Here is a 144179-nt window from a genome sequence, read left to right on the forward strand (position 1 = left end):
AGAGGTTTCATACACATCTAGATGCTTTTAACATATAGAAATATATCATTTAATTGTCGCCATTTGATTGGAGGAAACAAAATGTAAACTTGTCCACATGAAGAAAACCTTGGCTTGCCACACCCCCTCGCCCAATTGACAACGGCTCCTATTATAACTTTTGGCTGCCGGATGAATGTGAATTGAAGAGCAATAGTTCTCATCATGAATGGCTCTTGGTGGACAAATGTGAAGCCATCCTTAGGTTGGGGTTTCATAAACGTCCACACAGACACCTCAAATCGAAAGCTAAGAAAGGTACATCAAACATGATTTGGGCGCCCTTGCTTTTAGATTTGTTTGGATGCCTGCATGCATTTGATGGCTGTTGATTGGCTGATGACTTATTTCTTTAAGCTACATAAAACTGTCCACTCACCTCCTGTCGGGGTCAAAGTCAGCAACACCAAGACAATCCCATTTCCTAATGAATAATTGCCACCTCAACTGACGTCCCTGTTGCACACATCAGTCTGGATAAATGTGAAATGGCCCTTGGACGTGGATCTAAGGGCAATTACACACTGGGCTATGGATAGACAAGAGGTGGAAGAAGAGGCTTTCGCTGCACTATGTGTCGAAAGGTCATTGGGCCCGATTTTCGCAGTTGGCGGGCACTTCTTGGCAAGGGATCTCCCCCGTCTTGAAATTCGAGCATGTCTAATGCACAAGATGACAACACATTTATTCCAAAAGGGTGCTGCACAACTAATAGGAATTGAACCCCCACCAATCCCCACACCTCAATCTCATTACCAATGAGCCAACACTCTTTTGGTGAAATATGTGAGCGCAGTTTGTTACACAATCTAGTGTGTAACAAGAGCAATGGACAACTTGCACATAACCCCAGCTGCCCGAGGCTGTGTGTAACCACCCTAAGCCTAGGATGCCAGCCCAGCGGTGTAAATGACACTCTTTTCCTTTTGCCCCCTTCGTCTATCTGTCCAAGGTATAACCTATTAACCAGCCTTTAAGCATGACATGCAGGCAGGCCATCTCTACGACATGCCATCTGAAATGTGCAAACCTCCCGTGTGACGCTAGTTGGCCTAGTGCTACACAGAAGTTGCTAGTAAGGGAGCAGACGAGAGAGAGAGAGCGTATCTACTATGGAACATCACTCGAGCATGCGTTAGAAGAATATCGATCTAGCTAGTCCGCCTCCCTGAATGAGTCCGAACGGCCATGGCGCTTCGTAGACGCGCGGTTCGAGTAAGCTCCTCGTCCTCCTCTTCATCCGACTCAGAAGCAAGAGGAGAAGGCGGGGACGACGACGTGTCCTTTGACGCTGCGTCCGGTCCCGTCGAAGCACCTCCTCCATTTCTTGTGCAGGTTGAGGACGACGACGATGACGAAGAAGTGCAGGTGCTGGACATTGATCCTCCTCCTCCTCCGCCTCCACCTCCACCTCCTTTCAGCGGCCCTTCTGACACAGATTCTACCGGCGTCCCCGCTGCTGTCCCTGCCGCCATCCCCTCCGCCCTAGAGTCCCTGCTGCACAGTTTTGGCATCCATCCTGCGCCGCAATGGCTTGCTGCTTGTGTTCGCAGCTTAATGGTGGATAGGCCGGGCTTCTCGCAACTTCCTCTGTCCCAGCAGGCCGAGTGCTGTCTCGCCCATTTTCTCGTGGCTGATCTGAATACCATGGGTTCCGCCATTCTTCCTCCCCAAGTTCATACGCTTCATGCAACTGAGCTCTCCGGACCCTTCGTCTTGCAGGTCAGTTCCTTGAGAATAACGCACTAATGTGTCTCAGAAATAACACGTTTCAGATTGCCAAGGGGCTTTAGAAACGAAATGATTTTGTATTTATTGAAATGTTGGGGCTTACATTGATATTCGGAGTCAAGGGGCGCCCAATTTCCAAACCTTTGACCATGGGTTTTTACAAGTGCTGACATTACAACTTCCATCTTCGTGACCACCTAAGTGGAGCCATAATCAACTTCTTACATCATACACTATACAAGGGGCCCCACTATTGCCTTAAGAATGGAACTTGTGACTTTGGGTTTATTACACCATTTTACTACCACTTGAGGGGGTGGTTCTTGGCATTCTTAGTGGCTTTTGCTTGAGCATAAGGAGTATAGTTTACGAGCAGTAAATGTCCCATTGTCAACTAAAAATAGAGGTTTAATGTAAAATGAGATGCAGAAACATATAGATTCCCAGCCCCTATAGAAACCAATATCCTAATATGACAAATGGGACTTTAAAAATTTAAAGAAGAAGGTTTAAGATGGGGGCTTTTTTTGGGAAGGATTGGTTGGCTGGTTTTTTCTTTTTTCCTAGCCTTTTTTCATTTTAAAAATTTCTTTTATTTTTGTAAATCTTCTCTTTTATTCTTTTTTTTTTTTTGCTTTGTCTTTTTCACCTATATAAGTGGGAAGCGCTTGTCCTATTTTCTCTTCTTGTTTTCGAAAAGATGGATGGGACAAACTATTGAAGTGTAAAGGATATCCCAGTGTCCATGTTGTGGAAAGACCTTGTACCTTGAGAAATGTTGGAAGAAATAACCTTACCTTCATTTGAAAGCGAAGGAAGGAGCCACGGAGCTTTCCTCTCGAGTCCCTCTACCTCTACCTCTACTCTTGCTACGGAGTCAATCTTTCTTTTCATCTAGGGTAAAGAGGCCAATAAAGTAGCGCCTTCCAAAAGGAAAACACACCCCACCCCAATTGAGTGACAATTTTACAAGAAAGATGTGGCTTTTTTAGCCACTTAATAATATAATATGAATTTTTAAAAATTACAAATGAGCTTAACTTAATTCAAACAAGTGAGCCATGTAATTTTTTTTATATTTAAGATTTTGTAAAACCCTAAAGTAATGCATCCTCAAGTGTCACTCTATCGGCCCCTCCCTATCCATCTTTTATGAACCTTTCATTTGTAACTAAGGCTACTTGATAAAAATATCAAAATGTCCTAATATTCTTGCTCTAGATAATATAAATAGTTTGACCATTAAAAAAAATTATGCAACTCACTTGGAAAAGAAAATTATAATGAAGGATTGTTAGATGATAATCTATTGGCCCCTTTACCCTATTAGTCGAAAAAGCCTTCTTTGGCTCTCTCTTCTTTTGAGAGGCCTTGGCTCATTGAAAGCGATGCATCGTGTCATGCAACTCCATAAGGAGAATGGCTCCAAGATCTTCACATAGAGGAGGGTATAGTCATTGTTGGTAACATTATATCGGTGCCTATTTGTGGTGTTGGCACCTTGCCTTTATTGTTTGACCACTCAGGCTCAAAAGTTCTTCATGTTGTGGATTTGGGCCTCCTCCTCTTAGTTCATGGCCTTACTAGACTTGTTATTGAGTTATCTTCTCCAAGCAGGCCATATTTGTGTTGAGGATTTCACTTCAGGAGCCATTCTTGCAAGAGGTTGGTAGGAGAGGAGGCTATAAAGATTCCATTTGCCTTTCACAATGGAGGGCTCTCTAAGGTAGTTTTCTATTGCTGCACCTGTTCTTGTTTGTACATCTCCCATGCTAAAAGCTTTCCTCCCTCTCCCACCACCTCCTTTGGTGGTTCCTTGTACTCCCATTTGTTTCACAGGGGGATGATCTCAGTGATGTGGTCATGGATTGCTTGGTCCTTTGGTGGTTCCTTGTACTCCCATCTGTTTCACAGGGGGCTGATCTTAGTGATGTGGTCGTGGATTGCTTGGTCCTTTGTGTTCCAAAGGAGAATTTCTAGGAATCATGAGGAGATTCTTTAAGTATTGCATACTTCTTGGAGCCTTTCCTTCATGTAGTTGCCTCTTTCCTTTGTCATTGAGCTATCATCCCTTTTTGCTTGTAGGTCCATCCCATGCACCTTGCTCCTATTGCTCTTTTTTGGTAGCTTCCAATGCTTTTAATGGCTCCTTGCAATCTTCTATCAATCGGGTCAGAGACTTGGCTCACCTCTTTCCAACTGGATATTAATAGAGTGATTTGCTTGAGGCCTCTTCACTCCAATTGGCCTATGGTGGTCTCCCATTGGATTTGGAAATCATTTGGAGAGGGTGTCTTACTCCTTGGTTGGCATTCTTCATTGAGGGATTTCATCGGCAGTGGCAAGAGTGCCACCCTTGGGATTTGTTCCATCTCCTTTGGCCTTATGCTATATCTAGGATCTAAGAGGGGCTGTTAGTAGTTGCTTGTGTCATGTATGATCATCTCTTGGCTTTGAGTGTTAGTTTGAGTGGGATGAGGACATTCGAAGCTCCGATGGTGTTTTTATCTGTCATTTCGTTTGTCCTAGACATTTTAGGTGGAGGTCCACACTTATGTTTGAGTCCAGGCAGCCTATTTTCCCTAATTTTGGGCATGCATTCATTGCCTTGGGTAGAGTGGACAATTCCAGGCTGGGTAGCATTTCAGAACATTTATTATGCATTTCACGGCACATTTTACTGGTCCAAGCTGTAGTAACTGTAGATCGTCCAATTTCAGCTTGTGTGCCTATTTATATTCTGCCCTCCACCTCCAGAGTTAGTCACTTCTCACTCAGCCAGCCTCAGTTTTCTCTCATCCTCTTGCTTCCATTTGGCACTCACACTAACACTTAAAGCTGTGTGTTGGGCTAGCTGTTGCAGCCCAACATTCAGTCCTTTGTCACTTTTGTTCCTTCATTCCACTACATTTCTTGTCACCTTCTTCTCGATTCACTTTGTGTTCACTTTCCTTTCCGTTGTGCACTCTCATAGACTCACTGATGATGCTGTGAATCACAGATCAGATTTTGTGGAAAACCTATGTCTGATGAGCTGATCAGCTCTCAACAGTTCATGGCAGCAAAATGCAGCAAATTTGGCCAGAATGATGATGTGGAGCTGCATTCAGTTGATCTCTTAACAGAAAATGCAGCTTATTGGGGATTTTGGTAGCAACAGTGGTATGTTTGGCATCACAGAGACATTGGTGTTTGTGTTTTCCTCAGGTATGGTCATTTCTTTGTTAAGCCACTTGAAATTTAGGGTTTGCATTAATCCATGATTAAATCTCTTTAGACCAGTCCCAAAGCACATAAATACTTATTTCGTAGTATGAAATTTCTTATTTTTGGCAATAGGTCAACTGCACCCTAAATCCTTTATAAATAGGAGCCTATGTGAATGCATCCATGATCCCTCAGCCATTATTCCAGCCAGCTATCATCAGTCCTCATCTCTCCCATTGCCATCTATGCCCCTCCTCCAGCGGATACCTCAGTTAGTGGTGGTTCTTGAGTGCTGCCTCAGGTATTTGTGCAGCCCACCAGCCAGGCAACTTGATTTAGGGAGTTTTCTCAGCATCAACACCATCAGTATCCTCTTGCCCAGCCGCATTTTCTTCTTCCTCAGCCAAGCAACCTGTTTCTGATCACTTCTCAGTGGCATTTTCACCATCCATCAATGCTGCCAGCTATGCAGGACACTCAACAGTCTAGCTACATCAAATACTCTGCGTTTGCTGCCGATTCAAACTGTCCAGCACTTGGTGATTGTCCTCTTGTTGTTGCCTACTACCTACAGCCTTGCATTTGCTGCCTGCTGCTGCCATCTGCATTTTCCAGCCTGGCAGGCCACCTTGCTATTGCCCCGGCTTCTGCTGCTCTTTTGATCAACCATCATCATCAGCACTCAGCCAGATCTGTGTTTTTTTTTAGCAGTTTCAGCTGTTATTTAATTGCTGCCATCTTTTTAACATCATTACAGATTGATGCTGTGTTCTTGGAATCTGTTCAGAGTAGACACACTGTTGGAGCTGTCATTGGTTTCTCGGACTCCTCTTCTAGGTCATCTCATCCTTGGTCCACCTGAGGCATGAGATTTGAGGCCCATTTTATCATACCAGCACATAGTTTGATTAGTTATTCATTCATTAGTCACTCTTGAGTTATTTTCTTCTTGGGTTTTACTGCTTTGATTGTATTTGTCGTACACTTTCGGTTCCATATCTCTATTCAAGTGTTTCTTTATATGGTATCAAAGCTAGGTAGACTTGGAGATATCTCAAGCTTGATATTGAGGAGAAGTATACAAAAGAGAAGAATGTCTCATCCACCATCACCAAATCAGTCTTCTCAAGAGTTACCTTCCTTGGCATTGATATCTATCTCCATGGGGGCTTTGAGAGATTGGCAACTAGCTCCAGTCTTTCAACAGAGGCAAGTGAGATGCATTGAAGATAGGAACATGGGTCAAAGCTCATCTATCCCTACTTATGCTTTAGTATTACCATCCAATGATCCCATCTTCAACCTGAGGAAGGTGCACAATAGTTTGAATGCCACTAACAAGGATCAAGAACTCCTAGTGGATGGAGGACACATCGACATGAGACATGTACCATTCTTTTGTTTGAACCCATCTAAATTGGTGAAAAGTAAATAAGTTGTATTTTCTAGGCCTTTATTAACTTCAACTCATGTATAGACTATGCACACAAATATTCGTGATAACCATGAAAGTTTATATATTGGTATATAAAGATTAATAGAGGTGGGACAAGATCAAGATCTTTAATGGGTTCAATGTATAAAGTTTTCTCCAAGTGTTGGCTAATCGCCTCCATAGGCATTTCCTTGCCATTGTGTACCCCAATCAATATGGCTTCATTAAGGTTAGAAACATTTTGCATAATGTGCTGAATGTGCAGATGGGAATCGACTATGCCAAGCACTCTAACCAGGAGGTGGTGTTAGTGCAGTTGGATTTGGAGAAACCTTTTGATTATTTGGATTGGTGCTTTCTTGCAAAAATGATGCATACTATGGGTTTTGTGCCGTGTTTGTCTTAGTCAATCTATACCATCAGTGTTGATGCTTCTTCCGTTATGTTAAATGGTGGTATTACTGACCCCTTCCCCCTTGCGTACTCGGTCCGTTGGGGTTGTTCATTGAGCCTTTTGTTTTTTGCCTTGGCAATGCATTTGGTGCTCATCATGTTATCCCATATGGTGAGCATTGGGCAGTTGGCAGGTTTATCTCTTCCTTTTGGACAGCATTTTGTTGCACAATCGCTAGCAAATGACACCTTCATGTTCTTGCATGTAGAGAAGGACAATCTTTGCAAGGCATTGGATGTTTGGACACTGTTTGGGTGTGCTTTTGGTCTCCATCTTAATGCTGCAAAATCATCTATCATTATTTGCATTGAATCTAACATCCATTTGTTGGGATGGTAGGGGGTGGTGGTGCCCCGTGGCAATGTTGTTAGCCACTTGGGGTATCCTTTGGGTGTTGATGTTCAATCAAAATACTTGTTGGAATGGATCTTTTGAAAGATGGCCTCAAAATTTATCTATTGGAAAACATAAGTGTGGCCCTTTCATGTATGCCTCAAAGTAGCCAATGTCATCATGCTACCCACGCTTACCGACTTTTTACCTCTTGTGCCTTGGAACACCGCTTCTTTGAATGCTCTTACCAAACATATCCGTTTTATGTTGTGGAAAAAAGACTCCTTGCATGTAGGTATCTCTTGGATTTCTTGGAGCCATGTTTGCACCTTGAAAAGCATGTGTGATGGGGTGATTTTGGGTGTACGGAACCCATATGGTGGCCCTTCATTGGTTACTCTTCAGAACAATGTGTATTGATTGTCATCCTTGGGTCTCTATAGTCCTCTTTTTATTGGAAGATTGAGGTATTGTACATGGTAATACTAGTATACAGGCATCGTGGTGACACGTTCTTAATTCTGATGCTCACTTTTCCACATCCTCCTTCATTTTGGTAAATCATTTGGTTTCTTCTTGGAGGTTGTTCTTTAAAAGGCCCATTGGCATTTTGCAGAGGATCATCTGGAGGCAAATTTCTTGCTGTTGGAATTGTTGGCGTTGTCATAATTGCTCTCTTGGGATGGGAAACAAGAGGATCGGCCCAAGTTCATTTGTATGGTACATCTAGGTTTGTCTTCTATTGTGGATGCTGCTTTGATGATGCGGGGGGTTGATGTCTTTCCGTATGGCCGGAAGACTTTTTTGGATTCCTTGTGGATACCATGACTTATGGGCCGGATTGAATGGTTGATGCAACCTATGTAGCCTTTTCCTGCACTTGACTCAGTTTGCACTTGGCAAGATTGGGATCTTGCCAGCCATCTTTGTCTTTAAAAGGCTTCACCTAGATAGGTGTATTTTCTCTTCATTAAGGACAAGCATTGGCTGGTTACTAAAGCCAATGCAATTTGGGGCATGCATTAATCCAAGACTTGGTGGAAAATGATAGTGATGGAAGGATGGTTGAACAAGACCACGTTCAAATGCAAGGTCTTTCTTTGGAGAGTGATCATTGGTGGGCTTCCCCTTACTTCTGCCCTTTCGAAGCGCGGAATCTCAAATGGCGGCTGCTTTTTTTGTACAACCAGTGTGGAATCTTTGCATCATAGATTTATTCCTTGCCCTTTGGCTAGGAAATTTTGGGCTCTTCTGACAAATATTTGGCAAGTTGTTGTTGGTCTATCATTGTGTGACTTTGCAGCTTTCATGTCATCTGACTTTTGTATGGGTTTTGTGATTTGATATAATATAAATTACCCATTATATGAGAGAGAGAGAGAGAGAGAGAGAGAGAGAGAGAGAGAGAGAAAGAGAGAGAGAGAGAGAGAGAAGGGTAGATTAGATCAAAGCAAAGTAGAGCAGATGATTTAGGGTAGACCAGCCTGATCAGAAGGCCGAACATAACTTGTGTACTTTGTTGCTACGATATTCATGTTTGAATTGAACACCGTTTTTATTGATCAGGTGGTGGAGGCCTTGGGGCCTGATTTGATGCTGAGGAGGGGGAAGAAATGGTTCCATGTACCAAGATGGCGGATCCGCGTTCTGAAGTTCAACCTAGTCTTGATGCGTAGTCACCAGTCAAACGCAACAAACATGCTTCTGATGCTTTGATGGAAGATCCTGAGGAACCTCCGCTAGATGATCACCAGACAGTCCTGTGCACAGGTCATGCCTATCACTGAGGAATCACAAGATTTAGGTTGGGAACACTTGCTAGAGTTTGCTAATACATTACTAGGAGATTATGTCCAGCACAACTGTGAAACCTTCCTTGTCTAGGATTAGGATGATGTTTTAGAAGCTGCTACGGATATGAAGACAATATTCCGTTCACTTTCGACATTTTATGAAAGAGAGATTATCCTTTTCTTTATGGGTCGAATCCTGATGCTTTCTTGGATTCGCCATTGGTTGAATTCCCTTCTGTTGGGTGATTGTGTGGAAGAGATTTTTGTGGGACCATGGGGCTTTTATGAAGAAATGTTAAAGTTAGCCACGCTTTGTGATAATCTCTTAGCCAAAGTGCCTTTGTTTTTGACATTGTCTTGTGCCTTGGCAACCATTGGCTGATTACAAATGCTTGCTTCAATAGGAGAGCTTGGTATGGGTAGAAGTGGAACCTTGCCTTGCCACTCAACGGGGAGCATGGGCACACTTTGACTACAATTAGACATGACTTTATTGTGCACTTCAATCCGTCCACCCGTTGACCATATTTACAAGCATAGAGTGGAGGGTAACCCGATTAAGATAAGTCATGCACACTTGCCCCATCACATGGCATGGCAGTATGAGTGCGCAAAAACTGCCAGAGTGGAACAGGGACTAAGGCGTAAAGCTCAATGGGGAGCATGCCACGCCTAGATTGCAAGGGTCCTATAGGAGACACCTTGTGAAGAGAGGCCTAGCTTGGCCAAATTTGTCAATCCGTGTCCATGGTGGGAGAGATCATTTGGCCACCTTGGAGTGGCCGCATCCATCCACCTGCTTGAGGCAGCATTTGACCATCGTGGGGTGGCTGCATGCCTCATGATCCAAGAGGTGCGTCTTGAGTATGCACCTCCCCTTGAAGAAAGTTGGGTAGTAGTTGCTGGATCTTTGGTTTGGTTCCACAAGGCCCCTTCATGAAGGGGCCATACCATTGTCTTGTGACGGTGCGATCCCATCACTTCGCACGATTTTTCTTTCTTTGCTTGAATTGTTCACTTGTAGGAGCACTTGGTGCTGCAGGAATGCGCCAAAAAATACATGATGCTCTTGCATGGCTCTTTGTGCGCCGTGTGAGTCCATTGCACTCGCGTTAAGTATCCTTCCCTCTTTGAAGCACACTTGGAAGAGGATCGGGGAAGGTCTTCTTGTTTGGATTGGAGAGTTGGAGTGTTTAGACACAGCATGCCGACTTGATGGGTTGCATCAAGTCGTTGTGCTTGCAAAGAAAGAGTGATCTTCTTTGTGGTGAAAACCATTGGGCCTCTATCACCCAGATATAGCGTTATCACGCACAAGTTAGATAGGCAACCCTTTGGCAGATTGTTTCATGCTATGCCTAGGTGTATGTTGGGGCCCTTGATGGGTGAATCAAGCATTAAGGCACAGAACGCTTTTAGGTCGATCAAATGCATAACATCGAATCGCCTAGCTTGCATGGCGCAAGCAATTACCTGTGGTGTGACTACTTTGACTTGGCCCTCAATGGCTACATAATACGTGAAGGCATAGGAGGTTGGATGTGGGCTTGCGTTGTGCCCCGGCACCCACTTCCATTTGGGACCTCTACATGTTCGGATTTGTCATTGGTACACACGTGCGAGTTAAGTCTTCACACCTAGCTCGTTCCAACTTGGCTTGCCCTATGACGAGCTGAATCTAGCATGAGTAACTTGTCAGAAGTGGTGTACCAATGGAAGCGTAAACATAAGCTGTAATAAACTGCTGACACACAAGACAAGAGAAAGGGAAAGAAAGAATACAATACAAATGAGAAGTATATCGGGAAGTGGAATCCATATATCAAGACATCAGACAATACAGAAGCGATGTGAGTCACCGGCTGTGGAGGTATTGGCACCTGCTCCCTCCCCCCAAGAACTGTCAGGTGATGAATGAATGAGGAGGGAGCCTAACCATAAACAGGGCAAATAAATGCTGAAAATATGACTGGTCGGCTAGCATTAAATGTTGGCCGACTGGCTGCAAATAATGCCAAACCACAATAAGTGATGACAAATAAAATGCCTAAATAATATTTGAGCCCAACCTGCTGTACCACAAGTACAGGCTCAACTATGAACTGACTCATGGGTGATCTGATACAATACAATATACAATGATAATGTTGCATCATAGTACATACAACAATGTCCACTAGAGTAGAACCATGGATATCCAAGTAGTGGGTGCGCAAGCCACCACCAAGGTGCCTCGGAAAGAACTTGATGTCGATGTCGATTCTACCAGCTCCTGAAGATAGAGAAGATCATAGCAGCTCTCAATGTCTGTCAACAATGCCTCTGAAGTAGCACACGTGACCGTCTTGTCACCAATGCCGCAACGCATAAATGACCATGAATTCCCCTTCTTTGGCTAGACTGCCAAAGTGTCCCCTCATGTGAGCTCCAGATGAAAGCCACCTGCTCTCTGTCAAAGAACCATCCCATCATGAGCTTGGATGTCAATCCCATCTCCAGGATTTGTACCTACCAGATTTCAGTTGATGCGTCAGGGATGTCCCTCCCTCGTGAACTTGGATGTCAATTCCATCTCCAGGATTTGTACCTGCCAGACTTCGGTTGATGCGGCAGGGATGTCCCTCCCTGGGTCCTGTACATCTGTATAGAAATATAGATGAGGCACGACTCTCCCATCTCACCACCCTCTCATACTCCCTCTCTGGGACAGGAGAGTCGTGAGGGATGACTTCATCACCACCACTAGAAAGCAGCTGAGGAAGGGGCCACTAAGCCCTTCCCACGATCGGAAGAAGAAGATTCCTTTCGTGCCTTGGACTTTGCCTTGGCCAGAGGAGCTAAGTCGGAATCTGAGGCAGATGATGACTCGTCGTTGGAGTCTGCTTCCCGCTTCGTCTTGTGCTCCTTTTTCTTCTTGGAAGCTGCTAACTCTTTGCAGTCCTTTCTTAAATGACCTTTCTTGCCATAGTGGTAACACTGGGCCTTCGACTTCTTTGTCTTCAAATCCCTCTCTGAAGCGGCAAGAGCCTCACCTGAACCTCCATAATGTGACGGAAGCCTCTCGTGTAGTCGCAAAGTAGCCTCATGCCCAAGTAGCATCAAGGACATATGAAGAAAACTTACATGAGTCGTAGATGTCTGCGCATGTAAAGCATTCGCCACTCCATCAAACTCCCGAGGAAGCTTGTAGAGTACCGTACCAACAAGATGTGCCTCTGATAGGGCAGATTGCATAGTGCGAAGATGGTCTTGGAGTTGGGTAATACGTAGTAGGAATGATTGAATTGTATCTTTGGGTTCAAACTTCAGTTGCTGGAGCTAGCCATAGAGGGTAACGACCATCATGGTGGAAGGAGCCTCGTACATCAAATGCAACTTCGACCATACATCTGAAGCTGTCCTACAGGAGGTGACCGCCAGTAGGACTTCTTTGGAAATACATTGAAGTAATGCCGAATAAGCACGGGTATCATCCGAATCCCATGTAAGCATTGCCTCCTCATGGTTGTCTTCATTAAAATTAGATGGAACAGGAGAAGGCTATTGAGGACGTGCCATAGCTCCGCCAACCACGTACCATAACCGCTCCTGGATAAACCAAGCCTTCATCACCGCACTCCACGTGTAATAATCAGGGCCATGGAGCTTGTTATCAGTGGATGTGCACGGAGGAGCCATCTGTAGAGGATTTAGAAAAGAAGTAGAGAAAAGAAGGGATTTGGAGAGGGAACATAGCCAAACCACGAGCATAGACTGCAAAAAGCAAGAATTCACATACAATATAACCCAAAATGTGACCAAAATAAGACAAAAGTTGTTGTAAAAAGTCAAAAAATCAATAAAAAACTATAACAGCAAAAACGGCCTAATAATGCAATTGCCCAAATTGCCCAGCCAGGAGGAGATGCTGAGACACCAAAACGCAGGTTGAAATGAATGCACAGGCTGTACGGGTGTTGATGTCAGCAAAAAACGCAGGCAAAACAGGGTGCCTGGTTGGAGCAGCAGCCGCCTGATCAGCAAGGGTGAAAACAGGCCTGAAATCAGCAAGAAAACACAGCAGAAACACATATCCTGAAATCTGATACCATGTCAGAAGTGGTGCAGCAATGGAAGCGTAAACATAAGCTGTAATAAACTGCTGAAACACAAGGCAAAAGAGGAAGGGAAAGAAAGAACACAATACAGATGAGAACTCAGAAGTATGCTCGGGAAATGGAATCCATATACCAAGACATGAGACAATACAGAAGCAATGTGAGTCACCGGCTGTGGAGGTACTTGCACCTATTCCCTCTCCCAAAGAACTGTTAGGTGATGAATGAATGAGGAGGAGGGAGCTTGACAATAAATAGGGCAAATAAATGCCAAAAATATGACTAGTCAGCCAACATTAAATGCTAGCCGACTAGCTGCAAATAGTGCCAAACCACAATAAATGATGGCAAATAAAATGCCTAAATAATCTTTGAGCGCAGCTTGCTGTACCACAAGTACAAACTCAACCATGAATTGACTAATCTGCTAACATGACTTGGAGGGTGAAACCTCCTTGGAACCATCTTGGTTTGATCATGTAGCCATCCAACTACTACACCCTTTTGGTCTAGAGACCGAAATGGGCTTGAACGCACAAGTGGGCTTCTTAGGCAAAGGCATCTCTTTGAAGTTCACCTTAATGGTGAGTATGGATTGGGTGTCGTCCCATAACTCAGTCACTTGGGATCCATTCACAAATATCTATTTAGCATCATTAGTCCACACAAGAGGTACCCTAGCATTTGCCTCAACCTTGTTGTATGAGGGCTTTTCCCCCTCCGTATCAGCCATTTGAGTGCAGAGAGTTAACTCCTCATCGCGCTCATAGGAGTGGATGGTCACGTGCTCAGTAAATGTCATCTGCTTTCTCCTATTTGTGGACTCAGATTCATGAGGCTCAAGAGTCGACTTGGAAGTCTCATCCTTTGCCTCGAGATACAGTGGTGTGTTCTCAGTTTTTGCTTGCACGTCAGCTTGGGCCTTCATCTTCTTTCTCTTCTTGGAGTTAGCTTTGGATCCTTCTTTCTTTTCTGCTATCTGAGCTGTTTCTTTATTCGCCCGGCACAAGCAGATTGCTGGATGTCCATAATTTGCATTTGGGGGGGGGGGGGACTGTTTCTTTATACTTGTGGCTCTGCAAGTCTCTTGTTGCGTGGCTCTAATCCAATTCAGCATGGTAGGTGGCCTTTTCTTTATCCTCTTGACTGAGGGAGTTCTTCATCCTTGCGATATGCATTGTGATCTCATGAAAGATGGTCGTTTGTTTATCCTCTTGGCTCAAGGAGTTTGCTAGGTAACCATCATTTGCATCGGGGTTGCCCATTTCTTTATCTTCTTGGTGCAAGGAGTCTTGAAGAGTATCCGTATCGTAGTAGGGTGTGTCGGGGTAGGCCATTTCTTCACCCTCTCGGCTCAAGGAGTCTTGTTCCCCTTTTGCATCAAGAGTAAGAGTTATTTTATTGTGGACCTCATAACCACGTGCTCGGCCTTCGCTTGAATGTTGGGGGATTTCATCGGCATGAACAAAGAAGTGATCACGAGAGTTGGAACTCGACTCTGTGCCATAGGGGGGGGGTTCACCTCCACGCGAGCTCAAACACAGTGGCTCTATGCAAACCAGATCACCATAACCTTGGGCCTTAGCCCATCGTTTCATTACCATAGACCTTGCTGCTTCAATGGAAAAGGCTAGGGTGCTCGGCCTGTCTTCATCATCATTGAACTTCTCACTTGAGGCAAACTCAGTACTGGAGTAGTTGTCACTGCAACTTGAACTCGGCTTAGTGCGGTACGGGGTAGCACCCAGTGCCATGAAGGAAGTCGGGGTTGACATGGTTACTTGCTCTTGATCACTGGGATGGGGCTGATATGTCTTTTGAGTTGCGGGGCCCGGCATGGTGCCAATAGCAATCTCTGTAGCATAGTCCTTAGCAAGCCTTGTTTAAGGGTGCTTTCATACTCAAGGGTATCCAGTTGCCTGCCTCAACAAGTTGGTCACACTATTTTTCTATTTTAGCATTCACAGCTTTCAAGCTTTCTTTGATTTTCAGGTCACTTTGGGCCTTTGTGATGCGTCGATCCAATGTTGATAGCACTGAGTCAAGGGGCTTTTCACTACCTTTGAGTAGATTCACCTTTTTCGCATGGCATCTCCAAGAGCTATGAGTGTGCCATCTATGTCTTCTAGCTTCAAGTTAGTGTAATCCGTAGGCATATCATCAGTCACGAGGAGGAAGTTAGTCGCGATTGCAAGCATTGAAAACACCTCATCCTCCCTCACTTCAAAAAATTACTCTACATCGTGGAGAAACATGAATTCTTTATCGTCGATGAAGACTTCACTTATGCTATATATGTGACTGTCTATGCTCACCCGAGCCACCTCCTAAGGTGTTATCCACAGCAACTATAGCTCTATCGACTAAATGGTCTAAAGCTTTTACCTCTTATGCAGCCTTTGCTTCCTCTCTAGCATTGTCCATTTTGGTGAAGGCTTTGAATCAGGGACTTCCTTCAGTAAGCCTTGTCAAAAGATGATGTACCGGCGAGACAATAGGGTTTGCAGGGAGGAACACGGAGTAAACTTGGCAAATATGGAGAAGAGAAGAGAAGAGAGAAGAAACTCTGATGAATGGAATGATGAAGTTCCGAATCATGGAGTGAATGTGATACAAGGGACCAAGGGTGTCGTAGCACAAGGAAGATGATGAAGACAACCACGAACCACGAACCACGAACCACAATGTCCTCCTGAAGGGGTATGAGGGTAGTGGAGAGGTTGGAGAGAAGAGGTGACAGACTGAATGAATCAGCCGTGAGGAATGAATGAGAGAGTGGCCTATAAATAGGCACAGTCAGTCTAGGATGGCGCTCCTTTTTGGGACTGCATACCCTAAACGCAAAATGCAGAAACGCAAAAACGCAAACTACAAGTGAAGGGTTTCTCAACACCCACTCTCAAGCCCAAAAAGGGGAACAATAGAAGAGTGAGGTGGAGATGCAAGGCTACATGCTGAAGAATGCTCATGCAGCAGGTGCCATGTGGACAGTGTCCCTCGTGGGGAAATTGTTCACTTGCCCAAGCGCCCTAGTACAAAGATGATGAAAACATGCAATGCATAGGAGGAATGTCGGACTTTGTGTGGTGCCGAGAACCATAAGGATATGCCTGTACTCGATATCGAGAGGTGGCTCCATGTTGACCAAGTGACCAAGGCGAGAAGAAGAGGAGGAAGAAGATGTAGAGGATTTCTAAGATCCAAGATTTCCACCGGAAAGGGAACCTGCAGTAAAGACCAGTAGACAGAGTGAATTGGAGAATCCGAAACACAACCTTGAGAGAGAAGCCACTAGCTCCGTGCATCCATGCTGGAAGGAATACGAAGGCCTCGTCACCAAGTCGCGGATGAACCTCCGAGGTCCCGATCTAGGTGGTACCTAAAGATCTAAGGTATTAGTAGAAGAGATGACTGATCGAAGATAGCCACCCCAAGAAAGTAGAGGATGGGTGAAGAACTTCATGTGGAGTAGGTTTCCTCTCTGAGGTGGGAGGTGGAGGGTCCCCCGCTGAAGCCGTAGAAGAAGTAAATGCCCCCTTTGAGGGCAAAGAAATAACATCCCCCTCTGAATCCCCCTTTGAAGTAGATAGGGAATCCAAAAACTCATGGATCATGGACTCCGAAATGTTTGATGACAAAGGAAGTGCCGTCGGTCGTGCTGAAAAAGGTATCTGGGGTGCCGAAGAGCTCCCAGAGGTAGCCTCTCGAACCTTAGTCAAGGGTGGGGGTGGGGCTCAGAATGAGCAAGAGGTGGGCAACAGTCATGGTCTCTCAATGGAGCGGACTGGGTAGTCGAAGAAGAGGAAGGAGTCGAGTAGCCATTGTCTCTTGAAGGAGCGTATGACGAGGAGACAATATTAGACAATCATTGTCTCTCGATGGAGTGCACTACAGATCCGTAGGTCGTGGAAGCCACTGTACCTGAAAATAAGTGGGAGAAGACTGCCGCTGGCATTGCGATGCCCTATGGGCATGCCGCATCATGGAACCATCTTGAGTCATGGCGACTCACCCCCATGCCTCGACTTGTCTCACCCCCAAGGGGCCTCTCGACTCAAATGGAGGGCATAGGACTTGGCTGCCTTGGCTCCTTCGTGAACCTCACGGTACCAGGGTGCAAGAAAGGTGGTTGCTCCTTGGCACTACATTGGCCAAGCGCTCACACCCCACTATCCTCATACACACCCACCCTTTACTGAATCTATGTCCACACGAATTCGAGTTTCAGGTGCAAAGACAAGGTAGCGTGGTGCTAGTAGCCGAGTCCGTGTGCACTATGGATCTCACTTCCTCGCCTATCTTCCGACCTCCTTTCAACAAGACCAACAAGTTGCTACTAGTTCTCAGCCCAAAGATCCGGTCCATAGACTCCGAGGAAGTTCACACTAGCCCGTGATTCTGCTCCAGCTTCCGCATCAAGGACACATCTGGAATATGTGGTCTTTGATTTGTTTTCCTAACTCGAACCAAAGGTATCCGCCACTATCTACTTCCAAGGCATAGTGCCATGTTTGTATCAAGGATCTAGGTCCATCCATGCACTTGATGCATACCTTCTTTAGGTCTTTCAGGCGGTAGCTGCCCTGGAAGTGATTGAGAGAAGCAATCGGCATACATTTTCAGAAATCAAATGCGATCCTCCTTTACTGACATGTTTCTAATATTCTCATTATCAATCTTTAGGCCTTTTAGGCAATAGCTGCCTCGGAAGTGATTGAGAGAAGCAATCAGCATACATTTTCAGAAATGAAATGCAATCCTTCTCTAACACTGACATGTTCCCAACATTCTCATTATCAACCTTATCCTTAGTAAATGTGATTTTTCATTACTTTAGAAATGGTAGCAATTGATACAATAGGGATAGATTTCCCCTTCCAACTTTACATCCAAAGTGTGGGTCTTGCCCTTATGCTGAATAGTGATCACTTTAGCTCGTGAATCAATCTCTGCTTGCATATGAGGGCACCATGGCATACCAAGCAAGACATCACAACCCTCAAGTGGAGCACCATGGCATGCCAAGCAAGACATTCACTAGAGTTTAAGCTTAACTGGGCACCTTTGCAGGTCAATGTTTCACTTGTAGCAAGCTTGGTCATTTCATGGCTGAGTGCTCAGATAAAAAGGATGCTATTGTTACTCATAATGTGAATACTAATATGATGGTTGAGGCATTGCTCACTAGGAAATGGTCTCCACAAAAGGATATGGTTCACTATAAGCAACCTGTGCTTTCTTCAGACTTGGATGCTTTGGATGGGTTGATGTTTAGCACAGAAAGGGTAAGAAGGGTGATTTTTTGTAGCCAATGGGTTCATTGTCAGGCAATCAAGATTCCTTCTGTACATAGGATAAATCTTCGGAGGTGCCATGTGCACTTGTCATGGACTCATCTAGTTCAAAGCAAGCCGTGCAATCGAGATCTCAGGTTGAGCACACTCGATAGCACCCCAGGGATCCTTCGGCACACCTTGCTTTTGATTGGAAAGGTGAGGTGATCACCCCATGGGATCGTAAATATCCTCATTTTCTTGCGACTTCTTCCCTTGCGAAATCTACTCGCATAGGATGGAATGCTTTTGCGGTTTTGGCAGATTTTCTGGATGAAGGAATTTTAGAGGTTGTAGTTGTGAAGTTCAAGCAAGGCGTGAGCAACCTCGTCCATGAGTTCTTTGATTTTACATATGCGGATTGCCACTTGGAATGTCCGTGGGATCGGTTCCTGTAGTAAACAACATGACGTGGTGTATTTTGCATGAGAACCATAGGGATGCTTTGTGTGTTGTTGAGCACAAGAGCCATGATGATGCTGGTTGTGTTTTGGCTTGTCATGGATTCTATTTTTTTAATGCTGGCTGCAAGGCTAAGCACTATTCGAGCATCCTCATGGTTATACATGAGAAATTCTAGCCGGTGCTTGTTAAGAATGATGTTCACGGATACTTCCTGGTGATTGAGATTGTGTTTGAAGGGCATGTTTTATTGCTGGTTGGCCTTTATGTGCCTAACGACTCATACTGCACTGTCAAGCCCTATGGAGGTATCTTTAGGATTCTTGAGCCTAGGAAGACCAAGTTTGCTCATGGGGGATTTTAACATGTGTGTTGACTCATTAAATAAGATTTATAGTCTTGGCTTTCTCCATCTGCTTCATGATTTATCTTTCACTTGCCTCAATACTTGGCCATTTGGTCTCAACTAGACCGTATTTATGCCATGCATGAAGACTCCTTTTTACCTGAAATTTTGGAAATGCGAGTCTTGTAGCATTATGTATTATTCGACCATTTCCCTTTGTAGCTTGATATGATTAGGTAGTCGGTGGATGCTTTTGTTGGTCTCTTGGGTAGACTATCCTTGAGGTTCAACTCTCCCTTTTTAAGTCATGTTGTTTTCAAGGGCTATATGACCTAGCTACTAGAGAGATTTTCATATGATTTTCCACTACAAGGATTGGACTCTTTTGACAGACTGATTTCAAATGTCCAAAAGGTGTCAAGACAATATGGATTCTATCATGCTTCTCTATATAGATAACCTTTGTATGTTGTAGAAGACATGTTGGCCTTTTTTGATCTCATTGGCGGCTTAGTTGGGTGAGCTTATTCAAAGCTTTCAGCTGCGGTCTTATCAACAAGCTAAGCTATGGAATTTGAGTGACGGTCTTTGAGATGGTTCTTGTCAGACTCATAAATTCTTCCGAGCCTTGTATGCATCTCCAATGTGGGAGAATGTGGTGAGATTGCAAGATGCAGAAAGTCACATGATCATAGATTCCCAATCAATTTTAAGTATATGTCGGAAATACTTTGCAAACCTTTTGGGTTCACGACAGATATCTTCTTCGTAGATTGCTGAAGCACGTATATCCTTTTATGTGTTGGTTGAAGATTAGGTTCCCCATGATATGCAAGACTTCTTGGAAGCTAATATCCGTGAGGTTGAAGTTATGGATGTCTTGTTGCATCTGCCAAAATGATAAAAGCCTAGGATGGGATGGTATCACCGATGAATTCTTTGGCACCTATGCATCTCTTTTGGCAAAACTTCTAGCTGCCATGTGCCAAAAGGTTTGGGCTTCGGGCAATATGCTTTTATCGTTGAAAGAATGGCTGATTTAAATTGATTCCCAAAGTCCCCTCCGTGTCCAAACTTACGCAGTGGAGACCAACTTCATTGATGGACTCTATGTATAAGATCTTTGCGTAGGTGTTGGCAAACCATCTCCATAAGCACTTCCTTGATCTTGTTCATCCTCACCAATATGGGTATATTAAGGGCATAAACATTCTTCATAATATTTTGAATGCACATATGGCTATAGACCATAGTAGCAAAGAAATGCCTTTCTTTGAGTTCGAAACTTATGAAACGCTTCTTGAAGTAATAAATGTTTATGAAAACCAGAAATGTGAGCGTTTTTTTTGGGGTGGGAGACCCAAAAGCATGGTTTTTTTTGACAAAAAGTGTTGGGCAATGTTAAACATGATGATGATGATGATGAGTAACTCGTGAGGGCTCAAGATTTTGGATGAAAGACTTGCTTTTTTGGGATTTTGTTTAGTTATTGAACTCTGTCAATCTAGTATCCATTCTTGTCTTGAGAGTTGATTAGTATATGACTTTAGTCTCATTTATGAGTTATTTATGATATATTGTGATTCATTCTGGATTTTGACGTTTTGTTAGTTTGTTTTGAAATGAGAATCATGATGTTGCAACTTGACTCAATCCATATTGTACATGGGCTATTTACATGTTTATTTCAATTTTCTTTATGTGATATGTATGAGTCATAATGTTCGAGGTTTGAACCATAGTATAGATTAACTTTGACATAAGTCAATGACGGATCATGGATATGTAATGTATTATTGTCAACTTTGACTCTCATGTATTATCATTTAAGCTTGATTGGCCTTCATTTGTTTAAGATGTCGGTACATTAGCACTACGCTTGATACCTTAGACTGCTGCCTAGTGCCTAATGATGTAGGCCATGTCGTTTGCTCACACATTGTCTCAACATTGTTGTCCTAGCATCACCCTCTCTCTCTCTCCCCCTCCTCGACAACATTGTACTCTCTCCCCCCTCACCTTCCATATACTTGCCTTCATCTCACCTCAATATCTGTAATATCCATATAGAAACATTAGAAACATGTATTGTATCATAGTAACATGGGATGGTTTTTGGGAATGGGAATAGGGATGGGGACGCAAGAAGGAATTGCCATCTCTCATCACCATAAGAGTGGACTCTAGCATGGAGACGAGTATGGGACAGTATGGGGATGGGATGGAGTTGGGACAAAAAGCTATAAAATGGCTATCCCATGTTACTATGTTTTGTTTGTTTCTTTCTAGAGGGGGTACAATAAGAAACACATGTTTACTTATAAAGGGATTTTAAATAGTTTTAAAATTGGGAAAAGAGGTTTTGAACCTCTAATGGAACTTTTTAAAAACAAAAATTGTCCAACTGAGCACAAGTCATAATAAATGAAAGTTCCATTAAGCATAACACATTACATATATGATTCACTTATGCTAAAGTTTAGTCTTTAGGCAAGTTGTACTACGATTCAGACCTTAGACATCATGATTCATACATATCACAAAAAGAAAATTGAAATAAACACGTTACATGGCCCATGTGAATGTAAAATATGTCAAATTGCAAGATAACGATTCTCATTTCAAAACAAAATGATAAAATGTATTATGATACATCATACATAACTCCTAAATGAGATCTCATCTATTAGGTATATAGGTGCATGGGTTCAAGCGAGAGACTTCCTTGATGCATCAACCAAAGTTTGGCTGGTTTTAAAATCGTGGATCTAGGATTGACTTCTAGGTTCATGATGGGCTCTTACTTGATAGAGAGCGGGATTAGTCCTAGTCCGAGCTCACATGAGGGGACACTTTGGTAGTCTTGGCCAAAGACAGGGAATCCATGTTCACGTATGCTCATAGCATTTTTGGTAGGATGGTCATGGATGCGATTGCGAGGCATTGTTGATAGAAATAGAGGGTTGTTATGATGATTCTTCTCTATTTTTAGGTTTTGGTACAATCGGCATTGATATCAAGTTCTCTACAAGGCACGTTGGTGGTGTCTTGATCACCCACTACTTGGATATCCATGGTTCTAGTTTGGGGGTCTTTGTTGTATGGACTATGATGAGTCATTATCCTTGTATTGTATCAGATCACCCATGATCTGAGACAAGGTGTTAGCAATATAGTTAGCTTATGAGTGAGTTTGGGTATGTGCAATAGTGGGCCTAGTTTTATAGTGTTTTTTAGGCATTTTTAATTTGTCATTATAATGGTGATTTGGGCATTTATTGGTGGTCCATCATTAAATGTTGGCCAACATTATTGATGTATTTGTTGCCTATTTATTTGGCTCCCTCCTCCACAGTCTATTCATTCATTGCCCGCAGATTCCAGTGCATGCCTTGTTGGAGAGAGGAAGCTAGTGCTAGTGCTCATGTAGCGAGTAACTAACTATTGTACGCGATTGTCTCGTGTCTGTTATATAGATTCCATTTCCTGAGCATATCTTTGAGTTCTTCTTTGCAGTGTTCTTGTATTTTCTCTTTTCTCTCTCTTCTGTCTTGTATTCAGCAGCTTATTTCGGCATTCTTCTATGCTTCCATTGTTGTATCCATGATTTTTCCATATGGCAATCATATGTCATAGGCAAACGGGTATGAAAGTATGATTAGAGTATGATTTAGGCCTTGGGGCTAAATCATAGGTTGCCCTAATTTGAATTTTAAAAACCAATAAATACGTATAAGATAACAAGCTGAATAAAAAATTAGAATTTCAAGTCTTTATGGATTGAAGCAAGCTCCAAGGGAATAGTGACATAGTTTTCGTGTTTTACATGTGCTCAGGTCCATTCATTGCTTACATTTTTTGTGACTCATTCTCTTAATCATTATATCCAAATATTGATTGGACAATATGGTGTGAACCTTTAGTCTTTTCCAATCTCATTATGTATATTAAGCCTTCTCATGAACAAAAAACTCTTAAATATTAGAGTAATAGGTCCCTAGGGGAGTACAAATATTGACAAAGCCTTGCCAGCTTCTTGAGTGAGCCTTTAATAGTTGCTCCACCTTTTCTAGCGACCCCAAGTGCTTCAATAATAGCTTTAGATTCTACAAAATAGTCACTACCAATAAGGCATTCAATGATCAAAACACAACATTGATTTGCCAAAGAAAATTCAGACTTTGATTTTCAGTCATTTAACCCAAGACAATTAAAGCACTAATGGTAGGCGGTTGCCATATGATGCTGTCTACAGGCATGTGAGACCCCCTTTTTTATAAAATTGTCAAGTTTTTGTGCCTTTCTTAGTCATTTCTGCCCATGAAAGTGGTCAAGTCTGAAATAGGATATCATACGTTTTTCATATGCTTGCATCAAGAATCATACGCGTATGATTAAAACTATGGTTGCATCCACTTCTGGTAATGTGGTACAAGAACATGACAAAGGGAACAAGGTACAATCTAAAACTTACAATAAATTGAAAGTTTGCACCTTAGATGTGAGTTACATTAGGAGTTTTGCCTAGTGAATAGCTTTTCAATGCCAAGCATTGCTTTTGTGATTTAAACAAGCATCCTCATTACTGAATTCACCTTTTCTCCTCTCTTCTTGGCAAGCTTTTCCTTGATTCTTGGTTATTGTGATCAGTTTGATGTCGTTCACACACACACACACACACACACATACATGGAGCTATGGAGAATGTAACTATAGCATGTATGGAGATCATGTGCAATAGCCTTTTTTCTTCTATTTGCTTTCGGAATCAATTGGGCAGCTCCATGACTCTGTTAGGTGCACGTATCGCTGCTCTTTTTGATCTAGATTATATCAAAGAAGATTGTAACAACACAATGGGTTGAGATACTCTCTTCTCCTTTGAGATCTTGAGACTTGTGTAACTTTTTGTATAACTTTGTTTCTAGAAAGTGATGTTTTCACAGTGTGAGAGAAAAGAGCGTAGAGATTGCATTGAAATTATGCAAGATACTCGCCAAGGCAAATGCTTGTGAAATGGATTCAAATTTTGGCTATCATTTTTAGGGTTTGATAGGTGAAGTGTTCATGTGTATTTTTGAAAGACTCTACATTGAGGCTAACATTGAAGGTGACAAGGACATTGTGCACTTATGGATAAGCTATGCCTTGAGAAATTATCGAAATGTAAATGCCCTAAACAACGTAGTATACTTAACAATTATAATATTCATTTGTTTTCAAGAGTTAATATTTCAAGAAATGGAGAAAAAAATACTTAAAGTTAAATATGACAATTAGTAAAAAAAATTACAACCATGGAAATGTAAAAGTAATGGAGACAAGATCAAGGGTTGAAGATGGGCAATCCTCCTCGAAGGAATACATTTAAAGTCAATCTAAGTCTTTCAGGGAAGAGCTTAGTTACAATCAATCAGAGAGTGAGGAGAAATAGTTATTACTCTCATAAGATCATGCAAAGATGTATATGCACACATGCATCACTTAGTATACAATAAAAACAATGGATTTCTTTACAAGATGAGAATAAAAGAGGAAAAATCAGGCTTTCTCCATTGATGAAGAGGAATACATTGATATGACTTGCTTCTTGTGCTTGAAATGGAAGAGAAGCTTGAGAAGGAGGGATTGCAATGAGTTTACAGGTCAGTTGTTCTATAAAACAACAACAAAAGAATAGATAATATGGAGGTACTTGATGATGAATGAGTGAAGGATGATAATGGAGATGCATAGCATCAACTTTAGGCTATCTTCAATTGTTGTACAAGAGTTTACAGCCAAGAAAATTGACGTAGATTGAGAGAAAAAGAGCTCTCTTTATAGGAAAAAGAGAAAGGTTAGTGTAAAAAGGCAAATCGAAGTAGCACAAGACTAGTGTCTAGCCACATGTTATGAGTTGCGACACTTGGAAGCTTGGGAGTACATTATAAAAATAGTGTCGAAATTTTCATATGAGTTTTGTATAGAAAGGTAAGTGTATTTTAATCTTTTAGCCTACACATGCATATTGTACAAATATTTCATGATCATGCCATCTTGCTGATTGTAAGTGTTTGTTTTGGTGGATCTAGCCTACACTTTAAGGCATTAATCCTTTTTGTTGCAAGCTTGAACTTGATGTGGTTGAGTTCCAATCACAAGCGCCCAATGGGGTCATATAGATGGAAGTGTAAATAAGCTTTTCTCTGACCCACTGTGTGGGCCCACCATAGCTTGTGACCACTCATCACTAGCCAACCCTAATGCACTTTTTTCCATATCTAGTAAGTGCAAAGGAAACAAATTTATTAAACAATTAAATATGCAAAATAATAAAAAGGGTACAATTTGTTTTTTTGTTGTGTTATGACATGAAAGTAAAGCCATTTGTAACTAACTTGAAGCATACATGAGTAATCTAAAGAAATGCCAAAAGGGGTATTGAGCTTTGGGGCCATCAAGTATCATGTGGTACAAGAGCACTCTAGCTAGTTGTGTGCGGGTTTTTCTTCATGAATTTGCTATTATGCTTTGTTAAGTGTTAGTTAAAATGTGTGTTGCTGCACTTTGGGTTCCTGAAGGCCAGGTTCCTGGTTGATGTAGGGATATCACCATCTTTGTGAAGAAGGTGAGTTTGTGGTTGTCCCAAGGAGCAACCAATACATGTTGACTTGCTGTAATTCAAAAAGGTCTTTACTCATTGAAAACAGTACACTGGCACACCTCTTGACGGAATTGCTTTGCCTCTTCTCGTGTAAGAAAGAGCAGACCATCATCACACGACAATGGTAATAGGAGTGAGGAACATGAATCCCCTCTTGAAAGGCACTCAACACATCATTTTGAGTCACCAAATTCTGAAAATGCTTCAAAATAGCAAGCAATGAATGTGACTGGTGATCATGCAACTCAGTGACATGCAACCCTAGGAGTACATGGGAAGCACATACAATGTTTGAAAAGCTTCCACGATCTTATTTGTGCTAGCTTATCATTGAGAAGTACTGTTTCTTCGAACATTATTCATTAACTAGGTGGCAGAGGATTCCACAAGAATCTGATATGCATCCTCTGAAGAGAGAGTTTTCTTCTAGGCTTGACATTTACGAACTTTCCTTGAATGTAGTAAACTAGGGTAGGTGTTGGACTGCTAGGATCCTTCTCGTATCTGAAACTTTGAATCGTTTTATTGGGTAAGTACTTGCAAAATGTTTTATATTGCATAGTTAACCATTTTATATATGATTTCTTGATTCTATACCATCTAGGTTGATGAGATTGCAGATATAGGCTCAGCTATTTGTGACCGTTTCAAAGAAAAGTCCGCGAGTTTCAAGAGGTGCTTGAAGTTGTCCATGACAGATGGTGTTCAAAGAGTTTATGGCATTGAATATCGACCGATCAAAGAACTCATGGTTCTCCTTCCTGCAGGGTTTAAGGTGAGCAGATTGGAAATGCATGTTGCTTTTTCTTCACTCATATGTGTTTACAATGATTGCAATTCATAACCTCATACTCATGTTAATCTAATAGCTTTTGGAGTGCCCTTTGTTCTTTAATTGAGAGTCAAGTCTCACTCATTATAATGTTTTACAGTTGATTATGTGGCTGGACACTTTTTAAAAAGCTGTTATTGCTTCTGAAATCTATAACTTGCAAAACCAGTGGTAGTTTAGAAAGCATTCAAAACATTAGATTGCTCTTGGATCCGGTTAGCAAGGTTCTGTTAGTGTAATAATGGTTTCTTTGGGGTTGATCGTTGGGACAGTCAAGTCAGTTATGACAAGTGAATCTTAAAGGGAATAACAATCACAAAAGTCTAGTTTCAAAACTTTTTTGTAGGCGGTACAAAACTTATCATGGATTGGGATAACCTGTAAGACCTATGTCCAATGTATACAGTTCCATACGTCAGTGTGTGTGAATGTGCGCATAAGCACATTAGTGTCTAAATCAATGCCATTCTTAAGAAAACCTGAATTTGCATGTGTCAATTCAATGTGCCTTGCTATAGTTGTCTCCAGTTGCTTTCGAAAAAAGGAGCCTCTACTCTTGAGGTGTGTGATCGGTGAGCATTTGCCATTGTTTGCATTCGCAAAGTATGCCATCTGCTGCAGTAGATATATCATTGACAATCAGATTTGTTCTCCGTCAGAGTCAATGGAGGCAAAGGAGGTCTGACAGCCTTTAGTGCATTTGCATTTCTCTTTCCAGCTTTGTGAGTTAGTAGTAGCTGTGTTCACACTTCTGGGGCTGAGTGCACTTCTTTTTTGACATGTGCTAGGTTGGGTGACAGTTTAGTCAGGTCTTTTGCCAGCATTTATGTCCAGCTGAGAGGTCGGCCAGCATTTTCGCATTGCTAGGCAGTTCTGCCTGTTCGCAGCTATTTATAGCCGCTGCCTGTGTTAGCAAATTAAGTCAGCTCATGAGTGAGTTTGTAGATGTGTATTTGTGGGCTGAGCACATGATATTATTTGAGACATTTTTTTGGTGCCTACTTTGGGTGGTTTCTGGGATTTTTTGTCTGGCCAACTTTATTTTTAGGCCATCATGATGCATTTTAGGCATTTTTTTTGCCTATTTATTTTGGGCTCCCTCTTCCACAGTCATTCATTCATTGGAAGCCTTTCACTGCAGGTCCTAGTGGATAGAGGGAGCTGGTGCCAATGCCCACACAGCTGATGACTCATTGTTGTATGTGATTGTCTCATGCTTGGTGTATGGACTCCATTTCCTAAGCATATCTCTAAGTTCTCTCTTTGTAGTGTTCCTTTGTTCTTGTGTTTTCTCTTTTCTCTCTCCTCTTGTGTTATCCAGTCTTTTACAAGAGCCTTCTATGCTTCCATTGCTGCACCCACTTTTGACATGGTATTAGACATTCATGTTAGGTCCTGGAGTGCTATGTTTGCCAGCTGCTGTTTCTGGTATTTGTCCGTTGGCTGCTACACGAGCAACCAATTTCTGCTCCAAATCAGCCTGTTCCAGCCATTTGAACCTTGCGTTTTCGGATCTACAGCTGGCATTTTCTAGTTAGCTGTCTGCATTTTCTATTTTGTGCATTGTTTTATTCAATGACTGCTGCATTTAATGCTCGTACTGATTGCGTTTTTCTGTCCGACATTTGTGTTTTCAGAATTTTTTCTCTCCTGCAATTGTTTCTTCAGGCTCTATTGGGCTATTTTTGACGAGATTTACTTTGCTGCAACATGCATTTTATGATCAGCCATCTTTACATTGTGTAGGGACTTCTGCAAGTAGAGTTTGTGTTGTGCTCTGATTTTACTCTCTCTTTGATTCTCTTCTTTTCTCTATGTTCTCCTATCCTTTCGAAATGGTATCTCTGTGCTACTCTACTAATGATAAACTTTATGATTATCTCACATGGAGTGTTGTCATAAAAGTATGGTTTGTGTAGAATTATGGGGTTTGGAGCTATTGGGTAGTCCCAACCTCCCACTTCTCTTCCATATGATTGGGACTTTGTGAACCATGAGGAAGTCCTGCTTACATGGGATTACAATGATGCCCGAGTGTATTTTGCTATTCTCCGATGCATTTCTAAAGAGGTTCAACCAGTCACCTCTTGCAATCAAACTTCAACGGTGTGGGAGAAGCTTCAAATGTTGTATGAGACTCCATCAACTATGCGTGCAGTGATCCTCTATGGATAGCTCCAACATATGAAGTTTGAGCCTAAAGATATTGTTTAGTGTTTTTTGCTTTGTGTTACACAGGCACAAGATTAGCTTTGGCACATGCAATTTGTTCGTCCGAAGGCTCATCTTGTGGGGACTATGCTCTATAAGCTCCCTCAAGAGTTAAATTGTGTAGCCAATACTTTGTGGACCCAAGCATCATTAACACTAGTTAGTTTGACTTATATTTCCTCGATGTTGCTTGAATAATTGAGATTATAGTGGAGGTTTCTACCTCGACATGGTGGCTATGATGAGGCGTATCCAACTTCAAAGAGGGGTGGCAGGAAAAAGAAGTTGAAGGTCGAGTGCAATCATTGTGGTAAAAAGGGACACTTGCCCACGGGCTACAAGGAGTTAGTAGCTTCCAGGAAGAAGAAGAAGAAGAGGAAGAAGTAGGATATGGACTCTTTCGACGAGTCATCCTTATCCTCCTCCGACTCTGACATGGATCCTCTGGCCAAGGTGAAGGTCAAGGTGCGGAAAGGGTTCTCTTTTTTAGAGAAGGGGCAAAGGCTAGCTACCTTCCCTTTTGGTGCTTTCTAGTATTGATGATGCAGTCATTCCTTAGGATTCTTTGATGCGAGAAAGAGAGAGTTTGAGAGGGTGGTGAGGTAGGGCCAATTTGTCTCATCTATACAAGTATACATGTGTAGAGGATTCAACGAGGAACTTTCCATTCAAATTGACTATAGTATGGTAAGTTTGAAATCCTAGAGTTGGGATTGATATCTAGGTCCATGATGAGCGTTTCTTGATAGAGAGCAGATTGACTCCTAGTCAGAGCACACATTAGGGTACACTCTGGTATGGAAGAAGTTAGTGGCTTTGAGGAAGGAGGAGGAGAAGAAGAAGTAGAATATGAACTCTTTTGAGGAGTCATTCTCATTCTCCTTCGACTTCGACTCAAATCCTTTGGCCAAGGTGAAGGCCAAGGCAAAGAAGAGATTCTTTTTTTCAAAGAAGAGGAAGGGGCTAGCTACCCCTACCTTTGGTGCTTTCTAGTATTGGTGATGCGGTTATCCCTCACGACTCTCCACTACCAGAGAGGGAGTTTGAGAGGGTGGCGAGGTAGGACTGGTGAGCCTTATCTATACGGATCTACATGTTAAAAGGATCTAGAGAGAGGCTTTTCTTTTGCATTGATTGAAGTCTGGCAAGTTGGAAATCACAGAGTTGGGATTGACATCTAGGTCCATGATGAGATGTTTCTTGACAGAAAGTAGGATTGGCTTCTAGTTGGAGCTCAGATTAGGGGATACTTTGGTGGTCTTAGGGAATTCGTGGCATAGTTTAGGAAAACGGGGAAACGGAAACGGAAATGTCAAATTTTGAGGAGGGGGAAATAGAAACACCATTGGTGGTTTTGGGAAATTTGTGGCATAGTTTAGGAAAGTGGGGAAACGGAAACACCATGTCATCAGGTCGAGCGCCTGGGGGGTGAGGGGAGGGGATAGGCTTAGAGTCTAGGTGCTTAGAAGCTAAAACTTAGAATACAAGTTTTATACTTAAAATCAAAGCTTTCTCATTTCCAAGCTTTAAAAGAGTTCTATAAAAGGCGTAACCTCAAAGGAGCTTTGAGCTTTCTGATGCATACAAGTATTTTGGCATATAATTAATATGCTGATAACTCCCTATTCCTCATCCATGTCATAGTGTTCAATTGTAATGTAGGCAAATCCTCTTCATTCTCATCCTTCTTATTAAGGAAGACAATTGAAACAAATAGAAACGACTCTAAGTTCAATCATTTTAAATAATTAAACATTAAATATTTAACAATTTAAGCTTGCTTAATGAAATATTTAATATTTAAATATTAAATATTTAACGTTACGAGTTTTAAAGAAAAGGCTACATTAAAACATTGGGCATTTAAGAATAAAACATTAATAACACTTAAAGAACATGACAATTAAAAAGCACAATGAACATGAGATTAATAATGCTTTAAACGCTAGGTTTAAATCGTAAAGAACACGACGATTACTAATGCTGTGTTGAATGAGCGTTAAAAACATGACTATTAATAATCTTATGTTCAAAGCATAAAGAATATACTACGTTTTGCTGAAAACATTTCGTGCTTGTTGGGAAACGAGACGAATCGAAACGTTTCCCCAAGGGGAAACGCCATGTGGCAGCTGTTTCTCCAAAGGGAAAACATTTTGGACAAGGAAACGCGTTTTGCGTCGTCCTCCATACATTTCAGCGTTTCGGATCCTATAAAGGAGTGTTTCGGGGTGTTTCCCGTTCTACGATTCATGGGCACGTATGTTGAGAGGCATTGCTGATAGGATGGGCATGTATGCTATTGCAAGGCATTGTTGACAGACATAGAGAGTTGCTATTATTTTTCTTTGTTTTCGGAAGTTGTTATAATCGATATTGACATTAGATTCTCTTTGAGGCACCTTGGTGGTGGGATGGCCACTCACTACTGGGTATCCATGGTTCTATTTTGATGGTCATTGTTGTATAATGAGTCATCATCATTGTATATTGTATTGTACCAGATCACCCATAATCTGAGAGAGGGTGTTATTAGATTAGTTAGCTCATGAGTGAACTTGTGTATGTGTATTTGTGGGTTGGGCACATGAGATTATTTTAGGCATTTTTTGGGAGCCTATTTTTGTGGTTTTTGGTATTTTTTGATCGCCCAACTTTATTTTCAGGCCATCACGACGATGGTTGATGCAATGCATTTTAGGCTTTTTTTTTTGGCTATTTATTTTGGGCTCCCTTCTCCACATTCATTCATTCATTCATCTGCAGCCTTTCATTGGAGGTCGTGGTCGAGAGAGATAGCCAGTGTTGGTGCCCACACAGTTGGTGACTCACTATTGTATGTGATTGCCTCATGTTTGGTATATGGATTCCATTTTCGGAGCATATCTTTGAGTTTTCTCTTTGCAACGTTCCTCTTTTCTTATGTTTTCTCTTTTCTCTCTCTTCTCTCTTGTGTTGTGCAGTCTTTTACAATAGTCTTCTCTGCTTCCATTGTTGCACCAAGTTTTGATAGCTTGATCAGCTTGCACACCATCTCATTAGTCACCTTCACTCCCTTTGTTTCCATCCTGTTGTCCGTCATTGTTTTGCTTGTTTTGATGTCCTCACTGAGACCTACTAGTTGCATATAGGGTCTTATTAGGCTAGTCTTGTATTCAGCAGTCATTTTGGGATCAATGCAATCCCGTTTCTTCATTCTCTGTGTTCATGATTCTCTTCTGTTGTGTGCTCTCGTATGGCATCATTGCCAAAAGAGAGGAATTGGAGCAGCCTCGAGGAGGAGACTGCACTAAATTGCTAATTTGAGGCAAGGTTTGGTGCGTTTATAGTTGCTACCAATAGGGGGAAATCAAATGCAACGTTTTTTTGTTTTTTGTGAGTTGGGTATGCACAACAAGTTGTGCAAGGACTATCATAGGGCCAAATCCTTACACCCTTGGTTTCATTAGACAAGTCCACTTATATCCACTTGCTTCAGTTGATAGTTTTTAAAAGAGGGGGAAGGCACCAAGTATCCCATTGAGGGGCCTAGGTAGTTCAAGACTTGGGAGGGGATGTTCCTATCCCATCGGGTTCTTGCAAAAGGAGTACCATGCCCACCTTGCGTATCAACTCATACAAAATGTAAGGTTCTTCATGTTGTTCTTGGTTGCTTCAGTCCCAAAGAATCTTCGATGGTTGGCTACTACCTTTCTTCAGCCTTTGTAACAGTTTTCTTTTTCCCTTCCTAGAACATCCATCTTCCAAAATGCAATAGTTTGTGTGTGTGCGCGCGTGTGTGTGTGTGTGTGTGTGTGTGTGTGTGTGTGTGTGTGTGAAACCGGTATATGACTCACATAAAGCGGTAGTTCCTTCAATTAACACCTGGTCTTTACACACACACACACACACATAAGCAGAGACTTCACTTCCTTGCTCGACACCAGATTGGCCCCGAATATCGGCGCTCCTCTCGGTATTTTTTTATCAATTAAAAGAAGGAAAATTACAAAATTGATAATGAAACCGGTCTATGACTCACATAAAGCGGTAGTTTCTTCAATTAACACCTGGTCTTTTCACACACACACACACACACACACACACAAGTAGAGACCTCACTCCCTCGCTCAACACCAGATTGGCCCCGAAGACCGGCGCCCCTCTCGGTACTTCTTTATCAATTAAAAGAAGGAAAATTACAAAAATGATAATGTTCCAAAATACATAACTTGTATTTTGGAACATTATCTTTTTTGGTTTTCATCTCTTTTGAGTAAATTCTAGCTGCATAAGAATAGTACAATATGTCCAGATCAACATCCCTTTTAGGAAAGCATTTTCTGTGACCAAAACTCAATGATTCCTGTGTAGAATTGCAGTCTGCAGATCTCTAAATTCACTATTCTTACTGTCCAGCATGTCCAGAGTTCACTGTTCTTATTGTTCAGCATGTGGCCAAAACTCAATGATTCGTGTCACGAGGACGTGAAAATTTGATGCTTTGCTTATATTTAATTGATATTTGATTAAAGGATTAATCAAATGTGCAATTAAAAGATGCACATGTGTTGCACATGTGAGGTGCAAGCTACTTTTTTACAGTTGAAAGGCCCAAGGACCCTGTGAAAAAGATGGGTGTCAAAGGCAAAAGCTGTAACAAGTTACACTTGTTAGATTCTAGGTGAATTTTGGTGTCAGTTTACCCTTAGGACCATTAATTGGCCATTAAGTGTCAATGGTAACACTAGGGACTAGGCATTAATTAATGGATTAATGCTTGTCCAAGGGTCAATCAATGCATGGGACCACTTTGGGTTGCAAATGGCCTAGCCAATTAATTTTTGGATAGGCAAGGTCAATTTTTTGGGCATGGATTAAGGGCTGAATTAATTTTCATTAAATGGCTGGAAATTGCTGAAAATGAATTAAGAAAGCTGCCACTTGGCAAAACTTTCCCATGCAAGTGGGGGAAATGCTAAATAGGGCTGAAGGGAGAGGGAAATCTTGTTTTTTCATTTTGGAGCTGTTGGAAAGAGGTGTTGGACTGTTGCTGCCAGCTTTTGGGGCCATTTCCCAACCATTGGAGACCATTTTGGTGATGGAGATTGCATATTCTTGACCTTGGGAAGCTAGCAATTGCTGCTGACGCACTTTCTCCTGAAGATCACAGTCTCTGATGCTCCTATTGTTGTTGGTGCATCTGTTTGGGGCTGGTACAACAGGGCAGCTGATTTTGATCAGTTCTTCGCGACAAATCTGAAAAATTTCTCTCTCTACAGCATTCTCTCATCTCCTTCAGGCTATGCTCAGCCATTCTCAACAATTCTTAGCCATTCGGAGGATATCTCAGCCATTTTTGGTGGGTTGATCTGTAATTTCTGCAGTAAATCACAATTTACAGCAGAAATTAGGGTTTAGCAGCCACCTGGGGATCCGTGCCAAAGATTGAAGGCTCAAGGGACTGAAATTAGCAGCTGATAATTGAAGATTATCAAGTGATTTTAGGAGCCAACCCATCCCGAATTGATTTGGGGCAGCATTTGGCCAGCCAAGGGTCAAATTGGAGAAGAAGTCCTAGGTGAATCAAGGGGCAAATGACCCAAAAGGCTTGCTGGACATTTATGATAGGAAGAGCAATTGGTTAGCAGGAGAAGATTGAAGAATCTCAAGTTGTACTCCTTCCAATTGAATGAAAGCTAAAGAAATACCGCAAGGGATATCAATTTTGGGGCCAACAGGGTGTCTACTGTCCAAGAATGTTATGGTAAAGTGTGTATTTCATTTTATGTGCATTTATTTATTGTTGTAATTAACTCTTAAATCAGGTTATCACCACCCATTCCAAGAAGGAAGACTGGTTTCAATTCGTGTGCAGAATTATGGCGTGATTGGATGTTTGTGATTCTTGATGATTTTGATAAAAGGTCAGCTAACTAGATATATCATTAGATGGTGGAGGCCAAGAGATGGGTCACGGATAAGGCTAATAAAGTACAACATACTCAAGATAGCAAAAAGAAGTGGTAGGATAGATTCATGCAACTCTTGAAATCTAAGGTTTCGTATCAAGGAAAAGTGTTTATGTGGAGGATACTTATTGGGGCTCTTCCTACTGGGAATGTGCTGCGTGCTCGTAAGATCTCTGTTGGTCGATGTGTATTTTGTACTACATGTGATGAGATAGTGCTTCATCTTTTTGTCTACTGTCCTGTTGCAAGACAGATTTGGAGTTTTTTTTCCCGTGTATGGTTCTCGTTGACTCAGCATCGGATATCAGCTGGTTCATGGATTATGGGAAAGATGACCTCCATGACCTCTTTGCGATCATATTATTCCTGCCTATTCCATTTCCTTAGATGGACTGCCTTGTGGCATATTTGGCGTACTCGGAATGCCTTCATTTTTGATTAAGTATCTGAAATTCATGGTCATGTGGCCCGAATTCGTGGTTTAGTGTTGTGGCAAATCTCCTCTATGGCTTATTGACATTGTTTCTCCTTGGTTGGATATTTTGTTATTTTAGTGTGACTTTTCTGTGTTAGAGTCTGTGTAGACTTTCCTTTATGTCTGTTACTTTTAATGTTGACTTGATGGTCTGATGTAAATATTTACTACTTAATTCAATTTTCTTCACGAGAGAGAGAGAGAGAGAGAGAGAGAGAGAGAGAGAGAGAGAGAGAGAGAGAGAGAGAGAGAGAGAGAGAGCTGTCCGCCCGCTGTCGTGGTAGACTTTCATTTGTGTCTATTTTTTTCTTTGCTGACCTGATGGTCTGATGTAGATATTTACTAATTGGATCTTGAAAAGGCTTTTGATTATCTAGATTGGTCTTTGGTGGTAGAACTTATGCATGTTATGGGTTTCAGTCCATGCATGTTGTGTCTGATATACACAATCAGCATGGATGCCTCTTGGTAGGTCACGATAAATGGTGGGGTCACTGAGGCGTTCACTATTGCACGATCCGTCAGAGAGGGTGTCCCCTTGAGTCCCTTGTTCTTTGCCTTGGCGACCCATCTTGTGCTTTCTATGGTTTTTCACTTGGTGACAAGAGGACAGTTGGCTGGTCTCTCTCTTCCCTCTGGTGAACATTTTGTGGGCCAATCACTAGTGGATCACACATTTATGATTCTTAAAGCAGAACTAGCGAACCTCCACAGGGCATTGGATGCATGGAAACTAATTGGCCAAGCCTCTTTTCTTTGTATTAATGCAGCCAAATCCTGCCTCATGAAATGTATTAAACTGGATGTCTTTGCAATAGCAAGGGATGGTGATCCCCGGTGGGAATGATGTGCATCATTTGTGTTACCCCTTGCGTGTTAATGTTAAGCCCAAGCAATTGTTGCAATGGATTTCTTTGAAATTGGAGGTAAAGCTTTTGTACTAGAAATCTAGCCTTTCCATGTTTGCCTTAAAGTGGCATAGTCTATTATTCTTCCTATGCTCATATATTATTTGCCTCTTTTGCCTTGGATTGCCTCTACCTTGAGGGTTCTTTCTAGGCACATTCGCTTTATGCTATGGAGAAAGGACATTTTACATGCATGTATGTCTTGGATATCTTGGAGCTATGTTTGCACCTTGAAAAGCATGTGTGGTGGGGTGATTTTGGATGTATAGACCCATATGGTGGCCCTTTGTCGGTCACTCTTCACAGCAATGTGCATTGATTGTCATCCTTGGGTCTTTATAGTCTGCTTTTTTCTAGAAGACCGAGGTGTTGTACATGGTAACACCACTATACAGACATCATGGTGGCACATTCTTAATTCGCATACTCACTTTTCTACACCCTCCTCCATTTTGGTAAATCATTTGGTTTCTTTTTGGAGGCTCCTTCTTTTGAAGGTCCATCGGCATCCTCTAGAGGATTGTTTGGAGGCGAATTCCTTTTAGTTGGAATTGTTGGTGGTGTTGCAGCTGCTCTCTTGGGACGGGAAACAAGAGGACAAGCCCAAGTTCAATCGTATAGCATGTTCGGGTTTGTCTTTTATTGTGGATGCCACTTTGATAAGTCTTGAGGCCTTGATGTCTTTCCGTACGGCAAGGAGACTTTTCCGGATTCCTTGTGGATGCCGGGACTTATGGGGCCGGATTGAAAGGCTGATGCAGCCTATGAGGGTTTTTCTTGTACTTGACTTGGATTACCCTTGGCAAGATTGGGATCTTGCTAGTCGTCTTTGTCTTCAAAAGGCTAGAGCTAACCAAGTGTATCATTTGTTGGTTAAGGACAAGCATTGGCTGGTTACTAAAGCCAATGCGATTTGGGGCATGCATAAATCCAAGGCTTGGTGGAAAATGATAGTGATGGAAGGATGGTTGAACAAGACCCCATTCAAATGCAAGTTCTTTCTTTGGAGAGTGATAATTGGTTGGCTTCCCCTTGCTTTGGCCCTTTCTAAGCGCCGAATCTCAAATGGCAATTGCTTTTTATGTACAACCGGTGCAGAATCTTTGTGTCATAGATTTATTTCCTACGCTTTGGCTAGGAAAATTTGAACTCTTTTGACAAATATTTAGCAAGGGGTTGTTGGTCTATCGATGCTCCCTTTTGATTGGGTTTTTGGTAGGGCCAAATATCCCACCCTAGTGCAGTCACATATGAAGCTCTTGTTCCATTTTTTAAGATTTTGGGGCTGTTGGCATAATTGGATCACTCAGAATGCTTTTGTCTTTGACTGTGCCGTGGGCATCCAGGGACACATAGTCAAACTCAAGGGTCTTCTACACTGGCAATTAGATTGTGTAGAGCATGCTGATGTTCTCCCAAGGGAGGATCTAGGTCCTTGGCATACGGCAATCTCTGCTACTTCTTTGCCGTGACTTTTGTACTCCTTTTAGTCATTTGATCTTTTGTAAAGTGAGTTTATGCATAATGGCCTATAGCCATCTTGCATCTTGTAATCATGTAATCTTGTATTTTTTTTGTAATTAATGCAATTGCCTACACACACACACACACACACACACACACACACACACACACACACACACACACACATATATATATATATATATATATATATATAGAGAGAGAGAGAGAGAGAGAGAGAGAGAGAGAGAGAGAGAGAGAGAGAGAGAGAGAGAGAGAGAGAGAGAGAGAGAGAGAGAGAGAGAGAGTCATATTAATACAGAGAAATCTACTCTACTCTCCTGTACAGAGAATGATAAGCCTTGGGCTGGAATGGAATTGTGATCCCAAGGGGTAATATAACTAGATGGATATCCTGTTGGTGTGGAGGTAGCTCCCTGTGCCTTGCTGAATCGGATGGTTTCCCGGATTCATGATAGGTTCATGTACTGGAAATCTAAGAGCTGGCCTCTACATGTCAGACTAAAAGTTGCTCAATGCATTACGATCAGTATGATTTCGTTTTTTTTGCCATTGCTTCCTTGGACGTAGAAGTCCCTTTTGGAATTGGTTCAACCTATCAAATTCATGTTGTGGAAAAAGAAAGGCAATCGTTTGGGAAAGGTGTGGATTTTGTGGCAACATGTGACTACTCCTAAAAGGATGGGGGGTGCAGCTTTGTTGGATGTTAACTTGCATATGGCCGCTTTGAGGCTAACCGTTTTGTAGGCTCTATGTATACAGAGTCATCCTTGGTTAGATATTACTAAATTTTTCATAGAAAAGGGCATCTCTCATTGTAGCATGATTATTCATGCTTCTTGGTGTCATGTACTTAATTCCACAAGGCCTATTAAGGTCTCCTAGTCTTTTCTCCTTTCTCATTTGATTGCATCCTGGCAGGAGATGCTATGTTTTGCAGTTTGGTGTCCTCCTGATATTCGTAAGGAGAAGAATTCGCTGCAAGGAGAAGTACTTGCTTCCTCAAGGTTGTTGAATCAAAGTTGTTGAATTAGCCGCATAAAGATTTGCAACGAGACAAGTTTAATCGGATGGCTCAATTGGGGTTGCAGACAGTCCTTGATGGTGTTATTCCTGGGCAGTCCCGTCTTTATTCTTTCAGGTGCATTCGTCAGCACTTTAGGGTGTTCGTGGATATAGTGACATTTGGTCATCCATACAGGACAGTCTTTAGAGGTTCTCTCATTTGCCTACGTTACAACCATTGTATCCATGGCGTAATTGGATGTTTGTGCTTCCTGATGATTTTGAGAAAAGGTTAGCTAATTAGATATGTCATCAGATGGTGGAAGGCAAGAGACAGGTCATTGGAAAAGTTAATAAATTACGGTATCTTTGGGATAGTAAAAAGAAGTGGCAAGAAAGATTTATCCAGATTTGGAAGTCTATGGTTCTGTATCAGGGTAAAGTGTTCATGTGGAGGCTGCTTATTGGGGGTCTTCCAACTGGGGATGTGTTGCATGCTCGAAAGATCTGTGCTGGTCGTTGTGTATTTTGCACTACATGTGATGAGACATTGCTTCATCTCTTTGTCTCTTGCCCTGTTGCTCGACAGATCTGGAGTTTTATTTTCCGTGTGTGGTCCTCGGCGACTCAGTACCGCATACCAACTCGTTCGTGGATTATGGGAAATATGTCCTCTATGTCTTCTTTGCATTCAGTTTATTCCTGCCTTTTCCATTTCCTTAGATGGAAAGCCTTGTGGCATATTTGGTGTACTCGGAATGCCTTTATTTTTGATTCAGTATCGGACATCCATGGTCATGTGGCCCGTGTTCGTGGTTTAGTGCTATGGCAAATCTCTTGTATGATGTCAGCTGACCTAGTTCTTCTTGATATGTTGCTCCGTGGCTGGCTATTGTTCGCTCTACTCCAGCTATCCTTTCTGTGTGATTTATTAGTGCTGCTCATATCTTAGGTTGTTCTAATAGCTTGCTTGCTTCATTACAGTTGTTTCCATCCTGTTTGGTTGGCTTGAAGGATTGATGTAAATATCTCCATACATTAATATACTCTTGTTCACGAAAAAAGAAAGAGAGAGAGAGTCATATTAACATCCACAGGAGGCCGAACTCGACCTATGGGACTTAGATGCTTCCATTTACATTCCACTTTGGGTCATCGCCATATAGGCAAAAGTAAAATAAGAAGAAAAAGCAACATTTGAGATCCTAAAGAACTCTTATGACTCATAAGTGTTGCCACTACATTACAAATGATCCATTAGCCAAGAGAGAGAAGAACTAAAGACTTGTCCCTTTGTCAGGGGCTTTCACAAGGGATTCTCTAATGATAGCTTTTCCTCCTCTATAAATTGCCCACTTCCCTTCCTTCTTGGCTTCTCTAACTTTGCTAAGTTGCCCTGCTCTATTCTTGAGTTGGAGTGGGGTCAGTTCATCTAATATCCACACTAATGTCCCTACTAGTGACTTGGTTTGCTTCATGACCTTTATCTTTTCTTCCAAATCAAAATACCCAACTCTTGCTTGCTTCCCCTTCACTTCAATGAACATTGTATCTCCCAACTCCACAAATGGGACGACCTTTCCCAGTTGTTCCTTGAGTACATTTATGCTAAGAATATAATTTCCCTATTGTTCTCGTGGAAGTGTGTCTTTGTCCCACTCGAGAGGGAGGCCACCATGTTGAGAAACCCTTCCCCCGCAGTTTGCGTTTTTGCGTTTTGCGTTTAGGGTTTACAACCCCAAAAAGGGGTGCCACCCTAGACTGACTGTGCCTATTTATAGGCCACTCTCTCACTCATTCTTCATGGTTGATTCATTCAGTCCGTCACCTCTTCTCTCCAGCCTCTCCACTACCCTCACACCCCTTTAAGAGGACATTGTGGTTCGTGGTTCGTGGCTGTCTTCATCATCTTTCTTGTGCTACGGCACCCTTGTTCCCTTGTATCACATTCACTCCATGATTCAGAACTTCATTATTCCATTCATTAGAGTTTCTTCTCTCTTTTTTTCTCTTCTCCATGTTTGCCGAGTTCACTCTGTGTTCCTCCCCGCAAACCCTACTGTCTTGCTGGTATGTCATCTTTTAACATGGTATCAGAGTTGGATCTGCTCAAATAGTGGCAAAGATCCTTCACTCTATGAAGGCAAAGACCGGTGGCGGGTTTGGCATCCACTTTTCTTCTTCTGTTGCATCAAAATCTCGTTTTTGTAGGTTTCAGGTGTTTTCAGCTTGCTGTCCACACCCCTTTTACGGAGGACATCGCAGCCTCAGCTGTCATCTATAGTTCGGGACTTGTTTCTAGCCTTCCACCTGTAGTTTGCAGCTGTTTATAGCAGAGCGACTGTTGCTGATCACTCTCCATTCAGAAAACAATCTCGTTTTTGCAGATTTCAGGTATTTCAGCTTGCTGCCCACACCCCGGATGCGGAGGAGTCGCGGTCCAAACTAGCCATTGCTGTCTACAACAGTCTGGTGCTTGTTTCCAGCCTATCACACACTGTTCGGAGCTGATTTTAGCATGCTGACTACTACTGATGGTTTTTTTCTGCGTTTTTAGTCTCTCTCTCTCCTACAGCCTGCGTTTATAGTCTTTCTCTCTCCTCACCTGCGTTTTTAGTCTTTCTCTCTCCTGCACTATTGTTTGCATCAAATCCATCCTTCCTTAGCTGTGTTTGCTTGTGCCCACAAAGATCCTCCTCATCAGAGAATACAAAGACCGGTGACGGGTTCGGCATCCACTTCCCTTCTTCTTGCGTTGCATCAACACTCTAATTGGCGGCTGCTTCCTCTTGCGTTTGCTATTTTTCAGCTTGCATTCAGGGATGTTGTAACCGTCGCCTCCACCTCCCCTTTGTTGCGTTTTATAGCCGTGTTGTACTGTGGCGTTTTAGTACCGTGTTTTACTGCGGCGTTCTACTGTCGCGTTTTACTACGACGTTTCTTGCGGCGTTTTACTACTGCGGTTTATTGTATTATTCTACTGCGGCGTTCTACTGTTGGCGGCTTCTCCTTGCTATTGGCAGTTGTTCTCTGCAACCTGGGGGCTCAGCTAGTATGTTGGCGGTTATTCTCTACAACCTGACAGCTCCAGCATACTGTTATTGCAACCTTTTACTGTTGGTAGCATCCTCCTTTCAATGGCAACTTACTTCCTGCCCTTCTAGTGCCCTCCTAGCCCTTGAGGCGGACATTGCAATTCATGGTTCATGGCTAACCTCTTCCTTCTTTAGCAAGGCACATTGGTACCTATGGCTTCTTTACCCACAGATGACCAGACTACTGGGTGCTCGTACTGTGCCATCACCGGACATACCACCGATGCTTGTCGACTTCAACCTTTGCTCCCCACCCCCCCCTGGAGTATATGTGTCTCCCACCTGGCACTTCCTGTGCCACCTCTCCTTTTTGGGCCACATAGATCATTTTGCATCAGCTATCAGAGTATTATGCTCAAGGTAATAGGCCGCAAACGACACGGACTAAGTTCTTTCGAGCACACGGAGGATCTAAGACCTTACGAGGTGATAAGCCCTTCTAGAGACCACCCCACTACGCGGAGGTTTCCCACACCCACTTCCGGGTACAATGGCTTCCACGGCCCACATATCCTCTAGAGTCCATTGTCTTGAGAGCCCGCGACCATTTCCCACACTTGGCTCATCCTGAGCCTCCTTCTTCCCCACCCTCTTCCACTCAGGTTCCAGAGGCCACTTCTTGGTGCTTAACGGCTTCTTCTTCCAAGCCCCAGATACCTTCTTCGGCACGATCGGCGGCACTTCCTTCGTCATCAGCACTCTTTGGCAAGACTCTCCTATGTGTATCAAGATTATACGGTGCTTTTTAGTTGTGGGGTTCCTCATATAAGTATGGAGTTATGTTTTTTAGTGGCTGGGTTTCGCATAAATGTGGAGTTCTGTTGGCTGTTAGATCTTTGCTGTAGATGTCATTGGTTTGTCAAGATGTTTGGGGCAAGTTCTTGGTTGTGGAGATTATGCAATAGGGGGAGGTTTTCTAGTTGGTGGTGGTATATGCTCCTAATACTACCTAAGAACGTCGTCAGCTTTCTGTGGCCCATTAGGGTTTTGTTATGGGCGATTTTAATGTTTGTGTGTTTGCGGATCAGGTGACTTCACCTCACTCCGTTATGGATGGTCTTGAGTGTTAGGCAAGGGATGTTGTGGCATCCTTATCATTGAAACAAGTAATGCGGTCCTGGCTGCATCTTTCTCTGTGTAGATTTACATATCGGTCTCTCTTGCCTTTGAATACTTGGGCTAGACTGGATAGTATATACATTTGCTAGAGTGATTCGGTCTCCTAGCTATGATTGACATATGGGTGTACAGACATCATGTCTTTTCTGATCATGATCCCTTTGTTTTGGAAATGACTCATCAGCCGGCTCATACATTTAAGGCTTTGCTTGCTTGCTTGCCTCTGTGGTTTAATCAGTCTTTTTTACTGAATGATCAGTTTATGGGGTGTATGCAGCAACTTTTTCGCCTTGTTTAGCACATGAGTTTTGTGTTTAGGTATTGATGCATGGGCCGTTTTTAGGAGTAATTCACATGCTTTGTCTTGAAGAGAGAGAATTGGAAATCTCAGGCTTGGTAGTTTCATGTCCGGCCTTAAAAGTGGCAAATGCTATTGTGCTGCCCTTGCTTATTATTTGCCGTTTTTACCTTGGCCCAAGAGTGGCGTGCATGACCTTACGAGGCATATTTGATTGATGCTATGGAAAAAAGATTTGGTGCATGTTGATATTTCTTGGATTTTGTGGATCCACGTCTATACTCCAAACAGCATGGGTAGAGGGGTTGTCTTGGAGGTTGAAGCTCACATGGTTGTCTCCGTTGGTCACTATGTATGGGTCATCAGCCTTGGGTCTCTGTTGCTTGCTTTTTTCTGGAAACCAGCGAGCTGTCTTGGCTAGCACACAAAGCTTCATTGTGCTACTAGTCCCTTTTAATTTTAAGCAAAAAAAAACTCTATATGATATGCACCATGGAGGATTTCTTGTGGACTTGATCATGCAGCCTCGCGTAATGCAAGAACTGGCACTCAAACTTGTAGAAGGTTGGCAATCAAGGTTGTGAGATGATGTGCTAAATGAAATTGAAGTATTTTTCGGGCAACTTATTCAAGAAGAACGTAACCTAATCGTTGTTTGACTTTGGAGAGCCAATATTGGTGAACTCGGCGAGTAACCGCCTATATCACAGCTAGCTTGACTTTCAGATCATCCCCTTTCTTAATAGAGAACTCTTGTAGCTCAAAGTCGAGATTTATGCGTCGAGTACAATCTCGTGCTGCATAGCGGTCGAGAAGGTGACTCCAATGCTTTGATGCGAGCGGGAAGTGCTACAAGTGAGAGTGAAACTCATGAAGCAATCCTTGCATTAGCTCAACATTGGTTGTGGCATTATAGGCTCTCCATTGACAGATGTAGTTAGGGTGAGCTAGTTGAGGGTTTAACATAGGCTCTAGACCAATGACGAGGTTCCAAAGACCTTGAGACTCAAGCACTTGTTGCATGAAATTTGACCAAGTGGTGAAATTTGACCCGTTTAAACAAGTCTTATTCATGAAGGCATTCTTGGTTGTTGCAACAGGAGTGGTAGTGCTCAGAGATGGGTAGTGTGAGAAAGTGTAATGGGGGTAAGATGGGGGGGTGGAGTGCACTTGGAAATGGGCCCCAAAGTGCCCACCAAGCATGCGGGTAGTATGGAAGGTGGATCCATAGGTAGGGATGGGCTGACTAGGCATGGGCATGGTAGCCGTATGAGTAGTCCATGGTGGAGGTGGGATGGGAACACGTGGAGTAGAAGATTGAAATCCCTGCGTAGGTGTAACCCAAGGTAAGTGGGATGATGCATCACAAGCTGAGGATGGAATCCCTTGCATCTTGGTCATGTAAGAGATGAATGTGGGGGTAGTGAGGGGAATGCCTATCACAGCCGTCCCAGGTGGGTGTGCTCATTTGCGGAAAGGTGAGAGGCACTATGTTAAAGGGTGGCATTCCCCCTAACGAAGTACCATGATGCAAAGAGGTAGAAAATGGGATAGAGAAGGAGAAGGTGATAGGAGACGAGATGGAAGATCCAACTCCTAGTGTGTGTAAAGTGGATGTGGAGTGTAATTCGAGATTTTGAAAGGATGAAGAGAGATGATCAAGGGTGGAGGGAGAAGAGGGTGGGATGGGAGGGAAGTGAGAAGTATGTGTTACATCCTCAATGAAACAGAAGCTATAGATCGGTGAAAAAGCGAGCGAGTATTGACCGAAATGAGAGTTAAACATTGGTGGATTATCTGAGCCACAAGAAAGTCATTGGGACAAAGTGGATTTTTAGGACCAAGCTAAGAGCTGATGGGACTTTAGACAAGTGCAAGGCTCGCTTTATCGTGCAAGGGTTTCGACAAAAGCATGGCATTGATTATGAGGAGACCTTCGCCCCTATTGCGCGGTTGACTTTCTTTCGGTTGCTACTCGTGCTAGCCGCTCACCACGGTTGATTGATACATCAGATGGATGTTAAGAGTGCCTTCCTAAACGCTTTTGGGAGGAGGAAGTCTATGTGGAGCAGCCATCAAGCTTTCCTTCAGGGAACCCTAGGGATAGGGTATTCCGCTTGCATAAAGCTCTTTATGGACTGAAGCAAGCGCCGCGTTCTTGGTTCCATAGGATGGATGAGTTCTTGCAGACTCATAGATATCATTCTACCCCTTATGACCCGAACTTATATGTTCAATCTACTGCAAAGGGGGTTAGTTATATCCTGCTATACGTTGATGACTTATTCATTATAAGCTCATATTCTACTATCATAGTGGAAATCAAGGCTAAGCTTAAAGCTACATTTGAGATGATAGACCTTGGTTTGTTGTCCTATTTCTTGGGGATGGAGGTAGTTTCTTTTGGGGGCTGTATTTTTGTGTTCGTGGATCAGTATACTCAGGATCAGCCACGGCCAGTGGCCATGCCTCTAGATCCTATTGTCCACTTGTCGAAGGATACCCTTGGACAGGCCTTCGATGCACATACTTATCGTTTTGTTGTAGGAAAACTTCTTTGGTTAATTTACACTAGGCTAGATTTGGCTTACTCACTTAGCATACTCTTAGTCAGTATTTCACAGCGCCTAGGATATCACATTGGATTGCATGTCCGCGTGTGTTGTGCTATTTGAGGTGTACTTATTCTTATGGCTCGGCATATGGTTTTGGCTTATGTATGTAGGGGTACATTGATTCTGATTGGGCAAGAGATCCTAACACCTGGTGTTCCCATGGCGGCTACCTCTTTACCTTGGGCACGATTCCCATTTCTTGGTCCAGCTGTAAGCAGAAGATAGTGGCGGCTTTCATGGCCGAGGTTGAGTATCGGGCTCTCTTTGATGGCACCACTGAGGCCATCTATCCGAGGAGTTTACTGGCGGTGCTTCACTTTCCATGTGACTCTTCCACAATTATTTAATGCGATAGCCAGAGTGCCATTGCCCTTGTGGGCAATCCAATCATCACACCACGGATATGACATGTGGGAGTCCACCTCCACTTTTCCAGAGAGCAGATTGATCTAGGCACTATTCCCCTAGAGTTTGTGCCATTATCAGATAATTTTGCAGATATCTTGACCAAGGCGGTCAACCGGCCGGTTCTTCAGTACTTGCTACCCAGAATCGGGTAAGGTACACCCTCCCCTACTTTTTTAGCTTGACGGGGAGAGGGTGTTTCCCTCTTTCTTTTCCTTCTAATTGAGAGGGGGCAGCTTCTACTCCTGATAGTGACAGTGATGATGCTTATAGTTTTTTTTAGACATTACATTCATTTATTCTTTTGTATTGTATTATGGACATTTGTAACTTCATCCGCACTGTCAGGATGACATGATTGTGAAAGGGCACTTGGAAAAGTGAACAATTTCCCTGCGAGGGCATTGTCCCAGTGGCACCTTGCATGAGCATGATATCTTGCATCTCCCTTTGCATTATCCCATGCATTGGCATTTTGTTCATGTAAACATGCATCTGTGTGTATTTATCTCTTTTCGGTCGTTCGGAGTGGTCGACTCTAGGATCCACCATATTCGTGGCATTGTACATGGGAGTCTCTAAGGCAGTTTTTCCCAGCTTGCTTGCTTGCTTTGCTTGTCTTGCTTACTTGATATATTTGCTATACACACACCTTAGCCATTTTCTTCGTCACCGCCACCTAGTAATGGTAGGGATAGTATGCTTGTTTTGTGAAGGTCTTGGGTCTTGACAATCCCTTATCACTCTTTTGTTTGGGGCATGGATACTCAATAGGACGAAACTTGATTTGAAACCCTCACTTAATGCTTAATCTATCAAACCTAAAAGCCCCTATATAAAAAAAAAAAGTCTATAGCTGATTCCATTTGCCTTTGTAAGGCTTGGTGGGCCACTGGGCAGCCGATATGCACCCTTTCTTTGATGCCTTGTCCTCTTTGGGGTGATCACTTGGGCTCCCTTGGTAAGATAACCATCACCTCTGTAGTCTTAGTAGGCCACTGGGCAGCTGACGCGCACCCTTTGTCCGATGCTATGGTTGGTTTGGGGTGGGACACCTTGGGGTAAAAGATAAACCAAGAAAGGGCTTGGTTGGCCTCTATTCTTGTGGCACCGTTGTTGGGCCTGAGAGGGGATGTTGAGCTAAAAATGCATTAGCTTTACTTAAACAGCCCCAAAACATGCTTAATGAAGAAACCTTGTTTATTTAAAAGAAACGCGATCCTAGGGAGTTTTTGTATCCCATAAGCACAAATGCACTTGGGAGGGCCCAAACTTTCTATAAATACGTATGCTGCCCTCCATTCATACCACAATCTCGTTTTTGCAGATTTCAAGTGTTTCAGCTTGCTGCTCACACCCCGTTCACGGAGGACATCTCAGCCAAAGCTGTCCATTGCTGTCTCCATCAGTTGGCACTTGATTTCTAGCTCTCTTCTTGTAGTTTGGGGTTGATTCCAGCTAGGTGACTTCTGTTCTTGTACAGAACTGTTGCTGTACAGCCTGCCACGTCATCATAGCTCTGCGTTTGGCAGTTTTCCCTCTCTTGTAGGCTGTCGTGCTTGCGTTTTTAGTCTTTCTCTCTCCTCACTGCTGTTTGCATCAGATCCAACTTCTCATTGCTGGGTTTGCTGGTGTTCGACATTTGGAGGCTGCCTTGTTGCGATTTGGGATCCGTTCAGAGTACGACACACTCTTCAGCTCATTACCCTTGCCTTGATCCTTGAGATACAGGAGTTCGAGGTACAATATTCATTCACTGCATAGTGTGTTTGCTGCATGAGCATCGTATATTTAGTAGTCATATCACTTCATTCATTGACTGTGTTCATTGTCTCTGAGTTACCCTAACCCTAACTATGTTCTTTTATCAGTCTGTGCTTTGTCGTACGGTTTCTGTTTATGTTCCTGTGTTAGGGTATTTCTTTACAGGTGAGAGCTGGAAGAAGGTGTGAGGGTAGTGCAAGGCTGGAAGGGCTGCCACGTGTGAGTTGATTGATGGCTGCAATCTGCAAAAATGAGATAGATTGAATGGAGGGCATCGTGCCTATTTATAGAAAGTTTGGGTCCTCCCAAGTGGGGTTGTGCGTATGGGGCATAGACACTCTCTAGGAATGCATTTGTGTTTAAAGAACAAGTGTGATTCATTAATTAAGTATGTTTTGGGGCTGTTTAAGTAAAGCTGATGCATTTTCAGCTCAACACACGCTATTGTGATGCCCATGCTTATTATTTGTGGCTTTTACCTTGGCTTAAGAGTAGCCTACACGACCTTATGAGGCATATTTGATTCATGCTATGGAAAAAAGATTTGGTGAATGCTGGTATTTCTTGGATTATTTGGAGTCATGTCTGTACTCAAAAGAGCATGGGTGGAGGGGTTGTCTTGGGAGTTGGGGCTCACATGGCTGCTCTTGCTATCACTGTTTCAAGCCATCCGTGCGGGTCATCAGTCTTGGGTCTCTGTTGCTTGCTTTTTTTTTTGGAAGACTAGGGAGTTGTGCATGGTAATACTATAATTCATGGTTTGCGGTGGCACATGCTGAATAATGATCCTTGCTCCTGATTTCATCTTTCGTTCTATTGGCCCATTTGGTATGCTCATGGAAAATAGTCCTTCAGAAGGTGAATTGGCATCCACCAAGGGATAGATTGGATACTAATTATTTGTAGATGAAATTATTGGTTGTGTCTCACTTGCTCTCATGGGAAGGGAAACATGATGATTGTTCCAAGTTCAATCCAATGGCGCATCGGGGCCTAGTTTTATCGCCACCCCTTCCTTACTCTTGATTCGAATCATCCCTGACATGATTGGAGACTTGCCGGTCGATTGCATCTAGATCATGCTTTAGTCAATCAGATCTATCATATCTTTATTAGAGATGGTTATTGGTTGGTGGCGAAGGCCAACGTTGTTTGGGGCTTACACGAAGCAAGGCATGGTGAAATTCAACTATTATGGAAGGGTGGCTTAACAAGAATGTTGATAGGTGGCTTGCCCCTCGCGTCTACCCTCCCGAGGCATCATATTTCAATTGCTTCTTTTGTACTACAAGTATGGAATCTTCCTGCCATAGATTCATCTCCTATCCATTGGCCAGGAAGATTTGGTACATGCTCTTTCGCATTTGGAGGGTTGTGGTGGGTCCTTCCCTCCATCCATCAGATTGGGTCTTCAACAAGGCAAAATATCCTACTCAGGCATAGTCACATATGGAAATATTATTTTATTTTCTTCAATTTTGGGGCTGTTGGCTCAATTGGGTCACCCAAAATGCTTTCGCATTTGATTCTTATTGGGGTTTCAAAGTCATTTTGCTAGGCAGAAAGATATGCTTTATTATCTACTGGATCTTGTTTAACATACTGGTTTTCTCACTGAGGAGGAATTAGTCCCTTGGCATATAGCAGTCTCTTCTGCTACACTGCCCTGACTCATGTATTTCTCATGGGATTAATAATATAGTTGTCCATTATGAAAAGAAAGAGAAAGAGAGACATACACGCTTGGAATACCTTTATTTTGCATTCCAATCATGTCGCCAAATTGAAAGGACTTCTCCACTAGCAGTTGGATCTTGTTTAGCACACAAGTGTTCCCTCTTGGGAGGACTTAGTCTCCTGGTATATGGCAGTTTCCTCAGCTGTTCTGTTGTCTCTTTAGTCCGCTGTGACTCTTGTACTCTTGTATTTTTACACATTTGGCAGACACAATGCTTTTATTTTTCATTTGGCATTAGGTATTTCTGGTCATGTGGGCCTTGTTTGAGGATTGCTATTATGACAAAATGCTTCCATGGTTTTGGTTGGTGTGATCCTTGGAGAGGTGGCTGTTTCATAGATGGATATCATCTGCACCATGCCTGTTGTGCCCCCTTCCTGATCCCCTTCTATTCTTGTAGCATTGTGTTTTCGTAGCCTTTTGGCTCCATGTGTGTTTCCTACCCATCTTTGAGTGTGCCTGGTTGGCCAAAATACCTTTTGTAACTGTTTTAATTCATTGTTTTAAACTTCTTAAGGATAACAAAGAGAGCAGACCAAATGGCAAGGTAAGGTTTCTAAATCTAGCTTCAGTGAAGAATGATAGACACACTGCCCAGTTATGGATTTGGCCTTACCCTAAAGTCAAATGGGCTGCCCAAATTTAGAATCTCAATGGATTGTTCACACTTTGAATAGTGCTTCATTTTATATCTTGCACTTTGTTTCATTCCATTTTAATAGTGAATGATGCAACTGCTACTATCTCATGGTCAAGTGTTATCTACATTTCGCTGTACAGAAAGTTGTAGCAGGAAGAATATTTTTAAAGGATTGCTTTAGCCATGTCCGCAAATATATTTTCAACTTATGCTTGCCCCATTGTTTCAAAAACTATCAGATTGCAATCCGACAGGTTAATATTCGAAGAGGGTTGCTGATGCTTGTTCCTGAAGTAGTGACTATGCTAGGTGGAAATGTGCAATGGCTCGAGGATGCTAAGGAAAGAGTTGTTCAACATGTAAATAAGCCACCTCGGGGTAGAAGGTAAGTTAAATAATCATTTAAAATTGTACATTTACTTATTATGGAAAGGTCATTTCTCAAGGATAACACTCACATAGAAGAGAGGGACAGGCTTGATGGGGTAGAGGTAGTGATCTTATATTAAAAGTCAAATATTTAGCAGGTGTATGTGATAAAAAACTGTTTACATGGTGGATGCAGCTGTTGAGTGAGGATACACAGGGTGGACTTAGATGAGTGTTTGCCAAGAAAGTTCACCTATGTTTTGTTTTGAATTGAATGATGGAGAGTTGGGCATTGGTTTGTGATGGACATCGCAATGTGTTTTGTGTACTATGTACATCATCAGCCCTAGTGACACAAAAGTTATTTGTTATTTCATTGGCTTCAGGTTTTATATCTTCATTCTGTTTTGTTCAATGAAACAGTGCATGTCCACCAATATGCGTTTGGTTTTCCTTAGGTTGCTACAAAAGGAAAAAGAAAGATCAGAAATAGGCTGCTGAATGAACTAAAGAGTTGCTGGAATTTCAGAAAGAGCTCAATTTCTGAATAACGCCTTTTTATGTGAATCTAGTAATCACAGAGAAGATATCACAAAATTTTAGCCAAAAGGGAGAAGGTAGCTTAAAGTTAAAGCTGTAATCACAAATGCGTTTGGTTTTCCTTAGGTTGCTACAAAAGGAAAAAGAAAAGATCAGAAATAGGCTGCTGAATGAACTAAAGAGTTGCTGGAATTTCAGAAAGAGCTCAATTTCTGAATAACGCCTTTTTATGTGAATCTAGTAATCACAGAGAAGATATCACGAAATTTTAGCCAAAAGGGAGAAGGTAGCTTAAAGTTAAAGCTGTAATCACAGAGAAAAGATATCACCAAATTTTAGCAAAAAGGGAGAAGGTAGCTTGAAGTTAAAGCAGACTTTTGGAGAAAGCAGATGTAGGTTGAAGGATAAAAGATATACTTTTTTTTTTTGGCAACTAAAATGTGGCTGATTATATTACTCAGAAAAACTGATTACAACGGAGTGCTCATGCTCAATAGACTGGCTGGAGCTGATGAAAGTCACAAGTACATCATGTATACAAGCCTCTCAAAGTGGTCTGGGGGGGACGGGGGCAAGAAGTCATGGAGGGGGAATATATCGCCATCTGGGGTTGCCTGCCTGCATCATGAAAAACAGGTCCTGGCCACCCCAAGTGCACATGAAATGATATCGGAGCTCTTGACGAGCCCTAGATTCGCCTTGCATCTAATCCCATCCGTCGTGGAGGGAGTGGATGATGGAGGTCCAGAGCTTTGCTAAGGTCGCATGTACTAAAAGTCTCTCTCCGCCGAAAGCCTCCTGACACCGCGTCTTTCACCGTGCCTTTTAGATCGTCTTTCACCGTGCCTTTTAGATATGCCAACCAGTAAGACTCCCTATGATCTCCCATACCTCAGAGCGGTCTGCTGTGGGCTCCAGTACCTAGGGGATGGGTAGAGCCTCCAAACCGACCACTGTGCACGACCCTACCTCGATAATGAATATCGTGTCCTGCATCCCAGGCTCATATAGAAGGTGGCGGCCCTAGCTGAGTGCCTGCTAGCAGAAAGCTCCCCATGAGATACATCCATTATTAAGGCCATGATAGCCTTTAGAAAGGTACTGCCAGCTATCTAGGTCTTCTGCTTTTTCTTTGATCACCCAAGTTGATGTTCACCAAAGCTGCTGCCCTGCACATGTCATCATTGCTTTTTCTCTTCTCATCATTGCTAATCGTCATTGCTGTCACCAGCATCATCGTCTTTCTTTCTTTCTTTCTTTCTTGAAAAGCAAAGTATATATATGCTTTCTCACCACCTTATCCCCATCCAAGCTTTTTATGCTAATTTAAAGTATACTGCCACATCACCATCCTATCACATCAACAATAGCTGGATCCACTGGTTGCCACACCACATCATCATCCTCTCAATCCAAGACACATTATATGCTGGTCCTTATGGGGCACCAACATAGTCTATCCTAGTCAATAAGAGTGGGTTGAAACTAGGTCCTCAAGCTTACTATCCTCAAAACCAACTACATAGGCATGATTTTTAGCTCTCCTCTATCATGTACAACTTTGTGATGATACACTTGCATTTTTTGCTGAGATATCATGTCTTGAACCGCTGTATCAATCATGGTCTTAGCATCAAGACAAAACCTAGAACTCCTCTAATAGATCTCCACATGTCCAAGAAAAACAATGCCAGTGATGGGAGGAAACCTTAGAACTCTCTCTTACAAAATCATAAGAATTCTAGGTGCTAAAACCGTCCACATGTCTTGCCAAGAGGCACAAAACCAATGCTTTGCTTCCTATAGCTGGTCGATGCGTCTCCATTCCATCCCTAGTCTTGTTCAGACTCTCAAAAAAAAGCCTTACAAGGTGGTTGCTGTATAGACAACATAGCACTATGGATTGGGTGTTGTAAATAGAGTATGGATTCCTTCTCTCTTCTAGGTTGTTTCATGATTGAAAGCATCTTTGGACAGATTCATTGTGAATTGCATAAATTGAATGTTGATTTGTTGTGTAACAATGTAGGTGTGAACTAGATGTCTGAATTTACTCTATTTGACAATAAATTGGGTGTGCAAAGGTTAGGACAAAGCACTAGGATTGATGCATGAACAATGTTGAGACTTCGTATAGATCATGTCAGTTTGGAAATGACATTTATACATACACTTCAGCAATGTGGGACCAAAGTTTGCATCTAAAGTGTCACTTTTGCAAGTCAATTGGACTAAGGACAACGTTTCTTCATATGTATTACACAATTTACACTCATTGAAGTGTGAATAGAAAGATTAATCGTGGGGTCAAGGTTGGTCAAAGCCAATTAGCCATTATGCTAGAGACACGTTTAGGTTGATTCAAGAGCAAGGCACATGGAAATCACTATCGTTTAGAGAGTGCTAAATTGTGGCAAGAAGTTACTTGTGATTTGTGTAAGGTGCCAAAAATGATAAAAAATCATCATAACAGGTGGCAACCTTTGGGGCATATTTTGTGTCATCTATTGAGTAAGAGTATTCAAGCTTTCCTATTTAGTAAGTCTTTTGTTTATTTACTTATTTATTTCATGTGTGCAAGTTAGTTTACATTCACTACCCTTTAGATTATTTCTACAAGCTGGTTTCACTTTGATTCTCTGGATCATGGGACTACCTCTTGCATGTAGAGACACATTTGGCTAGCAAAAGACAAATAGAGGAAGCCATAGAAGTATAAAAGGGTGAGGAAGAGGTCCTCAAAGGGCTAGTGAGACACAAATACAAAGGCCATAGACGCAAGGAAGATAACTTAACAACAACAAAGGAATAGGTAGTACGAGTGGAGAACAGTGGGAGATTTATGCCCCTTCTTCCTAGCATAAGAGTCTTCTCTTATCCCTTCAGAAAGGTAGGGATAAAAAGAGGTGCCAACGGTAGGGGCCAAGGAGGTTGCATAAGGTGAGGAAGAGGGCTCATGGGGCTAGTGAGGCAGTGATACAAAGGGCACAAAGGCAAAAAAAAAGAAATACATAGCAACACAAGAATGGGCAGTAGGCTATAATAGTGGAGGATCGTGAGAGATTTACGCCTCTTCTCCCTAGTGTAATATTATTCTCTCATCTTTTTAGAGGGGTAGGAATCAAGAGACATGCCGATTATAGTTTTTTAATATGTCAATCATACATCATATGTAGATGGGTATGAAAGTATGATTGATAGTATTTCATACTGAATTGAGTAAGCAAGCTAACAAGTTTAATGAAAACTAGAATCCCAAGTATGCTAACACCACTTACACTTGAATGTAAATTGCCCCCTTTCACATTGCTTCAAAGTTATTATAAATTCTCATTCCATTTTTTTCTTTCTTCCCATTTGTGTTAGCGTGAAGCAGAAGAATGGGGATGAAGCTTTGTCAAATGAAGACATTACAACTAATTCAGCTAGTTGAAATGTCAATTTCAACTATAAAAGTAGAAAATTCAAAGCTTTTTTTTTCTCGAGAAAAGAAAAAATTCTATGAAGACACCTTGGAACGAAATGTCCTAAGGCAAAAAACCAAGTACAAAGCAACCCTATAAGGGACTTCCATATCAAAAATGTATAGGGAGGAAAAGTCTATTCAAAGCTCGAGTGAATAGCAAGTCAGGATGTTTATAATGCTAGATCATGCGGGTGTGGAAGAGGAAAAAGATTCCAGAATCCCATGTCCTGAGAAAAGCGTCTCTCCTCTTCCTTAAGTCTCCGAACTGCCTTATATTCTCTCCCATCTAGCACGAAGAGTATCTACAATCTCTATCCAATTCATGGAGAGAGTCTCTGCAGTAGATATGTCCAAAAAATCAATAGCTTGGCTACATCTGGTTGTCCATATGTGCCCAATAATAATGCTAGTTATGAGCTTGCTATGAGCATTCATGACAATGTCCTTGAGTCCATACTATCTGTGAAAAATTTGGCATGAAAGCCTTGCTCACAAGCTACCTCAATGTGAGATAAGCTTGGCACCCATATATATCCTTATGCCCACAAGCTGGGCCTTTGTCAGTGACCCATATAACTGACCCCTACGTAGCAATCATAGAATCTGTAGTGCCATGAAACACCATCCCAAGGGCTCTCCTTCAGAGCTTCCAAGCCCTTGGTCAATCCCATATGCAATGCCTTTGACTCTCCTCATGTTCCGCACATCTAGCACAAAGAATAGGGTCTCTACCATAGCCATGCCTTGTACCAAGTGCTAAACTCGTGTGTGCTAGTAACCAAAGAAAGAGTAGAATCTTTCTTGGTCTAAAGCTGTCCTCCAATCTTCTCCACAAATCTACAAGAAAAGGCTGTAATATATCTTGTATAGTCCAATGCTCAACTGCAGTTGGCACTACTCTGATCTTGCTAGTGGTTTAGCCAAAGAAGGGGACATTCTGAGGCATCTATGCTAATGGATCTCTCCATACCCACTCAGAAATACCAAAGGGGAAAGGAGTGTTTCTAGAGAATTTGAGAGTTTAATGGCTGCTAATGGCAAAAATTTCTGAACATTTCAGAAATTCAGACTCAGTCTAAGAAATTTGCAACACTAATAGCCACTCAGACTTAAGAGTCAAGACACGAGAGAGAGAGAGAGAGAGAGAGAGAGAGAGAGAGAGAGAGAGAGAGAGAGAGAGAGAGAGAGAGAGAGAGAGAGAGAGAGAGAGAGAGAGAGAGAGAGAGAGAGAGAGAGAGAGAGATTCCTTCTATGTGATCTGTTAGTACTATTCATGTAATAGGTTGTTTTGAGAGCCTGCAGGCCTCATGTAAATATTTGTTACACAGAGAGTGAGAGAGACAGAGTATGCTGACTTGATGGTCTGATGTAATAGAAAGTAAGAGATACAGAGAGAATGTTGACTTGATGGTCTGATGTAAATATTCACTATCTAATTTAGTTATCATCATGGAGAGAGAGAGAGAGAGAGAGAGAGAGAGAGAGAGAGAGAGAGAGTATGTGTGTCCTTTTACGAAAAAAAAAGAGAGTATGTGTGTGTGTGTGCGTGTGTGGGCTGGAATGGTATTGTGATCCCTAAGGGAAATATAACCAAACATTTGGGTTATCCTATTGGTGTGGAGGTAGCTCCTCGTGCCTTGTTGGATTGGATGACATCCTGTATTCATGATAGGTTTATGTGCTGGAAGTCTCAAGGCTGGCCTTTCCATGTGAGACTTAAAGTTGCTCAAGGGCATTATGATCAACATGAATTCCTTTTTCTTGCCGTTGCTTCCTTGGACCAAGAAGTCTCTACTGGATTTGGTTCAGCCTATCTGCTGATTGATGTTATGGAAAAAGAAAGGAAATCGTCTGGGCCAGGTGTGGATTTCATGGTAGCATGTGACTACTCCTAAAAGGATGGGGGGAGCAGCTCTTTTGGATGTTAATTTTCATATGGCTGCTTTGAGGTTTGCTCTTTTGCAAGCACTCTGTGTTGAGAATCATCCCTAGATAGATATAGCAATTTTTTTAATAGAGAGGACTGGCATTTCTCATGGTAGAACGGTTATTCGTGCTTCTTGGTGGCATGTGCTTAACTCTACAAGGTATGCTAAGGTCTCCCACTATTTTTTCCTTTCCTATATGATCACTTCTTAGCAGGCGACACTACGTTTTGTAGCTTGGCGCCCTCCTGATTTTCGTGAGGAAAATTCCCTTTTAGGAGAAGTACTGGCTACCTCTAGGTTGTTGGATTGGCCTAATAAAGATTTGCAGTGAGACAAGTTCAATCGGATGGCTCGTTTGGGGTTGCAGACAGTCTTGGATGGTGTCATTCTTGGGCAGGCCCGTCTTTATTCTTTTCGGCGTATTCGTCAACACTTTGGGGTGCCTAGAGGATATCATGATATGTGGTCAGTCATCCAAGATAGACTTTTGAGGTACTATCCTTTGTCTGCGGTACAACTATTGTTTCCCTGGCGTGACTGGAAGTTTGTCATTATTGATGATTTCGAGAAAAGGTCAGCTAACCAAATATATCATCAGATGGTGGAGGCCAAAAGATGGGTCACGGATAAGGCTAATAAAGTATGGCATCTTCGGGATAGCAAAAAGAAGTGGTAGGATAGATTCATGCAGCTTTGGAAATGTAAGATTCCGTATCAAGGGAAAGTTTTTATATGGAGGCTACTTATTGGGGCTCTTCCTACTGGGAATGTGCTACGTGCTTGTAAGATCTCTGCTGGTCGATGTGTATTTTGTACTACATGTGATGAGACAGTGCTTCATCTTTTTGTCTCTTGCCCTGTTGCGAGACAGATTTGGAGTTTTGTTTCCCGTGTATGGTTCTCCTTGACTCAGCACCGGATATCAGCTCGTTCATGGATTATGGGAAAGATGATCTCCATGACCTCTTTGAGTTCAATTATCAGAGAGAGAGAGAGAGAGAGAGAGAGAGAGAGAGAGAGAGAGAGAGAGAGAGTTATATTAACGTCTATAACAGGCCAAGTTGGCCTATGAGACCAAAATGTTGCATACAAAATGTCTGGGAGATTTCAAAAGTCCTAGTGAAGCTAACATTTATGCTATGTTGAACTAAATTGACTAGGTACAAAATGATATCTAGACTAGGTACAATCTAGAGGTACTCCCAGTGCGGTGTGGAACTGCTCCTGGAGTGTTCATCCTAGGATGTTCCGCATGGGTCGGTCTAACATGGAGAGACTAAAGCGACAGGGCAGGGCCCTCCGATGGCGGCGTAGTATCCCTTGTATCTTCGACATGTGTCTTCTGCGGGGACGGGGGCCGGCGGGGCGTGGGCGCCGGGCTTTGCCTCTCGTTGTGGCTATTTCTAAGGTGGTCCCTCGGGGTTGGGAGGCCGGTTGGGCTGGTGGGGGCTCGGTGGTGGGAAGGGTAGCTGGTATTTGGTAGAATTCATTGAGTGTGCGTTGGTTGGTGGCTCCTTGTCTTTGCTCCGTGGTTCGTAGGAGGTGGTCTTTGTGGCGTCGTATTTCTAGTAGAAAGAGCCCCAGGCATCTCTGGTCTTTGAATTCCATCACCTTGGAGAGTGGTTCGAATCCTTCGCTGAATAGGTAGTGGAAGCGTCCCCGGATTTCATAGTACACTAGGCATCTAGAGATATAGTGTTCCTCTGTCTCTGGCTCGAGATGGCAGAGCTGACAGATTCGGTCTACTGGTGGGAGGGGGTTGGCCCCGTATCTGCCCGTTTCGACCCGTAGTTGGTGTGAGGACGTGCGGATCTGTCCGATGGCACTTCTGACCTCGTGAGACAGGTGTGTGTCCATGTAGTTTGGGCGGGTGATGAAGCCGTCCGGGGAGATGTGCAGGAAGTGCTCTCGGTAGAAAGCCTTCTTGGTTCCTAGTTCTGACGTGGGGGTCACCCATGTCCTGGCTGTGTCTGTCTGGATGATATTCATTCTGATGATGCGATTCACCTCCTCTCGGCTTAGCTCCAGGTGTGGGCAGTCTAGGCTGTATTGTAGTGGGGGGAGGTGGTCCATGTGCAGGCCATGGAGCCGTAGCCAAGTCGCTGTTCGGGCATACCAGCACTCAGTGTCCCCTTGTGTTGCTAGCTATTTGGATGACTCCAGGGCGAGTCTGGGGTACCGGTGCTGAGGCAGGTTCCATATTCGGTGCAAGAAGGTCACGGTCTGGAAGAGGGCCTTAGCCACGAGGGGCGGTGCCCCCAGCTCTGCACTGATGATCTCGTGTGGTACGGAGAGAGAGAGAGAGAGAGAGAGAGAGAGAGAGAGAGAGAGAGAGAGAGAGAGAGAGAGAGAGAGAGAGAGAGAGAGAGAGAGAGAGAGAGAGAGAGATGCTTATGAGGTTCTCTCCTTTGCGTGTTTTATAGCCATTGTCTCCCTGGCGAGATTGGATGTTCGTGCTTCCTGATGATTTCGAGAAAAGGTCAGCTAATCAGATATATCATCAAATGGTTGAGGCCAAGAGACGGGTCGCTAGAAAGGCTAATAAACTATGGCATATTCGGAACAGCAAAAAGAAGTGGTAGGAAAGATTCATCCAACTCTGGAAGTCAAAGGTTCCTTATCAGGGTAGAGTGTTCATGTGGAGGTTGCTTATTGGGGGTCTTCCAATTGGGCACGTGTTGCGTGCTCCCAAGATCTTTGGTGGTCGTTGTGTATTTTGCACTACATATGACAAGACATTGTTTCATCTCTTTGTCTCTTGCCTTGTTGCTCAACAAATTTAGAGTTTTGTTTCCCGTGTGTGGTTCTGGGCGACTCAGCAGCGGATATTAGCTCGTTCATGGATTATGGGAAGGATGACTTCTATGTCTACTTTGCATTCAGATTATTCTTGGCTCTTCCATTTCCTTAGATGGACAGCTTTGTGGCATATTTGGCATACTCAGAATGCGTTTATTTTTTATTTGGCCTTGGGCGTCCATGGTCATGTGGCATGTGTTCGTGGTTTAGTGTTATGGTAGATCTCTATGGTTTCAGCTGATCTAGTTCTTCCTAACATTGTTGCTCCCTGGCTGGATATTGTTCGCTCCACACTAGCTGTCCTTTCTGTGTGATATTTGTGTGTTAGAGCCTTGGTAGCCTTTCATTTGTGTCTGTTTTTTCTTAAGCTGACCTGATGATCTGATGTAAATATTGCTACTTAGAGCCTTGGTGTAGGAGAGAGAAGGATATCGAGGAGAGAGAAACTCTAATGCAAACGATGCTCGTTTGTGCGCCTGAATGGGCTGCAACTCATACCATCACCCTTCCTGCCATCAGGCTGCTTGTGCCTGCGGATCATGCCTTCTTCTCAGGAACAAACACTGTTTTTCCTCTTCTCAGGAACAAACACTGTTTTTCCCCTTTTGCGCCCATGTATCATAAGGGTTTCTCTCTCCCATCTTCCTCGGGCACCCACAGCTCGAGACATTTTCACTCAGCACCTGATTGAATCCACTTTTGCATTCGAGCTTCCCTGTAGTAAAATCCCTACAAGGCAACACAACAATAGAAAAAGGAGTGTTTGTGAATTGTGCTTGTGGGGCATCCAGTCCTGACCTGCACGTGCAGAACTGGAACCTGTCTGTGCACTGCCTACACTCCTTTTGCAAGCCTGCGCACCCTCTATCCTTGTACATAGACAGCGAATGAGAAAGAGGGAGAGAGAGAGAGCCAGTTTTCTCTGCATGCAGCCTGGTCATCAGTCTCTTGGCATGCAAGTCAGTTACTGAAGGCCCACACACAGAGAGAGAGAGAGAGAGAGAGAGAGAGAGAGCGAGAGAGAGAGAGAAATGTTAATGCCCACATAAGGCCAGTTTAGCCTATGAGACAAAATCCAGAGTACATCCATGTCTAATGTCATCTCATCAATAAGGTAAAGATAACATTAAAAATAAGTGGGTGGCCTATGAAACCATGCTGAGAATAACTATATAGTGGGACTATGCTAGGGTTGAACCATGTGTAGTGTTGTCCCATCGATAGAAAAGAAAAGAAAAGAAAAGGAGAACCAAATATGATAGAACCATGTACAAAAATGTGGTGGAGACTAGGCTATAGCTGATCTCAAGATCTACACATGATCTTAGCTATGATGTGGTCCCTAGCTACTTCAAAATGTGCTTGATGAAGAGAAATGGCTCTATCCAATGTGACTCCATAGCGTGGCTTGTAAGGTCTCTGGCAGGATGATTGTCCCTGCTAGGCTAGTAGTGTTAGTAGGGTCAGGTCTGCGGAAAAAGTCTATAATTGCTCTCTATGTAGGTCCCTTTGGATGAGTTGGCCTCCCATCTCGCAGTAGTGTTGTGTGGCGCCTCTAGAGCTCCAGGAGGAAAAGACCTAGGCATCTCTGGTCCTCGAACTCCATGATGCGACAAAGGGGTCCAAAACCATCATGGAAGAGGCAATGGTACCATCCTCGTATGTCATAGTATATTGTACATTTGCATATGTAGTGCTCCTCCGTCTCAGGCTCTCAACCACAAAGTTGGCAAGTCCTATCCTCTGCTAGGGTATCTGTCCATTTGCCTGTCTCCATTTGAAGCCTATGTGAGGAGGTGTGAATTTGTATGATAGCAACCCGTATGCTATGGGAGAGATGGGTGTCCATATATGCTGGCTGAATAGTGAAACCATCATCAGAGAGACATAAGAAACGACTCTTGTAGAAGTCCATTCTTGATCCTAGAGGGAGTGGTGGATGGATCCATGCCCTTGCTATCTCAATCCTCAAGATATCAACTCTAATCACATGGTTCAGCTCTGATTGGCGGAGAGAAAGTGTAGGTCAGTCAAGGCTATAATCAAAAGGTGGAAGGTGGTCAATATCCAAACCATGTAGGCTCATCCACATAGCCATCTATGAAAACCAACAATTATTCTCACCTCCTGCTTCTAGTTGTATAGATGAAGTTAGTGCCAATTTGGAGTATCTATGATGTGGAAGCTCCCATAATCTGTGCCAAAAGGTGACTGGCTTGAAGAGTGCCTCTGTAACTATAGATGTTGCCCCTAGCTTTGCTATGACAATGGGATGTGGGGTGGAGGGTTAGTCCTAATTATACGTCCTATCATCATGATCAATGGCCTTTCCATGCTATCCTAGCCATCCCTCTCTGCTTCAGTTTGATCAGTGAGTGGGCTAAGATGCCTATGGTACAAGCTGCAACTCCATACCTCTGCTCCATATAGTAGTGTAGGTGTGACAAAAAATTTGGGCCTTTTTAAATTTGAGCCAGATTTCTCTAAATTTATTCATCAAAATTTGGGCCTTTTAACATTGGAGTCCTCTGCCATTGAATTGAGAGCTTCGATGATGGATTAAAAATTAGTCAAGCACTAGCCTTTAACATTGGGCGAAAAATGGCCTGCCAAGCCTCCAGTGCTTGGCAAGGCAATCACAAACGATCGACATTGATCGCGATGTCCTCGACATCAACATTGAGGGGGGATTTTTATTTCAACAAAAATTTTTAAAAGTAAAAATAATGTTTAAATATTTTAAAAACCTTAAAATCTATATATATGTATAGAAAAGTAGGTGATCAAAATTAGACATTGGCCATGTACATGCATGTACTAAGACCTTTCCATTACTCTTTGAATAATTGTGTGGGATCCTCCACCCAAATTTTAAGTCAAAATGAGTTGTATTTCTTTTTATTTTCTTTCCTTTTGATTCACAAAGTAGTTATATTTTGGGGGGGTTTTGCAACTACTTTAGGTATGACCTTTGAGTTTGATCCCAAAAGCCATACCCTTGTATTTGACCTCTAGTCATGTGCTTAGTGCCTCTGAGCCATGCTAGTTTTTAATCAGCCCTAAATGCTTCTCAGTAGACTATGTCATCCTCATGTTGCACCTCTCATTTAGGTGTCTCCTTTTCTAAAATCATTGTACAGGACTAGACATTGCCTCTTCGAGGTAAGATCATCCCTTTTCATTTTTTATATGTTTCGTGCCACGGTTTAAGTGATCCATGACCTGAAGGGGGTTTGTTAGCTTTATTTATTCTCATGTATGAACATGCATTATTGTGTGTAAAAGTGTGTGTTTAGGTGTTAATACATTTTACACCACTTGGCAGTAAATAAGGGTCAAGGTGTAGATGGATACCTCAACCTATATATTCAAGCCCTATCACTTGTATTTTCATCCCACATATCTCATCTATCATTATCAATCTATTTCTTTCAGTATTTGTATGTGCAAGAGTTCTCTCTCTCTCTCTCTCTCTCTCTCTCTCTCTCTCTCTCTCTCTCCCCCCCCCCCCCCCGTTATGGGTAATTTATGTTATATCAAATCATAGAATGTTCTTTTTTTTTTGGGAAGAAGCTTGAATTAATGTATAGAAATATTTACATTAGGCCTTCTAGCCAACCAAGCACAACCATAGGCTTTTCGAAATACATCGGGCCTTTAGGCCAACCAAACATAATGGCAAGAGCTCTCACAAAGCCAAACGACTAACAAAAGAACACAATGCATGAACAAAAACTCTCTAAAGGCTATCAAGCAAGAATCCATAGGAATGAAGAAAGGGGATCATCGAGATGGTACAAATGGGGTGGAGGGAACAATGTCCATGCATGGAGGAGTCACCTTTTCAATATAAATAGAAGATTCTCAAAAATAAAAACAAAATTGTTCATGAGCAGAGATGTAGCCACAGCATGGCGCAAATTGCGAGAGCCATCCCACACCCATCAATGACCTAGAGACGTGGCACTCCTATGTAGAGGGACTATATAATGTACCACACCAACCATTGATTCCTCACCCACTGGTTGCCCTACCACATCCACCTTCTTTACACATGATATGATGAGGAGGGCGATAGAGCATCCAGGACATGGACAATCGATGGATCACAAAGGCATATAGGGTGAGCACTTCATTTATGCAGTCCACATTTTGGCTTCTCTCCTTGCTTTATGTTCAATAGGGCCCTAGTAGAAGGCTTCCCAGATGAGTGGACCATGCATACGATCGTGTCTATACTTAAGTCTGGAGACCCCCTAGATCCAAGTAACTACAAAACCATCATGATGGGCCATAGGTTCGCAAAGATATATGGAGTAGTGATGGAGGCAGAGCTCAGTGCATATGCAGAGAGAGGGAGATTAAGAGTAGTAAGACAAGCTTGCTTCAGACAAGAATTCTCTACATTTGACCATATCTTTACCTTGAGAAGCATCATTGAGCAGGCGAAAATTTTAATTAGGTAAAAGAGAATGTATTGCTGCTTTGTGGATTTCTGTAGAGCGTTTGATACACTTCCACGAGATAAACTACTACAGAGGCTGCATACATTGGAGATCCCGTCAAACATGATTTTGGATATCTATACACTATATGAGAGAGTGGTGGGTTGAGTGATATGCCTAGGAGGACTTTCAAACGTGATCTCTAGCACCATTGGAGTGAAGCAGGGATGTCCTTTGTCACCTACACTCTTTGGTCTCTACATCAACGAGATAGAAGATCACATCACATGAGAAAGCGGCAATGGGGTGGAGTTAGCAGGTATATTATTCTCAATTATGCTTTATGTTGACGATATTATTCTAATCTTTGAATCATAGGAGGGTCTAAAACAATATCTCCACGCCCTTCATGACTTTTGTACACAATGTGGATTGACCGTTAATCTTGGGAAAATCAAGATTTAGATCTTCCATACATTGGCACGAGTGCGGAGGAGATCAATCTTCACCCTAGGAGCTTGACAGGTGGAGGTTGTGGACTCATATGTCTACCTAGGGGTCACTTCACTACATTTGCTAAGAGATTCACCATGGCATAGGCATCCAAAGACCAGCTCACATGAGGATACATAGCATTGGCCATGATGGAGAGAGTGCCACCATGCTCACTTCTAGGAGCCTTGCACACAGAGGTGGCTATTTGACATATTGGTCACAACAGCCATGATGTATGGTGCACCTTTTTGGACCCCTACCTTGCCTATATACCTAAGGACACAAATTGAGAGACCATTGATCATCACACTCTCACGGATGATCCACAACAAACCATTGGTACTGCATTAGATTTTAAGAGCTGAGTTTGTTGCACCCCCATGATGATGGAGGCCTTTTTAAAAACCATTAGCTTCATACATAGAGTACATGACATGCACTCAGATAGACTACCTAGGAGAGCCTTCAAGGCCTCTAGGCAACTAGCTGAGGCAAGACAAGAGACTTCATGGTATGGACAAGTCAAAGCAATGGCTTATAAGATATGGGATCGACATGGACCATCCCCCCCTTTTGATGCCTTCCAATATGACCATGACTCCCCTTTTATACACCTCTCCCACACAAAGAGGAACTTGGTCATGTGGCATGACCTTTACCAGATCTACATACAACATACATGGATTTCACATAGGCAACCCTTTCCCCTAAAGATGTCGTACTACAAAGACCACTTCATGAAGACTATAGCATATGGCTTCATTGAGGGACCTAGATACCTAGATGTATACATGCCACATGAGAGGCAAGTAGCCATTAGCCAGCTCATGGTATCCTCTCATCACCTTGAGATTGAGACCAGGAGGGCAGCCCACATTCCTCAAGCTGAGCAGCTGGAGAGCGAGGAGCACTACATCTGCAGATTCAGAGCCTGTAGCGCATTTTGAGCTAGGTACCCCTTGCTATTTGGAGGAGACACCTCCCTTTGACTAGTCATGGAGTCCTTAGACCAATGCCATTTGGGCCAGTTCCTAGTCGAGATATAGAGGATTGGCACATCACTACTGCAAGCTAGCACTACACAGAGAGGGAAACGTCAGTCACAGCTCATTGATTTCTTCCAAACAGTGACCACACACACAGCACCCACATAGAGAGGGGTGACAGTCCAAAGAGCCAAGGAGATCAGAGCAACTCGCCTCCCATGGATACAAAGGTACTAGACACAAACGCTACATCAGAGAGAGATGAGGAAGATCCACCAGTGACATGAGCAGCAGCTAACGGAGTTGAGGGCCTTGTCCAAATGCTACCCTCATACTATTTCATCCGGGATATATGGCATACTCTATCCACTGATCTTTATTGGTTGGAACTAGATAAAGGGATATCATTCAACTACACAGCTAGACATGTACTACCTCGTCCTCCTGTTGTATCCCCATATGAGCACTATTTTGTTTTGTACATCACCTTAGCTTCTTTTCACAGTATATTATTGACCATCTTTTAGCATGTCACACTTGATATCTAGTGTTGACCATCATTGTACATCGTTTTTTCTCATAGGCCAATTTTGGCCTCAGAAGACGTTAATATTTCTCTCTCTCTGCTCTATGGAGTTCCATCCGCCATAGCTTGCTGGTCCATCTTCATGAGCTTGATGCCCAACAAAATTGTCTCTATCTCCCTTTTACACCAAAGGCAAGCTCATTACATTTCATTCTTGTTGAGGCTTTTGGCATGTAGGAGGAAGTTGATAAGAGGCCCAATCCTTGCTGAGAGGTATGGCAGCCAAGGAGACTTAGAGGCACTATGTTAACGATTTCCCCAATGTTTGGGAGTTTTGGAGGAGAGCCCTTAGATTGTCTTCCATGGCACTCATGGTGAGATGATAGTTGGTGCATCTAAGCATACAGTGAGGCTATAGAGCAGCAGCAAGTCTCTACTTTGAAGACACTTTCCTGCACTTGGATTGACATTGTTCATACTCTCATGATGTACTTTTGTTTTGCCTTAATGATTCACTGAGGTGCACATTTATTTGGAATACTCTCTTCTTGGGAGAAAGAAAAGATATGAACTTTGAATCTTGTAAATATTGAAAAGTGAATCTGAACCTATTATATGTTTTCCTTTAGCAAATAGTGATATTTTGGCATGGGTTTATGTGAATTAACAATTGTTCTGTTTTCCAGCTTCTAAAATATGTATTGGGGCAGGATTTCTAGGACTGAGGGGGTGTGTGGAAACCCAAGCTTGGCAGAACGAGCAACCATTGCTGCCTGGCCTGCAAACGATGCACTGAAACCTGATGAAGGCAGGATCTCACAATTGTCTACTATGCTTAATGCAGGTAAATAGAAAGAATGAGGGACACACCTTGAAGACTACTTAATAAAATAGCATCCATCTTCTGGACAGTATTTGCTTAGCTTTCTTTGATTTTGATAAAATTTCCCATTTCACTTTGTTTGCCTGCACGCACATGCGTACTCATGCACATGTGCACATAAGCATGCACACACATGCATGAACACACACAGACACACACACAGAGATTCACGTTCATGAATGGCCAATGTGGCCTATGAGACAAAACCAAAGTACATTGGTGTCCAATGTCATCTCATCATGCAAGTGAAAGAAAAATGCATCTTAGTATAAGGCTAGCATCATAAAATCTAAAGATCTCAATGTCTAAAAACTTTACCTACAAAATATCTAGCTATAATAGCTCCTCTCTATAGCTCAAGGTTAGCACATAATCCCAACTATAATGTGGTGTAGGGCCACTATCCTAATGTGTGGAGAGGTGAGTCTCTTGTGCCTTGCATGATGGCTCTGATCTAACAATGGTAGGAATTCTTGACTTGAGGTCACCATGCTTATGAAAGTGCAATGGCCCTATCTAGGGTGCACTCCAGTGGGATGAATTTGTCTGTTGAACTATTAGTGCTTGTGGAGCTGATCTACAAAAGAAATCTGCTACTGCTTTGCATGGCTCCCTCTAGGCGAGTTGGTCTCTTGTCTCATAGTAGTGTTGTGTAACAGGATTTTCATGAAGGACTATGCCTTCATTGCAACACTCCTCACAAATTTGTTGAAAAAGCAGGTTGCCATAGTGTGGATGCCCACTGAACAATCAAGTTTTGATCACCTCAAGCATAGCTTAGTGACAGCACCAATTCTGAAACTCCCCGACTTGGGCAAGGAATTTGAAGTTGTCACGGATGCTAGTTCACTTACATTAGGCTGTGTACTAATGCAAGAAGGTCATCCTATAGCCTATTCCTTCAGGAAGCTAAAAACCCATGAAAGGAATTATGCTACCCATGACCTGGAGCTACTAGCAGTTATTCATGCTCTCAAGCTTTGGTGGCACTATTTGCTTGGCAACAAGTTCTCTTTGGTCACGGATCATAAGAGCCTTAAATGGATCTTCACACAGACTGACCTCAATATGAGGCAACGTCGTTGGATTGAGGTTCTGCAAGAATATGACTTTGAGATCAGGTATTTGTGTGGCAAAGAGAATGTAGTCGCCGATGCCTTAAGTCGCAAAGCGTTTCTCAACTCTCTTATTCTGGAGAAACCCTCGATGGCAGAATCATTGGCAATCATGGTGTCAATGCCTAGCAACCCTATCCTTGAATTAGCAAAGGAGGAAGCTAGCCATGACCTAGAATATCTGAAAATGATGAAGGAGATTTCGGAAAAGGACCAAGATCCTAAACTTAAGGTCAAGTATTAAGAATTTTCTGTCAATGAGGGACTTGTCTATTTGAGGACAAGGTTATGTATACCCTCAAGCAAGAAACTTAAACAGAGAATACTCTGGGAAGCACATGATTCTCCCTTTTCAGGCCATCTCGGATATGTCAAGACTCTCAACACGGTCAGGAAGAGCTACCATTGGGAAAGGCTTAAGGGAGACGTGCTCAAATATGCCATAGAATGTTTTTCTTACCAGCGCATTAAGGCAAAACATGTCAAGATGCCTGGGAAGCTGCAACCTCTTGACATTTCCCAGGTGAAGTGGGAATTTATTAGCATGGACTTTGTTGTTGGATTACCTTCAGTCCAAGGAGGATACAACTCTATTATGGTTATAGTACACATGCTCACAAAGGTGACACACCTCATTCTAGTCAAGATAAACTATAAAGCTTCGAATATTGTCAGACTAGTCGTCAAGGAGATATTCAGACTCCATGGGTTGCCTAGAAGGATCGTTAGTGACCGCGATTCCCTCTTCACATCTCATTTCTGGAGATGGATATTTGAGGCCATTAGAACTCAACTCTGTTTCAGTACAGCCTATCACCCTCAAACTGATGGTCAAGCGGAGAGGGTCAACCGAGTCATTGAAGATATCCTTAGAGTATATTGCTGTCGCGAACCCAAGAAATGGATCCAATATCTACCATTGGTAAAGTTCGCCTATAATGCTTCCTACCAACAAAGCATTCAAATGACACATTTTCAAGCATTGTATGGGCATGATTGCTATACTCCATTGAACTTTTAAGATCCTACCTTGAGGGTAGAAGCTTTCAAGAAAATGCTTGAGGAGATGGATGAGGAGGTCAAGGCCATCAGACAAGACATTAGAGCCGCCAAGAGCCGCCAAGGATAGGCAGAAAGCCTATGCAGATCTAAATAGACAAGAGCGACTCTTCAAAGAAGGGGATATGGTTTTTATTCGGGTACAACCCAAGAAAAGTTCCTTATCACTGGGAGAATTTAAGAAACTGAGTCCAAGGTATTGCGGACCCTATAGGATCCTCAAGTGCCTAGAGCCCAATGCCTACAAACTCCAACTCCCTGAGAACGTAAAGGTTCACAATGTATTCCATGTTAGCCTACTAAAGAAATATGTATCCAATCCTAGCCATGTACTCAATGATCAATAAGTTATAATGCCAAGCCAAGGAGTCCTTGAGCTTTGGCCAAATAGAATCTTAGACAATCGGGAAAAGAGATTGAGGAGTAGAACCCTCAAAGAGTATCTCATCTAGTGGAAGGACTATCCAGAAGAGGATGCCACGTGGATTGATGAGAGTACTCTCAACCAACAATAATCCCAATTCCTTTTGAGATGAGGACATCTCGATTCCTTAAGGGGGAAAGGATGTAATATCCCATCTCACCACAAGCCACCCCGCTCCCCCCCCCCCCCCCCCAAAAAAGAATTAATATTAAAACGAAAATTTTTTAAACATCACCCCTCTATCAATGCTGTCAATTGGCAAAGGGAGGGGGAGTAGAACTCCGAGTCGATGGAGCGAGGGAGGAAACGACAAAGGTAAAGAGGGAGGGGAGGGAGCTGAATATACAGTTGAGGTAGAAGAAGAGGATGACGAAGATCAGAGAGCTGTAGTGGGCGTCGATATCGAGAGAGGGCAAGTAGACGACGACGAATTCATTGGGGGGAGGGGCACATGTGTGCCACGTCCAACACACCCCTCCTCCCCCACTATCTCTCCTTCTCCTCCAAAAATGACTGCATGGCAGGAAGGCTGTTCTAGCCACCTGAATGAAGGGAAAGGGAGGGGGCCCTGTGTTACCCCCTCCCCCCCCGCGGCCCCTTCCTTTTAGCAGATACTCTATTCTTCTCCCCCCCTTGCTGCCAACTTGTGAAGGAGAGGAGAGAGAGAGGTAGTGAAAAAGAGAGAGAGAGAGAGAGAGAGAGAGAGAGAGAGAGAGAGAGAGACTCTCTGAAGGAACCGGTTCCTCTTCCCCTCCTTAGAGGGTGACCACACGTGTTGCTTTTCTCTCCATCTCCCTACGAGTTTAACACTCCATCTTCCTGCGAGTTTAACCCTATCGCAATCGAAAGGAGTCGCCCCGGCACACCATTTTTCCGATGAGAGAAAGAGAGAGAGATTCGTAAGCTGAAGGCATGGCCCCAAAATGGAGAGAGGCACGCATCAACCAGTAATCCCGTATCCAACAATGGAGCCACTGGCTAGGGCGTTTCTGTGAATACGAATACAACGTCGGGTATGGACAATTCATATCCGAATATCTAGGTACTAATTACCATCTCCGCTATTCATTGAGACATAGGCATGCACATGAATTCATTTCAACAAGTAGCTTGAATTTATTTCTCGATAGTTAACGAACTCATAGGGAATCATAGGTTAATTCTTTTCGCAACCATAGATGACCTTCCATAGATTTATGCATATGGTGCATTGAGGTTCTCACAAACCCATGTACTCAAATACTTTGCATCTTAGTGCTATGCAATGAAGTCATATGTGGCATAAAGAACATAAAGGGTACTTAAGGGTTATGCACATAAACAGTGTATGCATGGAAAAGATTATATGAAACATACATCGATGGTACACAAATTGACCTTGCATTAAAGTCTTGCATCCATCCTATGAAGGTTTCGCATTGAGTAATGGTTAAAGAGTTGTCTTCTGCTACCAAACCATGAGTTGAGCTTAACTCGCACGATAATTCAGGGATTACTTTGCATTAGAAGATAACCTTGCATCGTTACAAATTTGTCTCACATTCTTTAGGGAAAGGAAGGTAAAGTCAATTAAAATTCTACATAGTATCACTCTTTGATTTCAAGGGGGGAGAGCGGATACATGATGGAAAGATTATCGCGACTATTCTTGCAATGTTTGGAAAAGGATACCATTGTTTTTGTTGATTGATCAAATAACGTCCTAAATGCTTTTGTATTAAATTGATTGTTGGGATGTGATTTGGAAGATTATTCCAAGTGCTTGCGTTTGATGGTAAATGCATGGTAGGGGTTTGTAATGACAAGTTGCTATGGAAATAAATGAATGTTTTCTTGGAAGATGATATTAGGACTGATTGCCTTGATTGTGCTTGATTCTTAATTGGATTAATTAAGAAAGGACATTTTGCACGGATGGATCATCTCCAAGATCGCACCACGGATTACCCCAAGAGAGCAACGCTCGATTCAAGGGCCAAAGGTCGAGTGGTGAAAAGGCCAACCATAGAAGTTTTGTCTCACTCCTAGGTCGCTTGGGGTCAGTGGAGCTCTGGACACCCCTTGCCAAGTCCGGAACGGAGTTGTAGGCTACCGTGAGCCCAACGTCTGGGGTCTTGGAAGATCCTATTCTAGATAAAGGATAGAAATTACGCTACCATGTGATTTGAACCGGGTACTTCTGTTGGACAAAAGGGAATTTATATAATTTCTCTTGTATGGGCAGGAGACAAAGATTAACTTGAAGATAAGTTAAAGAACTTGTTTGTCAAAAGAACTGCTTATTTTGTTTTCGTGTCAGTACTGTAAATCACGCAAACCAACCCTGTTTCCTAAAAGGCCTAATTAAGAAAGCTGATTTTGAATGTCATACATAAATGTGATAGAACCTAATTAGAAAACTAAAGTTATCAAGGAAAGCGGGTTGGCAGAATCCCAAGACGGGTCTATCTTACGAGAGGGTGGTCCCAAAGAACTAGGAGGCTTCTCACAAGGTTTTACCATCGTTCGACCTTAGGCATTGCTAAGTTAGGACCCGATTCATACCGTTTTGGGGGATTGGAATGGGACTGTCCTACGGGCAGAGAGGTCGAGTAGTGCATCCCTCTCATTTTCCATTCTCTTTGAACCAAGTGCGGCATGGGTCTACTTCGGCTTGGGTATCTTTGTGTAAAGTAGGATGTCCAGGCTCCGACGCTAGAATGCTGACAGAAGACCTTGGCCACTAGGAACCCAGATTTTAGGTCAATCCTAGTGGGGTTCGGCCACAAACGTTCCATTGCGAGGTGGACTCGGGAAACCCTAGGTGACAAACCTCGGAACATTCCATGGGAGTGTCAGGCGGTGACGCTTACATTCGTTTCTTGATGGACCGCTAAAACGTGCTTAGACAGCCGATAGGCGGGCACGTTACAGTTGGTTGAGTTCCACCTTATGGGAGGGTGGTCCTAGAGAACTGAGGCTTCTCACAAGGTTTTACCAACGTCTGATTCTTAGAAATTGTTAGGTTAGAACCCGATTCATGCCGTTTTAGGAAACCGGAATGGGACTATGCCCCACGGCAGAGAGGTTGAGTGGCGCATCCCTCTCGTTTCCCATTCTATTTGAATCAAGTGCGCCATGGGTCTGCTTCGGCTTGGGTATCTTTGTGTAAAGTAGGATGTCCAAAACCCGACGTTAGAATCCTGTCATGAGACCTTGGCCACTAGCAACCTAGATTTTAGGTCGATCCTAGTGGGTTTGGTCGCGAACGTTTCGTTGCGAGGTGGACTCGAGAAACCCTAGGTGACAAACCCTGAAACATTCCATGGGAGTACCGGGCAACGACACTTAGATTCATTTTTCAATGAACGGCTAAAACTTGCTTGGAAAACCAATAGGCGAGCACGTTACAGTTGGTATCACCTTTGAAGCTCTAGGAAGAAAAGCCTAGATATCTCTAGTCCTCATACTCCATGACACGGCAAAGGGTTCCAAAGCCCTCATAGAAGAGGTAGTTGAAATTCACCTAAAGCTGAAATTGAAATGCTATTGTTGAATTCTTGGACATTGGACAACTTGTTGGTCCTAAAATTGGCGTCCCTTGTGGTATTGCTATAACTTGCCTTGCAATTTGGAAGAAGATTGAGATTTCTTCAATCCCTTGGCAATCTAAATGCCATATGTTGTCATAAATGACCAAGAACCCTTCAATCCAATTTGCCCCTTGATCTAACAAGGGATTGGCCTTTACCTTGCTCCTTGGATGACAGATTCAGGCTCGAATGTGATGTTGGCTAGCTTGCCTCTTAGAATTCCCAAATTTTAGCTATTGAATTCGAAGTCCTATGCCCCAAATTTTGAGCACACTTTTCCTAGGTGACTCTCAAACCCTATTTTTTGCTGTAAATTAGGATTCGCAATAAGAATCTTCCAATTCTCAATCTTCAATGGCTGGAATTGCTGAGATTTCCTAAGGCAAGTGGAGAATTGGCTGAAGAATGACAAAGAAAGTTGCAAAGAGAGAAAGTTCAGAGCTATCTTGCAAGAAATTGGTAAAATTGAGCTGATGTCCTTATTTTTCAGCCCCAAATTGATTCATCAGCAGCAATTGGAGCATGAGAGGCTGTAATGTTTAGGAAAAAGTGCATCATCAACAATTACTACTTCCCAAGGTCAAGAATATGCAATCACCTTCACCAAAATGGTCTCCAAAGGTTAGTCCACCATAGTTGTCTTTCTATCTGGACATTCTGTGAGGAAGTGATCCAATTGACTACAGGAGAAACATTGCCTTGCCCAAGTACCCCACTTGAGATGAAACCATAGAGGCCACATACCATTGCAATTAAGGCACAACCAATTCGGCCTCTTTCTAGCTATATTCCAAAGCATGCACATCTTGTTTCTGTTGGCTGGTTGTAGACTATGGGGCACCAATGCATGGCCCATAGCAACCATAGCATCTTGGAGGAGAGCCCCATAAACAGCTAGGCATGCTTGCTTGAGCAGGCATTAAAAATCTACCATCGGGTACTAGGATACAATGTGCACCAATTGTTTATAAAAACAGAGAGGTTGCTAATGGAGAAGAAAGTCACGTGCTGAGGGTGAGCGAAGGACAACCTCATAGAAGCCACACGGGCCAGTGAAGATGTCCTCCACACCGTTGGTCCAAAGAAGCAATACCAACCATTGGTGGATCCTAGCGACGACAAGAATCCGGCTTGTGAAGAAGAAAATAATACCTCGCTCATGAAAGGTAGAAAAGGAGTGAAGAAGCTCTTGAGTATTCACCCGTGCCCACAAAAACTCTTCCTCCACGCAGGCAGGAATATCTCTATGATTATGCTCAATGTATTCCTGCAAAAGAGAGTTAGCAAACTCTAACAACTACTCCCAATTTGGCTCTAGCAAATCCGACGAGGAAGAGGCCACTTGTGCATATGAGCGTAGTGGAGAATCACCCAGATCAGGGGCCTTAGGGGCAACATAAAATTCTTCATGCTCGTTGCGTTTGATAGAAAGCTGATCATCATAGGGTGAGGAAGCCATCTCATCCATGCAAGGAGCTTCTCTCTCTCTCTCTCTCTCTCTCTCTCTCTCTCTCTCTCTCTCTCTCTCCCCAAAGCCCCGAACAGCTTTCCCACCTATTGCATAGGAAGTTTTGGTAGTGGCAACCTTCCTTATCCATTTTCTAGCAATTTTCAGCCCAATTAATAGGTCAATTTATCACCCAAGCTGTCCTAAGCATTTCCTAGCCCTATAATTTGTATTAGTTAATCAATAAATGCTTAGTTCCTAATGTCACCAACATTAATGGCTAATAAATTGTCCTAGGCCAACGATTGTTACCACGTACCACCTACTACTTGACTATACAACTTATTACAACTTTTGATTGTGACGCTCACTAACTTCTTGAGGTCCTTGTCTCAACATTGTGAATTAATTAACTTGCACATCATATGCGCACCTAGAATTTGCACATTTGAATAATTAATTAATGAAATGCTAAGCAAAGCATCAAAACTTCACGTCCTTGTGATAGGCATTCCCCTTGAAATCCTTGATCACACTGCATTGTACTAAAACAAGGTACTGCATTGGAATTTTCTTAAAGAATTATAGTAAAACAACATTGGCCATAGGTGGTTAACCATGCTACTACTAAACGCTTGCTGAAAATTTCCAGCCAGCATAGTAAATGCATAAAGTTCAAAAAGGATTCAAGACTACTGCATGAAATCCATAGGATGCATCCCTTACTTATGTTTCTTAACTATTTTGGCCAGCAACCATACTAAAACATAAACTAGGCATAAACCATAGCTGAATTACTAATGGTTTTCACATAATACATTGTTGTCCGTAAAACCAATTGAATACCTCTAAAAACTCATTAAGATCCTTTACAAACCTCTAATGATCATAAACTGATGCAAATGTATAGTTTCAGAGCCTCACTAAAAATTGTATTGAAATGCATATCAACTACAATGACTAATACACTAAATAGTGACCTCATGGTAGACATTGTTAGCAACATCGAAGATAAACTATGCACTAGAACAGTCCTTCGCCAAAGGAGTGGAAATGCTATCTTCCCCTTGAGCATTAGGCAATGCTTTGAACCCCTGCTTTGTTGAACTTGATTGAACCCAATCTGAAGTTGGCTCTAGCTTAAAAGCATCGAGATCTAACTACAACAATTGAGGATGGTTTACCAGGTCATCCTCTTCCATTCATTTAACATCCACGGGTGTATAATTCTTAGATTTCACCAAATATCTCTTGGAAACTTTACCTTTGATCTTTCTCTCCTTATGTGCCAAAATCTACTCAGGTAACAATATCTCATCAAACTCCTCAAGCTTTAGTTGAATGTTAACAAACACATCATGTGGCACATTATTGGATCTAGGGCTGCAAGAATCCAAGTACAAAGCTTCGAGAAAAAGAAGCTTCATAGAGCACAACTTAAAGTGTATTGAGAGGTATCAATAGAGAAATATTAACAAGACTTAGTATGCTCTAAAAGTCAACTATTATGAGTTGCCAATGCCCAAATGCTACAAATAGTTGGCATACAACAAGTGGGGCAAAGGTCTCACTAAAATCAACGCCCTTTTGTTGAGTATAGCCCTTTGTGACATATCGAGCTTTAAAATGATCAACACTACCATTTGGCTTGTGCTTCAATTTGTAAACCCTTCCAATGACCTTATTGCTAGGAGGCAGATCACATAGAACCAAGTACTATTTTTTATAATAGCATCATCCTCAAATTGCATAACAACCATGCAATTTTATTAACTTTATGCTTCTTCAACAAATAGAGACTCAACCTCATTAGACAAACTAAAAATAGCCAATGCATAGCAATCTGATATATAAGAGACACTATGAGAGTCCAAACAAGTATAACTTGATAGCAATGCATCAAACTTAATGCCACATAATGTTTGCACCAACCATTTCAGCATAGTCCTAGATTGCTTACTCTCTACTCTCTCATCAAGAAGTGCATTGTTCACATCTACATCAAAGATAGGCTGATTTGTATTATTGTTTACTTTATGGAAGGTACAACTTATAACCTTTGCTTTCATTACTGTATCAAACAAAAATGCATTGTACAGTCTTGGCATTCAACTTCTTGCTTTGTTGTAATTGCATTAAAGCATAAGCCACACAACCAAAAACACGCAAGTGAGCCATAGATGGCTTTTTACCATGCCAAGTCTCATACAGAGTGATAGACTATAAAGCCTTAGTGGGACATCTATTGAGTACGTAAGCTGCACATAAAACAACTTCAAGCTAAAAACTATGTGGCAAAGCTTGACATGCATCGTGCCATTTCCATGTGTGATTTGTTTTTTCTCTCGGCTATACTATTTTGTTGGGTATACAGCACTATACATTGGTATTTTATCTTGTGTTCATCCAGATATGCCTTAAATTCCTTAGACATATACTCCTTCTCTCAATCAAAACGGGGAGTGTCCACTTTACATCTTAACAAATTTTTAGTCATGCTAACAAATTGCTATAAGCATGGGACCGCAAACATCACTCTACAAGTTGTAGTTTATGAACAACTCTCACTGAACCATCTTTCAGAAATGAAGCACATTGCATTTTATCCAGTATCCAATCTTCACAAATGCGTTTTTCAACTTCCTCAAGAGTAGGTAACGAAGACACCATATCAAATTATTGGAAGCACAGCAAACTAGTAAAATTCAGATAACCAGAACGCACATACCAAAGTTTGGCATGTAAGATTGCCTATGAATCTGCAACTATACATACCATGTCTTCCACACATTTCCCATGGTTATTGAGCTTATACAATCCACAACATAGTGAACAAAATATAATAATCATATCACCACAAGAGAAATCATGAAGTGTGCATTTGTCATTAACAGACTTTGCAATCAAACTAATATTGGCAAGTGTAGAAACTAACAGCAAATTCTTTTATTTCTCTGGTACATACAAAGTGTCCATAAATGTAAAAGTGCGATCATTAATAGCAATAAACACAATGGATCCTACACAACATTTGTAAATTCTGACTTAGAAGGAGAGGCATCTGCAACAACCATACTAGCCTCTTTCGCAACCAATTTAAGACAACCCATGATGATATTATCTTTTGCCTTATAATACTTACAAAACATCTTACTCCATTTTTTCTTCGCATCCTTATCATCCTTCCTTGCGTGAATAGCATTTTCAAATTGTTGTTTACTAACAAAAGAGAAAGATTTACCTTTACTAACTAGCTACAAAATCTTAGTCTGCAACGCATGTGATGGACCTGTTTTGCCTAGCTTGTTCTTCTTGCAACAAAATAGAAGGCAACTCATTAAATCATAAAGTATTTGGATTGTTGTCATTGTCAAATTAATAGGACATAAAAACTTCGATAAGAATTAGGAAGACCATTGAGAACAATCTGCACAAGTGAACTATTTGGCAAAATCTCACCCATAGCAATCAATTGCTTCTTAAAATCCTTAATCTTTGTCAAAAGATTGTCCATGGATTCCCCTTCATCCATATGTTCACTCTCTAATTGCTTATATAGATAAGCAGTACAAGTCTCATTTTTTTCTTGATACAAATGTGCAAGAGCATCCCAAGAATCTTTTGTTGTCTTACACAAGTAAATATGGAGGATCATGGTATGTTTAGCAAACAATGCACTCAAAGCATGAGCTTGTGTATCTTTGCCAGCTCAACAAATCTACTTAGGAGTAGATAGTGTGGCGTTGTAGCATTAACTAGAGTAAAATTGGAACTTGCAACATCCACAACAGCACGTGTTTCTATGGCTTCTACTGCACTTTCAGCTTTTGAAAAACCACCAAGACATCTTCCAATTCCATGTACAATGTTTCAAAGCACCTTTTTAACCAATACATGACACATCATTTAAGCCTACAATGGATAGTTGGTGCCATTCAACTTATCCTCAACAATCAAAATACAGAACATAACATTGTTTCCAGTCATGGCCATTGATTGTACTTGATTCAAAAGTTACTTGTCTGGAGGAAAATATGCAAAAAACCAATATATGCTATATAGCATAGTATAAATGAGATTGTAAGGAATTTTACATGCAAAATTGACTTATGTTAAAAATTTTGCACAAAAAGACGAAATAGTTTGTGCAATATTGGTTAAAATGAATCTGAAAGAAATATCTAACAAGGTGAAGTCCTTATGGGCCATCCCACAATATTTATTGATCTACAAATGCTCATTAAAACTCATTCCAATTTGAGGAAATCAAGTGAAAGTTGTTGACAACTCTTCCTAGGAGATCATTGATATCAATTGTGGCATTTAGGGTTGCAAGAATGCAAGTACACAGCTTGGAGAAGAAGAAGCTTCAGAGAGTATAACTTGAAGTATATTGAGAGATATCAATACAAAAGATTTACAAGACTATCTATGTTCTAAAAGCGAATAGTCATATATACAAGACTGGGGAAAAAAAACCTCCTCAAGAAGGAAAAAAGTACTGATGGTCCCGAGTGTATTCACACACATCACTATCGAAATATGGTCAACACACTTCACAATGAAAAGCCCTTAACAAACTCATATGAAAGGCATTATATATCCATCAGTGTGGAGGTAATCTCATTCAATAAGCAACATCATTGATCTTCTTTAACACCTGGAAGGGCCCATAATAGCACTTACTCAACTTTGGATACAATCTCTCTCTACCTTTCATCTTTTTCAGTGTTGCCTTTTCAAAACACATCAATACATAATCGACCTTTACAAATTGCTAAGCACATCTATGGCAATCAGCTGCCCTCCTTTGCTTTTCTTACAATCTCTAAAGTGAATACTTAACATTTTCATAGGTTTCATCCATATTGTCCACATAGCAATTAGCCTCAAAGATCTTGTTCTTTGTGTACAAAATAGGAGGCACTTTTTTGCCACCTTCCACAACTTCAAATGGCGCCTTATCCATGGAACTATGCATTGTATTATTGTTTGCAAACTCAACCAAAGGCAAGTAGTATTGCCCCCGTTGTGACTTAGGATTTGACACAAAACACCTCAAAGAATCTAACATTTGAATTTTCTTCTTCAAATAAATAATCTGTCTACGAATGGAAGAAGGAAGAAAATTCTAGTGTGGTGTCCATGTTTTCAAATAGTCCCTTCTAAAACAAATTGGTCATCCGAGGATCTCAATTACATTGATGATTGACTTCGACATGCCATGATACTTAAACCCATGCTGCATAAATATACTTACTAAACTTGCAAATGATAGTTCATCTCCCATCATTCCTTGTAGGTATCTTACGAAGATAAATTGCAATACTCTGCCAAGGCCTATTAGGTATAGGCAAGGGCTGCAATAAACTCAGCATCTCCTATATATCATACTTAACTTTTTGACATATAATGCATGTCCTAACAAATTGCTCGACATCTTGTCTTAAAGCATACCAATCAAAAAAGTCATCTACTTCCTTAACTGTAGTATCTATACCTTGATACCTTGCATAAGGAGGAGCATGACTCTCAGTCATGACGTTCAACCTCAAATGCTTTGTCACACAGCCATCCATCCATCATCAAAAAACTATCTCTAAGCACATAGTACTCATGTCTTTGACCATTGCAAAGCTGATCATATACATCATCAAAGATCGAATTAGCAGCGTATTGATCTTTCATGGTATCCAACTCAATGTGATAAGCAAGACTAAGAACCGAAACCTTAGGCTTATGAGACAATGCATTAGCCACTACATTCTTTCCCTTATCTATGTGCATAATTTGAAAGTGAAACATAAAGAGAAATTTCACCCATCTCATATGCTTCTCAAACAACTTAGTTTGAGTCAAAAAATAGTGCAATGTCTAATGATTTGTCTACACTATGAAATCAGCCCCTAAAAGATAAGTGCATGAATTACAATCAACAGTTCCTTCTCATAGATGTGCAAATTCTTCTTTGCACCATGGAGAACATGACTCATATGTCACCACTCAACGTCTTGCTTTAAACAGTCCCAATGTTGTTTCCACATGCATCACATTGAAAATGACTTCTTAGATCATGCAAAGCAAGTAGAGAAACTAAAGCCATTTCTTTAACTTGTCAAAGCCTCAAATTTTCATTAGTATCCACTCATATAGCACACCTCCTTATTCTGCAGAGCATGCAGTGGAGATGCAGTTTCAGCAAAGTTACACACATAATTCTCATGCACATTTCTCAAATGTGGCCATGAGTATATTGTCTCAACCTTTGTAGAATCCAAGTGTATTCCATCAGCCAATACAATGTGCCCCAAGAAGTGGATAAGAAAGTTCCCAAAAATGCTTTATGTGGTCTAAACATGCGATCCATCATTTGATCAAACATGCAAGAGCATTCGTAAGCCCATATAGCATGACCAAAAACTCATACAATCCAATAGATCTCTTGAAAGCGGTCTTTAATACATCCTTTGGCCAAAGAACTTGATGATATCCACTTTACAAATCAATACAATTGAATATTGCTGCCCTTTGCAATCTATCCAAATATCACCAATGTGTGGGATTGAAAACCAATTCTTCATCATGATTTTATTCAAAGCACAATAATCAATGCACATATACCATGAAGCATCCTTTTTCTACACCAGTAGCACTGGGGAGCAAAAAGAAGATGAGCTAGGTTGAATCAGCCCTTTTTCTAATAGCTTATTTACTTAGTTCATTATTTGCTCTTACTGGGCTGTACTTACCCTATATGGTTGTTTATTCAGAAGGCTACCAGCACGCATGAGATCTATGGCATGATCCTTAAGCCTTTTAGGTGGAAGCTGTCCCTTAAGTGATTGAGAAAAGAAATCAGCATACATTTTCAAAAATGACATGCGATCTTTATCCAACTTAGTCATGTTTCCTTCATCTACATTATCATCTTTATTTTTGACAAAAACCAAGTACATTGAGAGATGATTTTTCATCACTTTTGAAATAACAGAAGGAGACAACATTGGGACTGATTCCCCTTTAAGCTTTACATTGTCAATGGGAGTCATCGACTTATGCACTCTATGATACTAAGGCATACCAAGCAATACATCACAACCCTGAAGTCGTGTAATAAAGAACTCTTTGCTGTCCACATAACTCGGAATGTGTAAATGAAGCTTCCCAATGAGCGGCGTGACAAGCTTTGCATTGGCCTCTTGCATGTCATTCCGATTTCTCCCATGGATCCCATCTTATTCTCTTTAATGCCTAGACAAGCCACCATGTCAATGAAGATAAAATTGGCTCTTGCTCCATTGTCAAAGAATATCAATGCATGTTGGTCCCTAACTTTACCCCATGCTCTACAAAGCTTAGTAGAATCATCATTGGGCTGATTGCATTGCAATTTGGAAGTGCATCGAGATTTCTTCAATCCCTATGCAATCCAAATGCCACTTACTGTCATAGATGACTAGTAGGCCTTCAATCCAATTTGCCTATTGATTTAACAGGGGATTGGGCTTCACTTTGCTCCTTAGATGACAAATTGAGCCCCAAATTCCTTGAAATTCCCAAATTTCAGCTACTATTGAATCCCAAATTCTAGACCGTGAATTCTAAGCACACTTCTCGAGGTGGTTGTTAGCAAAGAATCTTCAAATTCTCCACCTCCAATGGCTGGAATTATTGAGATTTGTTGAGGAAAATTGAGAATTGGTTGGAAAACGACAGAGAAAGCTAGAGAGAAATTTCAGAGATTTGTTGCAAGAAATTGGTGAAATTGATATGTTGTCCCTAATTTCCAGCCCCAAATGGATTCATCAGCTGCAATTGGACCATGAGAGGCTGTAATCTTTAGGAGAAAGTGCATCAGCCGCAATTGCTAGTTTTCCAAGGTCAAGAATATGCAGTCATCTTGACCAAAATGGTCTCCAATGGTTGGAAAACAGCCCCAAAAGCAAGTGCCTATAGTCAAACACCCCTCCCTCCTTAGCAGCTCATGACTGAAATTCAGCTTCTCTCTCTCCTCCAATCCCAAAAAGCCTTCCCACCTTTTGCCAAGTGGCAGCCTTTCTTATCCATTTTCGAGCAATTTTCAATCCAATCAATTAGTTTTCAAAATATTAATTCTGAAAATTAATTACTACTATAAATTTGTGCTTAAAAAAAATAACTATGTCAACCAATAATTAAAGTGGTTGGACCAATTTGTCACCCAAGTTTTCTTGAGCTTTTATTAGCCTTAGAATTGGCTTTAATTAATGAATTAAAGCCTAGTTTCTAATGTCACCACTAATATTAATGGCTAATAAATTGTCCTAGGCCAACAATTGTCACTAGGTACAACCTAGTACTTGACCAATACAACTTATTACAATGAGCGTCGCATTTCGTGTGCGAACGGTACATTCTGTATGGTACCATTTAGATAGCATGCAATCGTACTATTTTAAAAAAAGGTTGCTATTGAATTTTTTACGTTCAAATTCTATTAGTTGGTGCTTCTTTTAAAAATTTTACATTTTTTTATTGTTTAAACTTCTTCTTTCACACTCATCCCTCTTTCATGAATCTACTCCTTCCTCTTCTCCCTCACCTCAGCCCTTATAAAAGGGCAGCCCTCTCCCCCCTATCTCACCACCCAAATCGCCCTACATCTTCTTCAATCTTCTTCGAGCCTCCATTTTCTTCAATCACCCTACTCCCTCTTCCTCTCCCTTTTCCTCACCTTTTCCAAGTTTCCCCAATTTCTATCTCTATCCCTCTCCCTATCCCTATCCCTCTTCGTCTTCCTCTCCCTCTCCCTATCTCTTTTCCTCAGATTCTCTTTCTCTCTTCTCCCTATCCCTTTCTCTCTTCCTCTATCTCACTTTCAAGTTTTATTCATACATATTACATCCTCTCATTCTCCCCCTCTCTTTCTAGTCCCTATCTCTATTCCACTCCTTATCCCTTTCCCTCAAATTCTCTCTCTTCTCCCTATCTCTCTCTCTCTTCCTTTGTGTCACTTTCAAGTTTCATTCATACATATTACATCCTCTACTTCTCCCTCTCTCTTTCCAAATCCCTCTTTCTACTTTCTCCTCATTCTTTTTCACAATGCTTAGGCCTTTTCATGAAGCTTTTTTTGTGTTCACCACAAATCTTGAGAAGACCACAGGCAAGTCAAATTGCTACTGTTCGACTTGCAAGTTCTGTGGGAAGACGATGACAAGTAGTGTGTGGTCAATGCAGCCCATGTTCTCAAATCCCTCAATTTGTGGTCGATGAAATCATAAAGTATTCTTCTCTCTCCAATCAAAGCATCATGTGTCATCAACCATGGCAAAGGCTCAAGAGGGGGTGGTTGCCCTCAACATGAAAGTGGATACTTCCAAAACTCCTAATCCTAGTCCATGTGTGTTAATGGTCTTGATCTCTGCCACCACTATTAGAAGCAAAAGACCTTATAGACAAGCTTTGCTACAGTAAGCTAGGAATGGTATTTCTGGTCCTTTGTCTTTTCTCAAAGAGAAAGAAAGGAATGTGGAGATAGAGATTGTATGCACTATCATTGAGTGCAATCTCCCATTCTATTTACTTCTAATGGATAGGTAAAAAAGAATGGTCTAAGCTATTACTGCAATTTGGTCCATGCGCTTGTAAGTTGTGATGAATCATTCTTCTATCTCCCCTAAGTCTCATTTCCATCTCTTATCTTATCGTTCATGATTCATCAATCATAATTGATCTATCCCAATATCTCTTTCACTTCATCTTCACTCTTAATCTCGATTCTCACCTACCTTCTCTCTCTTGTGCCATGTAGATTGGTGTGGCCAACATGGTACAAGTGGTTACTTACAATGCCTCCAACTGTCAGAGGATAGGATATTTACTTGAAGCAGAGTCTCCATCCATTGTTTTGATGCCATGCCACCCATTGCATTTACCTTCTCATGAAAGACATTGGATTACTTGATTGGGTGAAAAAGATTGTTGCAGATGCTTGCCGCATTGTAGATTTCACCATGAAGAAAGTAAAGCTCTTGGCTATCTTTTGCTCCTATTGTGAGATGGAGTTAAAGAAGCCCTCCAAGACCCATTTTACGGCCATGTGGTTGCTTTTAGAGTGACTATATGATATGCAAAAGAAAATTCACCAAGCCATGGTTTTGAAGGAAATTCAAGGCATGGCTACAAGAGAAGCTACTTTGGGGTGTGAAATAGGGAAAAGCCATTCAAAGGATTTCCTTGAGAGAGGCATTTTGGCACCATGTACGAGCATTGGTTAGAGCAAGTACCCCCTTGTATAGGTTGTTATGCATGACTGACATGGATGACGTCACCTTGGGGATTCTTGTACACTTTATGAGAGAGGCCATTGAGGAGATCAAGGCGTGTAGAGTACTCAATGTCAAGTACCCGAGGTAACTGCTTCAAGTTTCGTATAAGTTAATTAAGGTCAAGAAAAGATGGAAGTGGATGAGACAACCCATCCAATGTCTTGCTACCCTCTCGCATTCTATCTATAAGTCTCCATCTCTTTTCATGGATCAAGATTTGGTAGCCAATAGAGATACCCATCTCCTAGAGACATTGGATGAGGATTAGCACCTAGCATTCCTGCAAGAAATCATCAACTATAGCGACCAAAGAGAAACTACTTTTGCCAATGCTCTGCGTTGAAAGAGGCTCTCTTTTGTCAAGCTTCTACTTTGGTGGGAGTCTTTTGGATATCATTTATACACCTTAGACTAATTGCTTGCATAGGTGAATTGAACTTTTGAAGTTTGAAGTTTGTAATTTAAATTTATGAGTTGTCACCTAGAGGCTAGAACCTTAAGAGTTTATCATCTTTGATTATTATGTGAAGTTTGAGCATTGAAGCTCATTTTAATTTTTTGCCTAATGTAGGATGACTCGGCTGGTGCATGTGAGAAAAACTTGTTAACATACTCTCTTATACACTAAGATTTGAAATAAGTTGAGTACACAGCAATTAAAGCAACTAATTTATTGTCACTCTAACTTATGTATACTACGGACTATGCATGAGATGCCTATGGCCAGATAAGTAAACCCCAAGTAAAAATTGTAATTGTCTAATGTCTTCCATAATTAAATTTGAATCTTCGTATGCAAGTTGTAACGTAAATCTTTTCTCTAATTAGGTGAATGTTGATAAGTTGAAGTTGAGCGGAGCCACCCCGAAGAGTGTCAACAAAGGCCAAAATGGAGAGTAGGAGGTCATGTTCAAGGATCTCTCAAGAAAATTAATCGTTGAGTCTCATGCACCCGTCGAGGGTGTCGAGTTGTTCGAGTTGCAAGCACTAGGGCTACCACTGCACCAGCCATCAAGATCTATGTGAGGCGAGGCTATGGGAGTTCCTCTACTACACGTGGAATTGTTGGAGAGGATACTCCAGGTAGAGAGCCTAAGTACAATGATGACGAGAACAACATCAATGATGGAGACTTTGGTGAGCTGTCTGAAGCCTCTTCTAGTGAGGGTGGCTTGCCACCTTCCGATGTATTTAGGGCTGATTATAAGTCCTCATGAGTGATGAGCCATTTTGTATTTTGTCATTTTGAGTCTTTTTATGAGCATTGAGTGATAGCATGTGCCATGGCAAATGCCATTTTGTATTTTTTTTTCTCACTCAATTAAACATGTTATGGTTTACTTGACTCTAGTTTCAACTCTTATATGGCCTTATAATTATCGTCTGAACTCAAATTCATGGAAACTTTGTGCTTTTCATTATCTATCTTTAAGTTGCATTATTTATATGTGTATAGGCTGATTTTATATATGTATTTTTTTAATGAACATACGGAACAACGTATTTTATTTGTCAATTTTTGTGTACATTCTATACCATATATATTCTCATACTAAACGTATAAAACCACCCTTACTACAATTTTTGACTTTGACATCCATTGATTTCTTGAGGACCAAGACATTGGGAATTAATTAACTTGCAGCTCACATTTGCACATTTGATTAATAGTTTAATCAAGTGCTAATCAAAGCATCAAAATTTCACATCTCTGTGACATAATGATACCTTTTCTATATGCCATTGTATACTATACATCTTCATATGTAGTGCTACTTTGTCTTGGACTCCCTATCACAAGGTTAGCATATCCTATTCTCTACTAGAATATCTGTCGATCTATTTGTCTCTATCTTCGTTTGATAGGAGGAGGTGCACATATGTCTAATAGCAGCATGTATCTTGTTGAAGAGGTGCATGTCCATGTACTATGGTCAAACAATAAACTAATCCCAGAGAGGTGTAGGAAGTGGTTGTTGTAAACTTCCATCTTCGATCCTTTAAAGAAGAGGTGGTTGGATCCAAGTCTTCCATGTCTCAACCTTGAAGACATTATAGCCCTAATGACTAAATTCAACTTAGATTGGTTGAGGAGGAGTGTAGAATAGTCCAAGCTAGGAGCCGGTTGATATCTAGCCCATGTAAGCTCATCCGAGTTCCCATCTATGAGTATCAATATTCCTTTTTACCCAGCTCTAGTAGTTACCTAGAGAAAGTCAATGCCAATTTGGAATACTATGGCATGGGAGTTGAAACCAGCCTTCCTTTTTGGAAAGGTTGGTAATTCCTTGATTAAGCACTTAATTACAACAATTAGCAAATGAACACAACTTAAAATGCACAAATTACCTCAATAATCTCTGACATTGGACACCCTGTTGGCCCAAAACTAGTGTCCGTTTTGGTAGTATTTGGTGCTCATTTTTTGTCTACCAAGGAGCTCTAGGAGATTTAATGCTTGGAGATTGCTTCCGAGTAGTCCCAGGTAAGGATTTTGTTTATCTTCTCAACTTCTATCAATACATAGTGCTTTGAATCATTGAGCTTTGTCTTAATATTGTGTAGAGGCTTTGGCAGTTTTTAAATTCCTTGCCTATTCTTTTTCTTCTCTTCTATCTTCTCTACTTCCTTCTCTCTCTAATCCCCAATGGATATGGCCTTTTGATTAAATTGCTCCTACATTGGTGAACCCAATGTGAAGGTCATCGGAAGGAAAGACAAGATGGGAGAACCTTCGAGCACAATTTCTAGTGATGTTTTGCAACAGTTAGTGCAGAATATGAACATGCCTATGCAATTAAAACAATAAACAACAAGTAATGCAGAATTCTATCCAAATAGAAATTGTTGTAATAAATGCTCTGCAAGTAGTAGAGCATGAGATGAAGTTGTTTAATGGCAGGAATGTATATGTATATTTGCATACCTATGCTCAAAAGATGGAGTTCTTTGGGGTGGAAGATAATAGAGAAATCTGATTTTCTTCGTGAGAAACCCTAAGTTTTGCCTATTACTTACTCTAGCTTGCATTTAATGCAATCACCTACTGCTAAACACCTCTAAAATGTTATCACCTAATCAGCAATGTTGTTGCCCCTGGAAGATAACTCCTTGTTGTTCCTTGCTTGTTGAGGTCCCTAAAGCGTTGTCTTTTGCAGCAAATTGTTGTTCTCTGATCGATAAGAAAATGGACTAGCAGCTCTCTCTCTCTTTCTCTCTCTCTCTCTCTCCCCCCTAAGTTGTAAACTAACTAAATGGCTAAGACCCAATCCCCAAAAACGTTTTCTCAATTTGCATAGGCATTTGTGCCACATGCCAACCTTCTAAACTTATTTTTCAGCATTATCCAACCATTTAATTCATTTTCAAAATTAAATAATCCTGAAAATTAATTTCAACCCTTTTGACCTTTGCCCAAAATTAAATGTGCCCATCCATAATTAAATTGGCTAGGCCATTTGTTGATCTAGAGTGGTCCCCAACCTTTGTTGACCCTTAGATTGGCATTAGTTAATTAATTAACGCTAGTTCCTAGTGTCACCACTAACACTTATTGGTCAAATATTTGTCGGAGGGTTAAAACTGACACCAATTAAACCCCAAATCCCGGATGGCATAACTTATCACAACTTTTGTCTTCGACATCCACTGCATCCTTAGGGTCCTTGGCCTGTTACCATGAAATAACTGCCATATGCATCACATATGCTAAATAACCTTGCACATTCAATTAATAACTTAATCAAATGTTTTCAACAAGATTAAAGCATCTCAAAATTTCACATCCCTGTGACAGGAGCTCCCATATCTTGTGTAAGAAAATCACTACTCTAAAGAGTGCCTCCACAACCATAGGTGCTTTTCCCTAACTCTACTCTGATAATAGGGAGTGGAGTGGAGAGCTTACTCCTAATCATGCGCAATATCATTATTATCCATGGCCTCTCTATGCGGTCCCAATCATCATAATGGTCTCTCTTTGGGCCAATCTAATCGCTGAGCGAGCTCAATCCTCTATGGTATAGACTACGACCCCTCACATGCTACTTTGTTAAACATACATGTCAATATGGGTGGCAATGTGTCATTATACCAAGGGAACCATATGGATGATTCCCTTGGCAAATATGACCAAAGAGCCATCAAAATGAGTTCCTTCGCCACATCCATTGAGGCGAGTTGAACCATGAAGATGCCTTGACCCATCAACACCACATCTACTATCCATGAGATGCCAATGCACAAGGTCAAATAAAGCCAACTGAAACTAGCCTTCCTTCTTGGAAAGGGTGGTAATTTCCTAATTAAGCACTTAATTACAGCAATCAGCAAATGAATATAACTTAAAATGCACAAAATACCTTAATAAGCTCGGACATTGAACATCCTATTGGCCCCAAAACGGGCACTTCTTTCGGTATTTCTTTAAATTGATTGCTAATGGAATGAGTACAAGGTGAGATTTACAATCTCCTTTGTTGTTTCAAAAGCCTCTTTGTTGTAACAATAGTCAGCAATCAATTTGGGCCAATTGCCCCTTGATTTTTTACCCAAAACTTGCATGAATGGAACTGCTAATTGGCCAAATATTGCCCTAAATTTTAATGAACGGGTTGCCATCTGAATTCCCTAGCAATTACATAAATTTCAGGTGTAGAATTCAGTATAAATGCCTTCAACAATTGGCACGGGTTTTGAGGTGGCTATCAAACCCTAATTTTTGTAGAAATTTAGGGTTTACAACGGAGGTCTCTCTGCTGTCCACCAAATTTGGATGAGATTTGCTTAAAAGGGCTAAGAATTGTTGAGATCTCTTGAGAATAGATTGGAGAAAGTGAGAGAAATCCGATTTTCTTTGCGAGAAACTCTCAATTTTGCCTGTTGCCTGCTCTAGCCTGCATTTAATGCACTGGCCTATTGCCAGGCACCTCCAAAATGCTGTCATCTGATCAGAATGCTGTTGCCAACCCCTGGAAAGTGACTCCTTGCTAACCCCTGCTTGTTGAGGCCCCCACCCCAAATGCCTATCTTTTGCAGCAAATTATTGTTCTCTGATCAGAAAATGAACCACCAGCTCTCTCTCTCTCTCTCTCTCTCTCTCTCTCTCTCTCTCTCTCTCTCGTTATAAACTAACTAAATGGCTAAGACCCAGCTCCCAAAAACGTTTTCTCAGCTTGCATGGGCATCTTTGTAGAGTGGCAGCCTTCTAAATCCATTTTTCAACATTATCCAGTCATTTAATTAATTTTCAGAATTAAATAATTCTGAAAATTAATTTCAGTCCTTTTGACCCTACCTAAAATTAAATGTGCCCATCCATAATTAAATTTGCTAGGCCATTTGCAACTTTGGAGTGGTTTCCAATCTTTTTTTAATATTAATTAATGCTAGTCTCTAGTGTCACAACTAACACTTATTGGCCAAAAAGATATCCTAGGGTCAAAACTAACACCAATTGATCCCCAAAGCCCAACTAGCATAACTTATTACAACTTTAGCTCTGCGAAAACAATCTTAAAGATCGACATAATGAAACACACTTCCTAGCTTGTTTTGACCCTTTCTATTTTTTTCAACTACTACCTTGTGCTGAACACATTTCGCTAAAACCATTTCTTCTTAATCTTTTACATTGATAATAAATTGAGTTTTTTGAAGAGGGTCCAAATTACCACAAAAGTGGCTTTTATGCTATAAGACTAGCGTTAATAGCCTAATGAAAGAAGCACAATTTCATGAAATTTTGACAACTCTCAAGATGGCTTGAGAGATGAAATATAAAGAAATAGTCACCATCCTTTCGGATGACAAAAGGTGCAATAAAGATACTAACACAGCACCAGCAACCTTCTATACCAAGAAACAACAGCCCAACTGTCGATACTACAAGTGTATTGGCCACATTGTTGACCTTATGGATGTATCCAATGTATTTCTAGCAACAATTCTAGATTGATTTTCAGTTTTATATTATCTATATGCTGGCTGGAAAATTTTAGCAGATTTGGGGCATATGGCATGGTTGGACAACAATGGTCAATGTTGTGACTGTGATGCCTTATGGAAATTCTAGTGCAATATGCTTTTCCTTGACACAATGCAATGCAATTGAGGATGATTGCAAGAGATGCATTAAGGGTCTTGTCAGAACTAGTAGGTGGCTCATTAGAGTCACTATTTGATAAGGTATTAGCAACTATCTAATAATATATTAGCAGTGGGATATTGGGCATGTTGCTTGTCTTGCTGTTTGTCTTTCTTCTTGTAGCATTGTTTCTTAATTGTTCTGGCTTCAGAACCATGGCAAAGCATATTCTCAGCGTGAACCATGGCTGAAACTATCAATGGCATTTACTAACATGCTATTGTCAATGAAACCAACTGTAAACTATTCAAAATTGAGCATAATCTGATCATAAATGATAAATTGGCCACTTGCTGATCTGAGAACTGATCACAAATTGCTGCAAATGTGACCCCAAAGAGTTCACAAACTCGTTGCAAAAATTGATCAGCAATCAATGCAAAAATTGATGCAAAACTGATTCCAAAAGTAACCATAAATAGTTCACAAACTCATCAAAAATTGAGCGAAAACTTATCAGAATTTTTATCTTAAAATTGAGCCAAAATTCATGCCAAACTCATCATAAGTTGATGCAAAAGTATAGTTTTAGTGCCCGGGTTAAACTCATACTCATCTATATACATCTCACAGTGACGAGTATACTAAGTAGTAACCTCATGGCAAACATACTCTCAGCACAATACCTTGGATACATGTTGTATATATCTGAGATCCACTGTATACATAAGCAGTCCATAACTGGAGAAGTGAAAGCGCTACCTTCCCCCAGACCCGTGATTTGTTGAACCTGACAAAGCCCAAACTAAAGTCCGCTCTAATTGAAAGGCATCTAGATAAAGTTGCAACAATTGAGGATGGTGTGCCAAGCCATCCACTTTGCATCCATTGGTGAAACAATGCTAAAGCTTCACCAAGAAGCATATGGGAACTTTACCTCTAACTTTACTTATCTCAGAACCTCTTCTAGATTGTAGGCCTTTCTTCGTATACCTGACATACCAAGAGCACCAGATGCATTAGAAAATATTCTTGTTTATATACTTTGAACCATTGCAATATGATTGTGCATGGGAATTTGCATACTACCAGCCACACCGAGATACATTTTCCCATATGTTGTATGCATTACTAGCTACATTTTTCCTCATGATCAACACTATACGGAGCATTTGTATGACCAGCATTAATACCATGAGTCCTAAATACAATGGGTTGCATATATGCATTGCCAAACTTGCCATTTTGTGCCCTAGCATCGTGTCAACATTTCTATACATGGGGTTATGCATATTACCAACCATACCCAGATACATTGGGCCTTGCACACCACGCATTAGTTGTTGCATAACATAAGGAGTTGTGTCATAGATCCCCATATGTGGTCCCAAGCCCACCATAGCATAGAAACTAGTGCCACCACAAAAGAATCATGTTGCGCCATCATTGCATGCATGCTCTGTTGTCCAAAAAGCATTGGATTGGCACTTCCAAGTTGGCCTTGCATATGTATCAATTGCCCCATTGGCATCATTTGATTATGCTCACTACCCATGTTTGGAACATCATGCTGCTATATTGGCTCTTCCTTCGGTGCATCTTACTGTACTGAACCTCTTGAAGATGATTTCCTCTTCTTGCCTTTATTGCCCTTCTTTAAGGGTTCAAAAAGCGCATAAACTTAGGATCATTTGCCAATTGCATAAACATTTTAGTTGCTATCATCAGTTGATCTTTAAAATGGTCATCAAATTCCTCTTGCTCTTGAGTCTTGCTGGTCATCAGCTTTCTGAAGGCCTAGAAGGACCGACATTTTGGTCTAAACCAACATTATCAGCTTGTTGTCCATGCTATGCATCTTGTCCAAGATCAAGCATTGCATTTTCCCTAACATTTTGTGAACTCCCACTTGTTGCATCTCTCTTGAGGCTCTTGCTTTTTCTATATTACAGCTGAAGTGACCTCTTGACAAAGGTTTTTACCTTCCTTGGTCGCTCAGCATATATGGTCTCTCGTCTTGAGTTTGGAGTTCAGTTGTTGGAAGCTGTACACATCCAAAGGACTACGTTTTTGGAAACCCCAAATTTGTAGGTTTCGTACAGCCACATATACTGGTAGTTTGCCACTTTTTATGCCTTTGGGGATGATGGCATAATTGGACTACTTGTAATGTTTTCATTATTTATTCCCACCCATGGTGCCGTGCATAGCTATATCAGTGGTTTGCAAGGCCTCCTTCAGTGGTAGTTGAGTGCCATCAAGGATGTGGGTTTTTTTACTAGGGATGATTTGGCTCCTTGGCATCCTGCCATTTCTTTAGTGATTTTGAGTGATACTTAGTAGTCATGTGACTCTTGAGAGAGAGAGAGAGAGAGAGAGAGAGAGAGAGAGAGAGCAATGGAGAGAGCTTGATGGGGAATACAGACAGGAGAGCCAAAACAAACCAGAAGCACACAATAAGTGGGCACAAGAGAAACTCTTGGGAAACAGCAAAATTGTTGTGCCAGGGTGGAATGCCACATTCCTTGGCTGGGGAGCATTCCAAGCTTTGGACGTGTCAGGGAACAGGGCTGGGAATTTTCTATGGTCTGGGAACTCGTTCTCCATCCCATTCTGTTAAGGTACGCTGTTCCTGCATTCAAAGGGCTGCTCTGGTGCTATATGATTACTAGGGATGATTTGGCTTCTTGGCATGCTGCCATTTCTTTAGCAATTTTGGGTGATACTTAGTGATCATGTGACTCTTATGCAGAGGTAACACAGGCAGGGAAGTCCAGACAAAGCAGACACAATAAGTGGACACAAGAGAAACTCTTGGGAAAAGGTAAAATTTTGTTGCACCAGGGTGGAATGCCACATTTCCTGGATGGGGAGTGTTCCAAGCTTTGGACACGGCAGGGAACAGGGCCAGGAATTTTCTATGGTCTGGGAACTTGTTCTCTGTTCCATTCTTCTAGGGGATGGTGTTCCAGTGTTGAAATGGCTGTTCTGCCCATTCCATGATGCTATGTGATAAGCAGGTGAAGCTGAATGGGGGGTGTCAACATTCCTATTTGACTCATGTGTCCCAACCGGCCATGCCACAAAGAAACACTTGGCTGCTCGGTTACGGCAACAACATGGTTACGCACACTAGATACATGGAGTGGATACAACGTATCACTCTTGTAACCTCTGGCAATAACCCTAGATCCCTTACAAATCTTCCATTTTCCATCACCAAAGGTGATATGAAAACCATCATCATCTAGCTGCCCTGCGTTGATGAAGCTCTTCTTGAGCTGAGGTACATGCCATACATGCTGAAGTGTAAAGACAGAGCCATGCTGAAACTGTAACTACAAACTGCCAGTACCTGCAATCTCACATGCATAGTTATTCCCAAGATGGACAACACCATGTTGACCCCTTGTATATGCGGAAAACCCCCACGATGAGGGGTGACATGAAAAGAAGCACTTGAATCAAGAATCCAGGTATGCATGTCATCGTCTGTATCTGCAAGTAGAGCATGTGCACCAAAATGTGAAGAGACAAAGAGTACATCACTCCCACTGTCACTATCATGAGTGACTACATTCACCTCTTCAATTTTTACACTGCTTTTCTTAGGTTGATTGTTCTTCTTCTCTTCCTTGCAATCATCTGTCTTCTTGCCTTTTCTTTTCTCTTTCTTCCATTTGTAGCAGTCACGTTTAAAGTGACCCTTCTTGCCACAATGATGGCATTCAACATCTTTGCCACATGATTTACTGCGTCCCTTGCCATCATATTTGCCCTTTTGCTGTGATCTGCCCCTAGTATGCAAAGCACTGGAAGACTTGCTGGATGCATTGTTCTGCCGATTCATCTCTTCCATAAGTAGAGCACTCTCTGCATCAGCATACAAAAGGATCACATTAGAATTGCTCATGGCAGTCTTAAATGTATCCCAACTCTCTGGTAGAGTGCAAAGCAAGAAAGTAGCCTTAAATTCCTCATCAATCATGAACTTCAAGGCAACCAGCTGGCTGAAAATAGAGTTAAACTCACTCAAGTGAGTAGACATTGCTGTATCTTCTTTCATACACAAATCCATAAGCTTTTTCAGCCAATACACTTTACTTGCAGCGCTCTTCTGTGCATACAGTTCTTCCAGTCTAGTCCATATAGCATATGCAGAATCCAAACCTTCAATGTTGAAGAGCAAGGCATCAGAAATCGATAGCTCTATGGTTGAGCGTGCAAGCTCATTCAACTCATCCCAATCGTCCTGATCCTTGTCCACAAGCTTTGCCCCTTTAGTTTTGATCGGCTTTGCCTGCTTCTTTTGTAACAGGATATTGTAGCACTGTTTTTGCCACACTGCAAAATTATGTGCGCCTTCAAGTTTCTTTATATGCATCAAATTATTGCTGTCATTGCTGCCAGCCATGGTTTTCAGCTCAAAAGTGACCAAAAAACCAGTAAATGCAGGCCCAAATTGTCACCCAAGTGACCAAGGTACAAACGAGTACCAATCAGCAATAAATGACCACGCAGAAGTACAGATTTCAGATCTGTAATTCAGTTTTCAGAAGCACCAAACCAAGTGCTACAGCATTATCCAACTGATTACAGCTGTTCCAAAGTGCATGTGCATCACATTACATGAGAAATCCCAAAATTTCAGCTGTAATTTCTGTTGTACGTGTACCCACGGGCATAAAATTTGACACAAACGGTCAAAAGTCCCAAAATTTGGTGCTTGAAATCGTCAAACACACATCTGCATTTCCTCTATCATGCATAGGACTATCCAATTTTGCCAAAATAAAGCTATTTCAGTTAAAACCCCCAAATTTTACCAAGTGTTGATGTCCAAATTGCGCAGAATTCAACCTGCATGTACATAAAATGACCAAATACTGCACAAATTTTGCCCAAATCGCAAAAGCCCCAAATTGCACGGGGTCCAATGTGCGTCAATGTCAAAAATTGGGTCAATTTCAGCCCAATTTGTGCATGTACATGAAAAGCCCCAAATGTCAGGGACGAAATGTCACAAATTCCTGCTATTTCTGAGACAAATATCATTGTTGCATCTTGCGCGCATGAAATTTGGACAAATCCCCAAATTTTCTAAGTCCTGCGTGCACTAATTTCAGTGAAATTGAAAGAATTTCACTAAAAAAGTGAAAAGCCCCAAAATTTTTGGGCAAATGTGCACCGACTTTGCAATTTCTGAGTCAGATTGTCCACTTCTGTGTTGAGATCCCCAGATTCGAGAAAAGCCCCAAATTTCTGAGCCAATTTTGCACAAATCTGAACCCTGTGCTTACGCGCGCGAAGCCTCGTCAGTAGGTGAAGCAATTTTTAGAGAAAAAAAAAAGTTGAATTTTGGGAAAGAAAAAAAAATCTGATGGGTCAATGGACCCGTCAACTGTGCGATGTGATGCCCACTGGACACGGCGCCTGTTCGCTGTCGGTCCAATATTAGGTAGATTGCTAAGGCTGCGAACTCCTTATGACAGTTTCCTGTGTTTCTGGGGCTACCTCATGCTTCCAATACACCAGTTGTTAATCTGCTAGATAAATGTGGCATGCTTAATTTCATGAAAAGTATGAGTAGGTTAAGTGATAAGTACATGCCACTGGTCATCATACCAGCTGAAATACCTTGCTATCAAGCAATGTTAAGTGTTTCCATATATTCATTTCATGATGTTACTGGATTGGATGTTACATGTCTAGGAAACAGAGATACAATGCCCCAGCAAAATGAAGGCAATATTGAAAAAAGAGCACAAGGAACTCAAACTTTCACATATATTTCCTTGCTAAGCAAAAGATGGTCAGAAAATCAGGCTTGTGGTGATAGGCATGGTCGAATCAAGGTTTCTGCATACCCTTATGTTTCATTTCTGCCTTCGGTGCTTTTTACAGCATGAACTTAAAATTCTGAAGTTTGTGGATGTTGTAAGATTTTAGAAATTTTGTTGAAGAAGGTGGTATGTTGCTAACTTCCGGCTTCTTTTAATTGTGACGAGGAACTCACAAGTTACTTTTTGAGTAGCGGCAGGAACAAGCTTGGCTAATCAAGCCATGATCACCAAGTTATGATTGATTGGCGAGGCACACTTGTGGTGGAAAGAGTGGTCCCAAAGCCATGCTGCCACAGAATGCACTCTCAGCTGGGAAGAAATTAAGAAGGTTATAAGAGAGAGATGATTGTTGCCTTCATATTGCTCCCTCAAGATGAATGAGATCTTTAGTCTAAAATAGCTAAACCTAACATTGGAAGCCTAAAATTCTTAGTTGATAACTCTTGTAAAGTACACTCCCAAGATGGAAATAAGACAACAAGTTGCTAAGCTTTGTTAAGGACTAAATAGATCCTTGGGTCATCTTGAGTCCTTGAGACTAATAGATTTGCAAGACACTCTCATATGGGCCAAAGCGTTGATTAGACCCAACTATCCTTAGGAAATCACTGAAGATGATCACAATACCCTACAAATTTGAGAAAGGAGATTCCACAAGTATGGTGAATTGGTATACATTTGAAAGAGCTATCCCAATTGCTAGAGCTTCCACTGTGACGAGATGGTTTCAATATGTACACGAAAGGTAACTCAAGCTTTGTAGAGCACATAGTATGTAATCCTTTGGCAGCGCATGAAAGGTAACTCAAGCTAGCTTGTAATTCTTTTGCAGCCTGAACCTTGTTGACAGCCTTATAGTGCATAATATTTTGGGAAATCTGTTACATCCTTGCACATCCAGATGTCCAGAGATGTAACAGGATGTCGCATCTCAGGGCATCTGGAAAGAGTGGTACATTGGAGTGGTGCAGCTTTACTACATGGCACATCCTTAGTGTTGCTAATGCTAGAGCTGAAGAGAACTGCAGTATTAAACTTCAGTCTATGAGCCCCTCAACTCCTCCCAACTGGCTGCTCCAGAACCACCTCATCTGTCAACCAGTATATGTCTCTCCAAACTTTGGAGCGGGCAGGGTGAGATTTCCATACCGCCTGCTGAATATGCTTTCGCTCTTCAAGATCCAAGCTATCCTTAGCCCTCACCTACCCATTCTAAATAATTGGCTGTCTATCAATCTCCTCTTGAAAACTCAGGCAGTCTCTGCCGCAATACCTTACTCAACTGCTGAAGCCTGCTACACTTGCAAAGGGCTACACATGCATGAGCAAGGGCTTTTGCACAAATCGAGTGCACCTTATAATCTGATGCCCAAACTTGGGCCAACACGTGTGCTGGTTAGGCAGCTCCATGTATACTGTCCTGTCCTGTCATGTTCTCAATAGCCATAGTGGTCTTTAGGTGTCTCTGGCTGCAACACAGACCTTTGGTACCGTATGCTTTTCACTGCATATGGAAATTAGAGTGGCAGTACAATTTGGAAGAGGTAAACAAAGCCATCCACCAAGTCGTAGAGCTCCTGTGCAAGCCCTAGAAAGAGCAGCATGATTGAGTATTCCCTTCCTAAAGACCGTGGGGAGTTGTCAACTAACTCGGGGGACCTCCTTGGGGTGAGCCTGACCATGAATATGCCCTTCTCCATTAGTGTGGCTTCTACAATGTTTAAAGTACAAGTTTAACACTTGTTACTTGAAGAAATGTTGATAGCCTAGTCGTGATGGGACCATCATCGCTCCCTGTTGTGCTGCCACCAACTCCTACAGCTGGTCGCCACCCCTCCTCCCAACCCTCACCTTCTACAGTCCACACCTCTCCTCACCCTCTCAGCCCTCATTACACCACACTGCCAGCTCTCTTACCTCCCTCGCCATCTACCCCACCACCTGCTTCTCTGCCTTCCTCCTCCTTTGCTGTCACTAGTTCCTTGGGCCCCCTTCTTGACTATGAACCAAAGTAGTTACCCCTCCTCACCTCACTGTTCCTCTTATACCTTGCACATTCCTCTTCGAGGAGCACCTATAAACAGTTTGAGCTAGGGAGGACTATGAGGACATTGTGGTCTTCAAAGAGGTCATGAGATACTCCCCTTCCTCGGCATAGCTTTGGCCAAGATTGGCTTCATTCCACCCTGTGCATTGGCACCCTCGTGCATGGTCAAGGCAATGCTGATGGGACAAGATATCTTTATGGTTCACGTCAGCTCTGCAAGGTCTAGCAAAGGAGCTAATCAATAGCTTATGTATGGTCTCTGTGGAAGGTGTCATCTTTACAGGGTCCCTTGGTACATCAGCTTCATGGTCTCTAGTTTTAGTTTGTATCATAAGCTTCCTTGGCACCCTATTATTTTCTTCTTTCCAAGCATGTAGTGGAGTATTGCCTATTGATGGAGGACTTTTGATGCCTCTTTGGCACTATGCTACTAGCATCTTTCTTAGATATGGTGATCGGTGTTTTTGTACTAATGTTATGGTTTGCTGCTATCAACATCATGGAAATACCTATAGAGCTGCAGATAGTAGCCAATAACTCCACTATATCAATAGGTCATTGTCCCAAGGAACCTAGGCCAATTTCTTCCATGCAATGCCTGGTCAATGTGCACCCCAGCATTGGCAAACCCTTCCTTGTCATGGGTGGAGGTACACTCCTTTGCCTTGTCTCTTTCTTCAATGTAGTTTGACTAGTATAATTAGCCACCTTATTTGACAAAATAAAATAAAGGGCAGCCACGTATCACATGCAATTCTTTTCTCATTTCATCAGCTCGTATTCTGATGGATTATCCTTGGTGCCCATAGGAGATACCTACACTGTTTTATGGCTTATGTTTGGAGGGGAGGCACACCCCCCCCCCCCCCCCCCCCCCCCCCCCCCCGCCGGGGGTGTTTGGATGTGTGAGCCTTAACGGGAAAAAAACAGACCATTCTCGATTTTGGGAATGAACAAAAAAGCTGGAACCATCATTATGATGTTGGCTGCAGGACACCTGTGGTTGTAGTGCTGTCATGTTGGCATTGGGATGGTGTATAGCTGATTTCACATGGAAGCCACCTATCACATGGAATTCTTTTTATCGTTTCATCGCCTTGTGTTGTCATGGAGAAGTTTGTCCGATCCTAAGGGAGAAGAGGGATTGATAACTGCAGGATCATGGCAAAGAGAGCCTTTGAAGAGATTTGCATTGAAGATCTAGGTACCAAGCTATGTACTCAAAGGATCTTAATTCTCTTCAGGGAGTTGGATATTAAGGCTCATGGGGCAAACCCATAGTTGCGAGGGGTTTCTGAAATGCGAAGTATGAAATGAGTTTCATAGGTTTCATTCAAGTTCTGTAAAATGTTAGAAATGGATTTCATTCAAGATGTAAAGGAACTACAAAATTTTATATAAATACACAATATGACTCATGTGTCATAGCAAACACAAAGTGATCATCGTTCGTGATTCTATGTAATGCAAATGAACATTCAACAAAGCATCAATAATTATATGCATCATGGTCCATTTTCCATGACCATCATTAAGTTTAAACTATAGAAGAAGCTATCAATATAGACATGCATCATGGACATCTCTTCAAACAACATTCTTGCAATCAATGCCAATATCCATGTCGCCCTGTCAACTGAATCCATTATAAATGTTGAAATGCCTGGGTATGAAACGAGTGACCTAATCTCATGAAACAGGTTTCTTGGCAACTATGGGGCAACCACTCTCAATCTAGAGTTAGGAGGTCCAAGCCATCTTGTGGTGCAAGGATTTTTCGGTTCGGGATAACTGTTGATTTTCATTTATTTTGTCAAAAATCTTTCAGTAAATTAAGGAAATATAATAAGAGGTGCTAGTATTGGGGCCAGTTTTGGGTTGGTGTTTGTGAGGACGAGGATTATGTGCATTTTGTGCAGTAGTATGCATTTTACTTGTTGGCCCAGGTGTGAAGTAATTGTGCAAAAGAGAGAAATGAAGCACACAAGAATACTCAATCACAATGATGACCAATCAATGTACTCAACTGAAATAGACCGAAGCACAATGAACCAGTAGTGATCAAATCATGATGATGCGCTACAAGCACAAAATGTCTTTAAACAAAAGACCCTAGGACTAATTATCCTAAGTAACCTAGCCCTAACTCTACTAGGTGTATTGACTTAACTGTCCCAAGTGACAGAGGGCATCAATGGGTAGCCATGAGATGGCAACATTACTGCCCTTTGAGTTATAGAAGGACAGTTTCATTGTCTAAGATGGGGCAGCTCTAGTCCATCTAAGCCTGTCGATAGATCATCATGTGATCTGGACCTTTTTTGTTTTCTTAACCAGAAGACATGGTTTTTCTAACAACATGCCCTTTATAACAGGCAGGACATAAGGCCATGATAGCCTTTGCCATGGTCAAAAATAGGCAATGGGGATGACAAGTCTTATTAGGCAGGGAGTTGAAGTGCTTTTTTTGGACTTGTTGGGTGCATTTCAGCCAGAGTTTGGTTGGCCAACAACCATTTCAGCCAGACTTTGGATGGGCAACAACCATGGTTTAAACCCTGGGTTTTTCAGGTTGTGGCAGGTGCCTGAGTGTGAGGTAAAGACTTGCAATTTTTCTCAGGTTGCTGTGTGATGCAAAACGGCTTAATGACTGAGGTGACATATTGGGGTGGGCAAATTTCAGGTAATATTGTATGGGCCTCATGCATATGTTTGAGCTGATTTCTAATTAGTTTTTCCTTTTTGGGAGTGTGCTTGCACAATAAGCGTTTCTTTGCTGATTATTTGTCAATTTACAGGTGTGTTTGGAGTTTCTGCTGGCAATGAACCATGTTCATCATCAAATTGGGTGTGGTAGCATGGTTGGTTGAGGATTAGGCTGGTGGCATCTGTTAGCATTTGGTTCTTAGGCTCAGTTGATCATGTACTGCATGTTACTGGTGCATGCAGCAACGTACAGCCTCATGTTGTGACTTAAAGAGTGATGCCTTGCTTTTCCAAACCTAGCACAAGGGTTAAGTATTGTGCATGTCTGCAGGGGAGAGGGAGTTTGACCCATGATGACCAAATTGTGGAGGTGCATGGTGTTGGAGATCAGGTGACCATTGCTCTTTGTGGAAGAATCTTCATGCCTAGTAAAATTTTGTTGCCAACTGCAGGGAGAGGATGCACATAGATGTGGTAGATGACTATGCATCTTCTTGATGGTGTTCAGATCCAGCAGACCTGGAGGCTGCTTGCACAGGATCTAAACAGACAACAGAGTGGTGATCCTCTAGGGGTTATCTATCCTCTTTCTTTAGTGTACTCATGGGAATCAAAGAGGTCATAGCTTGAGGTACATGAATCATTGATTGGCTCTTTCAATGGTCAAGCTATCTTAGCATGCATAAAGGGTTTATTCACCTTCATTGTAAACGCCCCGAACAACGTAGTATGCTTAACAATTATGATATTCGCTTGTTTTCGAGATTTAATATAAAAGAGAATGAACACTTAAAGCTGAAAATGAAAATTACTCATAAAATTACAGCCATGAAAATGTAAAAGTAATGGAGACAAGATTGAGGGTTGAAGATGGGCAAAACCTCCCCCCCGCGAAGGAATGCATTTCTGCTCAACCCAAGTCCCTTAGGGAAGAGCTCAGTTACAATCAACCTGAGAGTGAGGACAAGTAATTCTCACTCTCACAAGATCATGCAAAGATGTACAAACACACATGCATTATCTTTTATGCAATGATAAGAACTGATTTCTTTACAGTATGAGAGAAAAAAGAGGGGAAATCAGTCTTTCTCTATCGTTGATCAACAGTACATGGATAGGGCTTGCTTCTTGTTGTTAAAATGGAAGAAAGAGCTCGAGAAGGAGGTGCTGTAATGAATTTACAGGCTTGCTGTCCTATAAACAGCGGTGATAGAAGAGGGAATATGGAGGAATTTGATAATGGAGAAGTGGGGGATGATGATGGGGATGGATGAGGCCAGTTTCTGGCTATCTGTGGGTGTTGTACATGAGTTTACAGCAAAGAAAAATGATGCTGAATGAAGAAAAACGAGCTCTTATTTATAGGAAAGGGAAGAGCTAGTACAAAAGGGGAAAGTGGAGTAGCACAAGACAAGTGTCCAGCCACATGTCATAAGATGTGACAAGTGGTGGGACACTTGGAAACTTGTGTGACAAATGTCTTGATACTAGTCTCTTCTCTATGGCCTTCCTTTTGGGCTAAATACTGTCAAGAATAGAAACAACCAAATTTAGTAAGCACAGTTAGAGTACAGAATTTACTATTTTTAGAATGACATCCCTATTTTTTAGGACTAGCATTTTTAGGCTAATTCGAGGCTCCTAAAATTTAGGGACCCCCCAATATGGGTGTCATATGAAAGCTTTTTCCGTGTACATCGCAAAAACGGTATAAGAATCTTCATGTGACTTTCTTATGCAAAAAAATGTGCATTTCAAGCTTTCAACCCACCCATGCACATTGTACAAGCATTTCATGATCATGCCATCTTGTTGATTGTAACTGTCTGTTCTGGCGGATCTAGCCCACACTTCAAGGCATCAATCCTTTCTGTGTGCGAGTCTAACCCTAATATACGTGAGTTCTGGTCATAGGCGCCCAATCGGGCCATATAGGTGGAAGTGTGAACTATCTTTTCTCTAATCCACCACGTGGGTCCACCATAACCTGTGATCACTCATCAGTGGCCAGCTCCAATGCACTTTTCTTTATATCTAATTAGTGCAAAGAAAACAAATTTAATAAATCATTATATAGACGAATTAATGAAAAAGGATACAAATTCTGTTTCTATAGAGTTGTGACATTCATGATTCTTTTACACCCCTTTGATTTGCTGTAGAAGCCCAAGAGGATCACTTCCCCCATGTTTTTGGACACAGTCGTTGTGAGAGTGTGCACTGGGGCTGAGTAGATCTAGGGTGTTGGACCCTAAGCTAGTCGTGGGTAGCTCACACATCAGCTAGTCAGCGAGAGTTCATGCTTCAGAACTACTCTCCTAAGGGGAAGCTGTCGCCTCAATGAAGACAAAAAAACTCAAGTGTGTGCTTTCCAATCACATTGTTGCCTTGGCTCTTGTTTGCTTGACCATTCTGCATTAGCCAATGTGATATGCCAATTGGCCAAGTGGAAGTTTCAATTAAAATCATTGACCATGGACCAGAACGTCGATGTTACAATCCCAATAGATAATGACACTAATATGAGGGATCATGGACTATGCTGTGGGGAAAGTAGTTTTCTTAGCCAATGCATGTGCATGCCCATAGTCTCAATGCCTTCTTATGCTTTATGTTTGGACCAGAACCTAGCAGATTAGTCAAGGGTGGTTGTGAGTTCACTTTCATTTTGCTCTTGATTTCAATGCGTAAACAAGGAGTCACGTCTGCATACACCTGAGCCAACTGTGAAGTGTAAGCTGTGTAACATACAGGTAGGTCGTATTTTTCCATAAAGAAGCAGATGAAATATCTGTGTGCTACATCTTTAGAAACAGGGTAGGGGTAAATGTCTTTAGATGCAAAAAGATCCAGAATTAAATAATATCAGAGTTACAAATAGGCTAGCTAATTGTTGGCTTTGGTGATTTTACCTAGGCTCACTGGCTTTGACTTTACCTAGCTTACATGATACTTCCCAGAACCACAAAACCTTACACAAAATTTGAGACCAGGATACCAGAACTCTGGTTCCAACTAGCTCTCGCCTCCCAAATTGATGTAAGGGTGCAAATTCTAATGGAGTGTAGTGCTAGTTTCTCTGCCTTACTTGTTTCTGTGGACAGGCCAAATATACACATAAGCAATTTTCTCTGCTCATCTCCCTCAAGTTTTACAATGATTCAGCATTTGACTCCATAGGTTCCTGGCTATGCATCCATTCGAAAAAAGGTGCTTGAGAGTTTCCTCACTTCTGCATGGGTACTCCCCATCTGTCAGGCCTCTTCTTTTTAGTTTTAACCCCATCAGCACTGCAGCAATTATTCTCCAAAGGAAAACCCTATCTTTGAGCTAGAGGTCAAGTGACTAGTTATTTTCAAGGCATTCACAAAAGTCTTGGTCTGAGATGTCCACCTCCCATGCCTCTTCGCTTAAGACTCTGACCACAAGTTCTTTGATCAGAAGCTGCTTGATGACCTTGGTGTGCAATGTTACAGCTATCTTTTCCTGGCCTAGGACTAAATTAGGTCTTTCCTTTAAGGTAAACTGAACCTGAGAGCCAAGACTGATCAGTTTACTGGCAACTACCATCCATCCAATTTTGTGATGTAGCGATAGACCAAACTCTCCCAACTTCGTCAAAAGTTTTCCAATGGCCATCCTGTTTTGCCCAAGCTTCAATGATGCAGAGTCCCAGTTTAGCCCTGATGTTTCCCCTTCTCCCAATTGTCTTGCTAAGGGTGGGTCAAAAGCCTGTAGCTAATACATTAGCGTGAGGGTGGAGATATTTGTCATCTCTGTTCCATCTGGACTTCCTCAAAATTGTCCTCCATGATCCCAGAAGACTTGGTAGTAATCCTTTGCATTCATGATGGCCTGAGAGAAAGTAATCCCATTCCAAGCATTGCAGAGCTGCACCCAGCATTTGCTCAAGAGCTTGGCTCTCAAGGCATTCGCAGTCAATTCTGGAAGCAAGTTGAATTTTCACGTCCATGCCCAGTACTGCATATCCAAATGGTCAATGAGAACTTTGTTAAGAGAAGCAAAAACATTTGCACAAAGATTGGCTGTTTTTGGGAGTAGACACCTTGCTCCAAAAGTTTTTGATTCGTGGGGGGATTTGGTCGTCGTGCTTTGGGGCACTGATTAATTTATTCTTCGATCCTCCTTTCCTATCTTTGTGATCCTTAACTATTTGCCAATCTTTTTCTTCACCGTCAGTTGACCAGTAGGATTCTTGCCTTTGTTTTGATCTTGACTTGCCTTAGCGACTACCACCCATGATGATTTCCCTTTTTTTGGCCAGGCCCTCCTCAGCTGTCCTGGGGCACTCTCTGTGATAATGCCCCTAAGTGCCTCAATGATATAAGAAGTGTTATATTATTCTTCTTCTTCAAGTTGAGAAGCTTCCACATTAAGACCTTGTTTGTCGTCGGCATGACCAAGAATCAGCTTCAAATCTGAGATTTAATCAGTAAGAAAGTTGATCTTTGAATGTGTCAAACAACACAAGAAGATTAGTGTTAACCAACACTAGGTAGTATGAAGAGATACTATATAGTTGAAAAACTTGATGTTGATCTTGAGTTTGATTTCTTGCTTCCCTTGCTGATTTGAATGGGGAATTGAGTAGATCAGAGTGAATCGGAATTGGAGAGGGTTGGTTGAGCCCAAAGGAATGAGAAATTGAAGAGGTTTATTAGCTTGAGCTCAAAAGCTATAGCTGCCCTCTGTTTAGGGTTCACAGGATAGCATAACAAAGACCAAATCAACGCCTCAAAAGTATACTCCTTGGCTGAGTACCCTCTGTGTTACCTCTTTATTGCTAAACACCACCTCGTAAAAACCTTCCCCACCGTAATGCATTAGATCGACTTGCCCATTTTGCTTAGGTATAGCATTGAACCATGACGTCACATCCATGGCTTTGGGCATTTTGCCTGTAAAAAACACGAGGACTGCTTTAGAGTTAAAACAGACCACGTTATTGCAGACCTTCTCTGCATCCAGAAGCGCACTCTTGGAAGCCCCTTCACTTTTCTCCTCTATATTCTTCCTAAGGACAGCAGCCAGTACCTCGGACACCAGCTAGGGATTCGCTTCGATCTTAAGTCTGTAGTCTTCTTGCGAGTTGACAGAAACGGTTTTATCTGAATCACATCGCCTTCTTGCAAGGACAAGTGTGCTTCCAATCTTTCTGCTTCGCCTTTACTTCTCTTCCTCTTGTGGGTGGTCGAGCAGGCCTCGCTCTTCACAGAACTCCTGTAGCTCTCCTCCAAGCTTACATCTTCCATGGTTGCATCTTGCACGATCGACTTGCCCAGGATGGTCTGAGCAACCCTCCATGCATTCGCTTGCATGCAGAGGACAGTACGTTGCCTCCTTTACTAACACAATATTAAATAATATTTACTACCAAATAATCAAAAGCTTTAACTAAAATTTAACGTTCATGGCCAGACTACCAACCACCCCTCCTTCTGTACCAGGAAAATTATTTTAACTATTAGCATTAGACATTAGACAATGTTCTTTATGTTCTCAATTATTAATGTAGTCTTGGTTTGGAAGCAATGGTGGTGTATTTTGACAGTGTTCATTAGCCCATGATTGTGTGTACTTTTTGTGCATGACAGGCGATCCTTTTCTCCAAAATTATCCCTTGTAAACTTAAGTGGCTCATCTTTAGACTTTAGTTGATTCGGTTCAAGTCCATGTTTTTGCGTGAACTCTCTCTCTCTGGATTGGTTTCTCATGATGTTGCCATGGATCCAAGACTAGGCGATGGAGTCTGCTCTCGTAGAAACTTCCCCGTCTTGGCTGTGGGTAGAGAAGTATTGTGTATCTGGCATAAGGAGTATGTGTCCTGTATTTGTGTAGTTCCTTCTTTTGTTTTTGGGTGGGGCGGAGGGGGTCACCATGAGCTTTTTTACAGCTAGGACCTAACGTGTTGCATAGATCGGGTGCAGTGTGTACTGACTGGAGTTAAGGAGTTTCAATTCAAGAATCAAGACACGTTTAGATTGTTTGTGTATGTTGACGACGGAAGCCAGATAACTTCTGTAATGGTCGATCATCAAGTAAGCAGCTTTTCCGTCTCTTATTCATCAGTAGTGATTATAAACTCGCATATATTGAAGTTAATGCACCCCTCTATCTTACAAGAGGTTTGACAACATAGTGGGATTGGTGGATCCAGATTGTGGAGAGCTTGATCGGATGTTCTCCCAGGCAAGCATCCTCTGCTTTGGCCAGTACAAACCTGAGCGAAGTTACAGCTATGAAAGAGACATTAACCCGTTTCCAGGCTTTCCTGACTAATCTTGAGGTTGTCTTCCCCCTTCTCCTCTCAGTCGTGTTCTTATTGCTGCTCTGTAAGGACACTGCCCATGCATTCATTTTAAGAGGGAGACACACTCCTTTGTGAATTCTCTCTCTTTTTTCGCGAAGAAGTTTGTGAAAACTCTCTCTCTCTCTCTCTGTGGTGGGGATGGTGGTTCATCAGCACAATCGTTTTGTTGTCACAGGGTATCATGCTATTAAAGCAGGGCGACGACTCGAACATTCCTATCGTCGAAGAGATCGCTGAAGGTGTCCAAAATTGTGAGATTTGGTCGTTACTCCAACGATTACAAGGAGGGACTTAGCGCACGTGCACGCACCTGCATGAATCTCTGGCAATTTCTTGTATTTTTGCTAGATTTTCAACCCATCAGAATATCCCAAGATCTTTGCACCCTTCAGGGCAAGGCACCGCTGAGCCACTCAATCTTAGATTTCTCATGCAATCATCCTCCCAATTTCGTTGTTGCTCGATGACCCCCAAGTGAACGTGAAATTGTATTAAGATAAAAGTGGAGACTCGAGACATTTTTCCATGAGCTTTGCCGATGGACACAAAAGAACCATGCACCTTCTACTATGGCTAGTCACTCATTCCTACATACCATACATGCTTGCTAGGTGACCTACTATGTCGGTGATATAGATAGTTCTTGCATGGATCTGTTTAACCGTCATCTATGATGTTCGTCTAGTCATTAAGTCTATTTCCCTTATATATTGACGAGTAATGAACCATGTTTCACCAAGATGATGTCTATATGTAGGTGTGTGGTGTTGTTCTCTTGCAATTCAAGAGTAAATGGTGGCTTATAGCCTCAAGAAATTAAAGTTTTGATTATATGTGAGGTGATTTAGGGCTTCATCTACAATTTTTATATTATTTTTTAACATTTGGGATCGCCTAAGACATCCTCTATTTGGACTCTGGTGAGGTTTCACAAGCAAATGTTAAGGATCCAAAGTTACACATGAGACGTGTGAAAGAGATGTTATATAACAATGTATACATCTTTTCAATAGTATCTAGTGTAATTTGAATTCTTCCATACATGGCCTCTTTTTTGGACCAAAGCTATTGTTCCTTGTGTCACTCTCATATTCCATACTGTACCATGAAAGACTATCTAAGGAGCTCTCCTCTTTATCTTGAGCCTTGGCATAGTCCCAAAAGGAGTGTCTTTGAGTCTCCTTTGGCTCTCCACATCCAGTATAAGCAACGGGGAACCTGTGGCCCATAAAAAGTTCTATGTATATAACATCTCAATAACTCAAGAATGCATCAAGTCCATTATCATTTGGGCACTTGCCAAGCAATTAAAGCTTTTGTAAGCTCCTCTAAGAAAGAAGCCATCAAGAATGTGCTCATATTTTCATTGAACATCCAATTGATGATCTACTAAACTTCCTTGTTGCTGTATTATCATTGAGTTTGATCATAGATCCTTACAAGTAGTACAATCATATATGCGCGCTTTCCTAACCTCTTTGTGGGCCATGAGCTATGGATCCATTCGCTTTGTCTAGTTTCTTACTCCTTCCTAAAAGAGTTTTGGACACTTAGTGGGAAGAAATTTTGCTCCTTCCTAGAGAGTCTAGGGCACTCATAGTTGGAAATCATTGTTTGCTTTGGCATGTGTAGTAGGAAGAAATCTATGTTCACTTTGTCCCTTTCTAAATCTAGAAGAAATTTATTCACATTGTCCCCTTGCCTCCCAAATGAAGTTTCATCATAATTCTATGCTTAATTCTAACTTTCCTTCATCACATCCATTATTGCTTGGTAACATGCATCCTCTCAAGCACCAATTTGCATCCTAGTCACTTTGTCCCTTTCTAAATCTAGAAGAAATTTATACACATTGTCCCCTTGCCTCCAAAAGGAAGTTTCATCATAATTCTATGCTTAATTCTAACTTTCCTTCATCACATAAATTATTGCTTTGTAACATGCATCCTCTCAAGCACGAATTTGCATCCTAGTCACCTCTCTTGTTAGAATTGTTTCCAATGAAACTTTAGTTCCCCCTCTTTGCCCCCCCTCCCCTCTCTCGCTCTCTCTCTCTCCAAGTCTCCTTTCTAAAGAAAGTTGAATTTACAAATATACTCATTTGGACATCTAATTACATTGTCATTTGGAAAGACTCGACCCAAATTTGAAATTTGGTTTTTGAGGCCCTTTCCATAGAAAAGGTGGTTGGGAGCCTTAATACAAGTGGTGTTAAGAAGGATGCCAACTAGGTCCCTTGTCATAATCTTAGTAATTTCAACTAGTCACTTGAAAATGATTTGAGAACAAGATGCATGTTCTTAATTTTGATATAAAAGATGGTAGACATTTGAATTATATGAAAGAGAGGTCATCATCTTACTCACACCACAATATGGCCCATGTATCTCACTAGATACTATTCAATATGCTTTTATAAACAAAGTTTCAGTTATAATTGTATCATATGAGTTACAATATCCTTTAGATTTGAATATAGATTGCATACCTTTTAAACTTGATTATTCTACATGAAGGAAAGGAATTTATGTTGCTTCTCAATGAATATTAAAATATGTTAGGGATACCCTAGAGTTTCTTGACAATACAACTCTTAGATGTATGTTTCAGGTCAATGGTTCAAACTATTGAAAATAGAGTTGCATGCTCTTTGTCTTGCATAAGTTGTTTAGTTTTCTCTCTTGTAACTTTTGAGCCATGAATATATGAACTATTCATAATTTGGTATTTTCTCATTAGCATTGTTGTAAACAAATATTTGGTAGAAACCTCATATAGATTATTATTCAATATGCTTCCACCAAAAAAGTATTTGATATACATATCTAAAAGAATTTCATCACATCATGTGACTTACAAAATGTTAGTGCATATATATAGAGACAAATAATCTACTCTTGCAATGGGCTCTTGGATTTTGCATTCCAAGTTTGACAAATTTGCAATAATGGATTCATAAGCTTTTTAATTTTGCCTTTTTGAGAATTCTCTCTATCTTGAGCTTACATTCACACTTTTTTAATTTAATAACATGACCTTTTTGTCCTCCCTTATAGTCCCTTTTTATTCCTACCTCTCCACTTCCAAGCAATGGCTAAGGATGACACAACATGATAGAGACGATCTATATCCTTAACATCTTTCCCCCAAGATTTCATCGCTTTGCGCTATGGTCCAACTTACTTGCCTACTTGTATTGTCTAGTCTTTCACATGGAAAGACATGCAAGTCTCAACCCCCCAATTTTCTCCTCGAAGTTCTCCAAAAAGTCTTCTACAAAGTAAGTCCCCTTCCTTCTCCCCAATTTTCTCCTCGAAGTTTTCCAAAAAGTCTTCTACAAAGTAAGTCCCCCTTCCTTCTCCAAGTTATATCCAAGGTGTAGGGAAAAGGAAGAGACCCTCCAACAAATCTAAGGCATCAAAGATCCATGACCTTTCTTTAATAGGTTCTCTAAGCCATAGTTGAGAAAGACATCTTCAACAAAGGCATAGTTAGCCAAGGAGTGTGCAATTTCATTGGTGGGGAATCAGTTGGCAAGTCACTACCTCAAAGATCTCAAGGATGTCCAAGGTTGCACAATAGTAAATCCTTAGACTGGGATCTCTCACACTAAAGGTCACATTCAATTGGTTAATCACTAACTGCAAGTATGAAGTCTGATTGGCAAGAGCATGACTTCTATGGAGAAACATGCTACCATTATGGTAGATAGTGCAAAGATTGCATAATGGCATGCAAGTCTTACTTTATGTGATCAAAAAACACTTTAGTTTTGGAATATTTTTACTATTAGTGTAACTTTCAAACATTTATGAGAACCACAAATATGCCTCTTGCAAGTGACTTCTCTATGCACATAAGTAACTTTACAAGAAGATTCTGCAAAGATAACTAAGCATCCCTATTGCGAGAGAGTGAAATATGATATAAGAAACAATCTATTCCACTCAATCCAAGTTGCTAAGAGTACAAATATTAGTTTATTGTAGTATTATTATATATGTCACTTTTATTAAGGATCTAGCGATGGTTATATAACAACAAAGTTTCTAAATATTTTTTTACCCACAATGCAATTGTAGGAGCTTTATATGATGCATTGGTCAATTTCTTAGAATGCACAGAAATGTAAATTTGGTGGGATTTGTGATTGATGGAGTGGCAACTTTATAGGTTTTGTGGCAAGGTTAAGAAGAGAGATTCAACACCTAGTAAAATATCATTGCATAAGGCACTTACAAATGGTGATATATTTAGCACATTCAAAGATTTTGAATAATGGATAAATAATGAGAAACATGTATGAATTGACTTCCAGATCAACAAAATGGCATACATTCATAGTTGATATTATCAGTTGGTATTGATAAGAGAGAGAAAAACCATAGAAAATGCATGATGTAAGATGGTTATCTAGAGGTCAAGTGATGATGAGTATTGTGAGGTTTATGTATGCAGTATTCAGAGTCATACTTGATGCTAATTTGTACTCTTTGTTGACTATGTATAAGTTGTTATTTCTATTTCACACTTGCTAATATTATCGGGGAGTTCAACATGCTAAATTCTACTTTTCAATTGTCACCCTAATATATTTGATATTGGGAATCATATCAAATTAGATGTGGAAACTTTTCATCTTGCATTTCATAGCACACAATTTGCTATTAATACTACAACATGAATAAATGGGAGTCACAATGTATAAATATATGCAAGGTGTACCATAAAGACTATTTGCATTTGGGACCTATATGAAAAGGCAATGTGGCCAATCCACAAGACTTATGTAGTAGTGAGACGTGTCATTTTTACTTACATTCTACATCACAAGTTTGATTCAAGCCTTATGGGATGGATTTAGAAGTGATTTTATTGTGCTAAGGCATCAAATTTTCCTCTCCCAGAGATTATGATAGGGCTTTTGAAAGGTTAGATACTTTCAACAAAGAATGTTTGTAAGTTTTGTGGACGTTCTAGCCAAAATGTAAGCCCTTTGATTACTAAATAAGAATGCAAATGTGAATGAAGATCTTTCATCATATAAATGTATACTTGTATTAAGGGAAAGGAGATGCACTTGGCAAGAGTGTTTAATCATGAAGGATGGGAGCAATCATTTCCATCAACTATGAAGCTATGGATAACCTTATTATTCTTGCCTCCAAACATATCAAATCTAGGAGAATGTCATGGATTGAGTACTATGATGCTCGGAAGGCCATGAAGAATATGGATCTAGAGCCTTGAAAACAACTTGAGAAAGATGTAGATGTTTTATTAAACATTAAATTTTGTGTTCTAAGACCTTGCATCATGCAAATATATCTTTTAGGTCATTGCTAGTTATTGCTTTCTTTATGCATTTTGATTGGAAATCTATACTTTACTTGTAATTGCATTGAATGTTTCCATCACTTCATTTACTTCGTGTCATATTTTATACAACAATAGAAATATTGTTATTAGTATGATGCAATACATGATTAGCACTTTCAATTGTTATTATTATGGTATTTATTATTCGGATTGCATAGTTATGTTTGATCACAATACTCATGAAAAGCATAAAATCACAACACTTGTCAATTGATTGATAATGATCAAAGTTTCCATGCTACTAGGCATGGCAAGGTCCAAAGGGAAGTATCCTATTCAAAGTAGGGGTGCATATCAAATCCTAACATTGAATAGAAGTGATAGCATAGACAAAAAAGTACTCGTAGTGAGTTATGTGTATCTCTTCCTATCCTTAATGTACTAACCTTGTAAAGTCTTCAACTTTCTTATGGAATATCACTTGAGTTGTAGGTTTCTTTTATTATCAAAGTACCAACCTATCAAAAAAAAAAAGTGAAGCTTTGTAGAAGTATCCTTTTGATTCCGGTTACCAATGATATGGAGAAGGAATCTCTTGGCCTTGGTCCCACTCATATATATTTTCTAAGGAACTTCATGTGATGCCTTTTTGTTCTCTTGAATCATTAACCTACATCCTAGACACCTAAAAAGTAGAACTCATCAATTTTCTCAATATATTCTTTAGGCATCTTAAAGGACATAGTGTAAGAAAAGTTAGTATGCAATTTTTAAAGTTTGCCAAAAATAGAAATAAGAGAAGCTAATGTGGAAAATTAGATACTTCTAAAATCTTGTCAAAAATACAAATAAGACAAGTTAATATGGAAAAGTAAGTGCTCAATGTCAATTGGATTAAGATCTATATGATGGTGCCTTTCTAGTGCAAATCAACACTCCTCTACCAATCCTTGTGGCAAGTTCAACATCCTTAAGAGTGCCATTTACTTTCTTACAATGGTAATGATACTAGAACTTCATCCAACATAGCAAGGTGCAGCATATGGTGTTGAGGATCTTTAAAAACATGAAAATTATATTTGTACTTCAAAAATTCTTTCAAATGCTCCAATTTAGATCCTCACCTTGGCCATTAGCATCATCAATAAAGTTTCTAAATGTGCATAAGAAAAGAAGTCAAAGGAACTTTCATAAACCAACAAAGTGTAGAGGTCAAAAATCTAGCATCAAAGCTTGCATAGCATTCCCTTTGAGGTAGACCATTCATCAATTAAGGTCTCCATTGGAGCTACACAACATTTTCCATCATTCTAGCCACAAAAATTCTCTTTACGACTTCTCCTCCACCATTTTCTTATCTTTCTTCATTTGGCAAAGAATCTTATTTCAATGGTCATATAAAGCTTGATAACATGCATTCAAAGAACCATACAAATGTAATAAATAGAGAATTGCACAACATTCCTTGATAATATTTAGTATGATGAACCTGCACTCGTTACGCACTCAACACGGCACAAAAAGGTAACACGATATGTGAGCTCAATGTATACTCTTGTATTATTCAATCCAAAAAGCGAGACAACATAGATACATCCCAGGACTACACCCTCGTGACGCCACACATCTAAAGATAATATCATATAGATGCTTACATATAGTTGTCCCCTCTACCATTATCAACATAGATAAGTGATGAACTACCAAAATGGATCCATTAATTCAAAGATTGATGGTGGAAGTTGATGTAGCATATAAGCCATACTTTCTAAAGAGGTACTTCATTAAAGTAATACTTGTCATTGCTATCATGTGCCACCAAGTTTGATGCTCAAATGTAGAGCTTTGTTTTCAAGACACAAGTATAGTATATGGCCTTTTATCCTATCTTTTGTGTACAAATGATATAAAACGAGATGCCTAAAATGAGGCAACAAATGCATAAAGGGAGGCAACAACGGAAAATGGGTTTTCTATTTCAAAGAATTTGGGGCCTATATGAGCCAAATCCTTGGATCAAGCCAAATGAAAATAGTGAGTTTTGTCCCATTTTCCTTATCACAACTAGTTTATGCATGCTCTTGGATTTATTTTTTCATCTCCTACTATTGGTACGTTAAAAACTTAATGTAGAACACATTACCCTTCTTTATTTACTATTGATACTTTAAAAGGAATGTCTACATTTAGACTTCTTTATTTACTTCAATATGTCAATATACGGTTATTGATGTTGTCTCTTGATTACAATAGTTCAAGCATTTGCACTTTGCTCGTCAATGTCCTACTTCTCAACAAAATCTGTGGAAAAAGATTGAGAAAAAGCAGGATGTATCATCAATGTTCATCTTGCTGCGACTTACAACAAAAAGTAATGAGCTTTGCCAACATCATGAGAAATGTGTTTGTTAGTTGGGTCTGATCAAACAAAGAATTTCATGGAGAGACGCCCATTTTGAAGCACACTGTTTAAGCAATACTTTTGAGTCAGAAGTTAGATATTTCACTTTAATGTAGCATAGTGGCTCCTCTAATGGCACATAAAAGCAGATGCTTGTAATCATTGATATCCTTCAAGAAACATGTATGGATTCACAATGCAGAGACTTAGTACGTGTGCAATTCTTCTACATGTGATTGGTGATATGTCTTGTGTTACCATAATTACAGCTTTTATGGATTCACAACCAATTATGCATGTCAATATGTCTTTATCGTTCACAATCTTTTACTTCATAACACATTTCTAGAAGTGGTCATCCCTGATTTTGACGATGCATAACACATATTATGCATGCAAATAATGTTTTGTCAGAGACTGGGTAAAAGCAACAAGAACAAGTTCAGGCAACTAAAGCCAAATACAATCCACGTATGATAAAGACCTTAGTGCCATGCTATAAGTAGAACTGGCAAAGATACAAAGGGTCCAGCATTTTTACTCACCTGGGACACGAGTAAGTTTGTTGAAGCTACACAACCAATATCTAAGAGATGCTACTGTTCATTGTAACGCAGAAATCTGTTTGATCACAGTAGGAAATACTGGATAATACATACTGAATTGCAGTCCTTCATGACCCTCATTTTCAAGTCAAGAAATAGATAATGTTAACTTGAAGAACAGCTTACCAAATCATCTTGTCAGTTACTTGCCAAAAAGATTTCAGAATCGTCAAATAAAGAGATAGTAGTAACCACTAGGATGCATGTCTTAGCTGGAAAACACTTAAACAAGGAAAGCCAATAGTGAAAAGAAATCCTTACGCATATGGATTATGCGAATCCTTCCATGTAAAATTCCTTGTCACATCCTAACAAGCCATAAACAGTTCTGCTCCTGATCCACAGAAAACTATGCCAATTGATAGCTGTGCTTCAGTTGTAAGTTCAACATGTGCTTTTGATGGATCTGTGCATGTGAACTTGCCAATAATTTCAAAGGTAACCAAGATGTTGAAAACATTTCGAGAAGTTTACACAAGGGTACCAAATCAAGGCATGCACGCAAGACATCCCAATGCTTTTGACAGAGCTAGATGTCTGTGATTCCTGCCATTTATTCCAATGGCAACAGAGATGCTGAAAACATTTCATGAAGTTTACCGGAAGGTACCAAATTCATGCCTTGCATTTGAACCATCCCTTGACATTACTACAAAAATGTTATAATATTTGAGGTGCAGAAACAAAATGTAATTGAGGTGAACAACCACTTGTTACCATATGGAGAGTGAAAAACACAGTATACAAGCACAATACCAATTAGAGATTTTCATAAGCATGCACTTGAAGAATAGTACACACTGGTGATGTATTATTTGAGCGTATTTTATCTTTTTGCACAATGGGTATCCTAAACAAAATAAAGAAATTATTCTTAATGAGACCAATCAAATGATCGACAGGCCACAAAAATGAGCTCAAAGAGCAGGTGATCATGATTACAACTAGACTGCATGTTTTGCACGTCATTTATCCACTGCCAAGAAACCATAGCTTTCTCCTCAACAATGTAAAATATTGCCGAAGAAACCATAGCTCTGCTCCTCAATGGACACTTCAAAGTCTCTTCAGAAGAAACAAATGCCTCCTTTTATATTGCTAGCACTCACAACTAGATGTCTTTTGCGTCCTCCCAGTAGATACATCAATTGTGTCAGGAAGATAACTGTCACAAAAACTGATATCAGAGGTTGCAGGATATCTAATTGCAAAAGCAGAGAAGTGCAAACAAGCTAGATCCATACATTTCATCCTCTGTTTCATTTTTCAGAGCATTCTTTGCAATGCACTGAAATGCTGCATCCACATTCAGATCTTCCTTGGCAGAAGTTTCAAAATAAGGGATATTCCCCTTGGTTGTGCACCATGCTTTTGCCTTCTTCTCAGAGACCTGAAAGCAATGCAAATCTAATCAGATATGTTTGTGACCAAAATTAGGGTCCAAACAGGAAAAGAACCTTAAGACACCATACCACTCTGCTATTCCCACCATCAATATCAATCTTGTTTCCCAGCACCACAAAAGGGAAGTTATCTGGATCAGATGGATTTGCCTACATCCATGGAAGGGTTAGTAGTCCTCCTCTTTCCTTTATGGAAATAAATTAACATGATGAATTGAAAGTCACTAAAGACTAGAAGCTTTTTAGTAACCTGTGTCAGAAACTCAGTCCGCCAATTCTCTAGATTGTCAAAAGACTTTATTACATTGACATCATAAACCAGTACACAGCAGTCAGCTCCTCTGTAGAAGGCAACCCCAAGGCTCTGAAAGCGCTCTTGACCAGCTGTGTCCCATATCTGCATAAAGGCAGTTTGTCAGACCAGACTCTAAACCTTGTGTAGGATTGGAAGTCTTAGAGAAATAACCTGCATAGTCACTAGCCTATCTTCAACTTGCACTTCTTTTGTCAAAAAATCTGCACCAATAGTCGCCTTGTACTGATTACTGAACTTCTTGTTAACATATCTAGAAGGCTCACTGTCAAGGCTTCTCCAACAGCAGCACAGATCAGCTCAAGAATAATTTTGATACAGAATGTGAGGTGTCCAAAGGATACTGATTCATTAGTGACGTCTTCCCTACCCTGCAAGAACATAGGAAAAATGATAAGTTTGATTGAATAAACATCTCCATTGATAGCTCCAGCTTTTAAAAACGGAATTTAGGTGTAACAAACATGCTTTTTCAGAAATCTCTCTGCATCCGCTATGATCATATAATACAAAAGAAGGTTAGCATTCTAAGTACTTCAAACTATGGCTGGCTACTTGCGTTGAATCTTTCACGAGGAATACATCTACTGAGATAGACAAAACGAAAGAAACAACCGTTTGGTATGAGTTGAAGAGTTGATCTCTCTCACACACATTTTTATCATTTTATGGTAAATTATTGTTAAGAAAAAGTCCCTCGAAATGTTAAAGAAGAGCACTTATTGCTGTTGATCTATTTGCTGCAATTCAAGGTAGTTATGAAGATTGCCATAACCGTCGATACATGACACTCTATTGCGATCAATCCAGATTCCGAGAGACACACGCAGAGAGAGAGAGAGAGAGAGAGAGAGAGACGTACCCGCTGTCTCCGAGAATGATGACCTTAAGAAGCGTCCGCTTGCGAGTGGCCATACCTTGAAAGGAAACACAAAGCTGTTGTTGAGGAGGAAACGCGGGGGTTAACCTCAATTTTCCACGTCTCTTGAAAGGCCAGAGAGACTTAGAAGTGTGCTACCTCCTGCGCTCTCTCTCTCTCTCTCTGGCTGTTTCTCCTGGGGGGGTACGGGGATCTCAAAAACGAGCCGAACATACGAGTTCGAGCACTACTCTCTCTCTCTCTCTCGCGCGCGCGCGTCAGAAGTATGCATTTCCAGAACCGGACGTGGCGTGCTTCCGTTTACTGGAGTTTTGGGGCCCGCCCTCTTGTCCGGGCGGCTACTCTTGTATTTTCTTTTTTCTGCATTTTGTGTAATAACGTCGGTCCACTTCGTTCGTTTTAATTTTAATCTTTTCTATAGGAATGCGGAAATTTTGTATTAAAGCAATAAAAGAAAATATCTGCAAAAGAATCACCAAAGGAAAAGGATGTCTTTTCAAGGATCTGAACATAACCACTTTTTCAATTGAACATCTTATTATCTTTGTTGCCAAGGGCCACACCGCACTAAGGTTTGTAGGGGTTATCAAAGGGTTGCAAATAAGCTGCAACACTTGTGGTCCCACCATTGAGCCCCAAACATGAGAGGAGCAAAATAAACATAAATATTGTGTCAGGCTGTCTTCATGGATTGGCTTCTCTACTAGCATAGAACCAAAAGCTTGTATTTTCATTTGCTAGCCTACTAGCACAATGTTAAACGTGTGTTTGAGGGAGGTTGTAACAAGGCAAGTGGGGTTTCGCCTTACCCCCATAGGTACTATCATCCTAAGTGGGGGCTTGAAGGCTCTATCATTTCTACACATCCATATCTCTAATATTACTAACGCTCTAACTATATTCTAGAGCTTCATGATTGAGTCATCTTTTCCTCTCGTTATGCCAATCAAGATCAACTTGCAATTAATGGCTTCATCAAAACCAACCCTACAAATCCAATCCTTCACCTTCCTCCAAACCTCCTTGGATTCTTGACACTCCCAAAACAAGTGTCTTATTGATTCTACTTCTCTTCTATAAAGTATACGCAAAGTGATTCTCATGGCTTTATGGCGACATTTTATGGTGGGATACTTATTCATTATCACACACCATAATGCAAAATTATGCTTCTTGGAAGGGGTTGCCTTCCATAGCCTTCTAGCTACTTTCGTCCATGTGTTGAGCTTTGCCCTTGAATGCTAGGTCTTCCAATAAGCAACTATGCATTCCCTTTGACCTCTTATGGAAGCCTTTAGTCTCGATGACGATAGCATCAAAGTAATTTGCGCTTAGCAGCATTAAGAAACTTATTAGGATTTGCATTGTTAATTAACCTATAAGTAGACCATGAAAGCTTAAGCCAATTCACTGTCTATTGGAGGAATTCAATTTTACCTTCATTAAGGTTGAACAAGTTCTTAGCTCTATCCACCTCCATAAATGCTATTTGTTGCTATCCCACATGTCCTTCCATCTGACCAAACCTTTTGAGGAAATTCTATGAGTGAGGCTAGGGTTATTCTCAATTGGCCTAACAAGCAAGTTAAATGCAAATTTAGTAGACCAAATAATCTATAAGAGTGATGAGTCACCTCTTGTATCCTTGGTCCCTTCCCAAGATGCCATCCTATTGATCTCTTGCTAAGCAAAAACTATCTTATGTGCTATGTCAAATTGACAAATTTTACTCTTCTAGTTAAAAGGAAGCAAGTCCATCCAATATATATCGACAACCTTAATTCCTTTGAGCTTTAAGGAACCCAACCATCCTCACAACAGTGTTGCCCATAGCTAATTTTCCTCGAGCCTTTTAAACAAACTAAAAATTAAGGCTTTAGCTCTGTCTACCAATTTTCCCCCTTAACCTCTTATGATGTGATTAATGACCAAGAGATGGATCTACAACCCTTTTTCCCTAGATGTAGATTCCAAAGCACACTTCCAAAGCCCTCTCACACTAGAGAAGCAAGCATCTATCTTTTGCTTCATCCAATCAGCCCTTTGCTTCATTGTATCCCAACACCAAGTTGGCAACCCAGGTAGCAAAATGGCTAGCCATGCGGAATACATCTAAAGCCTAAGTTTGTGATCTATTCAGGGGGGTCATCCATACTCAAGTAGATGAGCTCAGTCTTGGGAAGGCTTATGGCTAAGCTTGAGAGCTCACAAAAGGTGTCATACTCCTTTAGCAATTGCTAAACTGTTTGTTGGTCAACCTAAACTATGTTTAAATTATCATCCATGAAAATTGTGTGACAAATTGCTTAACATCTAAAATAGGAACGCCTTTGATAACTTTCCTCCAATTCTTCAGGTTCAAACTTCTCAATAGAGGATCAGAGACTATAGCAAACAAAAGTGGTGCAATAGGACAACCTTGATGCACATATCTTTTAAGGTCAAATGCACTTGGGCATACTTTTTGATTTCTTTGAGAAGGCCCACTAGTGAGCTAATGGATATATCTCCCCAAAATTTGGAAGAGTGGGGCCCTCTTTGGAGAGAAGTTAACCAAAGGTTTGAAGATGACTTGACTGATGAGTGGGCTGATTTAAGAGGGCACAAGTTTTCGGTATGGGACAGATATCATAGGTTAAAGACATGGATGAAGAGGATAAAGGAAGGTAACTATGCATTGTCTTGCTTTCTCTTATTTCTTGTGTGGATTTTATTTAAACCAATAGGTTTCATTTACGTGTGAATGCCAATAGGTTTCATTTATTAGTTATGTGAATGTGAATAGGTTTTATTTATGTGTGAATCTTAAAATTTAAAGACAGTTTTCAATGTTGTAGTGTAACAAGAGCACATGTCAAAGCCAACCTCGGCCATGAAATTTTCATGTTCCAAAATTGGCATTGCAGGATAAACAAAGCATTTTGGAAAGGATGAGCCCTTCTCAAAGATGGTGGGTTGAAATAGAGTATGAAATTGAATGCAAAAGTAACCATGACAATGATCCATGGTACAAGAACCCATGTTTGCTAATATCGCTTTTGGTGTGGAAGGCAAAAAATTTGGTAAAGTATTTTAGTTTTTAGCATAACAAATTGTGGTATCTTGAATTTAACCATAACTAAGAATAATGTATTAGTTTTTTATTTAGGATGACTATAACTCTGCCATACTCAAAGAGGAGGCCCGCCTCAAGGAGCTTGCATTGCCATAGGCAAATTATGAGGCAAAAAGAAAATAATTCATAAACAATGAGCAAGATAAATTGAGGGACAAAGGATACAAGTACCTTGGAATAGCTAATCCGGCACATGGAGAGGATTTCTTTTCTATTTTATTTGCATTGAATTGGGATGAAATGAACATGGTGGCTATTATCAAGGACAAATTGTATGCCATTTGTAGTGCTAATATTGCTATAGAGAGGTATGTTTTCCTCATGGACTAATGTTCTCTTATTTTTTGGAATTGAACTTAATTTGGTTCAACAATATTGAAGCTATGTTTTGTTCAATAACCAATATATTAGAAAAAGGGAGATTTTACTTCTCGTGATTGTCACAAAGGCAAAGGACTCCTCCACTATGTCACACTTTGCAGATGTAAAGAGATTTTGCAGCTACATGAAGCAAGAGGTGTCTTGGTTTCATATGATTGAAGAATGCTCCTTATTGATCAGGAGCTTACAAGTTGATGGCACTGAGATTCCACGAGGCTTTTATGTTTTTTTAAAAGGCCAAAGACTTTTACATATTTTAAAGGCATTTGCAAATATTTTTGGTGAGATGACGAAGGTTGGAGACTCTGAGAAGGTTCAAAGCTCATGCAATCAAGCAAGAGGGTGGTGCATATGTATTTCTAGTATAAAGAAACCATATTTTCTAAATAGCATATGTACAAATGTATTCTAACTTAACAGTGCTTTTGTTGTTTGTTATTATGTTTTGGGAAAAGATGGTTGTGTAGTCTATAGGAAAGTGGGGTGCTAGAAAGCCTCCCTCCTCTAGTGGAGGAGTGGATGGACATGGGATGTGAAAATTATATGTTCTCAAAAGCACTGGTTGAGAGAGGTATGTCGAAATGGGAAATGCGTGTTTGTCCATGGTGGATAGACTATCCATTGGATGTCATTCCATGGCAAGAGGTTGAATTAAGACAGAGTAAGTACTTTGAGAGCCAAACATAGTAAATATGTTGTAACTCTTGCTCTTACCTATTTGTTTTAGTAATACTTTCCTTATATGTAGGGTTCTTGGAACAAAATAATTTCTATGCACAAAGAAGAGGATGAAGGAAATGGTACTTTCTAAAAGATATATTTGTTTAACATGAAAGTTATCATAACTTTCTAGACTTGTATGTTTTCTTAACTTTGTTGTTTTTGCAAATTAGAAATGTCCAATACAATAGACATGGTCCCTCATGTTGTGGGGATAAAGGCGACTTGTGGTGGTAGCATAGCAAAGGGTATATTGGGTGGAATGCAAAGTTTTAGTTTGATCCAAGTAGCCTTGTTTCTAATTTGCATGAATATAATATTGTATTTTGTTGACTCCCTACTACTCTGGTACCATTAATGATGCACCTGTTGATACTACAGTGAAGAAAAAGTCCATAAGAAAATGAAAGGATATCCCCACGATAAATGATGCATTGGAGCATGGCAAGGGTAAGCCCATTTGCATGAATGATAGAGTTTAGGGTTTTCATTTGACGAGTCAATTTATTAAAGTATTATTTTGTTGGATTTACATTGCCTAGGTAATATAAGTGAATCAAATGAGGTTGGTACAGTGAAGCGAAGGTCTAAACACAAAGAGAAAGTTGTTTCATTGGATGAAAAAATAGAAGGTGAATCAAGTATCATTTTTTGGATTATTGGAGTCATGTTAAAAGTATATTTTTCTATTTTTTTGAAGATAATATAAATTTTAAACATTAAAAACTAAATAATTTACTTTCTTTCCTATTTTTCTTTACAACTTTAGGCAAAAAAGATGGTTTTGACATGCATAGCATTTGGAAAGAAAATGCAAAAAGTAAGGGTCACTTTGAGGGATCTTTGCGACATACTACACCTTATTGGGCTATGTCATTCATGACTGAGTCATCAGAGCCTATACAAGAGTCTTGTAGACGTCTGGCTATATGCAAGACATGTATGTAGATTTCTAGCTTTACATTCTATGCTTAACATTTAGCCAACATCAACATTTGTGAGTAAACTTTATTTTGATAATAGGATTTCAATACCAAACTATTGTATGTGCTCTGTTGGTAGACGTGACATCGATCGATGATTTTGCATTGGATGGGTATATTTTTCACCATCCTCTATATACACATCTATTGTAATGGTTGCTTGTGCTTTGTTATTATGTTTTCATTTTAGCATTCAGTGCTTCATGGAGAACAATCGACTCTTTGCTAAGTTGTTGTTTGCAGATTTTCCTACATCTTTGCTTATTGTTGGCCTTGAGGCAGAAGGTATATGTGCTTGCATTAGTTTATTTTATAAACTAATGTGATATTACATGGTCTTATACATCTTTACATTTGAAAGGGATTCCCAAATGGAATACATTTTCTAGTGCACTTGTTAAAGGTGTCATGGACCTAGCCCATAGAGTCTTGGCAGATGAGGGGTTCTTGGTGACTTTGGGACTTGCACAACACTTTGGAAAAGTTCTTAGAGGAGCTCATGCCATTGGATTGAAGCTCCATCATACATGGGCTCCTGTGTGTGAGAGTGGATATAGACACCTCGATACTCGAGAGGAGGTAAGTGTGTTGAAGACAAACCTGTAACTTTTTAAAATAAAAGTTTAAGTAGATAACAAGATGATTGTGTATTGCTAGGTCATGGACCTCACTATTGGCTTGTTTTATCGAGGGATGTGTGTCCCTTCATATGATAGAGAGGCTGGTGAGAGGGTTAGTCCATACAGGTTTCCCGCCTCTTGTAGCTTCCTCTTCAAGACAGACCTCCAAGGCACATCATTTGAGCACACTTATGTGGATGGTGTAGAGGTTTGAGGGGGTGTGGAAAGATCACTAGCTTTTGATAGTTGCGTTATACACTCTTAGATTGGTTTATACTTTGCATTGAGATATGTCATGCTTTTGTTATGGATGTTACTTAATGGTTTCTTTTGTAGGTGGCTCCTTGCTACATTCACAAAGGATCTTGACTATGTGTTGGATATTTTTTCAGATTGTGGTGGCCTTGGTAGTCTTTGCCATTGACTTATTTAATATGTGTATTCTGCCAAGAATCCCCTCATTTATACTATTCAACTTTTTTTATGGTTGTTGATAACCACTAGGACCTTGAGATACATGTAATTCTGCATTCTCTAGATGATTGTGCTGAGCATTAATTACACTTCTATCATCATCAACATCATCTTTGTGTTGGTTGAGGTCAATATTAGATCCATAAGGTTCACATTGATAGGTCCAAAAATGCTTAACAAAATGTGAAAACAACCATGATCATAGCAACCATAGATAATGCTTAGATTTTACATGAATGGTTTACAATGGAGTTGTGGAATGGATAATGGCAAGATACTTGCCTCTTTGCCATGCTGAGATTAAAAACTCACCTCTAATCTAGGTGGGAGCTCCACAAGTTGGGAGTCCTCAAGACGAACATGATTAATGCCAAAAAGATAATGAATATGTTTACCACTAGCTTTATATAACCCCCTCCCCCTCTACATCTATGTCCTATGCTTCATTACACACAAGCCTCACATACACTTGGTATGCACATAATGCACAATTGCTCTAAGGAACTTCTCTACTTGTCCTAGAAAGGCGTATACACAAAGTACTTGAGTGATTCCATATGCAAGATGGTAAGCCTATTAGTTGTCCTTTACCTTCTCATGTGAAGGTTGGTCGATTATCCATAATTAGATGATGAGAGGGTCGAGATGGCCAAGGTTCCATATGCATCCATAGTGGGTAAGCTAATGTATGCTATGATAGTCACTCATCTAGACATAGAATTTGCAATGGGAGTTGTGGCACACTATATGGAAACATCTAGGAGGAGACATTGGGATGCCATGAGGGTATCATAAGATACCTAAAATGCATAGTAGATATGTGTATCTGCTATGGTAGCAGGATACATCAATCATGGGTTACACTAACTCACATTATGTAGGACATGCAAATAGTAGGAAGTTCACATTTGGGTATATATTTACATATGTTGGAGGTTCTATCTCTTGTATGTCTAGAGCTTAGAAACACACAGCCTTGTCTACTACCAAGGCTGAGTACATTGCAGTCACTAAGGCTTACAAGGAGGCCGTCTGGTTGTAGATCTTGGTATGATCATTACTCTTAGACTGCGTTCAGATTCAATGAGTGTGGAGCCCCAAGAGAGACACCAAGGAAAAGGGGTTTCTACTACAAGAAAATCTATCTTGTAACATCAACAAGCTTTTTTTTTATTCTTTAGAGAACCACAACTGTAATGTTCCCATTACTTAGTTTATTTTAAGGTGCGTATACGTGGTATTGCACATCCACACATAGGAAAAAAAAAAACTACAGAATCTCTATAGGATTTACAGGAAGCAGGATTTCCACTTTAGATAGATTCAAATACATACTGTGACTTATTTTGAAGGGAATAAGTCATTCAAGACAAAAGATGGATAAAAATAATACGATTTATAAAAATCATCATTTTCGTCTAATTTTGATGGATTTTTGTAATTCTGCCCGCATTACTTGTCGACCAGATGCGTTCCGATCGTTTTAAGTACCCGAATGTTTATATTTGGAGTTCATACAACGAAGTTATGATCCAAACAAGTTGCAAGACAGAAAAAGAAAACGAAATCTTGTCATCAATGATATCATCAAAAACACCAAAAAGCAGATGCCCTCTCTTTACCCCCCCCCCTTGTAAAGTCTATAAATTAAGGGCTTGGGGATGACCATAGAGAGCAACAAGAGCAATCTTGACGAGGGCGAGACACTGATTGAGAAGGAGAGCAACAAGAGCAATCTTGAAGAGGCCAAGACGCTGATCGAGAATGAGGAGGAATAAGAGCAATCTTGACGAGGGCTTGACGAGGGCGAGATGGTGATCGAGAAGGAGGAGCAACAAGAGCAATCTTGACGAGGGCAAGACGCTGATCGAGATGGAGGAGCAACAGGAGCAATCTTGACGAGGGCGAGATGCTAATCGAGAAGAAGGAGCAACAAGAGCAATCTTGACGAGGGCGAGATGCTGATCTAGAATGAGGAGCAACAAGAGCAATCTTGACGAGGGCGAGACGCTGATCGAGAAGGAGGAGCAACAAGAGCAATCTTGACGAGGACGAGATGCTGATCGAGAAGGAGGAGACTTTGTCCAAGATATGCTGAAGGTCTCTCATCCTCTTCCACTTTGATCTGAGAAGAGAAGACACTGAAGAACTCTATCTTATTCTATCATACCTCTACTCTCATCTCTATTCTATCATGGCCCCAAAGAAAAAGAATTTAGAAGTGGAAATCACAAATAACCCTACTAATGTAGAAGCAACAATTGGAGTTGCGAGCACGGGAGTCACAAATGGAGTCGCGACTGCGGATGACAACCCTTTACCAACCGCGATACCACAGGTTTTTCTAAAAAATTTCTATCCAAATAAGATAATTCTCATGGGAAATACTGACTTAAGGCCTAGAAACTTGGTTACAAGAACTGAAAAGTTGGAGATCCCAAAATCTAGGTGCCCCTAGTTAAATTCCAAGGGGAAGATTTCATTATGTGAAACTCAAGTGTCTATTGCTACTAGAATTAAGCATCACTTGAAAGTTGCATGATTGATTGAAGTCATAATTGCTTGCAGACATCAATCTTGTTTGTGAATTCCTAGATTAGATCTTGATTGAATTAAATATTGGAACAGAAAGATAAAAATTGAGGAGCCCTATGCCTCCCCCAAGGATAGGTGCTGAATCCCCATACCAAGAGGGGATGTTTTTACCGCCATGGAAGCATGGACCGGCTCTGATGGCGAGAGGTCTCCCAACAGGGATTGTATTAAGTAGGAGGTGGAAGGGTGCCAGGGGGGTTCTGGCTAGTAAATCCTTTTTCGCACCTAGGAACTACTTGGTCCCCAGTATGGCCCGAGTTCTACTTGGGACACCTATGAATGCTAGCTATAGGTGGATTTGATCTTGGTGATGTGTAGATGCACCGGATGAGGCAGCATGTGACATGCAGATGCATCGGATGAGGCATCACGTGAAATTGTAATTTTCCTCCTGTATGGACGGGAGAATACATATTATGGAATATAACCAATGAACTTGTTTTATTCTAATTGTATGTCCGTGAGTAAATTACGTAAACGAACAGTTGTGCATATAAGGATATTAATTAATAAAGCTGTTTTTATATGTTTCACGTAATGTGATAGGTAATTAGATAACTAAGAACTTCCATAGAGGGAAGCAAAATTATCTTAGGGAAAAGGTATGGCGGCTTTGCCAGAGCACTGCAAGGGATTTTATAAATCCTTAGCCTGCTACTACTGGAAAAAAGCGTTGTACTCCATGAACCAAGGGTAATGGCAATTTCTCCTTCTGGACAAGAAGCCTCTCAAGGACACCTCCGGATGTGAGTTAGTTGTTGATAGGTGACTGTTAGGTCAATTAGGAACGTTACGGTCGGTCCTCCGTGGGTAACGGCAGGACGCTTCCCTTGCGGGGTAGACCTAGGGTTAACTAGCTAGACAAAATTCGATCATTCTAGTTAGAGTACGGATGGCGACGGTTGGAAGATAAACTCTAGGCGACTACTAAAGGGTTACTCGTCACGTAATCAAAGGCAGGTACGTCACAATTGGTATCAAAGCGAAAAGAAATTTTTTTAAAAAAACTTGGTATTGTAGCCTGAGATATGAGTTATTTTTCATGGCCAAGGCAAAAATAACGAGGTTGAAGCAGAAATATGGGTTGAGTCCATGGAAGATTATTTCATTGCTGCTGGAATTACCCCAGCTAATCAAGCAATGATCGGTAAGTTAAAGCTAATAGGAGAAGCCCAAATTTGGTGGAAACCATGGTGTAAAGACCAAGGAATCTCCGAAGCGTTTATTAGTTGGGACGTATTAAAGGATGCAGTGCGAGGCCGGTATCTTCCGCCACCATACTGCACACAAAAGATGAATGAATTCTTTGGTCTAAAGCAACTTGGAATGACACTAGAAGCCTATTACTCGAAGTTTGTAACACTTCTCAAGTATGCAGTGTCTATGGACATTGTGCAGCAAGTATCCAAGTTTTGCCACGGATTAGATGATCCCTTGAACACACGACTTGAAGCAATGTGTCCATCCGACCTCCAAGATGCATTGATAAGAGCAAGATCGATTGTATAGGAACTCCATTCCAAACCAAGAAACGATAAGCCTTGGAATAATAAGTTCCAAAACAGAAATATAACTACGGGCTATGCAAAAAGAGCCCAAGGTCAATTCCAATCTCCTAATAGCAAAAAGGCTAAGACGTCAGCGGTGGAGAACTTTACTGGTGGTAATAAAGACACTTTCAGGTGCTATTATTGTAACGAACCTGGCCACATCCAAAGGTGATGCCCAAAACTCGAATAGAATGAACGCCAAAGCAAGTTCCGTAACAACCAGAGTTGGATAGCCATAGCTAGAGGAAGAGTTGCCGGCATAACCCTCAAGGAAGTAGAAGATGACAAAGGTCCCACCTTGGAAACTGACATGGAGAGAGCGATAATTCATGCCTCTCTCAACAAGAAGAGACCAAATGGACAATTCTTAGTGATTCAAACACCATCAACCTATAACGGTAAGCCCTTTAAAATATTGATCGATTGTGGAAGCACACATTCATTCATATCACCAAGGTGTGCTAGAAAACTAGGCATAGACACAATGCGTGCACCTGAGCTAATAAATGAGTTAGCTAATGGAAAAGAAGTTTCCTCAACACAACAAACAAGTAAGGTGGAGTTTAATCTGGGTGGCAATCAGACCAACATGAAATTCAGAGTGATGAACCTAGGAACCTATGAGTGCCTGTTAGGAATGGACTGGTTAATTCCCAATGATGCTCATATTCATTGTGAAAAGGGCCAAGTCACATTCTTGAATCTTATAGGACAACAAGTGACTACACAAGGGGAAGCAGGAAAACCGAAGATTCAATTAGCGAATGCTTCTTGAATTGCTAAAGGTTTAAGAAAAGGCTCACCTATATACCTAATCAAATTAAATAAAACTTAGTAGGATAAAGAAGCCGAAGATGAACCGTCGTGGCTTAAGGAATATGTTGACATATTCCCTAAAGAATTAACTGAACTTCCACCACAAAGAGAAGTCGATCACGAAATCAAGCTAGTACCAGGAGCTGCACCAGTTGCAAAACGACCATATCGAATGTCCATTCCAGAATCCATAGAACTAAAGGAACAACTCAAACAGCTCTTAGATCAGGGATACATTAGACCCAGTAACTCACCTTGGGGAGCTCAAGTGTTATTTCAGAAAAAGAAGGATGGGACTCTTCGTTCTCTGCATTGATTATCGAGGGCTAAATCAAGTAACAATAAAAAATAAGTATCCGATTCCAAGGATCGACGAACTACTCGATCGATTACAAGGAGCGAAGATTTTCTCCAAGATTGATCTTAGATCAGGGTATTACCAGATCAGAATCAAGCAAGAAGATATTCCAAAATCTGCTTTTAGCACAAGGTACGGTCATTACAAGTTTATCATAATGTCATTTGGATTAACCAACGCCCCCGCTACCTTCAATAGATTAATGCAATATATATTCAGACCTTATCTTGATGATTTCGTCCTTGTATTCTTTGATGACATCTTAACGTATTCCAAGGATGAAGGAAGTCATGAGTCACAACTGCGGACAGTTCTTGAGACAATGCGGACTCACAAGTTGTATGCTCATAAGAAGAAGTGTGCGTTCTTCAAGAAGCAAATCGAGTATTTAGGGTTTATAGTTTCAGTAGAGGGAATTTCAGTAGATCCAGCCAAGGTTAAGGATGTACAAGACTGGCCGCCTCCAACCAATGTAAGTGAAGTTCGTAGCTTTTTGGGTTTAACAGGATGGTATTGGGTCTTTATCAAGAATTATGCCTTAATTGCTACACCCCTCACCGACCTACTCAAGAAGTAGGTTGCCATTAAATGGACCCAAGTTGAACAGTCTAGCTTTGACAGGCTCAAGCTAAGTTTAGTCACAGCCCCGATCCTCAAACTACTTGATCTTAGCAAAGAATTCGAAGTGACCGATGCGAGCTCTCTTGCTTTGGGATACATACTCATGCAAGAAGGACATCCAGTAGCATATTCCTCTAGAAAATTGAAGACTCATGAGAGAAATTATACTACTCATGACTTGGAATTACTTGCAATTATCCACACTCTTAAGTTATGGAGACATTATCTACTCAAGAAGAAATTCTCACTGGTAACCGACCATAAAAGTCTTAAATGGATCTTCACTCAACTAGATCTAAATATGAGGCAACGTCGGTGGATCGAAGTCTTGCAAGAGTATGATTTTGAGATCAAGTATAGACCAAGCAAAGAGAATGTAATTGCAGATGCTTTAAGCCGCAAATAGTTTCTCAATGCACTTATCTCAGAAGAACCTCTTAGAGCTCAAACACTAACTACAATGATATCAATGCCTAGCAATCCTATCATCGAGCTAGCCAAGGAGAAGGCAAATAATGATCCCAAATATCAACAAATGCTGAAGGAAATTAAGAATAAAGAACAAGACTCTAAGCTTAAGACAAAGCATCTTAACTTCTCCGTTGACGAAGGGCTTGCCTATTTCAGGACAAGATTATGTATTCCTTCGAGTCAAGATCTTAAGAATAAGATACTATGGGAAGCTCATGATTCCCCATTTTCAGGACATCCTGGCTATGCCAAAACTCTCAATGCAGTTAGAAAAAGCTATCATTGGAAGAAACTCAAAAGTGACATACTTAAATACGTAATCGAATGCTTGAGTTACCAACGAATAAAAGTCGAACGAGTTAAGTTGCCAAGAAAGGTACAACCACTTGATATTCCTAAGATGAAATGGGAATTTATTAATACGGATTTTGTAGCTAGATTACCCTCAGTTCAAGGTGGATACAACTTGATCATGGTAATTGTGGACATGTTGACTAAGGTCACCCACCTTATTCCGGTCAAAACCAGCTATAAAGCCTCAGATATTGCCAGGTTATTTGTTAAAGAAATCTTTAGACTTCATGGACTACCAAAGAGAATTATCAGCGATCGTGATTCTCTATTCACTTCACATTTTTGGAAGGGATTATTTGAAGCTCTTGGTACACAGCTTTGTTTTAGTACAGCTTATCACCCTTAAACTGATGGACAGACAGAGCGTGTAAATCAGGTCATTGAAGACATACTTAGGGCATATTGTTGCAAAGAACCTAGACGGTGGATACAATATCTACCTTTGGTGGAATTTGCTTACAATGCATCCTATCATCAGAGCATCCAAATGACCCCATTTCAAGCTCTATATGGGCAAGAATGCCTAACCCCGCTAAACTTCTCCGACCCTACCTTGAAGGTTGAGGAAGCTTCTAAAAAGATGCTTGAAGAAATGGACAAATAAGTCAAAACCATCAAGCAAGACATACAAGCTGCCAAGGATCAGCAGAAAGCCTATGCTGACCTAGGGAGAAAAGAGCGAATCTTCCAAGAAGGGGACAAGGTTTTTATTCGTGTACGCCCAAAGAGGAGTTCCTTATCCTTGGGAAAATTCAAGAAGCTAAGCCCAAGATACTGTGGACCTTACAAAATCATAAAGAATCTTGGACCAAATGCTTATAAGCTGCAACTTCCTGAAACCCTAAAAGTTCATGATGTATTCCATGTCAGTCTCTTGAAGCCCTATGTACCTAATCCTAATCATATTCTTGATGATCCGCAAGTTGAAATGCCAAGCCAAGGTTTACTTGAACTTCAACCTGATAGAATCTTGGATGTAAAAGAAAGAATCCTTAGGAATGGGATCCTTAGAGAATATCTCATCTAGTGGAAGGATTATCCTGAAGAGGATGCCACTTGGGTTGATGAGGTAATCCTTATGAAAGAAGACCCCCTAGTTTCTCTCGAGATGAGGACATCTCGATTTCTCTAAGGAGAGAAGAATGTAATGTTCCCATTACTTAGTTTATTTTAAGGTGCGTATATGTGATATTGCACATCCACACATATGAAAAAAAAAAACTGCAGAATCTCTACAGGATTTACAGGAAGCAGGATTAGTTTTCTAGTATCATTGTTTAGATAACTTAATTTCCATTTTAGATGGATTCAAATATATACTGTGACTTATTTTGAAGAGAATAAGTCGTCCAAGACAAAAGATGGATAAAAATAACGCGATTTATAAAAATCATCATTTTTATCTAATTTTGATGGATTTTCGTAATTCTGCTCGCACAAACTTGTCGACCAGATGGGTTCCGATTTTTTTAATATCCGAACATATCAAAAAGATAAAAATTGAGGAGCCCTATGCCTCCCCCAAGGATAGGTGTTGAATCCCCATACCAAGAGGGGATGTTTTTACCGCCATGGAAGCATGGACTGGCTCTGATGGCGAGAGGTCTCCCAACAGGGATCATATTAAGTAGGAGGTGGAAGGGTGCCAGGGGGGCTCTGGCTAGTAAATCCTTTTTCGCACCTAGGAACTACTTGGTCCTCTGTATGGCTCGAGTTCTACTTGGGACACCTATGAACGTTAGCTATAGGTGGATTTGATCTTGGTGACGTGTAGATTTGCCGGATGAGGTAACACGTGACGTGCAGATGCGCCAGATGAGGCAGCACATGAAATTGTAATTTTCTCCTGTATGGGCGGGAGAACACACATTATGGAATATAATTAATGAACTTGTTTTATTCTAATTGTATGTCCGTGAGTAAATTATGTAAACGAACATTTGTGCATATAAGGATATTAATTAATAAAACTGTTTTTTATGTTTTACGTAATGTGGTAGGTAATTAGATAACTAAGAACTTCCATAGAGGGAAGCGGGTGGATGGATTCTTGACGAATCCATTCCTATGGCAGGGTGGTCTCGGTTAGTCGAGAGATTTCCTTAAAAACAAACACTAGGAAGAAACTCTAAGAGGACCGATTCGTTAACTTACTTAGGGTTTGGTCTCAGAATCGGAACTGTAAATTATCTTAGGGGAAAGGTACGGTGGCTGTGCCAGAGCACTGTAAGGGATTTTATAAATCCTTGGCTTGCTACTGGAAAAAAGCATTGTACTCCATGAACTAAGGGTAATGGCAGTTGCTCCTTCTGGATAAGAAGCCTCTCAAGGACACCTCTGGATGTGAGTTAGTTGTTGATAGGTGACTATTAGGTCAATTAGGAACCTTAAGGTCAGTCCTCCGTGGGTAACGACAGGACGCTTCCCTTGCAGGGTAGAGCTAGGGTTAACTAGCCAGACAAAATTCGATCATTTTGGTTAGAGTACGGATGGCGACGACTGGAAGATAAACTCTAAGCGACTACTAAAACGTTACTTGTCACGTAATCAAAGGCGGGTACATCACAACAACAAGGAAAAAAACACCACTAGCAATAAATCTTCATGCAGCATTATAGTAGATATCTCCCATGGTTTTATCTTCAACAAAATTCATAATTTTCTTCATATTCTTCATAGAATTCATCAACCAACAAAGAGAACACAAAAGAAACACCACTTTGAATGGAAATAATCACATATGATTCATCTTCATTGTCTTCATAATTCTCTCTTTGAATCTCTCATAGCTAGATACATTGTTTTTCATAGAATTAGCTATCTCTTGCATATGATCTCTCTCACCATAATACACTTTAAATATTACATCAAAAACCTCACTACAATACTCAGTAACAGTCAGAAAAATCCTTCTTAGGTCATGGATACAAGAGATAGCAAAAAGGTGTGTCAGATGCAAAAAGGCACCAGAGTGTCTTATGAGATCTGGTTTTTGTCATTGTGCTTCTGTAACCTTCGGTGAATCTTCATCAGCTACTTCTTCACTTCAATTAGCTTGAATAGAGTTTCCATTCATCCTTTTCTAAGAAAAGAACACTTCCCAAAACATCCATACATCCAACATAACACTCAACAAAAACAAACAGAACAGACCACAGAACAACAGGACAACATAAGAACATAACTACAAAAGCTATAGAACCTTACAGAAGCTCAACAAAAACCATAAAAACCACAAAAACCAAACCAAAATAAATTTAATCTTTCATAAACCTTTTAACACAACCTCAACCATCTCTCAAAACATCCATTCAACTATCTCAACTACCAAAACAAAAAAACAACAGAACAAAATAGAAGAAAATCAGACCTTATAGAACTAAACATAGAGAATCACAGAACCCTTTAGAACAACATATCCTCATCAAAAACCAACATAAACCCTTCAAACATACTCAAACCATTCCAAACATCTTCAAATTCAAACAATCAATCACCAAAATCAACCATTCAACAACCAAAACAAATCATTTCCATACTCAAAATATCCCCACACTTAGAAAGAAAGCGTCCTCGCGACCTTAGAAAGAAAAGGAGAATAAAAGCTCTAATATCTGCTAAAAGGAATCTTCAATCCATCACAAGTCACCAACTACTATCACTTTCCCAACATATCAGCTTCATCGAACCTGTATCTAAAACACATATGAAAGGAAAACCAATAATACCAAGAACCATTCCAACATCACAAAACCAAAATAACTCAAATTATTAAAGGATATAAAAGTTCGGCATCCAAGTCTTCAACTAAAACCATGTTATAACTAACATTATCAATCTTCACATCTTCATCTTCACTAGCTCCACACGATTAAAAAAAAAACACATCACCCAACACAAAAAATACTCATATACAAATATAGTCTGAATGGCATGGATCCCCAAAAATTAGAGAGCAAAAAGAAGCTTCCATTAAGAAAAAGATCATACAATCATGAAAAGATCCACTGCTAAGTAGGATGAAGGTATCTCTTCTTAAATTGCATATTAAGCTTGAGGCGCTCCAGAGCGTTACTCTCATCAACAAAATGCTGAGGCACATTTTGGAGGAATTGTAAACAACACATCCTTTCCAGTAAGATAATAAACCTGGTAGGGAAGGCCTGTGCAAAGTAGTGTAGTACATCCATTTGAGCAACAATCAAGTCCACATTTGGATTGATGGTCAATGGGGGGATACTCTTTTGAGCATTCAAATTTGACAGCTAATGCATGAAAGAAAGATACCAACAAAAATGAGCCACAAGACGGACAGTGGTATCCTTAGAAGTAACATGCACTCTGGCAAAATGAAGATAAGAGTTTGAATATGCTACAGACGTATCCCAGGACCCTGGAACAAGAGGCCAATTAAATACTGGTCTTGTCATACAATCATGTAACGTCCATTGTCTTCGATAGAGAATGTTATGATCATAACCAGGAGTATCTAGCATTGACTAAGGAGGAAGGTTAATATAATCGGAGGGAGAGGGTAATGGAATAAGGGGAGAACATTATAAAGGGGGATAAGACAAATCGTAGAATGAGGGTAAATGAAGTGATAAGGAAGGTGGAAAAGATGGAGAATTCAACAAAAAGGTTCGAAGGGAATCCATTGAGAAAACAAAAGGAATAGGAGGAGTAGTAGGTGGAGGTTTAGAAGGGATAGGAGATAATGTGGGATCAGCAATAAAAGGACAAATATGGTAAACATAGGGATATGAGGAGATCAAGAAGGGGTAAAAGATAAAAGCGAAATGGTATCAAGACTGGAGGGAAGAAGGGAAACATAAAATGGGAAATGATACGCCATAAGAGAATAAGAAAGGAGATTAGCAAGATCCAACTGATAAAAAGAACAACGAAAATTAAGATCTTGAAAAAAGGACTCAGTAAATAAGAAATGATCAGCAATAATGCTCAACAATTGGGTTTCTAATGGCTGAATATCGGATTTATGAAATACACTCCTGTGATGACAAGGTTCCAAAGCATCAGCCTCCAAAGGTGAGTGCCAAGTGTATCCTCTACACCAAGATGTTTGCTCATGATAAGTCTTCAAACTCACTGCTAGCAAAAGCTCAATTGAATGTACATACATGACAGCTTGCAAGATCACATCCCCCACACAAACATTCAAGTCCTCCTCATCAGGGATTTGCAAGTGGCTTGTCAGATACATGAAAGATAACAACTGGACCTCATGGAAAACCAGCTCATCCACAAATCTATCAAATACAGCTCTTAGTAAGTCTACAGACCATAGATTTGACCAGCCATCCTCTGGAGGTTCCAAATCCACATTGCTTAAAGAAATATACAAGGCAAACCTCTGTTGATTATATTTGATCCAAAAGGATGGAGGAAGAGACACCAATTCAGTATAATGGATAAAATCTTGTTGCATGCAATCCATACGTTGCTGAAGGAGGTCCACTTTAGCAGCAAACCCATCACACAGTTTAGCTTTATATTGCAACTGATCAAGCTCCTCTTTGAAAGACAAAACAGAAGATATAGGAGCTAGAGGAGGAATAGAAAGAACAACCACCTTTTGGTGAAGTTCTTCAATAAGTTTCTTTTGGGACTCTACAATTTCCTGAGAGTGCTGCAACTGACCCTCACTAGTACCAAGTTTACTAGCCAAAGTGACCATTTCCTCAAGGGTAGAATTTTTCTCAAGCGTCAGAGATGCATTCTCCTCTCCCAATTTAGCGACCTTAGATTCGAGCTCTTGAATGGTTGCCTTTTGTGAATCCATTAAGGCTGTAGCAATAGTCATTTATTTATGGATGTCACTGAGTGTAGCCTTTTGTGAAGACAGATCCTCCAGTGCCTTATTCAACTGATTGGTTAGGGAATCCACCTTGTCTTGCATGGAAGTGTAAACACTTGTGTACAGTGTTTGAAGACAAGAAGTGAGGGAGGTTTCTAGAGTAGACTAGACACTCCAAACCATCTGGGAAGCATGGGTCCAGATAATATGATTTGTAAAGATGAAGGGATCTGTGAATCTAGCCATCCTTGGTGCGCAAATCGGATGTTGTATGCGTACGTAGCGAGCGCCGGAAGGTCCCCAAGAACAAATAACTCTACTTTTTGCTCAAAATCCAAGAGAATAGACTTGCACGACATGAAGCAAAAACATGAAGCAAAAAGACCAATTGGGTAAATCTCCCCCCATGCCTTGTGTGAGCGCTCCACTGGTGCGCAGATCGAATGCTGTATGCTCGCGTAGTGAATGCCGGAAGGTCCCCAAGAACAATGAACTCTACTTTTTGCACAAGTTACAAGGTAAAAAGCATGAACAACAAGAGCAAGAGACCAATTGGGTGCAATCTCCCCCCATGCCTTGTGTGAGCGCTTCACAAAGCATGTATTTTATGTATATTTCTTCTTCATGCTCAATAATAGCCCAATTTACAAAAATATATCAAGCTTTTGGCTTTTGAGTTTGCTTTTACAAAAATAGGAATAAAGCTAATGGACGGTGCCCATAGAGTACTGAAGGAGCTGAGAAACCAAAGATTCCATGACCTACTTTAACTTAGAGCACAACAACAACAACAGCAACAAAAACAAGCATAGCTAGAATTAAGAGTGTTGTTCACCTCTAATTAAGGAAGGAGAAAGAAGCTCATTATCAAACTACCCAAAGAATAGGGGAAGGCTGCATCCAAGGACGAGAAGGCTATATATAGAAAAGCCAATGAATCAAGAAAGGAAGAAGAAGAACAAAACCAAAAATAATAAGAAGTAGAGAAGTAGCTCAAGAAACAAGAAGAAGAGAACTTATCCCTAGACATCAAACAATCAGTCAAGCAACCTTTTATATGTAAGGAATTGGCCCTCATGAACCTCAATCTTGTGAGATGTCCGCCCAGACTCATTCCAGGGCACACCTTTTTGTAGTCCATATGTAGGTTTTCCAAATGATGCCACTGGGCACTCCCTTGGAACATCATGGGGTTTGTCACTTAGACCCCACCAAGTCTACATCACAACAAAAGTGTTCTAGCCAAACCCACTGGGATCGACCTGAATTTTTGGGATCCTAAAATCAAACAAGTCTCCTAATAGCTAGCTAGCATCAGTAATTTTGAGTTCCCACTTCCTACAAGATTACTCGAATTGAAGCAAACTTTCATTGCACTTAGTTCAAAGAGAATGGGAGACGGAGGGGAGTGTGGTACATCAACCCCCTTGCTGCCCATAAGGCAAAATTCCATTCCGACCCCGTGAAATAATGCAAGTCGATTCTACCTAACGAGTAGTTGGTCAATTTATCATCTTTTTATTTTTGTCACCAATTTCGAAAAGCTCCCAACTAACCAGGACCACCCTACCATTGGACGGCGGACGCGTCGGGGGTTACGCCCACCCGCTTTCCTTTGATGACGAAATCATCTTTAGTTTTTTAATTACCTATAACACATTTATTGGAACATATACAACCAGCTTCCTTAATTAGTCTGTTAAATTATAGGTTCCTTCATGTAATTTATCTCACAGACATGCACTCTGATTCTCATACACCTTGCATCAAGCATGCCATGTGGTATCTCTTGGAATGCATTGCACTTGTTTGAAAAACTTTGACCAATGCTGAGAGGACAGGAAACCTAAGCTGTAGGGTTAGACGGGTGCTTCCGTTGAGGAAAATTTTGTGAGGCAAATCAAAATCTCCTAGAACGCTAAATTATGAAAGAGTGGAGTTTGTGCGAATGTTATATGTGTTAGCGACGCATCTTGGGGCTAATCCCTGAGGTGTAGGAGAGTCGCAGTGGAGCCGCGGCAATCAATCGAGGGGTGCTTCCCTATGTGTGTATTATGAGGCATTATGTCTATATGTTATGGGATCTCCCTCTGAGGAGAAGGGAAGGTGAACATTGGACTACATATTGGTTACAAATGCAAAATCGTCATAAACATTTAGTGCAAAGTGAGTTTTAGATGCTCCTGGCCCGTGAGGCCGTGTGGTGGGTTTGTCTGTCGTATGCATGAGGTCCGGCTAGTGCCATAGCTAGTGCCGGCCCATTTTAGGTCCCATCATTTATATATGAGTGTACATTATGTATATATACAAGGGATGCCCACCCAACTATAGACCATTGGCCTTTATTCCAACAACCTCCCACTTAAAGGCCAATGCGCCTTTATGGGAGTAGAAGAATAAAGTGAAGATACTATCCAATGCTCATTAGGACTTTGCAATGTGCAAAGCACTCAGAAGAAGATAGACTCTTCAGGAGAAGATTTGCATGCTTATCATCAATATAGACCTTAAAAAGCTTAATGTGCTTGTCCTCAAGAACCTCCCTAATAAAGTGATATTTCATTTCAATGTGCTTTATCTTTGCATGAAAGAGAGGGTTCTGGGCCAAATAAATGCCACTTTGACTATCACAATGTAATATAGGCACCTCTCACGTAATGCCCAAGTCTCCCACTAAATGAGTAAGCCATATATAACTTCCTTGTAGCCCTTAGCGACTGCAATATATTCTACCTCAATAGTAGAAAAAATTGTACATGGCTACAACCTAGAGACCCAAGATATTGTATCACTCGTGAAAGTGAAGACAAAATCTATAATAGACCTCCTAGGGTCTACACTTCGTGTAAAATTAGCATCTACAAATCCAAGCAGAAATGCATCATTTCCTCTTAAGTATATGCATATAGATCTAGTGCCATTCAAATATCTCATGATATGCTTTGATATATAGTATGTAGACTCATGTATCTTTGACCATATGACTTCTCTTGGAGAGTATTTTAGAGAGAGGTGCAATCTAGAATCTTAGGTTACGTGGAGAGAAGGATGACATAACCCACCTCATTACTCACATTGGAGATATTCCCTTGAGAATATAGTATGGTAAAACAAAGTAATTAATTGATGTGTTTTATATACCAAACATAACTAAGAACCTACTTTTATTAGTCAAATGGTGGAACATGGATATTTTCAATGGTTGTGATATAGAGGACCCTAGAAATGGTGGAATACTTGTGCAAAATGGCTAAGTGCAGGGTTCTAGGATGGTAGATATAGCGCTCTATGGGGTGCCTCATCCTCTCTCTTTCTTCTACCCATCCAACCCCCATTTCAAACAAGGTGAGCATCATGCAAGAAAGAAAGAGAAAAGAGGAATAGGACAAGTACACTAGTGTATGTGTATAGGGTTATGCATGTAGTGCATGTGCACTTAGGTGAATCAATGCAATGCAAGACATAACTTAGTATGCTTAGTGATTTTGGTATTGTCTCCTAGTACATGGGTATCATGCATTATACGCCAATTTTTGTGCACTATGCACTAATGTGGGTGCACTATGAGGCACCTTCTTCCTTCCTCCTTTCCCTTGTTCCCTTAACCAATTTAAAAAAATAAATAAATTTGGTATACCAATAAATCATAGATGCAACTAGATCATCTCAAAACATTTCCTTTTGCAATGCAAACACATTCTACATGAAATCCATAAGCTTCTATGCATATCTCTTTCGAAATTGATGAAAGTTGATTGTTATTGCTAGTATTAGCCATTGCCTCATCTTGCAAGTCAATGTAGTAACTCCATTACTTGGGATTTCAAAGCTTATTCTGTAGTGTCAACCTTTTGGTATCCTTGGACTCCATAACATAATCTAGCTTATGAGATCAACAAGGATTTGTGCTCTTTCTTTTCCTTTGCAAGTTTTCCTTATTCCCAATTAAACATTGTCCTAATTGCAATTGAATTTTCCTTAGCTTTATTTGTCATGAAGCTAGCAAAGTTATACAATTTGTAGTGCAAATGTGACATCTAAAAGGTCATCATGTATGGATAAGATGAATTTATTGTTATGTTGCAATAAGTCTTATTAATTTTCAACATTTACATCTTCAAATTACTTTTTTAAATTAAAAAAGAAATTTTATTGATCTTGGAAATCACAAAGGTGAAGGATGGGTCAAATGGATTAAAACCCGGTAATTCATAGAGAGTTGACTCAACCAAAAACTAAAGCGGTATGCATTAAATGCACAAAGATTCGAATCAGAATCATAGTGTAATACAATATAAACCCATATCAAAGAAAACCATAAAAGAAATCATTGCCAATTATTATTATGTTATATCTAAATATTGTTAATTCATTTTGCATTCTTCAATGATACATATGGGCAATATTACGAAATTTTGGGCATACATGTGCCAAAAATTGTATTGGCACCACTTTTTGGGGAGTCCTCAACGTCTTGCGCTCTATGAACTTAGCATCGTGACCATTGGACACATCCTTATTAATTCATGAATTTCAATGCACAATCTTCTTTAGTATACCAAAAGCTTTATTTGAGCATGCCTCCATACAAACTGAGCTCCCTTCTTAGTAAGCAAAGTAAATGGAGCACAAATATGAGCTAAATACCGAAGATACCTACTGTGCCATTTCACTTGCCCCACAAAGTGCATCGCCTCTTGGAGTATTGTAGGCACAATAGCCTTCTAAACTACTTGAATTTTCCTTGGGTCTATAGTCATACCTTCCTATGAGATAATATGGCCTTAAAAACCCCCTTTTTTAGCAAAAAAACTTATTTAAATGGGTTAAGAGAAATCCTAAATTGACAGGATCTTTCAAAATGCAACCTAAGATGCTACAAGTGATCTACTTTCTTGCCAAACACATTGAAATCATGTATGAAAACTCTCATAAAAGTAGTGAGATATGGATCAAAAGTTCTATGTACTGCACCTTGAAACTCTAGTGGTCCTGTCTTTAACCCACAATACATAACAACACTTACAAATTCTCCCCATTCCATTATAAAAGCAATCTTATCCATATCATTTGAGTGCATTTGAATGTGTTTATATCCAAAGAAACCATCCAAAAAACTATAGATCTCATGGCCTGCTACATCATCTAATAAGGAATCTGTAAACAAAAGAGGGAATGAATAATTTATTGTTGTTGCATTCAATTTTCTATAATCCACACAAACTTGTGTCTTTCCATTCTTTTAGGGTACTACTATAATAGGTGGCAACCAGGTCACTTTGTTCACTAGCTTGATGAAGCCAACTCTAAGAAGTTTGTCAATCTCTTCTTTCACCTGTTTAACATAGTTTGGATTCATGTGATAGCTTTTGCATGATAGGTTTAACATTTGCCTTCAAATTAATTCTATGTTGACACACCCTTGGATCAAATCCCTTCATGTCAATGTACTCCCAGGGAAAAATATTCTAAAATTCTTTGCATAGATGAGTCAACTACTACTTGAAGTCTTTCTCAACAAAATTACTCACCTTTATTGGTTTAGAACTTGATTCAGCATCCAAATACATTTCTTGAACATCATCTTCAAGCACTCTTGCTGACTTGCCCATAGTGTATTCATCTTTTAACTCAACATCAATAATGGCTTGCTAACTAACTCTATCAATAGCCTCCTTTATTTTTGATGAAGTATTTCCCTACTCTTTGAGAGTCTCCACATTAGTTTCTTTACTTCCATTAAGACAATCAATGCTTTCTCCATCCAGTTTAGTGTTTTGCTATATTAGGACACTATTTTCCTATATCAAGTCTCTATTTGCCTACAACAATGAACCTGCTGCTTGTAGTGGTAACCTCTCTGCTTACAATAGTAAAGTTGCTTCCTACAATGGTATTGCTATAAGCACATTATATTTAGATAGAATTTTTTCAACATCCACCTCAAAGATCAGTACAATGGTAGGATTAGCCTATAAAAAGAGTTATTCTTCATCATCTTTAATCTCGAGTGCAACATTTATTATCTGAGCAACCAATGCACAGTACTTTGTCTTTAGTACTACTACTTCATTGATTGTAGATAACTTGATCACCTTACCACCATGAGGAATGATTATTATATATGCACCCCATAACTTGGATAATCTAAACCATGGCCTTCCCAACAGCATATGATATGAATCTCCTAGACCTTTCATGCAGAGGACAACAAAGCTTACCTTAAACTTCAGCCCTACAACTCAAATGAGTTGATTCTTCAAGATCCCCAAAGGTTGAAGTCTCCGTTGGTCAACCATTTTGACTTGAAACGGTGCTAGTACAAGTCCCTATAATTTGAGTGAAAGATACATCTCTTTAGGCTTGATATTTACTCCTGAGCCTTCATCTAATAATATATAATCAAATTTAGTACCCAAATATTTCACTTTTATGGTTGGCACTTTATAATCCACCACTTCATACTATGTGAGGATAACGGTTTGACATTCTAGAATCTCTTTGCTATTGGCAACATAGTTTTCCCACACTTTTCCTTGATTCAACATAATGTTTGCTAAGAGTCTCTCATTGAATCATCTTAGGGTTAAAAATGCTTCAAAAAAGGCACTTATAAGAAAATGATTAAGTTGCTAAATAGTTGAGATTTTGG

At 40.8% G+C, this 144179-nt stretch overlaps 2 protein-coding genes across 5 annotated transcripts; one reads left to right on the forward strand and one right to left on the reverse strand.

Moving 5' to 3' along the window:
* The first annotated feature begins 1013 nt into the window (after nt 1–1013).
* Nucleotides 1014–108628, forward strand: RMI1 (recQ-mediated instability protein (DUF1767)). 4 transcript variants are annotated; one of them, XM_087677589.1, is made up of 8 exons: nt 1014–1761; nt 26421–26591; nt 50609–50739; nt 66619–66752; nt 96516–96658; nt 107348–107458; nt 107578–107706; nt 107906–108628. In XM_087677589.1, exons 1-8 carry the CDS (start codon nt 1228–1230, stop codon nt 108023–108025), a joined length of 1473 nt encoding a protein of 490 aa, XP_087533715.1. In that variant the 5' UTR covers nt 1014–1227; the 3' UTR covers nt 108026–108628. The 4 variants fall into 4 exon arrangements, with proteins under 4 accessions (XP_087533715.1, XP_087533716.1, XP_087533717.1 ...); XM_087677587.1 differs by having other exon boundaries at nt 1016–1761; nt 50594–50739; nt 107906–108624; XM_087677590.1 differs by lacking the exon at nt 107348–107458 and having other exon boundaries at nt 50594–50739.
* An 8218-nt stretch (nt 108629–116846) lies between these two features.
* LOC148035620 (ras-related protein Rab7-like) lies at nt 116847–118916 on the reverse strand. The gene is made up of 7 exons (XM_087677592.1): nt 118634–118916; nt 118116–118142; nt 117925–118024; nt 117709–117855; nt 117528–117608; nt 117300–117445; nt 116847–117220 (listed from the first exon to the last, which is right to left on the reverse strand). Exons 1-7 carry the CDS (start codon nt 118684–118686, stop codon nt 117154–117156), a joined length of 621 nt encoding a protein of 206 aa, XP_087533718.1. The 5' UTR covers nt 118687–118916; the 3' UTR covers nt 116847–117153.
* Between the last annotated feature and the right edge of the window lie 25263 nt (nt 118917–144179).

This window comes from Lygodium microphyllum, chromosome 5, assembly GCF_053477565.2.
Source record: "Lygodium microphyllum isolate KBCC chromosome 5, Lygodium_microphyllum_v1.1.10, whole genome shotgun sequence".
NCBI lineage: Eukaryota > Viridiplantae > Streptophyta > Polypodiopsida > Schizaeales > Lygodiaceae > Lygodium > Lygodium microphyllum.

Coding starts and splice junctions, on each gene's coding strand:
- RMI1 (XM_087677587.1), top strand. CDS start 1,228: ATGGCGCTTCGTAGACGCGCGGTTCGAGTAAGCTCCTCGTCCTCCTCT. Junction 66,753..96,515: donor GTCTACTATGCTTAATGCAG/GTAAATAGAAAG, acceptor TTACATGTCTAG/GAAACAGAGATACAATGCCC. Junction 96,659..107,347: donor ATAGGCATGGTCGAATCAAG/GTTTCTGCATAC, acceptor GATCGGGTGCAG/TGTGTACTGACTGGAGTTAA.
- LOC148035620 (XM_087677592.1), bottom strand. CDS start 118,686: ATGGCCACTCGCAAGCGGACGCTTCTTAAGGTCATCATTCTCGGAGAC. Junction 118,025..118,115: donor AAGACGTCACTAATGAATCA/GTATCCTTTGGA, acceptor TGAGCCTTCTAG/ATATGTTAACAAGAAGTTCA. Junction 117,609..117,708: donor GGACTGAGTTTCTGACACAG/GTTACTAAAAAG, acceptor CCATGGATGTAG/GCAAATCCATCTGATCCAGA.